Source organism: Erpetoichthys calabaricus, chromosome 14 (genome assembly GCF_900747795.2).
Source record: "Erpetoichthys calabaricus chromosome 14, fErpCal1.3, whole genome shotgun sequence".
NCBI classification, from domain to species: Eukaryota; Metazoa; Chordata; class Cladistia; order Polypteriformes; family Polypteridae; genus Erpetoichthys; species Erpetoichthys calabaricus.
The window spans coordinates 33,067,364-33,211,542 of record NC_041407.2 but is presented as its reverse complement, the minus strand read 5'-3'; the positions used below and the strand labels follow the sequence as shown (position 1 = coordinate 33,211,542).

The window sequence follows — 144,179 nt, the reverse complement described above, 5'->3', positions numbered from 1 at the left end:
GTCACCAGCTGAGGAAAATTCAATATAAAGTAAAAATTAATTGGCTATATTGTAAGCATTTTTTGGTGTTACAGTCAAACAAAGATCAGCATGTGTTTGTGAGTGTGTGTGTGTGAGTGTGTGTGTTATCTCATTGGGTATTATGTAGAATGAATAATTGAGTTCAAGTCATTATAGCATAAAAGTGAATGTAATACATCTGGAAAAGAAAAATATCAACTGCATAAGGGGAATGGAAAGATGAACACACAATCCAGTTTTATGGTGATTGAGAGTTAGAGCCCACCAAGGCCTACAGTGCTTAATAAAGGTTTTCACATTTTATTGTTATATTACATTGATCACAGCGGATTTAATTTGGCTTTTTTATGCTGATCAACATAAAAAGATTTTTTAATGTCAAAGTGAGAACATATACTGTATCTGCAAAGCGGTCCAAATTAATTATAAATATAAAACACAAATGTTCTCCTTCCATTAATCTGACACACCTAAATCATCACTGGTGTTGCCAGTTGGTTTTATAAGTCATATACGTACAGTAATTAGTGCAATAGAAGTCACTTGTCTTGGGTCCGATACTTGTGAGAACTCTGAAGGAGTTACAAGTTACACTTGATAAGTTTAGACAGGCTGTGCAGATAGCAACTATTGCCCAGGGCAGCGTTTTTCAACCTTTAAGTATTTGCGACCCGAGTTTTCATAACAGTTTTAATCGCACCCCCCTAACGTTTTTTTGAAACCCTGATAAATTTTATTTCTACATTTTTTGTTGCCGATACACTGCTACAAGTTTAAAATTTCCCTACGAATAGCGAAATTACACCACATATGGCAACATTTGCGCCCCCTTTTTTGTTACTTCCCCCACAGGTTGAGAACCGCTGGCCCAGCTGCAGCTTTATGGGAGAGAGGAAAAGTGAAAGCCTCCTTTAAATAAAAATGTACATGACATCTTAGCCAGAGTTTTCCAGAAGACAAATGAGAGATTCAACTGTAAGAAGGTTCTATGATCTGATGATACCAAAATTGAGGTTTTTGGCTGTCAGACTAAGCATCATTTTTGGCAAAAGTCAAACACAAAACATTATCAAAAACACACCATCCGCACCATGAAGCGTGGTGGTGGCAACATTAAGCTGTGGGAACCAATCCCGGGCAGGGTGCCAACCCACCGCAGATTTATGCAATCAATGTTATTATATTTTATATTTGTCATTAATTTAGATCACTTTGCAGAGATCTGTTTTCATTTTGATATTAAACAGTCTTTTTCACTGGCTCAATGTCAAAAAAGCCAAATTTAATTTGTGATTCAAAGTTGTATTATCAATAAAATGTGAAAACTTCCAATGTGAATTGTGAATTTCCCCTTGGGATTAATAAAGTATCTATCTATCTATCTATCTATCTATCTATCTATCTATCTATCTATCTATCTATCTATCTATCTATCTATCTATGGGGGAATACAATTTATAGGTAAATTAGTAGTACTAGGGTTTTGTACCATGTTAGCCATTATGAATATATTGAAAAGTCAAGCAAAATGACACCTTTTATTGGCTAACTAAAAAGATTACAATATGCAAGCTTTCGAGGCAACTCAGGCCCCTTTTTCAGGCAAGACGAAGATGAAGAAGGGGCCCGAGTTGCCTCGAAAGCTTGCATATTGTAATCTTTTTAGTTAGCCAATAAAAGGTGTCATTTTGCTTGACTTTTCACTAGGTAACTTAAGAAAATCCAGGGACAGGGATTTCCTTGCTTCCTTATGCAAATACCCACACTCCCTTGCACTAGGCCAGTTCAGAGTAAGTCAGCTTCACTTGTAGATCTTAGGACATGGAAGAAAAACTAGAGTACCTATGGGAAAATGTATTCAAATAGAGAAAGAATGTGTACACAGAGATTAATCATGTCTAGGGCTGTCAGATTAGACAATTAGAAATACGGGACACTCTTAAAATCTCTCTCTAAATTACTATATATATGAATTTATACATGCCGCCTACACAGCCGGAACAATATATTATATAAAAGTAGAGACATAAGTTAAAAACATAAAGCAAGGATTTTGATGGGTTATGAAGAAAACAAAAGTAAAATCATTTGAAAATTATTTAATACAAGCTAAAAAAAATCTGTAAAAATGAAATCCTTTGAAAATATGTGTTTAATACAGACAACAGAGAAATATTATTATTATTTAATACAGGTAGTTAGAAAAAAAGTGGGCCATGGCAAATAGTAACTGTACACTTTGTTGACAGCCGCTGTATGTTGTAATGCTGATCCAGAACTGCACAGCAGCGCGACTGGAGAGCAAAACGGTGAGAGTGTCGCTGTTCTCAGCCAACCATAGCAACCGAACAAGTTGCAAACAGGCAGCAAACACTATTAGTTTCCTCGTTACATTTGGGTTATTTTCATCAAGAGAATCTGAGAAAAGAAAGTATAATTACGTATAAAGTTACAACTAAGTACCATAAGAAGGTAGTAAAAATATATTTTTATTACGAAATTTGAAAATGAACTAAATACTGGACATTTGGGTGTCCCTGAAAGGTCAGTACGGGACAGGGGACAAAATGATCAAATATGGGACATGTCCCGTATATAAGGAACGTCTGGCAACCCTAATCAAGTCCAGATTCAAACTGAGTTTGCACCGATGTCCACTGCACTGAATTGTGCTGCTATCCATCACTCAATAAGATAGAAAAACAAACTCTGGCAGGAAGAGCGTTAATAGTACTAATCAAATAGTAATGACCTGTGAAAACAGAAATGAAAACAAAATCATAAAGTTACAAGAACTGTTGTCGCTGTTATGATGATGTACTACGTTCTCTATCTACAAGTCTTGTTAATTTGTAATGTTTCTTAACTGGTGTTCTATATAACATTATAGAAGAAATATTATTTTGTCTAATTTCTTTTTCACGTACATGAAATTCCATTGTGTTTTATTCTAAATATTAATAAGAGTATTCAGTTCCTGGCACATTTCCATTGCGCTGCTTTAGGGGATGGGCTATGATATGCAAAGCCTGTTTCTCTAACAACACACATTCAAATTTATTTTTCAAATCTCTTTTATTAACTTGGAAGAAAATGGCTTTAAGTGGGGACGGTACAGTTATAGCAAATAAGGTCTTATTAATGCTACCTGCTCATAACGGATGTATTTTCTTTTTTGACACATGAAGTAACATGCCCCTTTTGCTTGACATGATTAGTGTGAAAAGTTTTACCCAGAGGTTAGAAATTAAACCAAGATTGTTCACAGCATTTCATCTTGACCATTAAGCACCATTCATTTTTCTAAGTGCTCTTATTTCAGTTCAGGTTTGATGTGAGCCAGAGCTTTCCTGGCAGCATCGGTCACAAAACACACCCATGACAAGATGCTAAGACCATACCCACACTCACAGCTCTTGAATTTAGATTTGCCACTTAACCTAACCTTTAGGATATGGGAGAAAGAAGAAGTGCCTGGAGAAAATCCATGCAGACATAGAGAGTCAGTATTTGATGGGATTTGAACAGAAGACTTTAAAGATTTGAGGTAAGAGCATTCACGTCATTAGACTTATCTGATATTTAAATACTTATAATGAAATTAAGGTACCATCTGTTGAGTGAAGTATGGGAATTGCTTCCATTGTTTTACTAGCATACCCATGGCTTTAAGTAACTGGGGATCTTGAGAGCCGTAGTCCAAAAGGTCTGGAAAGAATATGTCAGTGTCATTAAGAACATGTTTGGTTTTGTTTGTTTTTGTGACAAAATTATTATCATTTTAAATTTAAAATACATCTTTTTTGGTGGTCTCACTATTTTGCTAATCAGTTCATTATTTATTCATGGGTACTGCTTGCATAATTGCCACCCTATTGTTTATATTTTCAACCTGGTTACTATTTCTTATTTGGCTGGTACTGTTATCGAAGAGGTGCAATTGGTTACATTTCTTTTGTTTTTCCAGATGGTGCACAGACAGATGACTTGCTCGTGGTCGCACTGTCTCAGTAGCCGGCTTTGAACCCACAGCCTCAGAGTGTGAGGTCCAAAAACTGAACCACTGCACCACACTGCCTTGCTGCTAGTCACGTGGGACCTGGAACATCACCACGGTGGCCCTACAAAGGATGGCAACATGCCTACCCTAGCATCTGAACTTTAAAATCATTGTAGGGAAGAAGTTCAAACAAATAAACAAACAATATTTTAGGACAAGATTGATTGAAACTCTGATTTGAGTTTACATTTGACTTTTGACTTCTGGGTTTGGGTGGCGCAGTGGTACTTGCAGTACGGAGACCAGGGTTCGCTTCCCGGGTCCTCCCTGTGTGGAGTTTGCATGTTCTCCCCGTGTCTGCGTGGGTTTCCTTTGGGTGCTCTGGTTTCCTCCCACAGTCCAAAGACATGCAGGTTAGGTGCATTGGTGATCCTAAATTGTGCTTGGTGTGTGTGCCCTGCGGTGGGCTGGCACCCTGCCTGGGGTTTGTTCCTGCCTTGTGCCCTCTGCTGGCTGGGATTGGCTCCAGCAGACCCCCATGACCCTGTGTTAGGATATAGCGGGTTGGAAAAATGACTGACGGACTTCTGGGTTTCATTTTAGATTTGGTGTTTTGTCTTTCTGTGTACCAACTCTAGCTCTAGCTGTCCTGCCCTTGCCCTTAGGTACCTCTGCTGTACAACATTAAATCAAATACTGTGTGAATACAACAGTTAGCACTTGTAGAAAATGAAAAGAAATAAAGGGAAAAAAGAAAGATAAACAAGTCCAGAGATTTAGCACTTCCTGTACATGGCCCTCTGATTTAGAATAGCTTCCATATTGAACAATTTAATGTAGTGGATAAAAGAAATAGATAAATCAAAAGAATCATTAAGGACTCTGGCAAGAACGTGATACTGTCAAATACTCAAAATTGTAAAATCAGAAATAGACCATATACTGCTTTAGTAAAGCGCAGAAAAATATAGAATAGAATATAAAAAGTGAAATGTTATAAAATATATATGACAAACTGATTTCTATTTGCAGTAACAGTTATTATTTACAAGCGCAAACCTGGAAATAATTTCTGGGCAGCACCTGTAGAATTTGTACTTCTAACTGACTACATGACTGCTAACTATATTGACCACATTAGCCTGTTCTCACTGTACACATCATGTAATGTATTTTTAGGTTAAAAAAAGAAAAGGGAAGCTGCTCTCCTTACCTTCCACTTACAGTAAATCCCTTCCTTCTGTGCAATGAACCATCACTCTCCAAAAAAAGGTGACAGTAAGTATTGACACTTCTGTGTTCTGAGCTGTTGACTTTTCTTTAGAGTGCTGTTTCCTTTATATTTCTTCTTTGCCCTTAGAGGGCTGCCTGAAACGGGTCTGCTGATTGCCAGCCAGACATTTCCACACTGCAGTAAGGCGGCTAAGTGCAAGTAATTTAAGAGCTGCAATGCAGCTGAGCCCCAGCAGCGCACTCCGCCAAGCTCTGCATTCTTGCTATAAATAGTGAGCTAAATTGACAAAGGAATGACAGTGATGCAGTCATACTTTTTAATTTCTAGCAGTCAGAACAAAGCAGCTACTCCACAGCTATGGTGACTTGATTTAAAGCCCCCTGACTAAGATGTATGAGTAGAAAAGTGCCAGAAGCCTGGTTGGGGCTGTGAAGGTCACTCAGCCAATGACACCAAATGCTTACATCCAAGGGCACCACTGCCAGCAAATAAGAATCATGGCATTTGAGGTGGATATCTATCTATCTATCTATCTATCTATCTATCTATCTATCTATCTATCTATTATTGAGTGCCATTAACAGCATGTACCATTGCAAGGTGCATTACAACATACAATATACAAACTAATCAAATTTTCCTGATCCCACTTAATTCAATTTAAGGGTCGCAACAAGATAAACTAATCATGCCATAACATTCTCAAACTATCCATCCATCCATTTTCCAACCCGCTGAATCCGAACACAGGGTCACGGGGGTCTGCTGGAGCCAATCCCAGCCAACACAGGGCACAAGGTAGGGAACCAATCCCGGGCAGAGTGCCAACCCACCGCAGGACACACACAAACACACCCAAACACCAAGCACACACTAGGGCCAATTTAGAATCACCAATCCACCTAACCTGCATGTCTTTGGACTGTGGGAGGAAACCGGAGTGCCCGGAGAAAACCCACGCAAACACGGAGAGAACATGCAAACTCCACGCAGGGTGGACCCGGGAAGCGAACCCGGGTCTCCTAACTGTGAGGCAGCAGCGCTACCACTGCGCCACCATGCCGCCCTAACTTAATCTAAATCAGGGATTAAGCAACAGCCAGGACCTATTCTAGCAGCACAGGGCACAATCTAGGAAAACACCTTTGACATTGCCACCAATAAATCATGGAGCCAACTCATGCACATACCCACGTTCACATGAGTGACAATTTGCAGTTGATAACTAACCTAACTCACACACATCTGAGAAAATGAGGGCAGAGTATCCAAATGAAACCCCATGCAGAACCTGGTAGAATGTCAAAACTCCACATAGACAGCAACAAAGCTTTGGATTTAAATACATGAGGCAGGAGTGCTACCCACTAGGCTACCCTTAAACTAATAAATTAAACACAATCTAAAAACATTTATCCATCGTTCCATATTCTAACATTCTAGTCAAGTACAGGGATCAGTGTTACTGATCTTGCACATTTACCTGAAATGAAGACATAATTTAATAAAAATTATCTTTTAAGTCTGGAATATTAATTGCAAACAAACTTTAATTTAAAGTATCAGTGGAAATCATTTTGGGTGGTAAAAGGCTTTAACCTACTGAGTCAATAGAGTGCTGGGGATTTGACTTATGGATTTATTGGTACATCAACCCCCCCCAGTGTTTTGGCAAATTGTTTAAAACTGTCCTTGGTTAAGGTGATAAGACTTCTTTCATCTTCTTATCTTCTTAACTAAGAACAGTTATAAACAGTTTAAACAGTTTTAAAGCAAGAAGTGTAACCCTATTTGCTAGTCAGACATCTCTCTTAAGTGATTATGTTTTCTGGTTCTTGGATGCATTAAATTTCATTAAATTAACAAGACAGTGTATTAGTTTCTATAAGAAAAAAACAAAATTAAAATGTCCAAAAATAATGCTTAGAAAGCTTGTTTAACATTTACAGTAGTGTCTTAGATGTCTTTAGATACATAGGATATTTATGATCAGTATAAATAACAAACCTCTGTACCTTCAAGCCAAGGGCCACTTTAATGGGTAATAATTCTTAGTTTCCCACATAATATTTTGCTTTGTTGTTTTTATATTTTAAGAAAAGAAAGTACAAGGTTTTAATTTACCTGTATTTGTAAGATTTTTTGGTTTTGGTTTAAGGTCCAGACAGATTTTTTTTCCCATTCTTTTGGTGAGGCAAGTTATTGGGAACATTTACCAAAGTGAAATTGACAAATCTTTCAGCAGAAGTATGTCAGGTGTTACTGAGGCTCCTTCATTCCTACAGCAATACACCTTATGCCTCAATGTGACTGGAACTTTCAAGTCGGAAGTTGACTTTGCTTTTTCTTCCTTTTTAGTCATTCTGGTGTATGTTCAGACCACAGTGTGTATGTGCATATATATTTATTTATCTACCTACCTATCTATTTATTTATTTATTAAATGAGCTTCAAATAAACACCCTGGTGACCATGCATAATTAAAGTTGATAAAACAAAGAACATATAATAATTGTGAAGACATCTTTCCAGATATGAGTTCACTATTGAACTGACTCATGATGGTGGATCTTCCGGTCTTAAAATGCTTTAGGCAGGAAGAGGCAGGTCAAAGTGGATGAACACCGGAAGTAACGTCAGTGGTGCTATAACCATCAATCTTCCAGTATACAGATGGAGGAAGAGAAAAGCCATTAGGACACAGCACCTCCCCCTGAAATTACCATCATCAGAGCCCTTAAGCTGTCCCCTATGCGTACATGTGTGACAGTATCACTATATATACTGTATATATATATATAGTGATACTGTCACACATGTACGCATAGGGGACAGCTTAAGGGCTCTGATGATGGTAATTTCAGGGGGAGGTGCTGTGTCCTGGAGGTGGAGTGGTGGCTCTGAGGCTAGGGATCTGCACTGGCAATCGGAAGGTTGCCGGTTCGAATCCCGTAAATGCCAATAGGGACTCTGCTCTGTTGGGCCCTTCAGCAAGGTCATTAACCTCCAATTGCTGAGCGCTTTGAGTAGTGAGAAAAGCGCTATATAAATGCAAAGAATTATTATTAATTATATATCCCCGGGAAGGCACTGTATCTACGGTAATTACCTCTCCAAAGGAACTCTAAAGTCACTTTCACTTTCCGGTCTCCTGGACTCGCCCCTTCCACTTGCACTGCCTCATTACCAGCTCCACTGCCATCAAGAGATCTGGAGGCAGTCAACTGAGGACTCCAATCTGAAAAGATGTTTTGTTTGAACTACGTGTTATTTGTTTTTGTTGTTTTTTTCATCAATAATATGGGGTCACCTGTGGTGCCCACAACTTTTTACAATCTCTATTTTTGTTATTTATACAGTGGCATAGTCTGTGGGATTTTGCACAGGAGATATGACTAAACTAGTGGACCTAACAGTGTTAGTGGCTGCCTTGACTGAGGAGATGCAGACATTAAGGGTCCAGGTAGGACACCATCGTACCCAGCTCACTGAGGCAGAGGCACATAAACAGGTCAGCGTGGCACTATGAGATGAACAAGCATTAGCACCGTCACAGGTACTTGTGCTGTTACAAACTTGAGACAATATTGTAGTTCGTGTTTTGATTTTTGAGTGCACTGCAACCTGGCATCACTGGGAGCATGCAGAATTGGTCAACTTGCTGGTGTCGTTTTTGAATGGATGAAGCTCAGAGGACTTATTATGACCTCAATGAGCAAGCCACCAGTGACTATGACACGCTCAAGACTGAATTATTCGCCTGGTAAGGCATTTCTGTGTACCAACAGGCAAGGCAATGCAAGGAATGTCAATTCAATGCAGAATGCTCTCAAACCTACGGGCTATGGGGCAAACTCGAGCAACAGTGCAAACCCAGAGCCAATAGCACGAAGAAGTGTATGAAGGTGGTTGCTTATGATTACCTGATTAATGCCTTCCCTGAAACTCTCGCACCAGCAGATCCAACGGCGCAGCTGGGATAACATGAATTCACTCATTAAGACCGTAGAGCGACACAGGACTGCTTTGCAAGTTGAGTAATTGGAGCAGTTTAATGATCACCAAAAATCTTGGATGGGTCTTGTACCTAAAACAAAGTCCAGTCACCCCAAAGGAGAACCCACCACAAGGCCAAAGCAGAAGTCTTCACCTCTCCTCCACTATTTGAAGTGAAGGGAGGTGGGACACATTCCTAACTGCCCACATCTCAATGAGCTGATAGATTGAAGCTGGGTGCATGAAGGAATGTACTGTTAGTTGCTAATCCCCTTTGTTTTTCTTCTATGGGAGTAATTATATTCAACAGACACAAAAATCACTGCACTTATTGAATCCGGGAGCAACATTTCTATTGTTGTCTGCTATGTGTCTCCATGACAGAAGGAAAATAGGAAAGGCCAGTCTAACTTGCATTTATGGGAAAACCCATGAGTATAAGTCTGCCTCTTGTATCATCACATGTTTGGGTATCGTTCGATGTATTCAGATGGCTGTTATGCACAGTCCACCCTACCCTGTCATATTGAGGTATAGCTGGTCACAAAATAAACACAGGCAAGTATGTAACACCACTGATGAATCGTTGGGCCTGGCAGTACACAGAAATACTCTGTCTGAACACTGTGTAATCAGAAATTGATCACATGGTCACCTACTGTGAACAGGGTGATGTCACACCATCAAATACGAATGTCTCGATAGGAAAATTGTTAACTGAAACTCTGCCCTGTGAGGTCACATCTTATCTATTCTCAGAGTTGCATTTTCATTTTAGAAACATACCGATTTTCTTTTAAAAGGAAACAATGGAATAACAGTTCTCTAAAATCTATACTAATATAATAAAAGGCAAAGCCCTCACTCACTCACTCACTCATCACTAATTCTCCAACTTCCTGTGTAGGTGGAAGGCTGATATTTGGCAGGCTCATTCCTTACAGCTTACTTACAAAAGTTAGGCAGGTTTCATTTCGAAATTCTACGCGTAATGGTCATAACTGGAACCTATTTTTTGTCCATATACTGTAATGGAGGAGGCAGAGTCGCGTATCGCGTCATCACGCCTCCTACGTAATCACGTGAACTGAATACAAGGAAGAGCCCCAAAGAGCACTGAAGAAAACATTCATTACACAATTGAGAAGGCACAAGAGAGCGGCTCACGTGAACTGACTGAATGCAGCACGAGTGATCACTTCGATACTGCGGAAACAAAGCACGGTGTAAAACATAAGTTTAAATTAAGTTTATAGAAACGCTACCGCTGCCGTTTGCAATACCATATTCGCGAGATACATGTTTAATGAGAAACGCTCCCGCTGCCGTTTGCAATACCATATTCGCGAGATACAAGTTTAATGAGAAGACACGAGGTATAAACGAGACTTTGGATGACTTTGTAACAGATTAAAAATTGCTGTAGCGAGAAACTTTTAAGTGCCGGGTCTTAGCTAACATTAAATAAAGCCGTGGACATCGCAACATCACAAAAGACAGCGGCTCACGTGAACTGACTGAACGCAGCACGTCGGAAACAAAGCACCGTGTAAACCTAAAATTTAAATTAAGTTCATAGACCTACAAAAGGTTGCCATTGATTTGAGGCAAGATTGCTTTTCTCCTGTACAACTATACGTTGCATTCTCAAGAGTGTGCTTGCACAGCTTGGTCATATTACAACTGGAGTGCTGAACTGACAATGTGGTATACAAACAGAACTATAACAATCGTAATAAACGAACAAAAAAACAGCGGACAACCCGTGGATTAAATAAAAAGGCTGCTTCCATTGGTGAAGCAACGAATAAAGAAGACCTTATATGGCGTTCATTTATAAAACAGCGGAGAGGCTGTGTGAAGGCAGCTTCACAAAAAAAACAGATCCTTAACAAATTGTTATTGGTATATTTTCCCTCAATTTAAAAAGGTTTTCTTTTCTTCTTAATAAAAATTTAAAAGCAGTACTTTGCTGGTGCGAAGCGCGGGGATTTGCGCGACTGACGCATACAGACATATTCATGAGTGCAGGTACTTCGGAAACAAAGCACCGTGTAAACCTAAAGTTTAAATTAAGTTCATAGACCTACAAAAGGTTGCCATTGATTTGAGGCAAGATTGCTTTCTTCTGTACAACTATATGTTGCATTCTTAACAGTAAGCTTGCACGGCTTTGTCATATTACCACCGGAGTGCTGAACTGACAACGTGATATACAAACAGAACTTTAACAATCGTAAAAAAAGAAAAAAAAAAAGTGAAGAACCCGTGGATTAAATAAAAAGGCTCCTTCCTTGGCGAAGCAAGGAAAAAGGAAGGCCTTATATGGCGTTCGTTTATAAAACAGCAGAGAGGCTGTGTAAAGGCAGCTTAACAAAAAAACAGATCCTTAACAAATTGTTATTGGTATATTTTCCCTCAATTTAAAAAGGTTTTCTTTTCTTCTTAATAAAAATTTAAAAGCAGTACTTCGCGGGGATTTAGATATAGAAATATATATATATATATATATATATATATATATATATATATATATATATATATATATATATATATATATACAGTAATCCCTCCTCCATCGCGGGGGTTGCGTTCCAGAGCCACCCGCGAAATAAGAAAATAAGTAGAAACCATATGTTTATATGGTTATTTTTATATTGTCATGCTTGGGTCACAGATTTGCGCAGAAACACAGGAGGTTGTAGAGAGACAGGAACGTTATTCAAACACTGCAAAGAAACATTTGTCTCTTTTTCAAAAGTTTAAACTGTGCTCCATGACAAGACAGAGATCACAGTTCCGTCTCACAATTAAAAGAATGCAAACATATCTTCCTCTTCAAAGGAGTGCTTGTCAGGAGCAGATCATGTCACAGAGATAGAGAGAGACAAAAGCAAACAAGTCAATATGGCTGTTTGCCTTTTAAGTATGCGAAGCACCGCGGCACAAAGCTGTTGAAGGCGGCAGCTCACACCCCCTCCGTCAGGAGCAGACAAAGAGAGAGAGAGAGAGAGTTTGTTTTTCAAGCAAAAATCAATACGTGCCCTTCGAGCTTTTAAGTATGCACCGTGCAGCATGTCCTTCAGGAAGCAGCTGCACACAGAAGGTAGCAACGCCCTATCGTCTAGGTGTGCGAACAGCCCCCCTGCTCACACCCCTCTACGTCAGCGCAAGAGAGACAGAGAGAAAGTAAGCTGGGTAGCTTCTCAGCCATCTGCCAATAGCGTCCCTTGTATGAAATCAACTGGGCAAACCAACTGAGGAAGCATGTACCAGAAATTAAAAGACCCATTGTCCGCAGAAACCCGCGAAGCAGCGAAAAATCCGCGATATATATTTAAATATGCTTACATATAAAATCCGCGATGGAGTGAAGCCGCGAAAGGCGAAGCGCGATATAGCGAGGAATCACTGTATATATATATATATATATATATATATATATATATATATATATAGATAGATATATATATATATGTATGTATATATGTATGTCTATATATATATGTAGATATGTATATATATGTGTATATATATGTAGATATGTATATATATATATGTAAATATGTAAATATGTATATGTATTGTCACACACGTGCGCATGGGAAACAGCTGAAGGGCCTAGACACTTGTAATTCTATGCCAGGCCAGGGGGCGGCGGAGTGTACTGACTATCTCTCTCAGTCCCTTGCAGACCTGTCCCGGGAAATCCCGCCTCTGGACGGCCCCGAGGATGACGTCACTTCCGAACACCAGGATACCACTCCCACTTCCTGCAACGAAGACGTCATTTCCCTTCTGGGCCTTTAAAACTGCCATCTTGCCTCAGTACAGGCAGTTCTGTTTTGGACTCTGAACGAGTCACATCGTGTACTTAAAAAGAGCGATTGCAGCCAAGCATAATATACGGGTGGCTGCCCCAAACCTTTGTGATGTCTCCGACTCATTCTTGTTACAGTGGCATAGTCGGCAGGATGCAGCTTTCCCAGAAGAAACCGGGAAGGAACCTTAAAAGTACTCAGGTAGGAGAGTACCGGGGCCGTGTTTCCGGGTGGGTGGCGTGCTCAGCGGTCCGGAGTGGCACGGTGCAGGCTTCGCTCCCACCAAGGGATAATGAGCCCCTAATCCTACACAGGGAGAATGTGGAGGAGACCCACCGACGTGGGCTGGTCCCTGGGGGAAAACGAAAAGGGCTTACTATGTTCTCTCAGAAAAGAGGACTGGGCCACCCGTCGGGACCAAGGTCCTAAAGACACATGGGCTATCCCCAGACCAGCAGGTAAAAATACTACAGACATGGGAATATGATCCAGAGAGATCAGCCCGGGAGCAAGCTTATGCTCTCTGGGAAACAGTGGCTCAATGGCTGAGGCCCTTTGAATTAAACACCCAGCAAATTATGCAGCAGGTATCCTGCTTTATTTTGCTACAAGGTCTTCCCAAGAACTTTGCCCGGCCGGTCTGGGGAGACTTCCATTCTATGGATGAGCTCATAGCTCAAATAAGAACTAAACCAGCCTCACAATCGGTGAGAGCAGAACGGTCCTCTAGTGGACTCCGTAGGGATTATGTCCCACTATATAAGTCCCTTCCATATAACCCGAAGCCTGTTCCGATGTCCCCGGGGCACAGGGTGGGCCGCTCGCACGGGAGAATGCGAGTGGAAGGAGGGAGGATGGTTGTGTGCACTTACGAACCCCCTGGGTAATGGGCATACGAGGGTGGTAATACTCAATGGCTTTAGAGTTACAGCACTTTTGAATACCGGCAGCAACATGACCATTGTTGATTTTCGTTATATGCTACCGCGACAGAGAACGAGAAAAAAGATCAGTATTCAGTGTATACACGGCGAAACACAGTCATATAAAACCGCCCTGTGTGTCATCAGCTTTGAACAAGCAGTGAGAAAGATCCCCATAGCGGTTCACCCTTACCCACCTTTTCCGGTAATACTAGGGCAAGACTGGTGTGACAATAAATGCGGTGTACTAATATCCACTCCTCGTAACTCTGTAGGCCTAGTAATAGAAGAAACGAATCCCTCTGAGGCTGTTTCCACGCCGTGTATCTTGCCGGGGGAAAGAGATACGGAAGACTCTGAGGAGGACGGGGAGCTTCCTGGGCCATCGCACATAGATACGTCATCAACCCGGGCCTCGACGAGCTGGGACGACTCCCCGCCCCTTGAGGTCAGACCGAACCCTCTCTCCGACTTACACTTCCAATTTAATAAAACACCGGCATCTTTCAGGAGAGAGCAATGGAATGACGACTCCCTGAAGTTTGCTAAAAATGCAGTCGTGATAGCCAATGGCCAACGCACTCATCTGCCCATGCCTCGCAGCCCTCACTTCGTACTTGACAACGATCTGTTATATCGAATAGCTGATCATGAGGGCGGGGTGCGAAAGCTGTTTGTGAGTTGGCACACACCCATCTCCTGGGAGGCCATCTAGGCACCGAAAAAACTCTGGAGCGGATTAAGCTCAGATTTTATTGGCTGGGAATAAATGAGGAGGTTCGCCGTTTTTGTATTTCTTGCCCAGAATGTCAATTGCGGCAAATTCCTATGAGGGACCGCGCTCCTCTCGTTCCCCTTCCCCTGATTGATGTCCCCTTTGAGCGTATTGGGGTCGATATAGTAGGACCTCTGGAGCCCTCAGCCCGAGGATTTAAATATATATTAGTCCTCATGGATTACGCTACACGATATCCAGAGGCAGTTCCGTCGCGCTCTGCCACTACAAAAGCAATCGCTCGGGAACTAGTGGGTGTATTTGCACGTGTCGGGATCCCTAGAGAAATCCTTACAGATCAAGGGACACCCTTTACCTCGGAGACGTTCAAGGAAACGGCCAAGTTACTCAAAATAAAGCACTTAAGGACCGCGGTGTATCATCCTCAAATCGACGGTCTTGTTGAGAGGTTCAACCAAACTCTCAAGCAAATGCTGCGCAAGGTGGTCAGCGCGGACGGGAGGAACTGGGATCAGCTCCTTCCCCCTCGTGCTCTTTGCTTACTGGGAAGTCCCACAAGCCTCTACGGGGTTCTCACCCTTTGAATTGTTGTATGGACGACAACCCCGAGGGTCATTGGATCTATTAAAAGAAGGATGGGAAGGAGAGGCTCTTCCTTCTGTCAATGCATTAGAATACATCGCGCAGTTACGCGATCGATTCGGAAAAATTCGACCTATTTTAAAAAGTCACATGGAGGAAGCGCAAGCAGCACAGGCCCACCATTATGATCGTGGCACGGTCCTCCGGGAGTTCCAACCGGGGGACCGCGTCATGGTGTTGGTCCCTACCTCGCATTCGAAGTTGCTTGACCATTGGCAAGGGCCGTACGAAGTTAAGGAGAAGAAAGGGCTCATCGACTATTTGGTGAAACAGCCCAATCGTCGACAGAGCGAGCGGGTGTATCATGTCAACTTGCTGAAGCCGTGGAAGGAAAGGGACTCGGATCCCTCCTCCGCTCAGCCCCGCTCTTTCTTTGCTCAAGGTACCAGTCTTAACTTCGGTCCTGACTTGAATGCTAAACAGAGACAGGAGCTTGAGTCAGCTATCTTGTCCGTTCCGGAGGTAGTTAGTGAGCAACCCGGTAGGACCTCTCTGATTGCGCACGACATCGTGACAGAACCCGGAGTTGTTGTACGAGAACGCCCATATCGTCTTCCCGAAGCAAAGAAGGCAGAAGTGGAGCTTGAGACCAACCCAATGCTGGAACTAGGTGTGATTGAGGAAAGTTATAGTCCCTGGTCCAGTCCGATTGTCTTAGTCAGTAAGCCAGACGGAAGTTGTAGGTTTTGCAATGACTTCCGTCGACTGAATCAAGTCTCCCAATTTGACGCCTACCCAATGCCTCGCGTGGACGACCTCCTCGAGAGACTTGGACAAGCGAAGTTTTTGACCACACTTGACATGACAAAGGGGTACTGGCAGGTTCCTTTAACGGACTCCGCGAAGGCTAAGACCGCGTTTAGCACCCCTAGTGGGCACTGGCAGTACACGGTCCTCCCATTCGGGTTACATGGGGCACCGGCAACTTTTCAGCGTCTAGTGAACAGAGTGCTCCGGCCCCATAACGCGTTTAGTGCTGCCTATTTGGATGACGTAGTCATTCATTCCAGCACATGGAAGGATCATGTGCGGCAGGTGGAAACGGTACTGCGGACATTGGCGGAAGCCGGGCTTCTAATTAACCCAAGGAAATGTTTTTTTGGATTAAGAGAAGCTAAATATTTGGGCTACCTGGTGGGTCGTGGTACCGTCAAACCACAGTGTTCCAAAGTTGATGCCATATTAAACTGGCCCCGTCCGAATACCAAGAGACAGGTGCAGGCTTTTCTCGGGTTAGCTGGGTACTACCGCCGGTTTGTACCCCGGTTCTCCGAAAGAGCAGCACCCTTGACAGACCTTACAAAGAAGAAGGCCCCAATCTACGTGGTATGGACAGATAAGACTGCCGCTGCATTTTGTGACCTGTAACAGGCCCTTACGTCAGCACCCATATTGAAAGCACCAAACTTTACACTACCTTTTATACTCCAGACGGACGCTTCGGACACAGGCCTGGGGGCTGTGCTGAGCCAAAGCGTCAATGGTGTTGAACACCCCATCATGTACCTGAGCCGGAAACTGCTGGATCGGGAGACTAGGTATGCCGCAGTGGAACGGGAGGCTCTTGTGATAAAATGGGCAATTACGCAGTTGAGGTATTACCTCTTGGGCCGTGAATTTACTCTGGTGACAGACCATGCACCCCTCCAGTGGATGGCCCTTCACAAGGAGTCAAATCCCCAGGTCACTAGGTGGTTTCTTGACCTCCAACCATATAAATTCTCGCTTGTTCATCGAAAGGGTGCTCTCCATGCCAATGCGGATGCCCTCTCTTGAGTCCACGACCTCTTGGACAGGTCCGCCTGACCCGATGGGTCTAGGCTAAGGGGGGGGGGGGCCTTGTCACACACGTGCGCATGGGAAACAGCTGAAGGGCCTAGACACTTGTAATTCTACGCCATGCCAGGGGGCGGCGGAGTGTACTGACTATCTCTCTCAGTCCCTTGCAGACCTGTCCCGGGAAATCCCGCCTCTGGACGGCCCCGAGGATGATGTCACTTCTGAACACCAGGATACCACTCCCACTTCCTGCAACAAAGACGTCATTTCCCTTCTGGGCCTTTAAAACTGCCATCTTGCCTCAGTACAGGCAGTTCTGTTTTGGACTCTGAACAATTCACATCGTGTACTTAAAAAGAGCGATTGCAGCCAAGCATAATATACGGGTGGCTGCCCCAAACCTTTGTGATGTCTCCGACTCATTCTTGTTACAGTATATATATGTGTCTATATGTGTGTATATATATATATATATATATATATATATATATGTGTGTGTGTGTGTATGTATGTGTGTATATATATATGTATGTGTGTATGTATGTATGTGTGTATATAGATAGATAGATAGATAGATAGATAGATAGATAGATAGATAGATAGATAGATAGATAGATAGATAGATAGATAGATAGATAGATAGATAGATAGATAGATAGATAGATAGATATACTTTATTAATCCCAATGGGAAATTCACATTCTTCAGCAGCAGCATACTGATACAATAAATAATATTAAATTAAAGAATGATAATAATGCAGGTGAAAAACAGACAATAACTATGTATAATGTTAAATGTTAACGTTTACCCCCCCCGGGTGGAATTAAAGAGTCGCATAGTTTGGGGGAGGAACGATCTCCTCAATCTGTCAGTGGAGCAGGACAGTGACAGCAGTCTGTCGCTGAAGCTGCTCTTCTGTCTGGAGATGATACTATTAAGTGGATGCAGTGGATTCTCCATAATTGATAGGAGCCTACTGAGCGCCCTTCGCTCTGCCACAGATGTTAAACTGTCCAGCTCCATGCCAACAATAGAGCTTGCCTTCCTCACCAGTTTGTCCAGGCGTGAGGCGTCTATCCTCTTAATGCTGCCTCCCCAGCAAACCACTCCGTAGAAGAGGGCGCTCGCCACAACTGTCTGATAGAACATCTGCAGCATCTTATTGCAGATGTTGAAGGACGCCAGCCTTCTAAGGTAGTATAACTGGCTCTGTCCTTTCTTGCACAGCGCATCAGTATTGGCAGTCCAGTCTAATTTATCATCCAGCTGCACTCCCAGATATTTATAGGTCTGCACCATCTGCACACAGTCACCTTTGATGATCACTGGGTCAATGAGGGGTCTGGGCCTCCTAAAATCCACCACCAGCTCCTTGGTTTTGCTGGTGTTCAGGTGTAGGTGGTTTGAGTCGCACCATTTAACAAAGTCATTGATTAGGTCCCTATACTCCTCCTCCAGCCCATTCCTGATGCAGCCCACGATAGCAGTGTCATCAGCGAACTTTTGCACGTGGCAGGACTCCGAGTTGTATTGGAAGTCTGATGTATATAGGCTGAACAGGACCGGAGAAAGTACAGTCCCCTGTGGCGCTCCTGTGTTGCTGACCACAATGTCAGACGTGCAGTTCCCAAGACGCACATACTGAGGTCTGTCTTTAAGATAGTCCACGATCCATGCCACTAGGAATGAATCTAATCCCATCTCTGTCAGCTTGTCCCTAAGGAGCAGAGGTTGGATTGTGTTGAAGGCGCTAGAGAAGTCTAGAAACATAATTCTTACAGCACCACTGCTTCTGTCCAAGAGAGAGAGGGATCGATGTAGCATATAGATGATGGCATCCTCCGCTCCCACCTTCTCCTGATATGCAAACTGCAGAGGGTCAAGGGCGTGTTGAACCTGTGGCCTAAAGTGGTATGTATGTATGTGTATATATATATGTTGATATGTGTATATATATATATATTTATATATATGTGGATGTGTATATGTATATATATATGTATATATGTATATATATATATATATATATGTATATGTAGATATGTGTATATGTAGATATGGATATATATGTATATATGTTTATGTATATATATGTTTATATAACCTCTTTAACACACTACTTCTCCGCTGCGAAGCGCGGGTATTTTGCTAGTTTGTTATAAATGCAGTCATCCCAGGGACCTAATTTTGTGATAAATAATGATTTATTACATCATGTAGCAGAACATGAGGGTGAGGTACATTTGTTGCTGCTAGTGCCAAAAGCCTACCAGCAGCAAGTTTGCTAAATGGTACATGCCCACCTCTTAGGAGCCCATCTGGTCTGACAAAACCTTATAGCTGATTAAACTATGATTTTATTAGCCAGGAATAAATGAGGAGGTTTATCACTTTTGTGGTTCCTGCCTGGAATGTTAATTGCAACATATTCCTACGAGGGACCACACTCTGCTTATTTCTGTGCCATTGATTGACATCGCTTTGAACGGATCAGAATGGATGTAGTAGGATCACTCAAACCCTTGTCCTAAGGACATAAATACATTCTGGTCCTTGTGGATTATGCTACTTGAGATCATGCGATATATGACATATCTTGCAACAAGACAATTACCAAAGATATCACTTGGAACTTGTAGGCGTCCTATAGTGCCACCTACCTAGATGTGCTGGCAGTGCTCCAGGTACTATGTGAAGCCAGTCATTGGATAAACCTGAAAAAATGTTGTTTTGGGTTGACGGTGGTCAAGTATTCAGGCTCCATGGTACGAAAGTTAATGCCGTATGAAATTGGAATTAAAGAGGCAGGTATAAGCTTTCTTGGGACTACCGGTGTACTACCGGTAGTTCATGCTGCATTCTTTCAAGAGAGCTATGCCCTTGACCTCACAAGAATGCAGGCTGCCATTATGGTGGCATGGGATGACAAAGAAGCAGCTACATTTCCTGTCCTCAAGCAGGCTCTTAGGTCAGCACCAATACTAGTAGCTCTTAACATTTTTTTGCCTTTTATCCTCCAGACGGATGTTTCAAATACAGGTGTGGGTGCCTTGTTGAGCCAGAATGTTGCTGGTGTTGAATACTGTATCATGTACTTCAGCCAGAAAACTATTGGACTGTTATATATACAGTATACATACTGTATATATATGGAACCTTTTGCAGAGTGACTTCAGTGAATATCTCTCTACTATAATAAAAAAATCCTGGGACGAGGCGTGACTTTTTCAGAGACACGAGACGTGACTTTTTCAGAGAGATACTTTCACGTTGATGGACTTTGTGCCAAGAGATTTAACCACGCCTGCGGCCAGAAATAAAAGACAAAGAGTAGATGACAAAGTAGAATATCTTAAAGAATTCAAAAATGTTGGAGCGATACGCATGCAGTGCAAGTTAGAGATAATGGAAGTACTAAAATTCAAACATTTCAAAAAAATGATAGTAAAGATCGCATTAGCGCAAACAAACGGAAATTATTACTCAGTGAAATAACAAACAGCGAAAAGAGATCAAATATATTGTTCGGATGTAAACTTTAAGTCGGAGACTCGTAGATCGTCTAATTCACGTTGCCATCAGGGAAAAGTAGTGTTTCTTCCCAGTGAAGAGGCGTATCAGCAAGAATTTAAAGATTTGTTATTTGGTAAAAGCGAAATCCACATACGCTGTCACACTTGGGTCACAGAGTTGCACAGGAGATTTTAGTGACAGGAATGTTATTCAAACACTTCAGTGAATTGAACTCTGTGTGTAGTCGGTGGGGACAGTTCTGTCTTTCAATTAAAATAATAGAAAATTTTCCTCTTGATAGGGGATGTCTGGGGGAAAAGAGAAACAAGGCAGTTTTATTAATATTAAAAATACCAGCATTTCTCCAAAATGTACCTAAAGATATCATTCACATATGATTAAAATACTGCTGGGGCATTAGCTAGCCCATAGGGCATTACAAGATATTCTTAATAACCTAAAGACATGTGGAAAATTGTCCTCTTCAACTCATCCCCTACTTGGATCTTATGGGATTATATGCACTTTATCAATCTAATAAATACTGTCAATCCTTTTACTTCAGCGAGAAGAGATGAAATTGTATTTTTGCATTCTAACAGTGAAAATAATCAGAGGAATGTGATTAATGAAGATCATAATCAAACCATATTGATGACAGTGCATTGCAGTGATTTGTGGATTTAATAGAGCACCTAAATGCACAGGAAAGGAGAGAAAAATATTAATAAAAAGCTATGATAATATCTGTATAATGCAAATGTTGGGGTCAATGTATTATTAAAGTCTGATGTAAAAATTTGCCAAAATAAAAAGCAGCTGCTAGCAGTAGTTTCTCTTTTAAGGCCAAGAAACTAAACTAAAATTTTGATGTGCCTAGCATGTGACTTTCCATACATAAAGCCACCATTCTGAAATTCTCACCCATTACAACACTTTCGCTATGCATGTATTTGTGACAAATTCAATGGTGTTTCTGCATTAAGGGCATTAAGGGCATTAACCCGAGTGGCGTTATACGTCCTGCAAGAAAGATTTAACCACGCCTGGGGCCGGAAATAAAGGACAAGTATTGTTTTTACAAACGTTTTAAAGTAAAAGTGAAAATAATACATATGTAACAATTCCCATGAAAATAACAATCTCTTTAAATTGTATATCCAGTAAACCAAACCCGGGGGTGGAGTCAGGAAAAATATTATTTCTTGTAGTATGTGAAACTGCATTTATACCAGGTGCTGTAAACCTGTTTCTGGATGAGGGGCTGTACCAATTGGTCCTGCAGTGTTCTCTACACCCTTGTGTGTGTCAGCATGTGCAACCTAAACTTCTCAGTTCAGAGATGGTATTTGAAGGTCATCCCCCATATTTAAACGAGGATCGACAGTTGTTGTTGCTGTAGCTTCTCCCAGCTGAAGCCATGCAGTACATGTCAGTGAATGAAAAATCCAGTATCATTTGCTCCCTTTGTGACACACATGTGCATGGGGGGCAACTAAAGGGCTCAATTGAAGGTAATTCCACACCAGACCAGGGGATGGCAGGGTGCACTAAACCTTTCTCTTTTCATGGGAAATTTCACCTGGATTTGATGATGTCACTTCTGGTTCCGCCCCTGAGAACGTTACTTCCAGTTTCCGGTCCTGATGACATCACTTCCCCTGCCTGACTATAAAGCCGCCATGTTTCCCTGTTTGTTTGCTCGTTTTATGGACTGAGATCTGTTAAGACCAGTTAATATGAACCAAACCTTCATGTTTGGCAGCCATACTTCAAGTATATGGGCGGCTGTCCCCAAAACTTCTCCTATGTTGTCTGAATCCTCTCACACCTGAAAAGTGGCAACAGTAATGTGAACAAATAAAGGAGATCATTATCAAGAATGCATTATTCACAAGACATTATGCTACATCTTGATTTTGATCCATTGCTAGGAAGGACTGCACTAAAATTGAAAAAGCCACCAAAGGAGTATTCATGTGCTACTTCCTCATCACGGAAAAGGAGCCATCAGTATAATACTCTTGTTTTAAAGAAGCAAAGAATCCTGGCATGGAGAGAACAGGTATGTATCACAAAATCATTTTTAACTGTTTCATGCCCTTGTGCTATTCCTGATGTGTGCTGTGCAGTTTGAGTTGTGCCGTGTGTGCTGTTGCATATTCTTTCCATGTTATTGTGTCCTTTTAAATCTCAAGGCTGTTTAATTCTAAACTTGAAGTGTTGCCATTTCAACTTAGGAAATTCATAACCAATATGGTATCCTGAACAAACGATGCTTGGAAGGCTCTCACTTTAAAACAAAATAGCTGTAGTTTGTCAGATGATGAAGATGTCAGAGGGTATCATAATGATCTGATGCCAATCAAGACAGTCCAGGCAATAACATCCCATTGTTTGATTAATTTCTTGTGACATGATAGTTGTGTGAACTTGCATTTTCACTAGACATTGGGGAAAATGGTACAAATATTATTAGTTAGGGTGTTTGGTGCCTATATTCAAGACATCTGCACCCATACAGGAAAATATGGTATGGCCCCACCAGAACGTTCAAGCCAAAAACACCACTGGGCATATTTAGTTACAGTATCTCTGTGAAGTAAAATTTATGGGAGCAATTTTACGCTAAGTCAGTTGGCCTCTAATATTTTTTAACCACCAAGTTTCATTCGGACTGAGTGATTTTGTTTTTGAATTTTCAAGTCCACAGACTGACATCCACAGATCCCAAACATGCCTGCCCACACATACCCCATTCGTAATAAAACAGTGACATCTTGTGGATACATACATTTTCAAACAGCAAATCCTGTACACATTACACAGGACATTTACTTTTTAGAGCAGTTTGTTTCTACAAAATATTTACCCCTTTAAATTTTTTCCTCTTAGATGTTAAGTATTCGTTTACTTTACATTAAGTTACTGATGCTAGGACCCCAAAAGAACCTTTAAGATCCTCTTAAACTTCATTAGACTGGATACTAAGTATCTGCAAACAACCATCTTCAGGTCTCTCCATATATGTTTTATGGAGTTTAAGACTTGATTTTGGCTGGGTCATTCAGGGATAGACTTAGAGACTTGTCCAGAAGCCACTCAAGAATTGTCTTGACTGTATGCTTCGGGTCATTGTCATGCTGAAAGGTGAACCGTTGCCTCCATCCAATGCTGTCCACACTCTGGAGCAGATTTTCTTCAAGGGCCACTCTGTATTGGGCTGTATTCACCCTTTCCTCAATTCTGACCAGTCTGACTGTCCCTGCTGATGAGAAGCACACATGTAGCATGATGCTGTCTCCGTAAGGATATTTTTACGCATGTGATTAACTGACAGACATAGTGCTCAGAGATCTGTCCAAAAAGTTTAATTTTTGTCTCATCAAACCAAAGGATCTTTTTCCTCATGCACTTAGAATCCTTTAAATGCTGTTTGGCAAGAATACCTTTTGTCTAACCAATTCATCCATCCATTCATTATCCAACCCGCTAAATCCTAACCACAGGGTCACGGGGGTCTGCTGGAGCCAATCCCAGCCAACACAGGGCGCAAGGCAGGAAACAAACAATTTAGGATCGCCAATGCACCTAACCTGCATGTCTTTGGACTGTGGGAGGAAACCGGAGCACCCGGAGGAAACCCACACAGACACGGGGAGAACATGCAAACTCCACACAGGGAGGACCCGTGAAGCGAACCTGGGTCTCCTAACTGCGAGGCAGCAGCGCCACCGTGCCACCCTCTGACCAATCTATATATATAAAAGCCAAATACCACTGACTCACTCATCACGAAATCTCCCAAACCATGACGACTTGGGACTTGAAATCTGGAATGTAGGTTATTCCTGGCCCATAGGCGCTCGCTAAGAAACAGCTTTAAAAATTTCATGGTCCAAGCACGTTCTGTCTGTTTGTTTGTCCGCTTTCACGAGAGAATTACTTAATGGATTTAGATCTGGTTGTTTTCTATAATTTGCTTGAACTTTCCGGTTGATTTTGCGACTTCTCTCATCGCGCCAAGTACCACAGTTCGCTAGCGGTACCAGTTTATTTATGCAAATCCAAGAGAGTGGCTGTGGGCCGAGAGCAGGGGGGCGGGGCCTTCCTCATTCACTTGCCAGCCTCTCTTTGAGTTGGTCTATGTCTCACCACGTGTTGGAGTGCACCTTGCCTCTGCTTAGCTAGCGATACCCGTTTGTTCAACAGACATCGTCATCTACAGATTGTTAAGGAGTAACGTTTGACGTTTTTGAGAGAGAGTTCAAAGCTCCATGTGTTTTAGAGGATAGCTGCTGAATGCCAGAGATATCACTGCCATGTGCTTTTCTCCCCACGTGGGGAATGCTCTCCCGTCAGAGCTGAACATGATCAGATATTGTGCCAACGTCTATTGATTTTAAAGTTTGTCCTGTTTCATTACTATGTGGGCGCAGCCACGGGGTACAGCTAGTCTACCATAAATTCCTGATTGATGGAATGTTGCTGTGATTGGTCATCCTTCTGGCAGATTCTCTCTTCCCAGCAGAGGACCTCTGAAACTCTGTTAGAGTAACCATTGGGTTTTTAGTCATCTCCCTGACCAAGGTTCTTTTAACCCAGTTGGAACACTGCCAACCACCAGGAAGAGTTTTGGTGGTTCAACCTTCTTCTATTTCACAATTAATAGTACTACTACTAATAATCATAATAATAATGCTTTACATTTACTGTATATAGCACTTTTCTCACTACTCAAAGTGCTTTTTCATAGAGTAATGAGCCATTTCAACCACCACTAATGGTCTTATACTTGTGCCCTGATCAATGCCTTATCATAATTTGATTGCCAAGGTCTACAGAGAGTTCCTTGGACTTCATGGCTTTTTTGTCCAGACATGCAGTGTGAATTGTGATACCTTACACTAGTCTACAAAAAAGATATTTTTTGTTTGCTTCTGGGAACATCAGAGCATCTTTTTATTAAGTTTTTTACACTGATTTCATATAAGAATTTGGAATTAAGCTAGCACGTCAGGTTTTTGAAATACACGTCATTGACGTTTTGACACTTTTGAATATCAATATATCAACACAATATCTGGAGTTTGGACTCTGTCCCACCAAAATTGTTTTGATGTGTTTATTCGGAAAACAAACCAGAAGACGATACCAGAGACACCTTAAAGCATATTTATGTCAATTTACCAATATAAAAGTTAGGTCAGAGTGCCCAAAAATGTTGGTGGCACTCGCTTTTGTGCTTGTACTGCACATCCGTCTCTCTTTGCAAGAACCAACAGTAGTCACCCATCATGCTCGGAGTTAATTTTTCCGAATATCAGTTTTCCATCACCTTTATATCTTGATGAAATCTTTCCCTGTGCTCATCTCTGTCATTGCTTAGATTTGGTGGAAAAAACTCGAGATGAGAATGTAAAAAATGCGTCTTCAGTGACATTCTGGCTCTCCTGTAAGGTAATATACTTTCAGCATATTCTCCACAAGCTCAGTATAATTCTCTGCTCTGCGCTTGTCAAGAAAATTCTGGACAACCTGCACAAATGAGGGTGCTGATTCAGTTGGCTTCAGTTTCCTTTTGAACTCATCGTCAAGCATCAGTTCACCAATTTCAGGGCCAACAAAAACACCTTCCTTAATTTTGGCTTCACTTTTCTTGAGACCAAACGTATTTCTTAAATGCTGAAATGCATTGCATTTACTGTCCAGTCACCCTAGTTGTCCAAGACCTGGAACATCATAACTAAAAAATGGGACGTGTTGGATGAAAACAGTTTTCAGATTTGGAGTCTGCAAGTGAAATTTGTTAAAGTACAGATGAAAGAATCCCAGAAGCAAAATGCTTGTTAGACCAGTGTTATTTACACAGGGGTGTGACTTTCTAAACTATGTTCAATCAATTCAGTTCACCAATTGTGGACTCCAATCAAGTTCTGACACACCTCAAGGATAACTAAAACAAACAGGATGCACCTGACCACAATTTGGAGTACCACAGAAAAGAGTATAAATACTAAAACTCCCAATGAAGATGATGGAACTTTGAACTAATAGAAGAAGACACCACTCTCTAATGACCAGTAGAAGACTTTTGTCTTTAGTAGTGTAGTGTAACTCCCAAACAAGGAATTAGGCAGATCAAACATGTGGCTACATAATGCAGCTTGCTGTGGGTAACAATTCTTACTGAACATGAAAAAATAAAAAGATGTTTTTAAGTCTTGGGAGAGACATAAAGAGAGTGACAAAGACAGAGAAGTAAGAAGGGGTGGAAAGTGCAGTTAAGTCACCAAAATAAATTTGTGGTGTCTTTATTGCTTTCCACACACAGCACGATTAGCCTTAGGTGAAACAGGTGCTCAGAGTTGCAATATAGCCCAGAAAAGCAAGGAGATGCAAAAAAAATTTATGGCCAGGGAGCAGACCAAAATTACCAAAATTGTATCCCAAAACAACAAAATCATGAAATCAGTCAAAATAATTGTTGAAAAGGTTGATGTCATTTTTGTAACCTGGAAGCCAAAACTGTACACCGTACTCCAGCCGAGGCCTCACCAGTGCATTATAAAGATTCAGTATAACCTCCTTGGACTTGTACTCCACACATCAGGGCGCTATATAACCTAACATTCTATTTGACTTCTTAATGGCTTCTGAAATCTTCCTGGAAGTTGATAGCTTAGAGTCCACTATGACTCCTAAATCTTTTCCATAAGGTGTACTCTCGATGGCGGCACGGTGGTGCAGTGGGTAGCGCTGCTGCCTTGCAGTTGGGAGACCTGGGGACCCGGGTTCGCTTCCTGGGTCCTCCCTGCGTGGAGTTTGCATGTTCTCCCCGTGTCTGCGTGGGTTTCCTCCGGGCGCTCCGGTTTCCTCCCACAGTCCAAAGACATGCAGGTTAGGTGGATTGGCGATTCTAAATTGGCCCTAGTGTGTGCTTGGTGTGTGGGTGTGCTTGTGTGTGTCCTGCGGTGGGTTGGCACCCTGCCCGGGGATTGTTTCCTGCCATGTGCCCTGTGTTGGCTGGGATTGGCTCCAGCAGACCCCTGTGACCCTGTGTTCGGATTCAGCGGGTTGGAAGATGGATGGATGTACTCTCGATTTTCAGACCTCCCATTGTGTATTCAAACCTAACATTTTTACTTCTTATGTGTAATACTTTACATTTACTGACATTAAATTTCATCTGCCACAAATCTGCCCCAAGCCTGTACACTTTCCAAGTCCCTCTGTAATGATTGAATAGATTCCAGATTATCTACCAATCCTGCCAAACCAGCTTGTTACTTATAGTCCTATCTAAATCATTTATATATACAGCAGAGTCTCGATTATCCAACCTTTGCTTACCCAACATTCTGTATTATTCGACGTACCACCGCAAAAAAAAAAAAAAAAAAAAAAAAACGCATCAATCGGCAACAAGAACTGCAAGTTGCAAGCGTGGGCGTAGTCTATTTTTTGTTGCTAAATGCATTTTTTCAGTTAAATTTTTCTGATGTTTTGTTGTAAAACATGATTACAATGGATTATGTGGCTGGCCGTCTCTGGCGTGCGTGTCTCTCACGCATGTGTGTGTGTGCGTGTGCGCGCGTGTGTCTGTCGCGCATGCATGTGTGTGCGTCTCTCTCGCGCGTGTGTGTGTGCGTGCGTCTCTCTCGCGTGTGTGTGTGTCTCTCTCTCTCTCGCGCGCGCGTGTGTGTGTGTGTCTCTCTTACGCGTGCATGTGTCTGTCTTTGTGTCTCTCTCGTGCTCTCTCTCTCTCTCTAACGCTGCACAGGGAGAGACTGAACACGTGCGGAAATCATTGACGCGCACAAACCGAAAGGGAAACTGTTCCTATACAGAGTGTGTGGTCGTGCACAGAGGCAAAAGTTTGGCGAACTTTTGGTCATAACCCGATTTGTACGTGTTCAGAGATGTTCGTGAACTGAGGTTCCACTGTAGTAGGCTCGTAATGTGTAAAATTATAACATAGTTTGACGTTTAATAGGCTTTTTCTTAACACCTCCCATTATCCAATATTTTCGCTTATCCGACGTTCTGCCGGCCCGTTTATGTCGGATAAGCGAGACTCTACTGTATTAAAAATAGCAGCAGCCCTAGCACTGACCCCTGAGGAACACCACTCTTAACACCAGCCAGTTCTGATGAGGTTCCTTGCACCATCACCCTCTGCTTCCTGTGTCTGAGCCAATTCTGCACCCATCTAAAAACATCACCTTGAACTTCCACTTCTTTTAGTTTCATGTCCAACCGCTCATGTGGCACCTTATCAAATGCTTTCTGAAGGTGCCTGAAGGTGGACAAGCAGACAACTCAGCCCACTAGACAAATGTAGTAGGAACAGAAGACAGGGATTGGGAAAAAGTTGCATTCTTTTCAATGTGTTTTGTTTTTTTTAATACTTCTTTTGTCTGATCTTTCTGTGTGCAGTTGTATTTCTACATTAAGAGGGTCACAGTTCCACCAGATTGTTGTGCAAAATAAGTGCTACGTTTTCCTCTGTAATTTAACTTGCTATTAAAATATTTATAAAACACTCAGCTTTACTTAAGAACTTTTTCCCAATTTTCTATCATACACTCAGGGTACTTACTTATCCAGAAAAATACAGCTTCTTGTAGTATGTGAAATTGTTCACAAGCTGAAGCAGAGGAGTTGGACTAATTGGCCATTCCGTGTTTATACATTTGGGTTCATGTGTATGTGCAGCTAGGAGCTCTTGACTTTAGTGATGGAATTTAATGGTCAAGCTCCGTATTAAATTGAGGCAGACCTGTCATTGTTGTTATTTTTTTAAATTGCATGTTTGCATTTCCAAAATCAGGTGTTCCGTGTTGAAGCCATGCAACACACTCCAGTAAAGAGGTAGAAAAAGTACAATACCATTTGTGGGCACAGTAGGTGGGAAATAAAAGGAAGGAGATCAATTTCAGGAATGCATTAGGCTACATCTTGAATTTCCATCCACCACTGATGACTCTGATAAATTTGAAAAAGTCACCAAGGAAGCCTACAAGTGTTCCTTCCACTTCAAGAAAAAGACGTCAGCAGTAAGACACAACTTGCTAATTTGTAAAAATGTTTTAAAAATCCTGTTTTTAAGGAAGCACAGAATCCTAGTGCAGAAAAAGCAGGTACAATATGCTTGTCGACATTTTTTTTCAGTTGTTTTCTGGTCTTGTGCTGATCAGCCAACCACTGGTTGTATTGTCTGCGTCTTGTTTGCATGTTATTGTGGCTTGTCCTTTATCACCTCAGTCCTGTTCAGTTGTAAATTTGAGGTGTTGCTGCTTCAATGTAGACCGTTCATTGCCCACCGATGATCCTGAGCACTGGGTGGTTGTGAGGCTCTCACTTTACCTAGCATTTCATCCTGTATGTATGGCACGTGGTATATTACAAAGATCTGATGTCAGTTGAGACAGACAAGGCACCATTGAATTGTTTGGTTATTTTTTTGTGACATGTGTCATGCATGTGTGCCTAGGGACCACCTTCCAGGATGAGAGAGGGCACTGGCATTAACAGCATCTTCTCTTTTCCTTGTAGTATCTGCCCACTACTCCCAAGAAGGCCCTGTCCCTTCTGGTTCAGATGCCATTAAACTGGGTTGCTCCTGGAAATTGGCATCAAATCGTGACCCAACAACCAAAGAGGGCAGAGCTCCCATGACTCAAACGACTACTTAAGGCTATCTGCAGACTCTTTATTTTCTGCTTGTGTGCCTGAGTGGCTTTAGTTTTCATTTTATTTATTTGAAGGGGTGACTTGGCTGGTACCCCAGTAGTACTTCTGCATACACTGGTTTGCTTTCACACATGAAAGGTGCATGAACTTGTATGTTTGGCACATCATCAGCAAAACAGGGAAAGACATTATTAGTTCAGACAAATTAGGGAAATCGGCACACATGTAGGAAAATTCAGTTATGACTGCGCCACAGCAATGCTATTGCTTGTGTATTTTAATTATGTTATAATAACACAATGTTTTCCTGCTTTGACTTATTTTGGGCTCAGTGATACTCTAGAATGCCCCCTAGTGCTCCCATCTTTTGTCATTGAGCTAGAAAACTCTTGCGTACTGTTACTTTAATATGAAGACTCTGAAGACTGAAGACTCAATACAAACTAGCCAGGCTATATAATGTGAAAGGGCTCAGAAGTTGATATATGAATTGCTATTCATTTCACAGTAGCGGTTAACACAGCAGTAAATACCTAAAGCAACATTATTTTTTCCTTCGAAAACTGTTGAGAATGTCCTCTTTTACAGTATTTCTGACCATAAAGTGGGATAGAAATACTCCAAATGCCTCCAACACCCACCTACGTAGTGTGAAGTCATGGCAATTTTCATTGAAAAATGTTGAAGACTACTTCTCATATCAGCAGAAAATAGGACATAAACAATCCAAAGGTCCATCCCATTATTATAAAGTAAAGGAGTTTTAATTTTACGGAACAGTATTTTTTTTTTTTTTTAAGGAATACATCCAATCTGCCTATTTACGAAAAGTATACTTAAAGAAATTTCGAGTGCAGAAGAAAAGCACAGCTGTCATGTTGCACGTGACAGAAAGTGCTTATTGGGTGCATGTGTCTGTGTAATTGAGAAAATTTGTTTACCCAGCTGGAGTCTTGTGAAAACAAAAATCCACAATTTCTGGTTGCCATAGAGATAGCATTTCCTTTCTTTTGTTGTGTTACAGGGACATGCGATCAAAAAACAAAACTGAAAAACAGAAAAAAAAAATAAAACACAAGTATTTACAATTTACAAAGAATCACTTCTGAGCCTTAATAGCACTTATAAATATGATTTACATAATAAAATAAATATTTGTAATACAGCCAAACTAGCTTGAGTTTTCTGTTAAAAAAATATGTTACCAAATAAAATAGAATTAGTAATAACTTTTCCTGCTTTTTATGAAGTCATTTCATAAAAAATTGTATCGAGTACATTTTTTTTAAAGAAAATTAAAGTCCACTGTGTCTACATTGGTGTCCACTTTGAAAAGAGCCAGAACCCTGCGAAAAATCCAGTCCTTCCTTCAGCTGCGATTGGACGGACAATCCAGTGCTTTTCCCACCATGGTTTTGAGTCTTTTTTTTAATGAAAATTGAGGTCTGAAGAACAAATTTCTGACCAGTCAACTTGTTTCAGGAGTCCCATGTTTTTATATTACTATTATAATAATTAGTTTAAATCTTTTTTAATTAACATATTTGTGGTTAAAACTATTTTTCTTACAAGAAAGGTATATAATCAGTGTCTTAAACTGGATTCCACTTGAAGTAATGATCTTCTTTTTTGAAGCAAAACAGAAATGGTGGCTTGCTTGTTATGTGCAGAATAAAGCTTGAAATCTTTAGGAGATGACTCAATTTTAGCTATGGGGGGCTGCAATATGGCCCTGCCATGGGGCTAGGGACAGTTGAGTGGTGTCTTGCTAAGCCCACCTTTCTATCTTCCTGAAATGAGCCCCATTATTCTAGTTTGACACTTGTGTTTAGCTGCCACTACTTAGCATTCCAAGGAGTTTGCTAGGTTCCATGCCTTGTTGCCTGGCCATCTTCTGCACGTCAAAGCCCATGTGCATCAGGAACTGGATTACGTTCATCTCCTGGCCTGTAAACTGGTCCCGTATAGTGGGACAGGTGGGGTTGCAGTGCGGCCAAGGACAGCTGTCAATGAGGTGAACGGGGCAGCCCTTGGGTGGGTTCTTGTTGTTCTTACTATTTTCATGAAGACTACGGTCCCAGCAGTGTAGCGCTCGGGGTAAAGAGGTGCCTTTGACTTGAATGTCCATCCAGTAACTAAAAGAACAAAGATAGTAAAAGAAAAGAAATATGTCAAATGTGGTCATATGTAAAACATATTAATTTCTGTGCAAATGTCTATAATAGTTATATTAGGAAATACATTTAAAACAATTTATCTATCCTTTTATAGTGAAACTTTATTGTCAATTATCAAGAACTTATCCAACTACTTTGGCCACACCAAGTCCGGATACGAGTCACCTGCATATTTTTAGGATGGTGAGGTAAACCTGGGTTGCCGAAAAGAACTAAAACAAATATGAGGAGCATGTGAAGACTCCAAATTGAGACTGACTGAGTAGACGTCCAAACTTGAGTCCCTGCACCTGTCAGACAGTATTGTTAATACTATACCACCATACTGTTCAATATAAAAAATTGCAATTCTTTCATTTAATCAGATGGTAACACCCTGCGGCTAATGCTCTAATGTGCAAATCACAAAGTTTCATGACACCATCATCTTCACTGACTCCCTGTGTGACCCTGAAGTACAGTGGAAATATATAAACATTTGTTCAATTTGTGTTTTTAAATTGTTGTTGAGGTTAGCATCAGGACTTATAGAAGGCTAGTAGAACACATCTGAGCAGATAAGTGATAGCAGAGCGATAACATTACAGTCAGATGGGACCCTGTTATCCTAAACAGAGAGCCCAAAAGCTGCCTTAGAGGCCTGGTTCATTAAATGCCTTGATTTGAGGTGCAGGGATACTGGGACTCCAGGGAGTTCTCTGAAGCTACTGAACCTCCATCTTAGAGAACAGCTATGACTCTAAAAGTGGTTCCGGGTTTCATAGAAGAGAATAGAAGAATATAAGAAGAATAGAAGAATGCCAGTGGTATGCAACGTCTAGATTATGGAACTGAGTTCAAGACCTACTGGTAGACAGAAGGGGAGGCTAGAAGAAAGAATAGTGAGGTAAAAGGGAGAGGGCTATATTGTGGTGTTGTAAGGAGAGAAAATGGGGGAAATCGATTATGTTTTACTCCCAAGCTTATATATAGTTTTAGTTTAAATGAATTTTTTGTTCATTTTAAAGTACTTGTATCTGTCCATAGCAGCTCTGTTAATTCTGTTCTATTTATGTATTTTATAATTGCCATGTCTAATATATTGCTGTTTGTGCTAAATTTGGAAATAGTTGTGCTAATGTTCCATGTACTTTTTAGATGGTTCTCCAGGATGCAAGGGCACCATGACTTCACCACTGCTGAGACCTCCAACGGAGCAAGGAAAGAGGCCTCAGGAGTAGTTCAATGAAATTCACTGGATGATACTTGGGTATTGCTTTTTGATTTAGAATTGGATTTATTGCTTATCAATTATTTTCTGCTCTGTTTTCTGCTTTTTGTCTGTGTGTTTTGGGATTTGGTTACCTTGGATTGCCTTGTTAGCAATTTCTTTTTTGTTCTTGTTCAAACTTTTTTTATTATTTCCCTTTTTTCTTGACTAAATCTTTCTTTTACAAAGATTCAATGTTTTGATTCCTTAATATATGCTGGAATTTTCACAGTTCTCCATTTCGTGAGACATTTTTGAAATATAGAGACTTTTAAGAGCATTTTTGAACTTTTAAACCAGTTTTACCATTTTAGGGTCTTATCAGGCCGAACCCTACTGTTTGTAGTTAAGTACTGGCTGAATTGGTGTGAGGCTATTCTAGACAAGCCAGTGAGCATTCTGGCCTGCAAAGAATCAGCCTAACAGACAGTCATGGCAACAATCCGAGTTTAAAGAACAATTGGGGCAACAGGATTCTCTTTTTAAAGTTCTGCCTAATAAACTCCCTTCATTTTGATTTTCTTGTCTTTACACAGGATGTTAATCAATAATACTTTGAGTTAAAGTAGGAAGGGATGATCAAATGGATTTAAGTAATAAAAAATGACTGCATGACGTGAAATGTGGATTATGAAACACAAGTAACATGAGACTTTTTCATGTACATTTTCCCTGTTGTTTGATGTTAGAAACTGTGTTATCTCTGTTCTGTTATGGCACGTTGGTGTCAAAGGATTATTGTGAGAATGGACTTTAACTAGGAAATGGAAATGTGAAGCAAAAATTGCAGTCAGCCTGGTAAACCTGGCCAGAGCCAAAAAATACAAACAATAAGGCCACTAAAACTTGTGGGCAAAATGAGAATCAGAAGTCAAGTCAAAAACCATAAATGAGACCCAATGCTATTCCCTACTTGGTAAATAAACTAACTAAGCTAGATTTCAAGTTTTATCAACCGAGCATGTAATAGCAGAAGGTCATATGATGTAGAAATGAAAGTGGAATAAAATATAACTTTTTCAATTCAGTACGAAAAGTAAAGACCTCAAAAACAGATTCTATGAGGTAACAAAAAAAAAAAACAAATCAAAATACATGCATGAAACATGTTAACAGTTACATGTCCTGCATGAAAACAGATTAAAAATTGTTGTCGTCCATCACTACAAACCACACGGGTTAAGTAACCGTGTAAAAAAATAGCATTTTTGGGTGGAGCATTCAACTAACGTCCTCAGTGTTATGTTTACCCCCAGAAAAATAGAGACATGGATATAGAGAGAGTTGAGAGATACAGCAGAGTTGTACTCAGATGATGACGAGGGTTCTACATCGGAGAAAGAAGTCACGTTGCACTTTCGCCGTCGCTGTACTTTGTATATAAAAGCCAGATTGAATGTTATTTACCTATTTACCTTGATTTATTTACTTATCTTCCTACAGCGTAAAGTCACAAGTAGACTGCAGAGCTTCCTGTGTACATATACAAAGTACAGCGACGGCAAAAGTGCGACATGCATTCTTTCTCCAATGTAGAACCCTCGTCATCATTTGAGTTCACCTCTGTTATAGTGCGTCTTTATGTAAAAATAGCAGTGTCACATTGGGGTTAGCGTGAACATGACTGGGGAAACAAAACTGAATTAAAACTTAAAAAAAAACACGTAGCTAACCTTTACAAGTACCATAAATTTACACCAGCTGTTACAGACTCAAATCAAATTTATGTTTTTATTCTAAAATAGTAAGAATAAGAGCAGCTCACTTCTCAAAATGGAGTCGTCCAGGGTGGAACTTGTGACCCTTTCATTACCAGTCAGCAGTTCTTACCGCTGCACCAACAAAGCAGTCATATTAAAGACGTATCAATGTCGTACCCTATCGCGAGTTCTTTTTCTGCAGTTATATCTATACATATTAATAAAAGGCAAAGCCCTCACTGACTGACTGACTGACTGACTCATCACTAATTCTCGAACTTCCCGTGTAGGTGGAAGGCTGAAATTTGTCAGGCTCATTCCTTACAGCTTACTTACAAAAGTTAGGCAGGTTTCATTTCGAAATTCTACGCGTAATGGTCATAACTGGAACATGTTTTTTGTCCATATACTCTAATGGAGGAGGCGGAGTCACGTATCGCGTCATCACGCCTCCTATGTAATCACGTGAACTAAAAACAAGGAAGAGATTTACAGCACGAGTCAAACGTGGGAATGAAGGTAAATGACGTTAATTTTTGAGTGTCTTTTAATACTGTGTAAGCATACATATTAACACATGTGCAATTAAACGTGTGCATTTACGGGGTGATTTCTCACGCTTAAAAGCTCGCCTTTTACTAAAAAGGTACATGCAAAACTATTTTCAATCATTCTATGATCTGCTTCTCACAACTGAAGGCACCGTGGCTGATGTTACGTCACTTGCTGTCCAACCATAAGCGTTACCTGGTAGGTAACCGGCCACTCACTTCACTCCCTTACGGGAATCAAACCTCTGAGGTTTTCTTTTGTTCTTAATTAAAATTTAAAAGCAATACTTCACCGCTGCTAAGCCCCTCTAGCGCTGACGTCCGAGGTTCGATTACCGTAAGCAAGTGCAGTGAGTGTGTAATTACATTCACGGCATTCGTAGTCTGATTCACAATCTGATTGTATGGGTGGTTACCTACCAGGTAACGCTTATAGTTGGCCACCAAGTCAGGTCGAAGTGATCACTCGAGTAAAAGCAGCTTCACAAAAAAACAGATCCTTAACAAACTGTTATTAGTATATTTTCCCTCAATTTAAAAAGGTTTTATTTTCTTCTTAATAAAAATTTAAAAGCGGTACTTCGCCGGTGCGAAGCGTGTGGATTTGACCGACTGACACATACAGACATATTCATGAGTGCAGGCACTTCGGAAAGAAAGCACCATGTAAACCTAAAGTTTAAATTAAGTTCATAGACCTACAAAAGGTTGCCATTCATTTGAGGCAAGATTGCTTTTCTTCTGTACAACTATACGTTGCATTCTCAAGAGTGTGCTTGCACGGCTTCGGATGTAGATATATATATATATATATATATATATATATATATATATACAGTATGTATGTCTATATATAAATATGTAAGCTTATAAGTACTGCCTTACTTCTCTTTAAGAAAGGAAGATGTAATGATACTTGATTTAAACGATTCCATGTCTTCCTGGGTTTGCTTACCTTATTGTCAATATCTTTACACGATTTTTTAAGACTTATTGACTGAAACGGGCTTTCACGAAAAAAGTTAGGGCTTTGCTACAGGATACACTAGGGTTGCCACCCGTCCTTTAAAATACGGAATCGTCCCGTATTTGAGAATGAAATTGCGCGTCCCGTTTTGAATCAATACGGGACGGGATTTGTCCCGTATTTTTTTAATCATTTTTTTTAAAGCAACGTCTCATGCAAATCATCCCACACGCATTTTATGAAGATGCCTCCTTTCCTACTTTTGATTGGGTAATACTTGATGTCATCGTTAGTTTGATTGGTCTTTTTAACTGTCCAGTGAGGAGGGCGGGTCTTTTAAGTAGAGTCTGCAAAGTGTTGGCACTGGGATGTGGCACCCGCTGCAGTATGCGTCCCTTATTTTTTTGTATTAAAAGTGGAAACCCTAGGATACACCCTCCACAAGTTAAGCAAGTAAAAATAAAATATATATTTCTGTTTTATTTAAACCTTTTAAGTTCTTATGCATAGCCCCATTTGGCTGTTTAATTTTTATTTTTCTTTCTTCAGTAATATTTAATCTACTTAAAGAAAAAGAACATATCCATTTTACTTTTTTTGTATCTCTTTAGTAATATTTTAGTGTAAAAGGATAACCAGTATTTAAACCTTTTATGTTACTTTATACATTTATTTTACACAATGTTGAAAAATTAATAAGAAAGCTACATGTTTTGGCAGCTGCTGCTTTAATTTTCAATGAAATGAAAAAAGCTCTCCAAGAGAAAATGTCAATGAAGAAGAAACAGTTTGCACTATCTAAAAATAAGAAACCCTCATTTATAAAAGTTTGTTGCAGATGACTTAACTGAAAATAAATGAATAGTTCCTATGTGTATAATACATATTTATCTATTTTACTTATGCCTTTATTCCACCAACTTACAACATCTGAGGTACAATTTGTTACATTACTTTTGTTTTTTGCAGCACAGGCAGGTGAAGTGACTTCATCAGGGTCACACAGTGGTGTCAGTACCAGGATTTGAACTGACAAGCTCCGGGTTTGCTGAAATATTACTGAAGAAAGAAAAAAAACGAAAACGGGCAAATAGGGCTATGCATACAGATGTCCATCCATCCATTATCCAACCTGCTATATCCTAAATACAGGAGCCAATCCCTGCCAACACAGGGCACAAGGCAGAAACAAACCCTGGGCAATGTGCCAGCCCACCGCAGGGCGCACACACCCACACACCAGGGACAATTTAGAATCGCCAATGCACCTAACCTGCATGTCTTTGGACTGTGGGAGGAAACCGGAGTACCCGGAGGAAACCCAGACAGACATGGGGAGAACATTCAAACTCCACGCAGGGAAGCGAACCCGGGTCTCCTAACTGGCACCTTTCACTGCGCCACCATGCCGCCCGCATACAAACTTAAAAGGTTTAAATAAAACAGAAATATATACCTTTATTTTTACTTCCTTAACTTGTGGAGGGTGTATCCTGTAGCAAAGCCCTAAGTTTTTTCATGAAAGCCCCTTTCAGTCAATAAGCCTTAAAAACAGGTGTAAAGCTAAACTTGCAGCACCACTATTCAATTACACTTGCCTAACGCCTCTCCTAAGGGGACATACTGTGGGATCTAGGCATCAGTCAAAGCACCAATCACAGGCCCAATTAGAAAGCGGGAAGCTGTGATTTGTCGTCTCCCTCCCATGTAACAATCACAGCCCGTGTTATTACGCACTATGTATGTATGTATATATGTTTATATGAAGAGGATGGATGGATGGATGGATGTATATGTGTGTGTTTATGTATATGTGTATATGAATGTGTATATATATATATGATGATATGTGTATATATATATATATATGTATATATATGTTGATATGTGTATATATATATGTATATATATGTATATGTAGATATGTGTATATATGTATATGTATATATATGTTTACATAACCTCTTTAACACACTACTTCTCCACTGCGAAGCGCGGGTATTTTGCTAGTTCTTGAATAAAAGCACTCTTGTTTTGTTATACTTGTTCCTTTTGTGAAAGTGTTTATTTGATATTTGGACCTCACACATTATACGCTTCATGTCTACATTTTGTCAATTATTACTAAAACATGAAAAACGTTTCTGTTTTAATGATGTGTTTACACAGATTGTTGTAGACACAGAACACACACGATATAGTATTTACTCTATACAACTCTAAGCAACTGACATTCAGGTAAACAGACTTGAACTGAGAAAACTTTGTGCGGCGGTAGGGGAATGTGATTGCAGGCTGCTTGCTGCTTATCGATACATTTACAAGACAAAAGATGCTGACAGAGAGGTGCGAAGGGATTTAAGGTGGGACGGATTTACGAGTTTTTTCGTAGGCTTTGGTAATTCTAGTGTTAACAATGTGTTTACATAGATTGTTGTATTCACGGAACACACATGAAATTTATGTATTCCAAATGACGATGTATTATTTATCCTCTGCAACTCCAGGCACTTCACTTCAAGATAAACACTGAGCACTGAGAACCTTCTTTTTGAATTGAGCTGCGGCGATGGGTGGTGGGGATGGCTACTTGCTGCTTGTGTTGATTGACACATTTACAAGATATAAGACCCTGACGGAGAGGTGCGAACGGTTTTGAGGTGGGCTGGGACTGCAAGTTTTTTCATAAGCTTTGGTAATTCTAGTGTTAATTAATGCTAGAAATTATGTGGAGATGGATCCTAATCCAGCAGCATAAATTCTGAGGACAGATCAACATATTCTCATCACAATTGTTCTAATGTTCAAATATTCTAAAAACTCTATGCAAGATGGCTGTGCACTATAGGGCACACTTGCTCATGCACAAACCAAAGTTCACTCACATTGCACCCTTATTAGCATTTGGGGTGTTATTGCCAGAAAAAAAAGTCAAAAGAGACTAAGGAAAAAAACACAAACTCCACACAAACAATAAAAGTACTGTGGTTCAAAAATAGTACCCTTAAGCCATGAGGCAGCAGCCCCAACCACTTTATAACTGCGCCACTATGCTGCTCTGTTTCTAGCTGTAGCAAAAGGTTTTAATTCTTGCAATCTGTTTCTGTTTAGTACAGTGTGGTCAGGACAAAATCAAGACAAAGAAATACACCAAAGCTTTGAGAAACTAGCTGTGACGAGAGGAAATGAGAGAGTAAAACTTCAAAAGACAGGGTTAGATTAGGAAAGTTAAAAAGGGGACATGAGCCCATTCCTCGGCTGCCATGCAAGACAGCCTACAGTGATCTTTTGAAGATTAGCTCTCTTCATCCTGCGGAACACCTTTAGAATTTCTAGCCCAGTATCCACTTTGGCAATGTGAAGATTAGTCTTCATTATTATTGTGCCCTTAAAACAGAACTATGAAGAAATTCAACATATGGTGGGTCTCCCTTTCTGAAAACTCTGATTTCCTTATGTGTTAGACTCGTATTGTTTAATGGTAACTGTGACTCACATATTTTAAAACTTACCTTCTGGTGATGACTTCATGCGATAAACAAGCTGGAGCAAACATTGCCCTAAAATAAAAAGACAGAAAATTCATTCACCTTCTATCTCTTTGACAATTTAGTAATAAACTTTATGTTCTAAACTAAAGCAATATTACCCTTCTGAATGAATGACATCCCAAATGCCTCAAGTTATTTGATTGAAATGTGGACAATAGCTATGTATGTAATGGTTTGTGTTTCAGTCTGATTTAAAGAAATGTATTGTTTAAGATGTCCATTACTAAATATCTGGTACCATTGCTCATATACTCCCCACACATTTACTCCTGTATGGGAAGCCCTACCATCAGTTTCATGTTTTAGATTGCTACAAAATCTGTACCCTTAAATGCCCGGTTTTACCAATTTCTAAATTCACCAAATTTAAATTTCCTTACGGGACGTCCTTGAGTGTATTCCGTAGCTCTCTACCAAGATTCTGAATGTAAATCCACTGGCCCTCCTGGACTGGTTGTCCTGTTAAGTGAATGTTGTCCACAGTCAACTGAGCTTCATCAAACAACCACTGGACAACAAATACTGGACCTGTAAATGATATTTTTGTTAATAAATTGCAGTACAGGAAAAAAGTGGATATTGTTGGAGGAAGTATTTCAACAGCTGCTATGGAAGCTGTGCTGATCTAGTGAGGGTGAGACCATTTTCTCAGCTGAAATGGCTTATGTTTTTGCGAAGCTCTGCAGTGGCTAGGAATACAGAAGTTGCAGGAAACTGTGATTGTGTCTTAGCTAACTAACCTCTTTAGTGTTACATAAAAGGTGAAGACTGGGATAACAGTTCCTTTTTCAAAAAAGGGGACTAAAGGAAGTGTTTTAATTACCAAGATAACCCACTTATCAATTGGTAATGCTAGGAAATTTGAAGGTATCCAGATGACAATCAGCACTTTCCAAAGGTAGTAATTATCTACTAGAAAAGAGTGGCTGGCACATATACTAAAATCACATGAAGACAGAGTGGTTTAATGGCAGATATGAGTATTTTGTTCTAAATGGTGTTTCATAAACGAGTTAAGTCCCATATTGCATCAATCCAGTTACAGCCTCAATGCCATTTAGGATGCATGTAAGCATCAAGCCAGGAAAACCAAATTTTTGTTGTGACATTTGAATACATTGACGATTCTGCTGTGCATGTGCTGCTTTCTATAATCTATTCTATTCTAGAATTTAGAATATTCTTGAATTCTAGAATCCTCATCTATGGCTCAATCCCTCCAGTTTTGTGAAAAGCATTGTTGTACTAATTTTGTATCAAAACCTTAGATTTTTTTAGCGTCCTGGGTATGGCGTTAATCTGCATCCATCCCTGCATGTAGGTCCTCCAACCTGCAGGGAAAAACTTGGGGGTTGGTGGCAGAATTGGCACTCCAGCCACCATAAAAAAACCTCACACTGTTCCAATCCATCTGAACTAGTGTGGTGTTGAGGTGTCACCTGTTGCAAGGCTGCACTCGGGTCCTAATCTGGATCCTGAGTTGGTTTGTCATGTGGTGGGTGCGGCAATGCGCTGTATCAGCGTGTGCTTCTAACCTCTCTCTTAGATTTTTGAAAGAGTCAAGACAGCCTGCAGGTCAACACTAAGTTCACAAAACCAATCAACACTCGGCATTCTGCACTTGCTGTGGCACGTCATGTACACGCTCAATAAAAAAACACTGGGGAAATGAAAAGCACAGATTATTCTACAGAACTAAAAGCACCACATTCCAAATATATGGTAATAAAAAAACTGAAGACAACATTTGTGAGTGATTAAAATATAATAAGTAGGGTTCACTAATTTCTTCTTGGTAGATGTTTGTCAGATTTGTCTATTATGTTCTTCACAAACACTGAAAAATTAGAAGTGATTGTAAGTGTGACATTTTTTAGATTAGATTCAGCTTATTGTCATTGAACATAGTATAAGTATATGATAACAAACTGCAATTTTTCATTTAACCAGAAGTGCAAATAGTAGTTAAATGCATTTAATCATCCATCCATCCATCCATTTTCCAACCCGCTGGAGCCAATCCCAGCCAACACAGGGCACAAGGCAGGAACCAATCCCGGGCAGGGTGCCAACCCACCACAGGCATTTAATCATATAAGTATACATATATACAGCAGTGACGAATTTGTATAGACAAGAGTAAGTCAGGAGCACAGAATGATTAGTGATAATTAATATATGATCATGAATATACAGATTCCAACGATGTACATATATGGTTTTAGGGAGACGTGGGAGGGGCGGAGGCAGCCTAACAGCCTAAGATTTGGAGTTCAGCAGGGTAGAAGCTGTCCCTGAGCCTGCTGGTGCTGGTAGGTAGGCTGATATTCTGTCTTCCAGAAAGTAAAGCCTGGAGTGAGAGGGGTAATGCTATGTGCTCTCTGCAGGCACAGTTTATGTTGGAGGCCCTCAATGGCAGGTAACAAGGCACCAGAGATGTGCTGGGTGGATTTCACATACTCTGATATAGTTGGTCAGAGTGCTTTTCATGTTGCAGTAACAGAAGTCAATTTCAATCTGACAAAACAGACTTTCTTCAGCCGCATCAAAAAGAAAAGATGGTTTTCTACCCTCTAAATCAGGGCAGGTTTGTTGAGGGACCATGAAGGATAATCAGAAATGTTAATACAAAGTGATTATTATTTAGTGATTATTGTCAACATAACAGAGACTGCAATTCACTCTCACAGCGCAACATGCAATAATGTCAGATATGACATCAGCAGAAAAGTTTTTCCAATTGAAATGCTTATGTTAGAGGAAATTAGGCTCCTGCAGCTGAAATGAAGCCACAGAGAGAGATGAGCAGTGGAGTGAAGCACACAGCCAGCCTTCTTTTAAAACCTCACAGAAATATTTGCCTTTCTTCTTTCTATAACAACATGTATATGCTGTTTTACAATATTGTGTGCAATCTCAAAACAAGGATCAATGCTCAGTAACATTCTTGGGTTGAAATTTTATCTTCTTGCTTAATCCAATGCCCTTACTTTAAACCACAAGAACAGTTTTGTTATTCAAATTCGATAGGATCGTGTATTAATATCTATCCTGAATCCACAAAATTAATACATGTTAATTGACCTAATAGACAGCCAAGAATATCAGTTACATGCTGACTGCTGACATACTGATATCAAATTGTTTTACATTGCAGGATATCTGCAAAATCATCATCTCACAGGTGCTTAGATGCCTTAAATTGGAATGTAACTGTCATATCTGTACACAGAAACCGGAGAACAAGAGAGATGATTCAGAACTGGTGGGAACACGATGTGGAGTTTTTTGACAACCAATTGATATATTTATTGTGTTTTTACTGGCATCTTAACATAAATTGTAGTTATTGAGCTATTTATTTGAATTGCTAATTGATGTGTTTCTCAGGAATCAATCATTGAAAGATACTGAGTGCCTTCTATAGATTGTATTTGACCTTTTTGAAAACAAAAGAGATAGAGACTTTACAAATTATAAGTCATTTTAGACCATTCACACCATTAAGTTCACCTGTTTAGATAATGGCTAAGATATTCCTGCCTTTCACTCAGAATATTTGTCAATAGACATTAGGACATTAACTTAATCTTTTCACATTTAACTGGTTTCATTCTGAAAGTTATGCTTACTTTTTAAAGTTGAATAGATTTTGTAACCAAAGAAGCAATTCCATTCTTCTCCATCTTTGAAGAGCTGCTTACAGCGTTCAGGTACTACACCATTCCAGTACCTATCAGAAAGGGAAAAGGAAGGAAAATGAGAAACTTTATTAGAATAAACCTTTCTATGTGATCCATTCTTATTATGCATATACAGTATTTGTGTTTATTACATGAGTATAATCTGTAGTGCAGACTAAATCTAGTTTACCACTACAATCTTAAAACTGAAATGAACCCGTCCGTTAATTTCTTGAATTCACTTAGTCCAATTTTAAGAGGGCAGTGGCCCAAAGTCTGTTTTGGCAGGCCTACTTAACAATTGATCTTGGACTCCCACAACCCCTCACAAAGGACCATTTTGGAATCACAAATCAACCTAAACTATGTGTTTGGCATGTGTGAGAAATACAGGAAAAAGTGCAACTTCCATACAAACTGTGACAAGACTGGGATTTGAATTCAGTCCTCTTGAGCTAAGTACTACACCCGTATGCCACCCTAGAATGACTTTGAATGAAGTAATTATGACCACTGACCACAACACGCTAACAAGTATGCTTAGTAACAAGTTTGCACATCTTCTTTCACTCTCCTAAACTTTCTTTTCTTTTTAAAATACTTGTTCTGACAAGGCAGATATTAAACATCAGGCTAGTCAACTAAAGGTTATGAAATCACTTTTACGCTTGTAGATATGTAGGCAAGGTTATGGGACTTTCATCGTATCAAACAGAAAGCCAGTGCAGGATGTTGAACTTGCAAGTCTTGCATTAATCAAGTTTTTCATTATTACTGCCTTGACCTGTCACAGTAACAATATTTACAGTATAACTTGCCCAGTTTATTTGTTTTAGATGTTGCAGAATATGAACTAGTGATAGTGATTGTTGATGTTATGGCCAAAAAGTAGGTAAATACAGTTTACTTTGCTATGAGTGATAAAATGGAAATCGTTGCTATTAATAAACAGAAGAGATCTTACTTTATGCCTTTCTTGATGGCCTCTGTTGGAGCACAGCTGATAGTATCAATGCAGTCTGTCCGCCGGTACTGTTTATTGTCTAGAAACCAGCCTGAGTCAGAGAGGCCTCGAACTTGTATCCCATGATGGCCCATTTCGTCAAGCTGCTCAGCTACTCTGTCCACGTTAAGCAACACTCCTGTCCCACCCGCACTGCCAAATAAACACATTAAGAAAACATCACTTGCAATCTTTGCAGTCTTTTTGCAGAGCTAAAGGTTAAACAGTTTATGCATTGGAATTTCAAGGAGGTGGTTGTCCTTAGAATGTTGCAGTACAGGAGTACCATATAATGAAGGTGTAAGGGTTCATCTGTACCTACATAGACAGATTGTAAAGCCGATGTGGAGAATAATTTGCTCCTGCCTTTCATATGACAGAATGGTGCAAGTTTGGCATGATTCACTCAAGCATTACTTCAAGTAATCGCTGAACTGGACGAAAAAATATATACCACTTAGCAACGTATAAGTGACTAAGCATAGTGGAGAAAAGAGGTGAGTGGGGGAGAGAATGTGGATTTGCAGAGCAAGAATTTAGAGAGAATCCAGCTGTCATCCAGCCCAAAGAGGTTCTTGTAGTGTAAGATTCATGGACTCTACTTGAGATTGTGCCTTTACAGTGCAACCTTACATTAAACTTTTTGAATGCAAAGTTTGAACTGAAAAAGACTAATATGCATACAAGTATAGTTATTGAATATGAAACTGAAGCCTGTTGACAGAGTGCCATTTAGCAATGCAGTACCAGGTAGGAGAGTACAGAAAAGGGACTGCTATCATCTCTTCAGTCCGATGGGTGCAACACTATTGTTCTTGTCTATATAAACAGGCCATGAGGATGCAGTACAAGCTGCAAAAGGGAAGATATAATGTTATGAATTTAATAATGTTAATTATGTCTGGGTTTTAACAATGAACTGTAGAGGTTTACATCAAAGAACTACAAAAAACAGCAGTATCAGATGTGAAATGAAGGATTAAACAGAACTAAAATCTCTGTGGTCTTCAGTAGAGAGGACTACATGGGTACCTGATCCAGGTTTTCCAAATTAACAAAGTGTCAATAACATTGATTGAACAGTTAAATACCTAACCATCTACCCAAGGATATCTGTAAAAATTAAGAGAAAGTGCATTCCTAAACAAACTACTGAGTCTATTAATTGAGGTAGAAATTTTGATAAAAAATGTCTGAATGATATATGGCAGCATGGTAACTATTAGGTAACTAAATTTAGGTTAATGAATAACATGGTCGCCACTTGTCTGTACGTTTTTATGTGGTGATGTTGTAGTAAAAGAAGCCTGTGGTGTTTTTTTTTTCAGTTGAGGTGTGTACAGAACGCATCTCTCTTGCTTTAAGTTCTGTATGCCTGTGTTTTCCAAATTGCCCTTTCCTTTTCTGGGTAAACCACTGAATACATCACTGTTTGCAATGGAGTTTAACAGCTTTAAACACTTCATCATTTGTGTAGCTTTTACATTCAATTTGCGAAAAAAATCAGAGCATTACTACATGATAATTACACTCCTGCAGCTAGTTCTAAATAAGTAAGGCCTACATTTTACAGGCCTTGCATATTTACACTAGATTTTCCAAAGAATCTTGAAACTTAAAGGTGATTTCAAAGTATGAGAAAGACCACCTTGTAGTAATTGCCTGATTTTTTATGTGCATTTTTTTCTAAGAAATCATCTTTAACAGGCAGATATAAATGATCTGGACAGGCATCTAGAGAGCTTTACGGTCCAAGCTGTTTCAGTGCCATTTTAATGAATTCCCCAGCCGGGTTGAAATAAAAATCATTGCACTTGTAAGTATCTAGACAAGTGTTTCCCACCTGCCATAAAAATAAAGAGAGCAACCTCCAGTTTAAATGCTGCTAGTAAGTGAGTAAGACTGATAGGCACTATTAAAAGTAAAAAGAAAAGACAAACTATATGGAGCATCTCAGAATAGGATCTGCTAAACACTCACAAGAGATCTCCTGTACTATAAGTACATTTCTGAAGACTGTCTGTGGCTTCAGCTTCCATCATAGTGATCTGTTAGACATGTTAAACTTAAATTAATAAAAAAAAAACTTGTACCAACCTGCTGCCAGCCAGCAAAACCACCTTGGCATTGTCAAGTCCCTTCATCAGCAGTTCTTTTACCACCTCCTTAATGATGAGAGCTCCCATAAAAGCATAATCACCTTAAAATAGAAACAGAAATGATCATTCAGCACCGTGGATTCAGAAAGTATCCAGACCACTTTGTCATGATGGGCTATTGAGTGTAGATTGATGGGCAAAAATGAGCAACTTCTTCATTTAAAATTAAATCTACAACACAATCAAATGGACGAAAAGTGAAGGGGCCTGAACTCTTGCTGAATCCACTATACGTTCAACCGACTGCCCAAAGAGTGCTGAGGGTTTGTGTATTCTTTGCTATTTTGGTGAATAAAGAAAATCAGTGGGAACAAACAGAATGGCCAATGTATTCATTTTTAACTATTAATTGTGTTTAGGGTCATGGGGAGTCCAACATAACATCAATAGCAAAAAGGCAAGAACCATCCCTCATAGCCAATGCATCTCGGGGAACGCATAATCACGGCCAAGTACACACTCTCTTAGGCACAGTCACTGGTTAGCATGTCTTTCAGCTAATAGTGGAAACCAACATTCCCAGAAGAAGACTTTGACTTTTATAACAATATGCCACACAGAGAGTGCAGTCATTCAAGCACTGTGAGTCCTACCAAAGGGAACTGTGTGCTTCAACATCCAGTAATTCGGAAGCTCAAAGTCTCTGTAAGATCTGAGAAAGCTAACAAGTCATTCTTTAAATTGCACAATTAAAAGGGTGATATTCTGCATTGTTTCTTCAGAAGTTCATATCAATTTATTTTTTATGCATCTCCACCTAAACTTTGACCTAAAATTCAGCAATGTATTTATAAGAATGGAAAATATGAAATGATAGATTTCCATTAGATAAATTAGTTAAGTAACCACTTAATGTCAACACAAATATTGTTACATTGATATAACTGCTGATATGTTTATTGCTCATGTTATATTCCATTGGAGGTGAATTCAGATAATAAATATTTTATGGCACATCTGTCCTCCTTCACGTTCATGATGCCTATGTGTTTCAAATCTGTCTGAGTTAATGGCTGCCCAGCACAACCTTTGAAACTGTGAGGGAGGGTACGGGCAGGTGGTGGGTGTTTTCATTCAAGGATTTTACATAAAAAACTTAAGTATATTTAAAAAAAAATCATTAAAGAAGTAGAATACAGAAATTGCAAATAGTGGTGGTAAGGCAATATTTTTTCCAAGAAAGGAATACAGTGTACACATTTTCCAAGGGAGGTTTACATATTTTTGCAAAAATGACCACAGAGTGGTGGCACATAAACAGATTATAAAACAGGGGGGCAAATATTTTGTGAGGGTGAGTGAGTGTGTCACACATTTCAAAGAATCTAAGAAGGACTAAAAACACATGGCAAGCAGAAAATTTAGAAGTACATGCAATCTGCAAAAAAGACATGAACTGGAGACACAAGTCATCGCAGCTCATCGCAGGCTTCAAATGAATTAGGGGCAGTGTGCTTTATTCAGTACATTTAAAGTGAAAATGTATGGTTGCTAGTCAGCCTAATCTTAAAAAATAAAACTAAATTCAATTGAACTGATTTGTTCCAAAGAGATAGTAGTGTGGAGGGCACATGATGCAGCTTGTAGCATTGTTGCCTCAAAACTCTTGAGCCCAGTTCGACTTCCAGCTTTAAGGTTCAACCCTGGTACTTTGGTTTCCTTCTAGTACTCAAAATCCTCTCACAGTCAAAAGACACACTTTGAGGGTGATTGGTAATTGTACATTTGTCAGGACAGTAGTATTGTGACATGTGGTAGATCATAAGCAAAGCCCATAGCCTTCATGCAATCCAGTTGTAAAAAAATTAAACACAGACAGACAAATAGTGTCACACACAAGTGACTAGGGAACAGCTAAAGGACCTGATGAGTCACACGAAACCGCAAGACAGGGTACTGGGACAGTGTGCTAACCGCTTTCTCTTTATTTCAACAGGAAAGATGAGTAACAAAAGAACACAGCACCTTGAGTTCGTCTCCAAAGCCCTATCCAGACGTCTGGGCCCCTTCCCGGTTCTTTAGTCCTTTGCAGATGACGTCACCACCATCCCAAGATCCTTCACGTCATTTTTTCCCAGCATTCCTACTTCCATTCCCACCTCATAAATACATCTGTGTTTCCCCCATTGGTTGTCACTTCTGTATCCCTGACAGTAATTTGCTGTGCTTTACAGTATATGAGGACGGAATCCCCAACCCTTAAACATGGTGTCTGTGTTTTCTTCACAATAGATAGATAGATAGATAGATAGATAGATAGATAGATAGATAGATAGATAGATAGATAGATAGATAGATAGATAGATAGATAGATAGATAGATAGATAGATAGATAGATAGATAGATAATCAGTACAGAATACTGCTTAAAATAATCCAGGACTAGTGTAAATGAAATACAGTTGAGTAACATTCTTTAAAGGAGTAATGAATTCAACTGATATGATTAACAGTGTTAATGTCCAAAAACAGCAAGACTTACTTTTATCCGACTTGGATGAGGCTCCACTCCAAACATCACTTGAACAGTAAGGGATGAACCTGAAAACCAAAGTACATTACATTTTTAAATGATTGCAAATAAGAAATATATATCTGTTGTGGCAGGTGGCTGTTCCCACGAGAGGGCAGCCATCCTGGCTTGTGTGGGGACCACGGGAATTTAGCATGGAAGCTCAGCCCTATAGCAGCCTGAGGCTATCGCCAGGGGGTGCCTAAAAGATTGTGAAGCCCTGGATGTCAGCACTTCCACCACACCCGGAGGTGCTGGTGGAAGTATTACCAGGGACACCCGGAGTGCCGCAGGAAGCTCGTCAGAGGGCACCTGGAGCAAATCCGGGTGGACATAAAAGGGGCCGCCTTTCTCCAGTCATCAGCTGGAGTCGGGTGGAAGAGGACAAAGCTCTGAGGAAAGGAATGGAAGTGGCGAAGACAGGACTTAGGAGAAGCCCGGACTTGAGGGTGTGTGGTGCAGGGGCACTGGGTTGTGTGCGGGACTTGGACTTTTGTAAATGAATGAAACATCTTTGTTAATTAATGTGGCTAGTTAAGTAGGAAAACAGCTTTGTGAAAATTACCAATACATTTGAAAAAACTACTTTCTTTTAGTGTGTGTAAATACTGTAAAGAACAAGACAATTTTAAACCTGAATGCTTTGAAATTTACTATAGATTGGTTGAACCCACTACCCCATCTTTAACAATGGTGACTTTCAGTCATTATATTTCTTCAGTTTGTAAGACCTGCTATTTTCATTTCAAAAGTAATACTAATTTAAGATGATTTATTTACATGCAAAATTCTAAAAAGTGACTTTATTCATTTGAGTCAAGCAGAACTGACTATTGGAATGTTTTGCTATCAGTCAGTTCAGATTATGTTGTTTTTATTTACAGCCCTACACTTACAGCATTTGCTGCAGTAGCAATCATAACTAAAAATTATGAAGATGTACAGTGATCCCTCGCTATATCGCGCTTCGCCTTTCGCGGCTTCACTCCATCGCGGATTTTATATGTAAGCATATTTAAATATATATCGCGGATTTTTCGCTGCTTCGCGGGTTTCTGCGGACAATAGGTCTTTTAATTTCTGGTACATGCTTCCTCAGTTGGTTTGCCCAGTTGATTTCATACAAGGGACGCTATTGGCAGATGGCTGAGAAGCTACCCAACTTACTTTCGCTCTCCCTCTCTCTCTCTCTCTCTTGCGCTGACGTAGGGGGGTGTGAGCAGGGGGGCTGTGTGCAGCTGCTTCCTGAAACGACAAGCTGCACGGAGCTTTGCATACTTAAAAGCTCAAAGGGCACGTATTGATTTTTTTTTATCTGTCTCTCTCTCTCTCTCTCTCTCTCTCTCTCCCTGCTCCTGACGGAGGGGGTGTGAGCTGCCGCCTTCAACAGCTTTGTACCGGCGGTGCTTCGCATACTTAAAAGCCAAAAAGCCCTATTGATTTTTTTTTTGACTGCTTGCTTTGCACTCCTTTGAAAAGGAAGATATGTTTGCATTCTTTTAATTGTGAGACGGAACTGTCATCTCTGTCTTGTCATGGAGCACAGTTTAAACTTTTGAAAAAGAGACAAATGTTTGTTTGCAGTGTTTGAATAACGTTCCTGTCTCTCTACAACCTCCTGTGTTTCTGCGCAAATCTGTGACCCAAGCATGACATTCTAAAAATAACCATATAAACATATGGTTTCTACTTCGCGGATTTTCCTATTTCGCGGGTGGCTCTGGAACGCAACCCCCGCGATGGAGGAGGGATTACTGTACCTCTATTTTATAATTTTTGTGTTTGCTCTTAGTGAGGTTTTGAGGCATTTTTAGACAAAAAGCAATACATGGCTTTGTCTCGTAAATCCTACATAAAATCTGATTTAAGTTAGTTATCAACAAATTTAAATATGTTTAATTGATGGTGGTGTTGTTAGGAGCGCACGCTGATACGGCTCATTGCCGCACCCACCACATGACAAACCAGTTCAGGACCCCAGGGTAGGGCACGAGTGCAGCCATGCAACGGGTGACACCTCAACACCAGACTAGTTCAGATGGAATTGATCACAACATTTAAATCAATACAGACAATACCTCATTATACCACAGTACACTCCTGTTAGAGTTGCTGATGGAAACATTCTTAATGATTTTTTTATTATAATCAGCTGGAGCTAAGTGTTTTCCCTCTTTCTCTCTCTTCTAGGTGTTTAAACAATATGTGTTTTTACGGGGTATTTCAGACTCCACAACTTACTTGGAGGAGGTCAGAAGTAGGCAATTTGGTAAGTAAATTGTGCTCCCCATGGGTTAGTCAGTGGCAATATACCTTTTAGGAAGGATCCATTGTTTTCCCTTTCTTCATTTGTTGCATTCTGTACTATTTATTTTAAACTTATACTGTGTACCTTATTTCTGTGTGATAAAACCACCCATTTCTGTACCTTTTCAGTTTCTTTGGTTACTTTTCACATTTGGGGATGACTCACAAGCACCCTTCACAGACCACATGCAACTTACTATGGGCACCTAGTTTTAGACATGCTGCTCTAATCAAGGTGCCAGTGATGTACAGTAGGAACATTTTATTGTTCATTCTGGTGTTATATTTCAACTACATTACATTTATGAACATTTATAGCCAAGGTATAATGGCCCTTTACCACTGGTGATGAGGGGGCTCAAGAACACCCATATGCATAGGGGATCAAAAAAGGCAATTGCTCCCCCAATCCTGGAGTAATGCTAGAGAAAAGAGATGATAATAAAACTGAAAAGTCCACAGCGGCTGTGTTTGAGTCTCTGTGTTGCTGCAGCCTACTAAGGCTACATTCAGCCTGCAGTTAAAAGTTATTCAATTATAATTTTGGGCTTATATGCATTTTGTTTGTTAGACTGTCCAAATTAATTTTGCAAGTTATTCAAATTCGATAGGATTGTGTATTAATATCTATCCTGAATCCACAAAATTAATAAAAGTTAATTGACCTAATAGAAAGCCAAGAATATCAGTTACATGCTGACTGCTGACATACTGATATCAAATTGTTTTACATTGGAGGACATCTGCAAAATCATCATCTCACAGGTGCTTAGATGCCTTAAATTGGATTGTTACTGTCATATGTGTACACAGAAACCGGAAAACAAGAGAGATGATTCAGAACTGGTGGGAACACAATGTGGAGTTTTTTGACAATTTCACAATGTTACGGAGGACATACAGCAATGTCTGACTGCAGGACTCACTTAAAAAATACATGTACCAATTGGGCTACGCTGGCAGGTTTTCTTTTAGTCCTTCTTTTTCACTCTTCTTCCAAGACTGAATATTTGTAACATAATTGAAAAATAAAATTTGCCTTATAAGTGCAATATATACATGCATTTTAAATTTTAATGTTTTCCTTGTTCTTTTCATTTTGGGATGTGTTCAAATGCAGCATACAGTAAGTATTGTACATATACAGTACAAGACAATAGAGATTTTAGTTTGATGAGGAAATACAATGTAAAATTAAGAAAGTATAACTGAAATCCCCATCACATAAATAATGCTCAGTTTTATGTGCATTCAGAGTTTAATAGACTACCACTTCCTTTATTTTTTGGCCATTCTTATAGAATTATGCAGATGCCAGGAAAAAAAAACAGTATGAAAGTAATAAGGGGCTTACACTGACTCTTCATGTTACACCAGTTACAGTTTGCAAGGAGAACTGAAATTCAGTTTGTCACAGTTTTAAGTGTTTAAATTGACTTTGTCTTCCCAATCAGATTTGACTTCTAGTAACAAGACATTCTCGGACTATGCATTGACCTGACAACTTCATTTTAGCTTTAATGGAGGACCACTGCCTGGCTGAACCTGTGAATCAATGGGACTTGAGTTCCCTTGAAAAAGTAGCAATAGATAGGTGAAAGGTTACCCTACAAAAAGATGAAAAAATACAGCACTATAATCTGACCAGGGCATGTCAAAGAGCTGGTAATTACAGTGGGAGGGAGATCCTAAGAAATAAATGATCTTATTCAGAAAGCTTTCAAGTCAGGATAGAGGGCTGTTGGTGTTTTCTTCCGACCAACTCAAAGCAAACCATCAAAGTGTAACTGAAGACGTGCAATCCGCTTCATTTACTGACTCATGCAAATCCAACAAAAATAAAGGCGATAAAAAAGAGAAAACAGGGATGTGAATTTCAAGAGCAAAGAAACTTGCAAGCTTGTTTGCATTTCAAACAGAAAGCAGGCTGGAAATGCCGTCTGTGGTCTTCTCAACGGCACCTGGGTATTTCCGTATATGGAGACAGACCCAGCTGAAGTTTGCGATTTTACATTTCCTTAACATATGGCCTTCCTACAACCTTTGCTCTAAAGTCACACATTTAAAAAAAAAAAAGAAACGAGAAAGATTCCTGCAGTTATCCTGGAATAAATATGCTAGGAAGTAACTTCATATGTTTACAGTGCCTGTAACAAAAAGTAAAATACAAGAAAGAAAATGCAAATTCTTCTCCTCTGTATTTCTAGTTGTAGTAAAACTATCAAAGGCATATTGACATTTGCATAACATATACCCTAAAAGAATGCCCCTGTCCCAAAGATTACCTCAGTGTGTAAAAACATCTGAACATTGGACGTAGGCATACATACTAAGTCTGCACTACCACTGCTATGAAAGATCCTCAGTACCAACTCTGTAGCATTTAGTCCCTTCTTCTGATTAGGGTCAACTGCCCTCTACAATGGGAAATTTCTGTATTCGTTGCAGTTAAACCTAGCATCAAGTCAGAGGCTAAACTCCAAGAATATTAACAATGGCTTTCAAAAATGTTTTCTTTGGAAAGGAACTGCCTTTGTCATGACAGTCACTATTAAAATCTCACCACATAACTGATCATTAAGTCTGAAGCTAAGTGGTCGCATGAAAGAGTGTAAGTCCTATAAAAAAAAGTGCCAGGAATGCATGTAGAGTGACTTCATGGCTAAACAATACACAGGTGGTGGGTCGGCATATTGCATACTCATTTGCATTAGCATTATGATTATTAGTTCTTGAGTAGAGTAGGAGTGGGACACGTACATTTTCCTGGTCTTAATATATCAGGACAAATACACTTGAGGTTTAATTCCTCTATGAAGACTGGGGAAGTGTTTTGGAAGATACATTCTATATTTACAGATAAGCGAAACAGAATGTTAAAATCAAGATGCTTACCACCGTGATGTAAAAATAAATTAACAAATGTGTGCTATTAGATTACATAGAAACCTGCAATGGCTCATTGGAAATAAGAAATTAAACAGTAATTAATGTCTCCTTATTGTTTTCATTTATTAAAACTAGGACAAAATATTTGCTTATGAAATGCCTTTCAATGACTATGATAAAGATGGTAGCAAAACTGCTCCTTGGGGACAACCATTAATAATTCAGACAAATTATTTCTTTGACTGAAAAAAAAAAGTCTTGGAAAATAATAACATTTTTAATTCACTGGGCATAATGAAAGGAACAGCCTGGTTTTTCGGGGACAGTTCATCAGATGGCCCACTCACATACAAAACCAGAACTTATGTTCAAATTGGAAACACTAATAAATCTTAGAAAATGTGTGGATTTATTAAGATGTTTATCTGAATTATAATCCGTCTTTAAAGATACATATATACTGTTTTCATAGACAGATCAACCATTACTATATTTCTGTTATGAACCTGGGTTTCTGCCATCCTATTTTCAGTCTGATCACTTTTTGAAATATTTTTATTTGCTTTTGTGATTCAGATTTTCATGGGCTTGTCTTTTATGGCTACAGTGGAGGGTAGGCAATATGAGCAAAATTATAAACCAGACATTTACAAAATTATGAACTGTAATGGTATATATTAATTTAAAGACCTAAAAATCTAAATATGTCTAAAATTAAGTCCTTCTGACTTCACATTAATATCAAAATATTTACTTGAGATCAAACATGTAGTTTTATTATATTGGAAGACACATGTAAGCTGCAATTAAAAAAATCAAAGAATAATTTTTCCAAAAAATAAATTTGTTTTACAATGAAATATGTCTTCCAGCAGTGCACAACATGCCACCTCACATGTTATATTGTTGTATGTAAAGTGCTTTATAAATAAAGTTGACTTGACTTGACTATATTTTTACATAACATGGAATACGATGCAGACGTCAATTGATGCTGGCTGTGTACTTTGTTTTCCCAGGCATGTGAAAACATTACAACATTACAATACATAGACAACATACCTGCAACATATGTAAGAGCAAGAATAAACAGTCATCTTTCTTTGCTTGCACAACAAGTACAGCATTCCATTATGTCAGTTCCTCCATATTCACAAAGAAAACTCACTCACTGTTCATTCTCGCATTTGTATACATTATAGGCCCTGCAGAAGCAGCCTTTGTGTTAAACAGTGTCAACAGGGTGCCACCTCACGTGTTCTCCTTTCCCTACACCAAATTGATGCTGGAGGTGTATTTTGCTTTCTAAGTGTGCAAAAACATTGCAATGCAATTTCAGGAAATTTTATAAACTTTTTTTAGCTTAATGATATAACTAGAGCTCCAACAGTTTCCAGATTAGCATATGATCTTTTTATTACATTTAAATGGAAACATATGAGTGATTATGTGATATTTTTTCTCTGATTATGGCATGTTTGCCTGGAGGAGAGTGGAACTGGGATTCACATTTGGGTAGCAATACACAACATGTGCAAGCGTGGGTAAGTGGTTCACTACATGTGCCAGCATTTGGGTATAGCTGTACTCAAATTATATATTTTTTTCTAAAAGACACCTCATTCATGGTCAAGTACCACTTTCCGTTGGTGCTTCAAATTTCACAAAAGAAAAAGGCTTACTGTTCATTTTTCAGCTTCTTTTTCCATTTCCAGTTGGACCACCACATGCTGAGTTGAGTTAGAAGGTAATGAAATGCCCATTCCCCACCTCACTTGTGCTTTTTGCGACAAGTAACAAAGACGGCTTCCTGATGTACAAAACTGTTGTAAAAATGATACAAGAAAATTTCTCCCCTTGACAAATTTCTATTGGGGTGTTGTTTCTACCAGGGTGCCATGCACACTTACTGCAGTTATGCTGCTTACAGCATTTATGCCCATTGCTTGTCAAATGTCACAGAGGTCATTTGACGTATTTTGTCAACAGTTCCCGTCCATATAAGATGCTGTTGCACAACTTCTGATATTCGTGTGTTTGCACTTGTACTAAGGCTTCATTTGCATCAAATAAAAATAAAAAGGTTCAGGCAGTGCTCAGGCCAGTAAACAGAAAGCAGGACAGAAAGAAAGCAAAGCAAACCAAATGCTAAAACTGAAATAATAAACCAGAAACAGAAAAGTCAAATAAATGTGCCAAAAGGTTCCTAATTAACTTCTTTTGATTTCCCCTGCTTAATCTAGAAATTGGCCTTTTTTTGCTTTGCTGAATCAAAACTGAGACAACAAGCTTCAGTATGTCGCCATGTTATTTAGTAGGAGTGCGATGTCTCTCATGATCTCCAAGTTACATGAATGGCAGTAGGCACAAACTAAAAAGACAGTTACAAAACAGTAGTAACTATATAAAGAACAAAACAGCACCACAGAATAACAATAACAATAATAAACAGGTTGAAATAAACACTCAAAAAATTCAGAAATGAAACAAATAGATTCCTTGAAATAACAAACTCGTGTATATAGTAAAAATGGCTCAAAATCATGACACTGACACATGACATGATTCACTTTAAAATCAACATCTGAATTACAGCTAGTTTAAGAGATTTAAAGCATGGTTGTGTTAGGAATGTTTGTTGAGATACGTGACTAAAAATGAACAAAAATCCATTAGTTGCTGGAATTATGTCAAGCAAATAGTAAATACTTAGTTTTGAAAAATGAAACAGGAAAGTATTCACTAGGTGCCCTCCATTCCCTCCATACACACCATTGTATTTAAAGTACCACTGCCATTTTTTAAAAATAAAGTCTAAATGAGGGGTCGGAAACGGTTATTGTGTTTTGTGTATGGAAATAGGATCACAGTGGGACAAAGCCTATCCTGACAGAACGAGATGCATAGTAAGAAGGACCACCTCAGACTAGCTGTCAGTCTATTACAGAGTATGGCAGATACACACATTCACACTCACTAATACAATGGCAGATCAACCTGACAAAAAGCCTCTGGATGTTACAAGAAACTGCAAGAACCAGAAAAGAAATTACATAAGGTGAAAGAGAATGTGCAAAACTGATGACCTGACACTCAAAAAGGTTTACAATAGTGGAGAGTATGTAAGAAAGTGACTGAGCCAGATTTTGAACCCAGGCCTCTGGAAGTCTTAGGCAGCAGTGCTAACTATTGTGCCTCTGCACCACCCAACCTTTAAACTTAATACGGCACATCCTCTTCAGCAGGAATAGTCTTTTTTTTTGTTCGCATTTTTTTTAAAGTGTTATGGTAGGTTGTTTAATTTTCTGTTTTACCGTTAGACCTTTATTTGAATTTTCTCAGGACAGTTCTCTTATCCATATATTGTTCTTCTCTCTTGTTAAACGAATCTTAGCCTGAAGAGGTCTATTAATTTTTTACATCTAAGATGTCTCACTTTAAGGTTTTCCAATGCTGTATCTGTCCTAGTGTCTATATAAGCACAGGGAAGTCCAGTTTCTCTATTACATCTTCCTGAAGAAGGGGCCCGAGTTGCCTCGAAAGCTTGCATATTATAATCTTTTTAGTTAGCCAATAAAAGGTGTCATTTTGCTTGAATTCCCAAGGGATTAATAAAGTTTATCTAATGAAGTTTATCTAATCTAATCCAAACTTTATTTATAAGCATGTTGCTTATTTAGACCTGGAAGCAATTAACATTTAAAATACACATTGCATCGGATTTATTGAATACTGCTATTTGAAGGAGTTAAATTGAGTTAACATGATTTATGTTATGTTTATCTATAGTTAACTTTGTCTTCATGCCTTACATACAGTGGATCTCTACAGCAGATATACTGTACAGTAAGTGTCTTGCTCAAGGGCACAATGACAGCACCACCACTTAGGACACAAGCACGTCAGAGTGTAGCATTTTTTTTTTTGTTTATTTTATATCATTCAAGGTATTTCTCCATCCATTTTCTAAATGTGTCTAGCCAAAGGTTCTGGGCGTGGAGAGAATCCTGTTTTAAAAGTGGGCAGAAATCTTAGGGAGCTTATCCACAGTAATTCATATAAGGAAAATTAAGAATTGTCCATCAATAAGACCTTTTGTTCAGATTATAAAGGGAAACAACGGTCACCAGTGTTATCTTGTGGTCCGTCTATTAAACAATTACATTTAAAGAAATGTTAATATAAAAAATATTACTTGATTTAAAAGTATGGCTAAAAAGGTACTAAAAGTAAAAGCTACAGTATTTTTATTGACCAAAATAAATTTGATTTTAGTCTCTCTTGTTTGACTGACAGTTTGACTGAAACATGACAATTTATTTTCATCTAGAAGGTGTGGTTTAAAGTAAAAATATAGCTTGCAGAAGCAACACTGTAGACATGGGCCCTTGTACACCATAGATATTATGTTGTGTCTACCTTTTTTGACCTTTTATATTCCTTTCAGTACTATTTTTGTTCACTGTTATTTGAAATACTACAGTAAATCAAAAGCTCAATTTACACTCTGCTTTTGAGTTAAGCTAGCTGAGGTGTGCATCTCCTTAAGAGCAAACCTGACTTGATTTTTCTTGATTTACTTACACCATATTGGCATTCCACCAGTGAGGGTTTTCTTCTGGTTGAGGGGACAGAATGCCTGTTCCTTTAAAAACACAAAATAGAAAAAGCAAAAGGAAAAAAAAACGTGTTACACAGAGAAGCAGCATGTTGTTTCTGCAACCTTTTTAATTAAAGTCAAAAAGCAGTTATTATGACATTAAAAGCTAGCTGTTACCCCACCTCATAATGACAGGTGTAACCAAGGGCGTCACTGCAGTCAGTGTGTCACTTCAGACTTTGATGACTGCGTATTTGGTACTTACATTTAGCCCTGGAATGCCTTACTTTATTTTTGTTCCATAATCTTTTCAAGAACTAAAATATCCTATTTTTCAAAAAAAAACTCTGGCTCGATAATGTTTTATCCAGTTAGAAAAAGCAGATCCAAGATTTTACATGCAAACAGGAACAGTTTTGCAATGATCTGAAGGTTACAGGCTGTTTGAGTCTGGTAAATGACATAAGACTGGAATTCATGTCTTTAACACAGTCACATGACAGTGGTAGAGGCTGAAATTCCTGTCTCTAGTTCCTTTCATTATGCCTTTTAACAGTGCAAAGTTTTCATTTACTAAAAGTAAAATAAATTTCATACATAAAATCTAAAGAAACCAACTGTTTCCAAGCCTTTTCATCCAGAGCATTGCTCCAGCGATTGAGCCACACTTCAGATGTGGGATGAATTCGTTTTTCCTTGTAATTTCAAGTATGTTCCTTTTGTAAGTTAGACTCAGAATATCTAAAGAAAACACTTCAGTGTGTACAATTTACCTGTTTTCGTGTGGGACCATTCAGCTGAGCTCATCAGCCTCTTCATGGTGTCATACCGGCTGTCACAATTCTCTTTGCTAAAGCAGTACCAACCACCTGTTTGGAAAGAGACACAATTAGAGGCTCATTTCTTTGTTGTTACTGACTTTATGTGGGGGATCAATTCACACAGCATCAAATAATGCAGAGGAAAAAGTAGTCAATAGACACAAGCAAGGTATGTATAGTGAGCTGGAATTAGTTACAGCAGTCAGTGTCACCTCTGTAAAGTTGTCAGGTGACATGAAAGTTAGGAATGAAACGGGACAAGTGTGACCAGTCCCGTGGGCTTACACTGCGGTTACATGGGGGAAAATATGAAAACAGTTGGCCACTAAGTATAGTTTATTGTACAGTATATATTTATATAGTGTCGTGCTTTTCCATTAGGAGTGGGTAAAAACTGGTCCACAACAAAGATATGTGTCAGGAAGCCTTTAATAATCATTGAACAGTATCCAGGAGTATTCAGCAGTATATTTACGTTGAATTTAATGATATAGATGCTGCTTAACAGGTCGTTGCTCTGGCTCACAGTAGAGTGTATTTAGTTTGTGTCCATACGCTAAACCTGTGGGCAATCAACTAACTAGTGCTTCTGCTGTGCATGACAACCAAGATAACCACACCACATACCGTATAAAAGTCACCTTGAACATTAGAGTTCTTAAAACAAGAACCATGAACTTTTCTAGTGACTAAAATGTATTAGAGCTGTCAGCATTAACACATTAACGCTTGGGATGATCTTAAAAGTTTTGACGTGTTAAAATAACATAACGCAAAGTAATCGTGAGATTCCAGAAATTACTAAACAAAAAGCCATAATTCACCTGTCTGCTGTAGAACAATTTTTTCAGGGTTTAAGTTGTCAACGTAACAGTGGCAAAGAAACCTGTGACGCTTCTCGTCGGAAACGTTTGTTTTGAAACAAACATTTCAGATAGCTCTGTGTATAAAACCAAAGTAGTATGCACACCCTGCAATGAGGAGTTTGCACACCACCACGGCTCTTTGAGTTTAAAGTATCATTTAAAAGCAAAGTACACATTTGCTTGTGCAAAAAGCAATGGATATGTGACAAACCGCCATGGATCAATTCAGCCAAACCGCTAGCAGACAAACAAATTAATCTACTGACAGCCCAAATATATTTGTTAATCACTTTAGGAATCTTTTTTATTTACATGGGGTCACCAGGTTGCAGGTTCCATCTAGTCAATAACTCTTTGCTAAGCATGTTTTCCATTATGTTGCCTGTGATGTCAGTCCTTTTCCGTACTCTCTCTTCCCCTTGTAACTTTCCTTCCAGTTCTGTAATTCTTAACCTGCGCATTTACTAGTAAGTACACTTCTCAAGGTAAGAAACCATGACTAACCATGCTGTGGGTGCTGTTGGGTTACTACTACTTTCTCATTTTCTTCTTGATTTCTTTTCTTCTTTGATTTTCATTTCTTTTCTCTTTTTTGTCAGACTTAAAGAAGAGTGTGCGAAAGTGCGCGGGTAATAATGGTGTGTTTGTTGTGACAGCTAAATAACTTGGCCCTCTTCATTTCAGGAGCAACATGATAGATAGCATTTTTTGTGTGTAACATCATCTTAGATTATCTTTATCTTTTTCCTTTACGCAAGTGCATACACGTGTGGACTAAAACAAGGAGAAAGTTAACTTGCAGACACCCATCTGCACTTCCAGTACATTCCAGAATGCTGAACCATTTTGTGGTGAAGGTTGTCAGCTAATGATGGTTAGCTTTGTTTTAACGTTTTTCAATAATGTGGATCATTCTGAAAGACTTGTATACAAACAGAATAAATATTATAAACAGGTTCCAAAATATTATGAGCTCTGAAAAAAAGAAATAGTGGTCAAAGTGGTGGAGAGTGATATTTTTTTAAATGTTAGATTAGAATTTTTCAGTTTTTCATAGCTGCTTTGGCACTGATTCATGACTGGTATACTTTAATGTCAAATGTTCACTGTGTTTGACATATTCTTTCAGAGAAAAATAAACCTCGTATAGCTCCACTATAAGAGTTTTTCCTCGAAAATGCCAATTATTAAAGTGTCCCAACATGCATTCTAATTCATAAGAGTATACAGAAAATCATCAATTCATTTCCAAAATAAATGTGTTTATAATTCACGCAGTTGCATACAAAGACATAACTACTGCTTGTCTATAGTTCATATTCATATTTCATATTTTTCTTACTCTTTTTTTCATACTCATGGGATGTATTAATGTTCAGAACATAATATAAGAAGCAGATCTACAGAAAGCAATCCAACTTTCTAGATTGTTTGCCATGTCGGGTTTAGACACCCATTTTGGAAGATACTTACTAATTCATAAAGATTTAAGATGTAATACAAAACAAGAAAATGAATTACTGAATTCATTTGCAAAGAGAATGTGTTGAAACCCAATTTATAATACAAATTACTTAAAGAGTGTAGTGAACATGGTGGATTTTTACTTTAATGGATATCTCGGAGTAGTGAGGCTATTAATGGATATATATTTTTTGTAAATCATAGGTATAACTGATTTTGTGGTATTGACTCTAGTTCTGTGTTATAAAAGCCCTGTATATCAAAATGTGCAATCTTATGCCTTAAAGCCATATTCAGTCTTGGGACTTATCTACTGTGTATTCTACTTATCAGTTTTATCCATTCATCCATTATCCAACCCGCTGAATCTGAACACAGGGTCATGGGGGTCTGCTGGAGCCAATCCCAGCCAACACAGGGCACAAGGCAGGAACCAATCCCGGGCAGGGTGCCAACCCACCGCAGGACACACACACAAACACACCAAGCACACACTTGGGCCAATTTAGAATCGCCAATCCACCTAACCTGCATGTCTTTGGACTGTGGGAGGAAACCCACGCAGACACGGGAGAACATGCAAACTCCACGCAGGGAGGACCCGGGAAGCGAACCCAGGTCCCCAGATCTCCCAACTGCGAGGCAGCAGCGCTACCCACTAAGCCACCGTGCCGCCTCTTATCAGTTTTATACATTACAATAATCATAAGTTTTATAAGGCACTATTAATTACATTTTTTATTAGCTTTATTCTGTCCTAACCAATACTGTATAAACTGACACAATAATTCTTCTGCACTACTGTGCAGCTATTCATTTAAGAATGAAAATGAAAATTCAAGATTCCCACCTTCTAAGAAAATCAGCCACCTTTTGCTGCCTTTGGATTCCTTCATGTAGTACCTGTAGTTTTAAAAAAAAAGGATCTGATTAATTTCACTATGTATTATAAGGGGAAAGAAGTCAGTTTAAAACAAATGGACTAAATAAATATCTTCTAAACAAAAGAAAATCTTGTGCTATGTCAGATTCTGTTTGTGATGAAGGGCTGCAGAAACCCATTAAAGATACTGTACAGTCATTGAACTGAGCACCTCATGTCCAAAGAGAACCTTTGTTCCTTCAAAAACACAAGGCAGGGAGCAGACTGCTGTATAAAGGTATGGGAACGTAATTTTCAACTAATGTATCTTACATTTATAGGATTTACAGTGGAGAGAACCGATTCCAAATGAATTAGGAAGCAAGTAACAAAACTTGCAGGCAGTGTGGTGTAGTGGTTAAGGCTTTGGACTTCAAACCCTGAAAGTTCTGGGTTCAAGCCCTACTGTTGGCAATGTGTGACCGTGAGCAAGTCACTTGACCTGCATGTGCTCCAATTGGAAAACCAAAAGAAATGGAACCAATTGTATCATAAATGTTGTAAGTCACCTTGGATAATGGCGATAAGTAAATGTAAATTATCTTGACAGTTAATACAAAAAGGCATTGACTGTCAAGGTCGAATAGTGAAGATTAGTGATGAGCAAACCCTGTGGAGTTTCCTTCTCTCTGCAGCAAAATAACAAAATGTTTGTGAGCTTTGCTGAACAAGGATGAATTAAACTAGTTTGGTACAATCATCTTTTACGTGTCTCTGGCATCTAGGGAAAAGTCTGCCAGCTATACAGGAACAATAATTGTGGCTAAAAACGTGACGTGAGCTGTAAAACAGTGCTAATCACTGTGTCACTGTGCATCAAGCAACAAAAGATGAAGACAGAACTACTGCACCATTAGTACAGTACAGAAACTAAAAAAAATGATTAGCTCTGACATTCAATACGTTTGAAGAATAAAAAGCAACCAAAGAGGCACTAATAAGAAGAATGAGGTCAGTTGTTTGACTGAGATGGCAATAACCCCAAAGTACAACCCCCAGCTCCACAAACACATTTAATAAAAATCAAACAAACCCCACAGCTTTTCTGGAAATGTTCTTTAAGCTTAAGGTCTGGGTAGAATTATCTTTCAAAGTTAATGTCTTTCATTAATGAATGCATAGCTTCTAAAAAGGAAAGTACATATACAAAAAAAATAAATAAAATGTAGCACAATTTCATAAACTTAAAAACTCAACATATATCTAAATGCAATAGAAAAGTGCGCTTTATTCTTTTGGCACATTAAAAACAGAGTCCCCTCCTCTGGAGCAAAAGCATTCTCTGTTGTCTACATGCTTAAAGGCAGAGATTGCTAAACAACTGTCTGGTGTCAAAACAGAAGTTGAGGGTCATGTTAGTTAATGAGTGACTGTACATTTATAGCATGCTATCTTTATATTATGAGAATAGATTCTAAGCAAAATCAATTACTAACTTTAAAGTTAGGAAAGATACACTACAGGCCATGTACAGGCATGCAAAATATAAATAAATAAACAGAAGTACAAAATGTCTTTATCATAACAATCAGTTTGCAAAGTCAGAGTATAGGGGTGCACCTTAAAAAAGCTATCCACAGTGCATTGCAGAAGATATGAACCATGATAACACAGGAAAATACTTCTGAACGGATAAGTATCAGCTACATCTCAGTATAACATGGCAATAATTTTGTACAATCATTTCAGCAAATTCCAATTTTGCACTTTGTTGGCGTTTGCCTGTAATTTTGTTTGAATCTCTGAAGAACAACATGTCACCTCTGGGTTCAATGGATGTCCAGCTGCTCAGAGGAGAAGAGAAGCCTGGGGAAGTGGGGCAAATCTTTAGCGTGATTCTTGGCCAATTAACAGCACAGTGGTTAATGCTGCTGCCCCAACAAGCATCTTGGATTTGAATCCCACATCTTATTGTCTCTGTGGAGTTTGCACATTCCCAGCATTTTTCCATGTTGCACTCTTGTTTTCGTCTCAAAGTCCCAAAGACATGTATGATGGCTAATTTGCAGTTCCAAACTGGCCAAGTTTGAGTTAGAGTCCGTTCTTTCAGACAGCCAATGATGAACTGGCACCTGTCACGCGCGTGTGCATAAGGGACAGCGTATTGTAATTACCTACTGCTCCAGGGTTTTGGCATTGTGTGCTAATGCTTAATCTGCATTCATCCCTGCAAGCAGGCCTTCCAACTTACAGGGAAAACTTGTGGGTTGGTGGCAAGATTGGCACACCAGCCACTGTAAAATACCTCACGCTGCTCCAGTGTGGTGCTGAGGTGTCACCCACTGAAACCCGGGTCCCAATCTGGGTGGTTTGTCGTGTGGTGAGTGCAGCAATGTGCTATCAGCGCATGCTCCCAATTTCTAATGCTTGTTCTCTTCCTCCCTCTACAGACCAGATGACTGCCGGAAGGACTTATGACAGGACATTCGGCTATTTTGAAAACAATTCACTTTGTAACTCTTGTCTGAAAAGACCTTGTCAAAATTATTGCTTGTTTTCCCTTGCATTGCTGCATTCATGATGCCATACCTGTTTATCATGGTTTGTCTGTTCTATTACACACCACATCCAGGGTTTGTCCCTGGTTTGTTCCTGATCCTGCCGTGATGTTCTCTGACCCTCCACAATCATGTACTGGATGAAGTGGGTTTGGGAATGTTATGTTATGTAAAATTTAAAAAAAAAAAAAAAAAAACTCAAATTCTGCAAATTTCTAACGACAAATTACGTCTCACTTGAAAATGCAAGGAAAAGCCTTGTAGTTACATTTCAGCCAACTCTTCAGCAGTAACAGACTAGAAAAGAAAAGTATCTGAATTACACCTCTGCTATGAAAGAAAATTCTGCATTAAGCAGAACCATGAAGAAAAGCACATGTAGTTTATAGTGCATGGACAACAACCTTCAACTGAACATCAGCAAGACAAAAGAACTGGTAGTGGACTTCCAACGTGCCAAGAACCCTCTGAGACCAGTCACCATTCATGAGGAGGAGGAGGATATGCAATTGGTACAGAGCTACAAACACAGGGGGTTCACATAAACACCAAACTGGACTGGTCTGAGAACACAGTGGCATTGAACAAGAAGGGCCACAGCAGACTGTACTTGCAAAGGAGACTCAGGTCTTTTGATATGAGCAGCAAGTTGCTGGAAATGTTCTATTAGGCCATGCTAGCCACTGATCCAACAGTGCCCTAGGGCAGCAACCTGAGCATAAAAGAAGCACAATGCCTGAACAAACTTATCAGGAAAGCCTAGTCCATCACCGGGTGAACCATGGACACACTGGAAGTTATTGTGGAAAATGCCATCATGAAAAATACCCTCCATCCCATCCAGGAGGTGCTCTCTTGGAGCACTTCTATTTACAGGCTCAGTCCACCACGATGTGCTAAGAAGCGCCTATAGGGATCCTTTCTGTCCATTGATATCTGGCAATTCAAAGCTTCCACCTAATGTACTTGTTAAGTTTATGTATTTATTTAAATCAATTGATTGGCTGTATTATCTGTCCTGTGAGTCTGCATTGTTGTTTTTTAATGTCTTTGCTGCTGTATGCATTTGAATTTCCCCATGGGATTAATAACATGTTATCTATCTATCTATCTATCTATCTATCTATCTATCTATCTATCTAAAAAAAGAGCAACACCCCTCAGTTATACTTCCTTTGGACCAGCTGCATACAAGGCCTGCCTACAGGATGTGCCAAGATGACTTCCAAACCCTTTGAAGCTACGCTGCATGGCATGTTGGAAAGTAATTGGCTGAAGCCAGAGATAAGTTTCCCTGTTTTCAAATCAATTTGTGGACACTCCTAACCAAATAAATGGCTCAGCTCTTTTAAATGTAACTTCTTCCACTACAGTCATAGTCATTTGCCTAATATCCACACATCATTTTATATAAAGAAATGCATTCAGTTCCCTGACAGTTAACATGAGAAATACATTAAAAGCCATACCGTAGAGAGAATGATTGGCTGCATTTGAGAATAGGATACTTTTACTAAAATTTACCACAACTTATTTTTGTTGATTGAAGGTCAGTCATGTATCTGTTTGTCCATCTTGGATAGATAGATCGATCGATAGATAGATAGATAGATAGATAGATAGATAGATAGATAGATAGATAGATAGATAGATAGATAGATAGATAGATAGATAGATAGATAGATAGATAGATAGATAGATAGATAGATAGAAGGGGAAATTCACATACTTCAGCAGCAGCATACTGATAAAAACAATATTAATTAAAGAGTGATAAAAACACAGTGCAAGTTAAAAGGTGCAAGGTGGAGAGTACAAGGCAGGTATAATAGATAAAAACTTTGTATAATGTTAACGTTTACCTCCCGTGGAATTGAAGAGTCGCATAGTGTGGGGGAGGAACGATCTCCACAGTCTGTCAGTAGAGCAGGACAGTGACAGCAGTCTGTCGCTGAAGCTGCTCCTCTGTCTGGAGATGATACTATTTAGTGGATGCAGTGGATTCTCAATTATTGACAAGAGCCTGCTGAGCGCCTGACGCTCTGCCACAGATGTCAAACTGTCCAGCTCCATACCTACAATACAGCCTGTCTTCCTCACCAGTTTGTCCAGGCATGAGGCATCCCTCTTCTTTATGCTGCCTCCCCAGCACACCACTGCATTGAAGAGGGCGCTCGCCACAACCATTTGATAGAATATCTGCAGCATCTTATTGCAGATGTTGAAGGACACCAGCCTTCTAAGGAAGTATAACCGGCTCTGTCCTTTCTTGCACAGAGCATCCGTATTGGCAGTCCAGTCCAGTTTATCATCCAGCTGCACTCCCAGGTATTTATAGGTCTGCACCCTCTGCAGACAATCACCTCTGATAATCACGATAAATGATAAGCAATAATAATAATAATATGTATTTATAAACTGTGTGATCTGTTCAATGAGGGTGCTGGACTGCACACGTTCCAGAAGATAAAACATTGGCATAGTATTCCTACTACCTCCTTTCTTTTTCTGCAATTAAGACCTGTCATAAAGTCATGTGAATTCATTTCATTCAGCACTACATGTTCATCCTGTTTCATACTTTTTTTATTTACTTTTCTCAGGGCAAATGGCTAGCTTCCTTTCTAATCCAATGCTTCATGACTCTTCCCTTAAAGATTTATTGATTATTTGTCAGATTTGGCCCCGAGATCTTGAAACTGAAACTACTCATCACCATTACTGCTGGAATACTATATTTATACACAACATTGGTGGTTACATGAGTTATATATTACTTCCCAGAAAAGATTTAATATGAAGCTCTTCTCAATCCTATTTGCCGCTTTTCCCACAAGCTCAAATAGGGACCTCTTTGTGTTTGTTCTGGTTTTGTCCTAAAATATTCTCATTTGCAAAACTAATTTCTCCGTCACTCTCTCTCTCTAATATAGTTAATCATAATCCTCCTTGCATACTTCACATCTTTATCTTGTTAGCAATAGCTCCAAATGCAATGTTGCTGCCAAAATTCATATTGCTTCTCAATAAAAGTCCCTGGAAAATTTGGTCATCAGACAGTGGTATACCCAATTTTATGAAATAGTTCATTTAGACCTAACTGATTATTAATGGGTCTGTGTGGTGTCTCAAAAGATGACTTTCAGTGAAAAGTCTTTTGGAAGTGAAGATCGACACCCTTTAACTTTTAACCTTACTCTTTCTGCCTTTTCCTTCAGTACTCCAGGTTTGGATGGATGCATGGATGGGAGGCTGGATAGGAGGATGGTCCTGTCAGATTGGATTAAAATATTGGTTGTTGATATCCTTACTCCCCAATTAAGCGGTTCTAATTATAAAATTAAAATTTTATATAGGCTCTCATTTATTTGTATTAAAATTTACTAGCAATAAAAAAATTCATAAAAAAAGAAACAAATTAAATTATAATAGATAAATAATGAATACATGTAATTCCTCTATTTTCTAGTCTGCCTATTCCAGAGAGGCAGGCCTAGTCAGACAAGGAGAGACTGTGCAAATACTACACAACGCTGAAAAGGAACATGCTGCAGGTGGAATCCAATCGTTATGGAGCCATGAAACATCAGTGCTGACCACTGTTCCACAATACTGTTGATATTATTATGTTGAGCTGTTTAAATTTAACTTGAAAAATGACTTCTTCCAGAAATCCTTTACTATTTTTGGTAAATTAACTTCTGTGGTGTTTATTTTTAATTTAGTAGTATATTAAGTATGTTCTGAGTTTGTTGGTTTTATTTGCCTTTTCATAAATTGTTGCTTTTAATTTAGCTTTTTTACACTCTTTTTTGCTTTGCAAAATGTGTAAGACAACAAGTTATTATTATTTATTATAGACAATGCAAGAAAAATTCTCTGAACTATAAGTTTGTCACATCACATGGCCAAAACAAAATTCCTGGACACCATGTAATTTCAAATTTGCAAATGTGGAAGGAATTTTTTTTTTCATTAGTTTGGGCAGTTTACACAAGGAAACAGGAAATAAGTGTCAAAGCATATCTGAGTGTCATTCCTAACTCTCCTCTGGTGGACATTTATGTTAATAGATTTTGTTAATAGAGCCTAAAAGAACAGACAACAAACACTTAAGTTGATCACAACTTGTCTCTTTGGGTGTTATCACCAGTCTCAAAGCTATATATATTTTTTCCATTCTGTTTAGTCAAAAACTAAATGAGACACACATTGGTTTCCATTGCTGAATGCGCTGTAATTGAAGGGAGATGTCATGAGTAAAAAGGATTGCATGATGTGCATTTGCTTTTCGTACTAATTTATAGGAAGCAGCCCTTTTGTTTGTGTTCTTTTTGAGATAAGATGGTAATTTTGTTTGATGGTTAAATGTTCCGTTTCCTCCCACAATCCAAAGACATATAGTTACATTAACAGGCAAGACTAAAAGAGCTCAGTTTCAATGTGGATGGGTGTGTACAAGAAAGTGTCCTATAGTGTAAGACTTCATTCCTTCCTTACATTCCTTGTTATCAGGTAAGCTGCAGACCATTTCAACTCAGTAAGAGAAACAGAGATTGAGAAAATTACTTGTAGTGGGTAGAGGAATGGAGATAGGAGTGGATTAAGAGCCATGTCTAGCTACATGTTATGTGAATATAAAATGATAAAGATTCAGACTAACTATAGTGAATAACATAGATGACTGGATGCCTGGTTGCCAGGGACATGTTCTGACAATGTCACAAAGACCAGTAGAAAAATAAGAGGAAACCTTCATACACTGGCAAAAGCAGTGATATGTCATACTCTAGTGTCTTCAAACCAGGCCACCAGGCAACTACCTCATAAGTGAAAGGACATAACTGTTCTGAATCAGTTTGAAAAGTAGGTGTCATTATGTTACATCTGGCTAGTATTTATATATTGTTTCATTGTACTTTTTTTAAATTAAGAATTATTTATTTATTAAGTTCTCTATCTTTATTTGTGATTGCATTCCTAGTCCCCAAAAGGCAGGACCACCCTGACCACACTGTGGCTTAGACCTCCCTCTGGCTATATACTGAGCTAGGGAAGAGTAACTCAACAGTGGTGCTTTGAGTTTGCAGTGGTGTTTAAGTTAAGTATTGCTTTTCGTAAGCTTTACTTGTCCTTAGGTTCTTGCTTCTGTTTTGGGGTCTCTGATTACTGGATTTGTGATTTGCTGTGGATTACCTTTGTAGGTAAATGCTTTTGTCTTCTTCCTCTTTTTGAACATTTGTTACATTTTACCTATTTTTACTTTCTCATATATGAAGTATAGGAAAAGTATTGTAATCCTCCAAAAATTCCATTTCAAGATTTTGATGAATCTTGTTGTTTTAGACTTCCCCAAGTCTGAAAATACCATTTTTGGAATTTTGTCTGTGTGTGTGTGTGTATGTGTATGTATTTAAACAGGATAACTTGAGTATGATTTCACTTAGGTCAACCAAATTTTGCACACAAGTATTAGGTACAAAATGTAGACTTCATATTACAACAGGTGTTCTAAGAGTTGAAAAAGATGATTTAACCAGTAAATGAAAAATTAGCAAGAGACAAGGATGTGATCAAAAGGACTAGCAGAAGGTCAAACTATTGGGAGGAGAAAAATACAGATGTCAAAACTAAAATGAGATCCAAACATTGATAGGTAAAAGTTCATAGCGCTGAAGTTTGCACTAAATGAAAAACGGTGAAAGCCCTAATCAAAAGGTATTTGGAGAATTTGTTGTTTTTGGAATTATTATGTGCAGACTGGGTGCAGAGGGTACAGACCTATAAATACCTGGGAGTGCAGCTGGATGATAAATTGGACTGGACTGCCAATACTGATTCTCTGCGCAAGATAGGACAGAGCCAACTATACTTTCTTAGAAGGCTGGCGTCCTTCAACATCTGCAATAAGATGCTGCAGATGTTCTATCAGACGGTTGTGGCGAGCGCCCTCTTCTACGCGGTGGTGTGCTGGGGAGGTAGCATTAAGAAGAAGGACGCCTCACACCTGGACAAACAGGTGAGGAAGGCAGGCTCTATTGTAGGCATGGAGCTGGACAGTTTGACATCTGTGTAAGAGCGACGGACGCTCAGCAGGCTCCTGTCAATTATGGAGAATCCACTGCATCCACTAAACAGTGTCATCTCCAGACAGAGGAGCAGCTTCAGCGACAGACTGCTGTTACCGTCCTGCTCCACTGACAGACTGAGGAGATCGTTCCTCCCCCACACTTTGTGACTCTTCAATTCCACCTGGGGGTGTAAACATTAACATTATTCAGAGTTATTGTCTGTTTTTACCTGCATTTTTATTACTCTTTAATTTAATATTGTTTTTGTATCAGTATGCTACTGCCGGAGTATGTGAATTTCCCCTTGGGATTAATAAAGTATCTATCTATCTATCTATCTATCTATCTAAAAAAAGAGCTATATCCATATCTATATATTTCAAAAATAGGATATCGACACTACCCTAAAGCCAACTTAAGTATCCTCCAGGAAATTACATCACACAACGTGAGATGTGAATCACTTGGTCCCAGCCAACAAAGTACTAAAAATAAGGTAGTTGTGCATATAAATAAAAAAAGTCCAAATAAGGAAGATACTCTCAAAATGGTGGTTCAATGACATTAAAATAATATAAAATAATTATTATTATTATTAAAATGAAATAAAAAGAAAAAAAACATGTGTCCTGGAAAAAAACATGGATTGCCTCCCTAAGACACGCAAATAACTAAGCTCATGTCTGAACCGCAATTAGGAGAGAGATAGCAGGCCAAAAGATCTCCAGCCAGACAGGAGGAGGATTTATAGGAATAATTTGCTATTTCAACAAGGCAACCAGTAAGAAGGCTACCTAGAAAGCCAGTCCCGCAAAGAGCTACTCGGAAAGAGATGCAGGAGCTCACGAGACAGATAGCAGGAGGAGACCCATCTTGCAGTCCCTTCAGTCCCAGTTGGATTATGCTATCAGGAATGATTGTTGAATTTAGTGCGTAAGTGGCTGCAGTATGTGATTTAAGAAAAGGGAAAAGTGTGTCTAAAGACAGGAAGATAGATATAGCAAAGTCTCACTGGTGGAAGTAAGAGACAGAGAAACAGGATGCAAAAAGGAAGTGTTTTGCTATGGTACTTATGAAGTGTATATAAGTAGACAGTCCACTTTACAGACATAGGTTCAACCCTGTATTACAAATGAGTGCAAAACATTTCTTGTCCTTGTTCTTGTTTGAGTTTTTTTTGTCTGTCATTCCCTTTATTATTCAATAAGCACATTCTTTACATATACCTGAACTGTCTGGCACCATTTGGGGTGTAAAGTGAGCTCTCTAAACGTAGCACACAAAAACTTACTTTTGAAATTGGAGGTAGTACACCTGGTTCTTGGATGTCCTTCACAAGATTTCTAAAATACGTATTTAAAAGAGGTTTCGGGCAGAATTCTCTACATGACCCAAAAAAGACTCCAGTTTGTGTTGTGTGGATATTGTTTTATTTGTTGTGTAATCATGTTTAATGCTGTAACCTGAACATTTGCATTGGCTTATTGAATTAGGCAAAATATAAAACTACCAACTCCATATATCTACTTCTTTATATGATTTCACAATTGCAATCTCCCTGACAATAATTGGTATTTTAGGTGGTCATATTTTAAATGCTGTTCACCTCTGCCCCTCATACTCAAAATAATCAAATCCCTATGTGTTGTATACATTTTTTTTTTCTTTACAAAGAGCATCTCCAATTCTGGCTGTTCAAATAGGAAATTAAGCCAGCCTGGCTTTCAGCAGAAACACAAGGCTCACTGTGCCACAGGATCTGAATTTCACTTAATTGTAACCCTGAATTGCGAATACCTTTAAACGATTTCCAAAACCACAAATGAATGTCCAAGTGGCTGCCAGAAGGATTCCTAACTACATTTCTATTTGTGTCTCATACTGGGAGCCTTCTTTTCTGTAGTTTTTTTCCTTTGGAAAGTATCAGATTGTTTTATATAGTGAGCCTTGCAAAAGACAATGTGAACGAAATGTGCATTCTGAGCCATGGTAGGGAGGACACCTTTGATTTTACCTTCATAAGCGATGACAAGTATAGACTGCTGGTGGTAAAACATGCCACAAATTACCACAGCCATATTTAATAGAAGTGAAGAACTGGCTAAATGAATTTGTTTTCAAGCAGACATAAATTGTTATATTATAAATTCAGATAAGACTTCCATTATAAAGTAGGCATGCTATCCAAGCCTTTAAGGACAAAGAGTCACCTTATTTATATCTCTTGCAGCCCATGTGAAAACATTACCACTAAAACCTCTCCCATATGTCAGTACAGCTACTCAAACTGCAAGATGAAAAAGAATAAAAAGCGAAATACCTTCACTTTTGGTTCCACTGTGATGGTCCAACAAAGCTATGATCAAGAGAGAACAAGCGGTCAAACATGTCCTACTAATGTCTTACGAGACCACACAAAAGGAGTTCTAGGGAGGAAACTAGAGAGGGGAGTGCGAGTAAACATCACCCAGTTACACCTCATCACGACTATCCAGCACTTTTATGAGGGATCAACGACATCTGCCATAGCACACTGATTATTGTGGGAGCTCCAAAGTGTTTTTTCCATGACCTGAAACTTGCCATGATTTAATCTATTTGAAATTATCCCACCACTTACCGCCTTACTCAAGATTAGTGTCATTCAAATAAATGGTAGACTGAGATTTAATTTTCTTTATAATAAATGGAAAAAGTGAGAATTCAGTATGAATCTGGGTGAATGTTTGGCACAGATCCCTTCAAATATAACACCCCCCCCCCCCACACACCCATTAGAGGTAATGCATTCCAGTAAATGTTACTTTATGTGTTTTTTGAAAGACTTTTAGCCATAGATCTGAAGACAAGTGGAATGAAAGGTGCTAGTCTGCACATTAGAAAGGCGTTAAGCAAGCAATAAAAAACCTATAGACTGTTTGTTTTAATAGTCTAACAGCCGCACATGGCATTAACACTCCAAAACTTAGAAGGAAAAAAAAACTATGCAAATAACCGTGAAGGTCCAGTTTCTTTCCCATGGTACTTTCCACCTGTTTCAGCTGTACGCCAAGCTGCCTGTCTGACGAGTGCAGCCACGCGGCGGTAGACAGCCAGTGGCCTCCAGCAATGCACAGCACACTGAGCTGGATCGGTGACAATTTGTGGGTTTGGCAGCATTGGCAAGTTCCCTCATTTTCTTGCCACCAAGTCCTAGTTTCATGAGGAAAAGGAAAAAAAAGTGAAAATATAAATGGCTACACGTATCACACTGCGACTTTACAGTAAATCCAGAAAGCCGATGAACCGTGACCACAGGTCTAACCAGGAGTGCTTACTCCTGCCAAGAACATCTAAACTTGAAAAGAAACGAATTAGGAAAAGCAAAATGTGTGCTGTTAACATGTCTGACTCACTTGGCACTTCTCTATGCCCCACTCATTTCTTAATGCGTGCAGAAGGTTTCATCAAAACCAACACCCAAGCCATAAACAACAGAATAATAAAATAAGAAAAATGCACACAATGAGTTATCTGTGACCGCAAAGCCATACCTGCCCTCAGGAACACCGTACTGTTGCAGGAATGAGTACATGCAAGGGGGCAATTAGGCTGCACAAGCACCTTGACCACAACATGGAATCACCCCAGCACACAACTCTAACTGACAAACCACCAATAGGACATAAGTACAGAAGAATTCAAGAAGAGTTCAGTCACTTTGGTTTCTCATATTTTTAAAGGCTCAAGGCAGAAACAGAAAGGAACATCATCTAATAAACAAAACGTAGGCTGGGAATGTAATGGAATCAAACCACCCAGCAAGTTTTTCTTTTATTACAGCAAAAAATAAATAAATAAATAAATAAATAAAGCATGTGCCTAGATCACCCTTTGATCAAGACTGCAAACATTTGGCTTTCATTTTCAAGGTTAAGCTATTCTATCATTAAGCACTTGGGAGTGCTTCAAAAGCCCTGGAAGTCTTATTAAGTATTCAGCTAGCATGGGCAAGCTGAGATGCAAGGCTGGGATCAGGACAGTGAAGGCTCTGAACGTACAGTATCTGCAAGCTTTGAGGTAAAGGAATGGACCACGTGATCCTCGACCCACTCCCACCAGCTTGAACTATCGTTATCCGTTTGTACTATTGTAAGATGACATTATGTTTAATTAAAATGAAATTTTGCTTCAATGAAGTAATGTAAATATTGAATCATAAATATGCAGACATGTGGTTGTTATACAGTAAAGTATGGTCTGTATGTGTTACATTTTTCTTCTTATACATTTAAATGTTTACAGGGTGAATTGGACAGCCTGTTGCTTTAACATTTATGCATAATCCGTTAATTCATAATTGGCGATATCAATTGCTTCATGGAAAGGCACAAAGGTGCAGCGAATTAGTGATCTTCTCTCATGGGTAAAAGAAACTGGGTTTGGTTTGCACTTAGTCACCATTTGTGTGGTGTCTGTACTTTCTGCCCTTGCCCAGATGAGCTTGCTCAGGGTATTCTATGTTCTTCCCATACATGTAAAAGGTGTGTGTTGAGTTATTTGTTGGTTTTAAATTAGATAGATCATGTGGGCGACTGTACACTGTAGGTCACTGAAGCTAATTGGTGACACTAAACAAGCTCAATGTGAGCGAAGGCACACTCCAATTAATAAGTTTCCTGTTCTGCACTGGGTTCTAGAAAAGAATTAGTCCTAGAGATGAGCAAGTAGCTTTACAGTTTACATATGTCTCAGCTTCTGTTTCAGCTTTTAAATCCCGGCTGAAGACTCACTACTTCAGTTTAGCATATCCTGACTAGAGCTGCTGATTAACTGTACAGACTGCATCTCTGTTGTTAGTCATTAACACTAAAACATAAGTAACATGATAGTTCTAATTTGTTACTAACCCTCACCTATTCTGTTTCTCTTCTCGGTACTCAAATGTGGCACTTGGTGCCACGGCCCATATGCCAAGTTGTTTTGCCTGCCTAAGGTAAAGTCATCTCTGATGGAGGATGGCAGGAATCGTGAGGTAGAGGGGTCCTTTCATCAGATTGGCTGGCCCAGCGTTGTTTCAGCTGTGGAATGGCCAAATGGGGGAGGCAGCTTGTGGCTGAGGTCTCCAGGTCTCTAAACAAATCCAAATCATATTATGTGATATCAATTACTGTTAAATTCTGCTCCATACTTGTAAGTTTTTTATTTTTTATACTGTATTGAGGATTTGCTCTGTTCTGTGTATTGTATTGACCCCCTTTTTTTTCGACACCCACTGCACGCCCATTCTACCTGGAAAGGGGTCGCTCTTTGAACTGCCTTTCCCAAGGTTTCTTCCATTTTTTCCCTACAAGGGTTTTTTTGGTAGTTTTTCCTTGTCTTCTTAGACAGTTAAGGCTGGGGGGCTGTCAAGAGGCAGGGCCTGTTAAAGCCCATTGCGGCACATCTTGTGTGATTTTGGGCTATACAAAAATAAATTGTATTGTATTTTATATGTAATGTATTTGCTACATTTTTGAGTATTTCCCCAAAACCCCTTCTTAACTGGCCATTTTTCAAGGTATTATAAAGTACTTGTTTGTTAAACCTGTTCCTGTAGTCACTTTGCACACATCAACTGAAAAATAATTCTATGAAATAATAAAACATAACATAAACATGGAACAATGAAACAATGAAACCTGAAATAAACATTACATCGTAATTTAATAACCAATTAAGTATATAAATAGGTACAACATCGGTATAAAAATCAGACCCCTGTTCTTTGTAACACAAATGTCACAGAAATGACAGACACACCATAAAAGAAAGCCACACTTTTCTAAAGAAGACCTTGTGCTTCTTAGTGATGAGACTGTCAAAGACAGGCATGCAGCAGCCTTTCCAACAATAAGAAGAACCAAAAATGGGATGGAATGAAGACCAGATTAACTGCCTATATCACAAAGTAGGTTAGGCGCTGATGTTCAAAAAAAAATGTCAAGACTTCTCAAGTCTTGCCAAAAGAAAAGCATCAGAATCAAAGCAAGAGATGGCCAAGACAGTACCTAGGCAGACAACAACATTATGACTAACCCCAGAGAAGGAATACAAGTACAATGAAATGCAAACAAACTAAACAAAACAATTATATAAAAATAGTAGTAATGATGGTCTTCCTAGCCATCCAACCTAACCTGGTGTACACACTTTGCTCTGAGATTAGAAATTTTGACATTTCCAACCACCATCCCTTCTTCTTCATCCTATTCTTCCTTCATTGGACAGGGGTGCACATGATCTAACAGCTATGTTGTGTAGCATGGCATGCACAACTAAAACAGCACAGCATGCCATCTAACATCCTATAAAGACAGCAGAAGAGCATTACCCCAATACCTATATAAGATTCCATCACAGTTTGCTAATGTGCTGTATTATACTGCTCTTTGTCAACTGTCTTGGGGTTAGTTGTAGGTGTCAACAAGTATGCATGAAAATAATATTATCTAGTTATGTATAAGTCTTATTATTTTGCACTTCCAATGAATTTCATGTGGTCTGGTGACCATCATCTGACACTACAGTTGGCACAAGAGGTAGCCAGATCATTAACCACTTATTAATTAACAAGCTGGCTGGGAATCATGTAGGTTATTAAGCATTTAACATGAGTCTGGTGCCTGTTTATCACCATGAAATCTCACTCGTATCAGGCCAATTTAGAATAACCACTGAACAGCCAGAACCAAATACTTGGGATAAAAGTGTTAAGCCAAAGTGCCCAGAGAAAACCTATGCAGACAGAGGGAGTATGTGCAAATGTTCAATCATCATACCTATAGCATCACTTCTGAAAAGTAGTTTCAAACAATGATTGCATTCACAGCTGAAAAAAAATATGATGGTGCTACACAGAACAATGCAGGTGAAAAAATATACTGTTCTGTGCACATAAAACAAATTTACAAGACAACTTAGTTTAGTCAAAAGCCAAGGGAAAATGTGTTCCAATCCCCATAGCATCTGTCTGCACATATGAGCATCTCAAAGCAGTTAAAAAAAGTCACAGAATCTGAGATAATATGTTGAACGCTAGCTGCTCTGTAGACTTATAATCAACATGCAGCATTGTTCTGTATTTCCCTGGTGGCCATCTACCCGAAGTGCTGGACCATTACACACTGTTAATTGGTTTATATTTGTATGAATTCCATTCAGTATTTTGCAGCACTTGTTGACCCATAGGAAGCTTTCCCAAAAATGGCCATATTTACAAGTTCTTCAAGTTGTATTTTTATCATAATCCCTAATCTATTTTGCTTTCTGTCACACTCGTTGTCCTTTACACCTGACTTCACTAAGTATCAGCACCTTCCCTAGCCAGTCTTCTTTATCACTTTAGTCGTTTTTAATCTAGACGATTCTCATTTGTTATTTACTTTGCTTGAATCTGAAAGACCAATTCATTTGTCTAGTGAGAAGTTTATGGCATGCACTGTAATCGTCACCAGCACCACAGTTCAAAGCTTCAGTTTTTATTTTTTGGCTCTGCTTTCTTAGCATACCAACTTTCACAGCCATATGTTGCTACTAGCTTTAAGAATCTGGACTGTTGCTGTCAGTTCAACATCTCTGGATTTCATTATCCTGTCAAGATTTGTCACAGCCCTTTTTTCCTAGAAGGAGTCTTCTTCTTATTTCACAACTGCAGTCTTTATCAATGTGCATCTTTGTAACCAGTAAGATCCAATATTATTTTTATTTTCTGTTTTTAATTGGTAGTGAAATCACTTCTTTATAATTAACAGAGCTCCTCTTTTCCTTTCCATCATCACAGCCTAACGCCATCAGTAATGTGTACTAAGCAGAAATCAAAAGCTCCTACCCCCTTTAGTCATTAATACCTGGTCTGTTTATAGTAGGTGGCTCTGAGGTTAGGGATTTGGACTGGCAATCGGAAGGCTGCTGGTTCGAATCCATCCATCCATCCATTTTCCAACCCGCTGAATCCGAACACAGGGTCACGGGGGTCTGCTGGAGCCAATCCCAGCCAACACCGGGCACAAGGCAGGAAACAATCCCGGGCAGGGTGCCAACCCACCGCAGGGTTCGAATCCTGTAATCACCAAAAGTAACTCCACTTCGTTGGGCCCTTGAGTAAGGCCCTTAACCTGCAATTCCTCCATGTTGGGTATGACGTTAACCTGCATCCAGGCCCTCCAACCTGGGGGTTGGTGGCAGAATTGGCACTCCAGTCACCATAAAAAACCTCACACTGGTTCCATTCCATCTGAATTAGTGTGGTGCTGCGGTGTCACCCGTCACATGGCTGCACTTGGGTCCTAATCTGGGCTTCTCAATTGGTTTTTCATGTGGTGGGTGCAGCAATGCGCTGGATCCCAGCCTCTGTTTATAGAAACCAATTGATTGGCAAGACATGTATTTGGGATTTGTCAGGAAATATAAGTACCTGGAGAGACCCACATGGGAATGCAAAGAATCTACAAACTCAATATTAGTAACTGCTGCTGAAATCCAGCTTTCATGTTCATTTTCAGCATTTCAGTGGAATGGATGACTATTCTGAAGAAAAAGTACTAGTGACAATAACCAACTTGGCTTTTGTTATTCTATTCAGTTTTAATTTGAATGGTTTGTATATTCCTCTCCAATCAGAGAGTTGCACACAGAATTATAAGGCAGGGGAAATAAATCATGTAACCCCACAGAATCTACTGTGTACACATAATCATGTATACCTAGCTAAATAGATGCATTTTGTATGTATCTAGGCCAGTATCTTCAAAATGTTTGATGTGGCATATCAAGAGATTTTAAGGAGAGTTTGAGGTTATTTTATACTTGTCGTCTTTGGCTCAAGGCCAGGTGAAATACCGCTATGAGTTAAGAAGCAGAGATAAACAAACAATCAGAATCTGAAAGTGCAGCACTGGATTTAAGGTAGAAATAAACTCTGGTCAGGGTGCTAGTCCAGTGCAGGGCACACTCAATCACTCCAGCCCAACTTAGGATCACACACAGCCGCAACCAAACTTCTGAGGTGTGTGAGAAAAAAAAAAAACAAAAAACAGAAAGCCCGGAGTAAAACTCATACAGGCGACACACAAACAATGAACAACTACAGGTTTTCATACTTAGGGCTCTAGAGTTACAAGGGGGCTCCGCCCCCTGCTCGCTTCGCTTGCCTACCCCCGGCGTTTTGAACCCGTGCCCGCTGGGTAGCCACGTGTGAGGATGACGCACGTTTAATACGGAGAGCTCACCCGTGTCATTGTGGGGCTCTCCACTGTTAACACGGAGCCCCGTACGTACCTGATTATATTTTCCCTTTTTCAAGTAATAATTTTCATTTGTTTGCGATACTGTGATGTTTATCGTACTGTTAATAATGCATAACTGTAATGCGATTTACCTACGCCATATAGATTGGATGCGTCAGGATGACGTATGTTTAATACGGAGCGTTCGCCTGTGTCACTGTGGGTCTCTTCACTGTTAATACGAAGCTCTTTCCGAAGTATTATGCGTTGCATTGTGGAGCACTGCGGACTCTGTAGTGTTTCCCGTTTCACTTCGTATATCGTTTAGTCGAGCTGTTTCTTTTTGGAGGAGTCTCTGCCTGGTTTGCGTCATTTCAGACGCACATTGTAGGCACTTGCGTTCATTAATTATATCCAGGCAGGCGTGTGTTTGTATCTCGGTCACTCGAGCTGTGTCGTGTTGAACCTGTGCCTGCTGTGCTTATGCAGTTTGAGACGCGCGTTGTAAGAGTCCACGTTCATTAGATCTACGCATTAGTGCCACTCACAATATGGCGGCCACGCCTGCGCATTCCGTATTATGTCGGTTCTTACCATGCTGTGTAGGCGCATTTGCCTTTTGTACTTTACTGGGGTTTGTGACGCCCGATGTAGGCGCCTGAACCTTCAGGGTCCGTATCCACTGTGTGGTGTGGACGTTTAACTGTCGTTGGTTCTGCCTTTATATTCTGTATGTCGGTGTGCATGTGTTTAGTGCCTAGGTTTCATTGTAGCTGTTGCATTCCAGGTTTCATCATCTGTAACCCGCTTTCCATGTGTTCGTCCCTGTTCTTTAATCTCTTTATGAAGTTTTACTTTGTTTCCTACTCTGTGTTTTATTTCTGACCTCGCTTTATCCTGCTTGCGGCATGTCAGACGGTTCGTAGTCTCTCTCGTTTTACTGTGGGGAGGGGGGCTTTGTTTTGTAACATGCTCTCTATGTGTTTGTCCCTGTTCTTTAACCTGTTTATGACGTTTTACTTCAACTCTGACGGTTCGTAGTCTCTCCCGTTTTGCTCTGGTGCGGGGGTTGGGGGGGGGGGGGCTTTGTGTGGTGTCTGCGTACGTGCGTAGTCTCTCCCGTTTCACTTCGGTGGGGTGTGTGCTTTGTTTCTTTAATCCCTTTATGAAGTTGTACTTTGTTTCCTACTCTGTGTTTTATTTCTGACCTCGCTTTATCCTGCTTGCGGCATGTCAGACGGTTCGTAGTCTCTGTCATTGTACTCTGGGGAGGGGGGCTTTGTTCTGTAACCTGCTCTTCATGTGTTTGTCACTGTTCTTTATCCTCTTTATGAGGTTTTACTTTGTTTCCTACTCTGACGGTTCTTAGTTTCTCCCGTTTTGCTCTGTTGCGGTGGGGGGGGGGTTTGTGTGGCGCCTGCGCACGTGCATAGTCTCTCCCGTTTCACTATGGGGAGGGGGGCTTTGTGTGGCGCTTGCGCACTATGTCTTTTGCGTCCACGGGCACGACCCTGCGTCCATATCCGGTTTACCATTCTCGTTTAGTAATATGGATTAGACAACAGAATTAACTATAGTGACCACTGAAAAAGAAAAATGTAAAATACAAATAGGTAAAAGAAACGTATACTGAATGTCATGTATTGTAATGACCTCTTTCAACATAATGAGACTTTCAAAAGAGCTGGGTTTCTCATAGTTAAACTAATTACAGTGTTTTCTTCTAACCACAAATTAACATGTTATTGTATAGCTTAAATTAAAAGGTTATAGTAATTACATTTTGTCAGTATATCAATTTATGTATTGTTGAATAAGCAATAATTTTGAAATGTTCCATGTATATTTTTTATTTACTTGTTTTGTTAAAAAAAGATTTTATTCAAAGTTCAGCTTATGAAAGATGCTCAAATAAAATTGTCTCTGTTGTGAAAAAATTCCATTATAAATCAATTTTGAGTTATTTCACTTTGAGTTATTTCACTTTTAATGAATAAACTAGAATTGACAATTTGACTAAATGAATGCTAGTTAATCTTATTTTAGTTTCTAATTTAAATTCCATGCTTTGTTTTTTTTTTTTTAAACAAATTACTTTAACATGGCTTTCTCATAGCTTCATTTTAGTTTACTCCTGATGCTCTGTATATTCAATTAATTGTCATTATCATTCATGGTGGCTCCATAATCCGTACTAACCCCTACGTTCTCTGCCGTTCTTTTTCTGGTTATCTGTGGTGTCGATCTGCACCACCACCACCTGATCAAAGCACCGTGCAGTCCTTACATTGATGGATTGAAGGCCAGAAGTCCACATAACCGTCATCATCAAGTTCTTCCATGTGAAGCCCGAATACCATGAGGACTGATTGAGGTCATTTATGTTAGGTAGAATGCCTAGAGAGGGCTGGGTGGTCTCGTGGCCTGGAACCCCTGCAGATTTTATTTTTTTCTCCAGCTGTCTGGAGTTTTTTAGTTTTTTCTGTCCTCCCTGGCCATCTGACCTTACTTCCACTGTTAATTAGTGTTCCCTAATTTTAATTCTTATTTATTTAGTCTTTTTTCTTTCTTCATTCTGTAAAGCACTCTGAGCTACATCATTTGTATGAAATGTGCTATATAAATAAATGTTGTTGTTGTTTAGAAGTACAGAGAGGTATTGGCTTTGATGTTCAAAAGGTGAAGAACATATCTCCTCAAAAGAGATTGATGGCTCCTTTCAAGCAAAACAAAAATATTATGTTTATCATATTATATTATATTATATATATACAAAAATAGTATGTTAAAACTGGAGGACAGTACCCACAGAAAACCCTCTTGACTGAACCATACAGTTCTTGGAAATGTATCTTGAGCTGTGGGGCAGCAGCACTAAAAACTATGTGCTGCCCCCAAACAATATTGTGATCCTTGTAAGTAAATGTCATTAAAATAGAGAATGGATCTAAATTTTATATACACTTCCGCACTTACAAGCAGTCATAGATTCATCAGTCACATTACTGTTCGACAACAGAGCACCAGCTTCAGGGAATGTCAATTTGCCTCAGTAAGATGCGTTAATATATGGGACAACTAGCGACTTCATTTACTATACTGGCAGCCTTTACCACCTTAACGCTTCTGAAATTTGTTCACAACACAGCCAATAGTAAACCCATTTTAACTGGGTTTATTAATTAAGTACCACTGTATGTCCTCTACAAGACACAAAATTTGGCCATAAATGCAAGTTCTGATATGAAGGCGTAATTAAATATATTTCAAGCGTAGTATTAAACTTGAAATATATGACAGATGATGAAACACTCCCATATTTAAAACATTTTCCTCAAAATAAATCCCTAAGGCATGGTACTTTTTTTGTACAGGGAGCATAGGGCCTTTGCTGGTGGGGTGGGAGGTTTATGGGTTCTTGCCTTACATCCTTTGTTGCATTTAAAATCTCAGGATGATGTGATGAGGGCAAAGTGTATAAAACTGACACATGGATGTTTTTTACTTTATCCTGTACATGTGCTTCCCATTCACAGGCATTACATGGTACAATTAATATTGGAAGATATTTAGTATACTGTTATACTGCTAAAACCAAAATTTATTTTTATTTAAAAGAAGACACAAATATGGTCTTATTCATTGATGCTAAAACTTAGTGGTTTGGCAGGTTTTAATAACTAGTCTCTTTCCATATCTAACATATATAAGTATAAATTAGTCTTCCCGTACATTTAAGATAAGAGTGCTAAAATTTTACTGAAATAAGGCTTCCACAATTACATTTAAAGGAAATCCGTTTATAACGTCCAAATGTCTAATTGTAGTAATCACTGTAAAGACTCTGATGTCTTTGTTTTTAGAAAATCTTAGTTGGCAGCCCTGTCGCTATTATTTAATATCAGTGACAAAAAGCAAACCCAAGCATTTAATTATCTTTCAATCATATTAAGGGTTTACTTATCCAAATATAGGTCGACTCTATAATTATTTTTAATTCTGTAATATATGTAGTTGTTTTTCATCGTACTTATGTATATGTTGCCTTCTTAACCTGAACCCTCATGCAAATAAAACACTGAATAAATGACAAAGAAATGCTCTACTTAAATACAAGCTACATTTTTTTACAAAGACATCTAGGTCAACAATTTCTTCCAAACAGTAAACAGGCTCCCCAGCTCCCTCTACTGACAGACATGCTAAAAGCAGAACCAGAAGAGGTCCTGATTGATGCTACTGCTTGATAGATCTAAGGTTTGATGGCATGAAGTCAGTCAGTCTGTGACTTCTGTATCACCTTTCAAGATAATCTATGGCCCAAAACACCAACCCCAAAACAGTATTTAAAAAGAAACAAAGACATGTATGCTGTATTATTTAATAAGGGCAGCACCCTTCAATGATCACATGCAAAGAATGTTTATATGTACACTGCAGGCCACTTGTCTTACAACAAGGCACACACAATAAGAAAGGGGCTGGGTATGAATGCCCAAGTCATGGCATCACTTCATTAATTTGGGTTGAAACAACATCTCACAAAACCAAGTGTTGTACCATAGAAAGCTTTAAGATACTACTGTATATACACATACAGTATATGCACATTTAATTATTATAGTAAAATGCTTATCCAAAGGACTTGTATCAGATAAGTGGGTTAGAAGAGGGAGGAAGTCAGTAAGAGAATAATTCTCCACGCTGAAGGCATGCCAAAGCGGCAGTATACAGTGAGTAAAAAATAGATAAATATAAAAATATTATAACAAAACACTGAAGAAAAAGGTCTCTTTCACCACAAAATATGACACAGTTAATGTCAATGTTCTGACTTTTCATAGTTTTTGGCATGGCAGCCAAGCTCACTGGATGAGTAATTTCACAACACATAAACTTCTGTAACTCATTCAAAGGAATCTCTTTGATCTGGTATTTCCTAAGTGAGTAATTTTGTACAGAGTTCAACAAGGGCACAGATTATAGTTTGTAAGATGCAGCCACCACACAAAATAATCTCTATGCTACTTTAAAATGAAAATGAAATCTAGTTTAGCTGCTTGAAAGTCCATTTTATTCTAACATTAATCATGTCAGGGCAGCACTGTTGCACAGTGGATATCTGTGCTGCGTCACAGCTGTAGGACACATTTTCATATCCTGGTTGTCCATTGGGAATTTACACATGCTATGTGGGTTTTTCTCCATGTACTCTGGCTTTCCTTTCACCTCTTAAATATCTGTATATAAGGATAACTAGCTACTGTAAACTGGTCACATATGGGAGAGTGTACCCAGTGTTGGACTGGCACCCTTTCCAGGTTTGCATTTAAATTACACCCAAAGTAGATGTTGATGCTCACTCTCAGACTGGGTTAAGAGGGTTGAAGATGGACGGACGGACGGACGGACGGCTTAATGTTCCATTTACTAATTTAAAAAATGTAGGGCCTTGCATTTCACAGAATGAACATCAAGCCATCCTCAGTATCATTTTACTTTCACTTTAAAATGTTTTTCTGTAGATGATTAAAGTCTATTAATAGAAAGTTGTCCTTGGTGTATCTGTTGAGATAAGGATGCCCAGAACCAAAAAAGCACAGGTTACAAATAAATGCAAACAGTACATCTTCGAAGTGTTTAACTCTTGTAAGAGATGAACTACCATGTGATAAAAGGAGAAATATTTCCACTACATACTGTACAGCAGATGGCCCAGAGCAGAACTCATGACAGACATGACAAAGTCACAGGGAAGCAGAGTAGGCATAGTCTTAGTCCTTCACTATCTTCAGTACAGGATACGTTCAGCAGTAGGCTTTTAAGTAGGTGTGCTGAGACCAGTCAATATCATAACCTTTCTTCTTTTTAAGATCAGCCCTAGATATTGACCTTATGGTAATTCAGAGCACTCCACCAGAACTCCGTGGAGCTTCAGCTTGGTGTTGAATAAGGAGAATAGCCCATTTGCTATGAAGGAAGTAGTCTGAGGATAGCTCTGTCAGAACTGAAAGAGATGAAAACTTTGATGGCTCAGTATGACTCACATTCCACTTTATCACCCTTTTCTTTGTATACTGGAATAAGCACACTTTTTTCCAATTGTTTTTTCACACACAATCATACTGCTCAAGTCTGTCAGCCATTCAAATCCAGGACCTTCCCACTGCCTTGAAGATTTATGACACCAACCCAGTTGTAGTCACTGTTTTACCAGTCTACATTTTTTCAGTGCTCTAGCAACCTCCACTGTTGAAAACTCACAGTTTAGTCTTTATCTTTTCGAATAATGAACATCATTATCCCATTCAATCGACTCAATCAGAAACTTCTCCCTATGCTTTTCCATGTATACTTAATTCCATTAGTATTAATCACAATATTTCTTTCACCATTTTTCAAGTAATTAACATCTTCTACATCCTTTCTTTTTTCCAATCTACTTCACAATCCTGAAGACATTCCTGTTTTCCACTTTATTCTGCAGCTCACTTATAAATTCTCTTAGCTTCTTGCATCCTGCGCATTGCATTTCTAACATTTTGCTTTGCCTATTAATATATTACCCCGTCACCTTCTGCATTTGCTTCTAATTGCAGTATATAGTAGCACCTCCTTTTTCTTTAATTGCCACCTCTACATCTGCATTCTACCACATTTCCTTCTATCTCCACAGTCACCTTGTCCAACCACAGACTCCACAGATATTTGTCATTCACAGTGATCTCGATCAACTTTGCTTTACCAAATTTACTTTGTGCTCTTTCCCTGTTCGCCTTCCAATATGGAGACATACTTCTTCATACAAATTTTCTTCATGTCTCTGAATAAAAGATGTCCTACACCCAAGCTATACTTTGATATACAACCTACTCTAGAGATCACCTTTAAATTCACAACATCTTAATCAATTTTCCTCACTAAAAATAGTCAATTAAATGCCTCACACCACCAGATCATTATGTCAAACAATTATGTGTTTACAAACAATTATATTAACAACTACAGCAGGCTCAGTAACCCTTGTCAACTCTACTCCTTTGTTGGCCCATTGTCTTACACAAGTATGCTGATGCCAGGATTGTCATTACTTCTCTTCTGTCAGGTCAGGTTTAGGGTAGGGGATATTGGACCGAAGGCCATATCCAAAACGCATGGGTACACAACTCTACGGGGAGCATTTACTTGTACAGCATGTTGTCACACCCACCACACGACAAAACAGCTCTGGATCCTGGTTGGCAACCCCCTAGGCAGACATGCGGTCTAGCTCCACCCGCCACAAATGAACATCTAACTGCTGCAGCCTGGTGTTACGTGGGCTGGTCCAGGCGCTTGGGCCCTCAGCAAAGAGGATCCTACAAGCCGGATCACTATCGGAGAATCATGCCACATGGCTGCAGTGCCTTAACTGATGCTCCCTCACAATGCAGGTAATGATATGCCTCATTTGAGACTCCATGAGCAACCACTCATTCAACACAAAGTCAAACCAGTGGTACCCAAGGATTCTCTGAAGACACACAGTACCGAAGGAGTCCTGTCTTCATCTCAGGTCACTGGATAGCGTCCATGTTTCACAACCACATAGAAAAACAGGAAGCAACAGGACTCTAAACACTTGGATCTTCATCCTTTTGCATAGATATCCCCACACCACTTTTTTAGCAACCTCATGACCTCCAATGCTCTCTACTGTCTTCATAGGAAGAGTCACCACAGACATGAATGTCACTGCAGAGGTAAGTAAACAGTCTATCAAGAGCCCTGATCAGAGCCTCCATTGATTCTGTGAAGATTACAGCATCGTCAGCAAAGTCAAGATCAGTAAATCTCTCTTCACCAACAGATGCCCCACAGCTGCTGGATGCCACGACCTTGCTCAATACCCAGTGCATAGAAGCATTGAACAGAGTAGGAGCAAGAACACACTCTTTATGAACCCCAGAATCAACTGGGAAAAAAACAAAGGTTCTGCCTTCACGCTGTACAGCACTCACATTACCAGTGTACAGGCCAGCTATGATATCCAACACCAACAACCTTGAGGGGATCCCATGATGTCTCAGGATGTCGCACAGGGTGGCTTGATCAACTGAGTTGAACGCTTTACTCAAATCAACAAAGGCTGCAAAGAAACTCTGCCAATATTCGTGTTTGCTCTCCATGAAAACCCTCAGTACAAGGATGCGGTTGATGGCAGACGTCTAAGGAATAAAATAAGGCTGCTCCAATCGCTCGTAGGTGAGCAAGTGATCCTGGATCCTATTGAGGATGACTTTAGAAAGGACCTTACCCGGAACCGACAGCAGTGTTATTCCCCTGTAGTTGCCACAATCCAGGCGATCACCCTTAGGGGACGACAAGTTCCATTTTCCAAAATGGAAGCAAAGATTTCTTGCAATGCCAGCCTTACCACCAACCTGGAGAAGTTCACCATGGATACCACAGATCCCTGTAGCCTTCCCTACCCTCAGCTGATTCACCACCCGTGCAATCTCAGTGAGACTGGGTGGTTCACAGCTAGTTGGACGATCAGCCTTAAGAACTGTGGACCCAGAGATGTCCATCGTCCTAGCTGGAGGATCAGGTTTAAACACCTCTCTGACAAACAGATTTGGATGTGTATAATGTAAGTTGGACGTGGGTCACTAGACCATAGATGGTGTGTCACTTGCTCATAGATTCCTCTAACAAACTCCTCCTCTCCTTATCTGCTCTCAGAGCCCACGCTGCCATCCTTCTTTGTTCCCGGTACAGACCGGAGTTGCCATCAAGCCATGCACTGTGACTTCTCTCAATGATATCCAGGGTGCCCTGCAAGATGAAAGACCTCCTTCTGGAAACACTGGTAGCACCAACACAACCCTCAGCAACCTTCAGGGTCTTGTTATGGAAGGTCTCCCACATCACATTAGAATCAGCAGTCGCACCCAAGTCTGTAAATTCCTCACACAAACTATACGTCACTTTGACCTTAGTTGTTCTATTTTTGTCTCATCTGACCATAAAACCTTCTCCCACATCTTAACTAGGACTTTTTCATGCTTTGTAGCAAATGCCATACGTGCTTTTATGTGGAATGGCTTCTTTCTTTGCTACCCTCCTGTAGAGGCCAGTTTTATGGAGAGCTCTTGATATTATAGACTCAGGCACCTTCACTCCTCCAGTTTCACCCAAACAACATCAGAGACTTCTTAAAGTGACGGCTGGATTTTTAGTAGCCTCCCTCACCACTCAAAGTTTTGCTGTGATGTTTAGTTTTGAAGGTCGGCCTGTTCTAGTAAAAGTCTGGGTGCTGTGATGAACCTTCCACTTTCTGATGATGGATCCAGCGGGGTTTAACAGGAGTCTTCAAACGCTTTGATATTTTTTGTAGTCATTTCCTGCCTTGCGTATTTCAATGACTTTGTTGTTCACATCAGCAGAATACTCATTTGTCTTCATTTTTGCAGAGATTGTCCAACAAAGACTATGGCCCTTACAAAGGGTGCTTTTTATATCCAGAGAGGTATAAAGAAGTCATAAGTAGTACCTAATTAAGTTTAATCATGGTCAAATGACTGTTACCTTTGTGTCATTTGTGACTGTCATTTGTGTAACCCTGGAGCTTTCAAAGCACAGAAGTTTAAATACTTATGCAAACACTAACTTTCAGTTTCCTTCTTCCTTTAAACATTGCCAAAAATAGTTTATTTTGACTTTGGAAAAATAATGAATGGATAAATATGAATACAGATCTTATGTCATGCAGAAAATTATAATGACTTTCAAGGGGATTGAATAATTTTGCATGCCACTGTAAAAGGATCAAGACTTTGGAAATAAGCTGCTACATCAATCCACCACTTATGGGGATCCATTTATATGACCAATGTCAGAATGACTAGCTGTTTATATGCATTGATTATGTGGATAGTATTTTCAGCTCGTTATGCAATTTACCAAAAATCAAATATAACTTTAATGAATATGCAGAGCATTAAGTTTTTTTCCTGAGCTGCACTACAGTCCAGGCATTTCCACCTCTCCTCAAATAGGCAGTACTCTCCCTAGGCTCAGATGTTTAAGGTGCTTCCTCTTCCATTAGGATAACTTATTTAACTGAATGAGTTAAATTAGTCATGATTATGATTGGAATTAATTCCCTCCTTATGAATAGGAAATATTACAGGAGTCAAAATATCCATGAATCTTTCATTATACAGAAGAAAACTGAAACAAAATTACATACTGTCTTTAACCTACATTTTGCTAGGGATATGTACCTTAAAATTTGGAATAGCCTATTCGTTTATGTCCTCTGCTTAATCAAACTTTAGGCTCACAAAAGCCTCTGGTGGCAAAACAACAGAATGTTGAGTAATATACAGAGTATGTCAACATGGGGAAGATCCAACAGGTAGTACCACCACCTCAAAGACATTTAAAACAGGCTCCATTCCTGATTATTTCTTTGTGATGTCTGGAGATTCTCCTTGTTAGATTGTCCTTGCAATAATTCCTGTTAATACCCTGAGATGTTCTGTTCAACTGGCCTGTGACTCTAAATTAGCCTGGTATGACAAATACAATAAGAACACACCACTGGTGTCTCATCTACAACAACACATTATATAAACAGAATGGATATACTGATGTCTGTATGGATGAATGGACTGATATTTACCTCAGCTAAGCCACTACCTACTGTATGTGGGGAAGGTTGTAGTAAATACCTCTACTGCCTCAGAATACAGCATCCTGCAGGCCCAGTAATTGTGTTTTGGGATTTTGCATGTTCCCCCAATGGTTATATCGTTTCTTCTGCTGATACTCCAGTTTTTCTCTAACACCCCATAGATGTGTGTGTTATGTTAATTAGCAGTTTTAAAACTACCCCATGTGGTTGAGCCTTATGATGGACAGATTATTATTTCTGGTCGGTTCCTATTTTATACCTGATATTGTAATGCTGCCAGGGAAGGGTCTGGCTCCCGATCGATCGATAGATAGATAGATAGATAGATAGATAGATAGATAGATAGATAGATAGATAGATAGATAGATAGATAGATAGATAGATAGATAGATAGATAGATAGATAGATAGATAGATAGATAGATAGATACTTTATTAATCCCAATGGGAAATTCACACAGTAGCCATGAACTTGATCAGGCAGGTTTCAGGTTATGTTTGGTGTTTGTTTGTCTCATATACTTTTAAAGAAATAATATGCATCATAAGGACCTTAATATTTTAAATTCGTCTTTAACAAAAAGGGCAAAAATAAATGAATGAATCTGAATAAAATTGTCTTATACACAAAGTAATAATGACACTTTGATGTTACCTGTTGCGTCAAATGGCAACCACTTAAAATGCAGATGCCCTCAAATCTTCAAAAACTTAAAACAGAAACCCTCAAGATATCACGTAGGAAAGATGCTTCTAAAGTTCTTCCCATTTTTAAATATATTGAAAAGTAAAATAGGCTGTTATAAAGAGGTCCAAAGCAACCACTCCCAGATATGTGCGCCTGCTTTGAAATGCTACATTCTTGCCAAGCTCCCTGGTATTTTGGAGCTGAATGAATGTCTTGTAAATAGCATTTACTGAAGACTTTGCCCTTGATCTCTGGCAACCGTCTGCTGACCATTTGTAGTCAGTGAAATCTTTAACAAATGTTGGTCTTAAAACTCAGAGATTGCTACTGTAGGGTGCTTTTTAAGGTTACAGCAGCTGAAATAATTCAGAATGAGTCTGTGTGCTTAGCTACCAGCTTAAAAATACATTAAAAAAGAATCACTGCAATGAACTGGCAGCCACAATGCAACAGTCTTTTAAGCATGATAATGGGTTTCATATTTCTAGCTTTTGCCCATTGCTGGAACAGACTGATCCCAGCAAGCTTTCAACTTCCTGTTCATTTCTAATGTTCTGCTTAAAATTTCATCTGTCACGTTGCACACTGATCTCTGCACAGTGCTTTAATGGCTGAAGTTATTATTCTGCACTCATACTTCATAAAGCAGGGTAGAAGTGATGCAGACCACTGTCCTGTTCATCAGAGAGAGCCAGGGGTTAAATGACCACACATTCTGGTCCAGCTTCTGAATCATTAAAGATGGTTTACCAGTAATTAAAGGAACAACAACAGGCCCGACAGCCATTACAAGCAGGTAAGACAAAGGAGTCATTCCTTGTACATTGATTATATCAAAAGTATAATTACAAACATATGAAATGAAGGAAATTACTGTGATTTTTATAATCACTTTTTTTCAGCACTCTTTTAAGTTGTGCAGCACATGCCTAAATTATATTTTGTTACTGATTACACTTTTGTCAATTAGACTACATTGCAATAGGTCTGTACATTTCATCTGCACCACTATGCTCTGGCAACTCTAATACCAAATCCAAAGAAGTAAGGTGACTAGTTAAAACTAACAGCCAGAACAATATTACTTTGATTATTGGCTTGTTGTGTCCATGAAAGCAAACACTGAAATGAATTAGTGAACAGAATGCCACAACAGCCTCAGTTAAGGTATTCCCGTTGACTATGTTCCACATGCAGAGTGAAAGATGAAATTTCACAGATTATTCCAACACACCTTGAAAAGATATGTAGCCTAAATAAAATATGACTCGAGATGTCCTCTTCAAATATAAAAGACTACACTATGGAGTCCCAAGACAAGTCACAAGAATGACCAAGTATTTCTAACTTATAGTGTGGAACCCTCCAGATAGGATATTGCCTTTATTAAGAAAAGGCATTTGAAAAAGCAGACCAAAGAGCTGAGGGACTGAACTTTGAACCAGATCCTCCATGTTAGTTAGCACATAAGGAAACTGATAGCAGTTATTATTGTTTTTGGCAAAACATGAATCATCAGCAACTCTTTTAATTACACTGATAATAAAACACGCCCGTCTTTCTGTTCATCACCATAAAATTAGCTAAAGTGTCCAGGATGTATCTATATGATCTACCACCCATTGATGTGGCAATTCTAAGATATCATGGGCACAGTTAAATTACCAAAGTGCTTGTCTGAGTGTGAAAGTTGATAATGTCATGAATGTGTAATCTACACTGTTCAATTGTTAAAATACTGTAACATTTGTGATTTACTGATTTACAAGTTTGTCCTAAAATCTAAAGGCAGTCAATAACAAAAGTCACTGTTTCAAAAATATCTGACACATGAATTAGTTAATAGCACCTTAAAATAACAATGGGTGCCTATCGTAAAGTGAGCACATGCAGCACTGTGGGCGGGGATTTTCTCCAACACTGAAGGGTAAGTATCCAAAAATAAAACTATACCAGGAAAATGTAGAGGATGATTTTTTCCTTAGGACTTCGACCTTTTGTCAGTCGTATCACAGCTATTGTTAGCCCTCTTAGACCTATGCCCAGGTCCCTTTTACAGTATATAACATGGATAACAACCCTTCCTTTCTCTCTCTCTCTCTCTTACTCTTTAAAGTAATCAGGATGTAACTTCAAAAATATTTACCAGTCCATTTTCTATTCTTCTTCTTCACAGCTAAACCCTTAAACTGTAAAGCTGATGACTGCACTTCTCAGGGAGGCATTTCTGAAATGCCAGTATGTGATATTGGACAGAAACAAAGCAGAATGATGTTTCCCAGTACAGTATGACATACGGTTACAGTAATAAAGGAAAAACAAAACATTATCTAATATATTCTGCAGAGATCTTCATATAAAATTAAGAACAGATAGCCAAACGAAACCTTTGATACACCAAATTATTATTTTGTGCAATTATACCACTATTATTTATTATGTTAGCTTCTTGTTAATTAAAAGTTGCACACTATAGCCCCTGTTTAAAGTTAATGTGCTAAGCCTTATGACCTGCTTATATTAGTCCAAATGTACTTTTTTTCCAACTAACAATTTATTTATACATGGCTACAGTCACATGTATGAAAATGTACTTTGAGATAAAGAGGCAAAGGAAAACCTAATCTTCATTATTGTGTTTATACTAAAGAAAAAAGTTAGAATATAAAATAATATGGGCAAATATACTGTTAATATAACTGAAAAATTACAAGCATACTTATACAGTAGAAAGACCTACTTTTCCCACTTTAATAATCCATTCTGACTCAGTTTATTACTTTGATCCAGAGCAAATCATCTAACCTGTCTGTGCCCCAGATGTTAACAAGAAAGGAAATGAGGTGATTGTATCACAGAAAGGCACCCTAAAAATAAGACTTTTTTCAGTGTCTGTGCAATGTGGGAGAACAATTAGAGTACTCAGAAGAAAAAAAGAGAATGGGGTGATTTGCGGACCCCATAATGACAGTGGTCCACACAATCTGGGAATTGATCTCAGGTCAGTGAAGCAGTAAGGGAGTAACAAATAACTAACTGTGTCAGAGAATATAACTTTATATATAAAATATATGTTATTATTAGGCAATTATTAATGTGTCCATTAAACAAATGTATTTATCATAATATAGCATAAATTTCTTTACACTGATTGAATAAAAACAGTGATAAACATGTCAGCTGAAATGGGTAATAAGAATTCAATTAATTATTCTGGAGTTATTTATACTCCAGTTAAAGTTAAATCCATTGTCAGATAAAGATAAGTCCAGTTGAAATTGGACGGGTTGGGGACTCGGGGCCAAGTGAGCGGGACTGGACATAAGGCAGTTAACAGTCTTGGTAGAAAACACGGAAGTTACTGGGGGAACCTACACACACACGGGGGGACGCTCACAGTCCATATGGACAAAATACGGGCGCAATATGTGACGTTTGATTAATGGACGGCGGACTCTGCTCCACCGTGCTGCCCAGACCGTTAAAACTAACCATAGCGATTCCCTCCAAAAACAGTGACAAGACTTAAGCCAAAACAAACAACCCTATTACCACCCGAGCGCAACCTGCAGTTCATGTACTGAGGAGGATCAAACTGTATAACCGTCGCTCAGTTTGAATCGTGCGATTTTTAAGATCCTTCCAGCTACAGTAGACATAGAGAGGCGCGCCAGTGCCGAGCAACCACTACTAGGCAAAGACATCATGAACTCCAAAAATGAGTTTGATCTTCACTGACGTGTGTCATTTGTTGCGGATCTAATTTAAAGTGCCGATATGGCGCACGCACGAAAAGAAATAGAGGCGCCGTGCCTTCGCCTCGACGTTCTTTCCAGTCTATTATTAAGGCACTTTTTTCAAGTTAGAAACATTTTGCCTTCAAAAGCGCTGCGGGACTGTGATCCCTTTCATGTGCAAGAGATCAGGCCAGCATCTGTTTTGGATCTGTTTTCTCAGCGACTAGCCGGCAGTTCAGGGATGAGCACCATCGTGGCGCTGCACTAAAGTTACGCACCAAAGCCCACCTAACCACAGACGAGTCCCAACTGGTTCTGAGTTTCGTCTGTAGTGTGTTGTATACTACAAGTACTGATGCTTGGCTGCCTATTTATCCGAAACTAGATGTGCCCTCCACTTGACAAAAAAGATACTCTTGTTTTACTCACAAGCTTTCATACTCTTTAGAAGGTCAGAAGAAGAAGAAGTGTGGCCGGCGTGAGCTCCCGTCGCTTACTAGAAAACCTCAGTATCTAAATGAGGCTCGCTTTATCAAGTGCGCTGCGACTAAGCGAAAGGTTTTATGACGGGCAGCCGGATTCCGCTGCAGCAGGTAATAGAAGAAGCTCCGCGCGGAACCTGGACAGCAGCTCGTTCGTGGTTTTAACTAATCAAATACGCGCTGTGTTTACATTTCAGTTTTTTGTGGAACTGTGTGTACTTTAAATATTTTAGACACTTGTAACAGCCGAGTTAGGTTTTGGTGCCCTTTATTTGTTTACATAGGTAGCAGGTGCGAAAAAATATTAACATTCATGTTTTATTAACTTTTACACCATATTACAGTGAAGACTGAAATCTGCACTTTAGCCCGGGGCAGTTTCAACCAATGACCAAGGACCAAAAACAAACTGTATAGCTTAAACAAATAGGTGTTTTGTAATGGAGTTAATACTAGACGCAGAGTATATCGGGTTAAACAGTGTTGGAATAATAATCTAATTTGTAGATTACCATAGTAGTATCTGATTATTTGGAAGCTGACAATTTTAATGCCATGCATCAATAGGACCGTCCATAAGTAGCATCCAGTATGATCTAAAAATGACCTCAAAAGTTATCTGAGGTATGACACTGTACTGTACTAAGCGATCTAATTTAGATAATGTTTACAAAGAAATACCGCCCCAGACTGTCGACAGAAGACAGGTGCAAATGTTGCAAGCAGAATTTTTTGGATACTCTGAAATACTATACCTTTAACGCGTGAGTACAAAATCATCTAAACATATTTTTTTAATTACACTAAACCATCTATAGCACAGACTCGTTTTAACATCACCGGTAATAATGACAGTTTCAAAGAGATCATTAACTCACACTCTTAAGTTCAATGCATCTGGTAACATCACACTCTATAGTTAGTTCGTTATTCATATCCTTAATAACGTACTCACCCAGCTGGCGTCCCGTCATTACAGGTAACTGATGTGTTTTCCAAGAAATGAAGCTTCATGTCATCGTCCAGTTTTTGAGCAGAACAGGGATAAAGAGACTGTGCCAGATTTTTTACCTGGGTCATAAAATTATCCATGTTGCCTTCGACGGGCGTGAAATCCAAAGAGAAACTTTCCTCTACCCCGGCGTCTCCCCTGTCCCGGTTGGAAAGAGGCTGCTGTGCCCGGCGTGGCTGGCTGCTGCTCCCACGTCCGCCCCTCCATCCTTTCCGTGCTTCCGCTGATCCCAGCTGGAGCAACACCAAGAAGAAAACGGGCTGCAAAAGCCTCATGACGCTCAGGTTCTTCTGCCTGCAAGCGCTATAACTCATCTTTTTGACGACCACTTTTTTCTTTCTGTCTGTAATTGTATAGACTTTGAGAGAGGTTGGATCAAAGTAAGGTAGAAGCTGAAAGAAAATGAGAGACAATAACAAGCTTCTTAACTTTTTGGAGTAAAATCAGGCGAAGTTTAAAGTTTTCTCTCTTCTGATGTTGAAAAAAAATACAATGATACTTTCATTGCAAGAGAAATGCAGAGAATAAATTCATTATTGTTAGCAGATTTGAACTGAGAGATATGTTATCATTGACTAAATTATAAATAACTAAATTAAATACTCTAATAGTCTTGCTTTAACGGATATTAAACGTCATTCGCCCCGCTCCCTCTACCAGCTACGTCTCTTAAATTAATAATGTTTTTAGTATAAGACTCGCGATTTTTATTCAAACATTTCCCCGTCTCTTCACAGCCTGGCCAATGGGGAGAAAGGGTTGGTCGGGAGGCGGGGTTAGACTGCGGAGGGTGTTTTTTCCTCCCCTCCAATTTTAATAAGAGAGATGCCCACGCGCTACGCCTTTTGATCTCAGAAATTTTAAGTAAATGTGTTGGTTTTTCTTGGCTCGGGAAACTTATTTCCCAATCCGCAAAGGTTTACAAAGCGATAAATACTCCTTTGAAATTTACAAACGTCACAGGCTAAAAGTACACTGCTGTGAGGCGCTGTGCTCAGAAAAGAGAGCAAGTCAGACCAAGCTACTCCAGGCTATAGTATCTTAGTACGAAAGGTTCTTGCTGTTCGCTCTTTCATGAATGCATACAGTATCTGCTACCAAATAAAAAATAGACAAATAAAAATCACCATTTATTATTTTTATTTCGTGCTAACAGATTTATATTTATAACCTGACCGAAACATTAGACTTTAAATGCAGTACTTTAACCTGTAGATGCGTTTCAATCCCACGTAAAAATTCCTTTATACATATATGCCGCCTATGAGTTAGTTCCTGCATATAAATGGAAATATTTCATTAACGTCTTAACTCTATTAATTGGCATTAGTCCATTTCGAAGACTTTTTACTTTCTCCCTTAAATATGTTTAAACCCTTTTAAAATCAACATCCCACATTCAGAAAGGAGAGCAGCAAGGGCGTTTCTTTTGATTTAACCCTTCTTCTGTAGAGGGTTAAATAAACAGAGGTCAGGACTTTACAAGTCTTTTGAAGTCTTTTCCCTGCTGATTTCCGAGATGGATAGGGAAAAGAAGCATGTTTATTTATTCAGATCGCAATTTGTAGAAGACTTTCCTACAAATACTTCACCCCGTTGGAGTTTGCAGGAAAGCGCAAATGAGTTAAATCCTATCACACACAGGTGATTTGATTCGTTCGATATAATTACGGAAGTCTAAAAAAGTTCAATAACAGGGGATAGAAACATGTAAATTGGGCTCTGTCCTGATCACAGTACGGATTCTTAACAACGATACGCCCAATGGCAACTCAAAGACAAAGCCATTTATCACAGATTTTAATTGATGTCACACACAGGGCTCATCGCACTAGACTCCCCGTGGGTTTACTGCCCATTTCACAAAATCCCTCTAAACAGATCAAATCAGACGCTTACTTATATTTTCTTATCCTGTTTGATCAAAGCTACGTCTTCCATTCATTAGCAGAATCCACTTTTTTATATAAAGTAACTGTTATTATAAAAGACTGTTATAAAGACTTAATTCACTGGATAACATAATCATTAAAAAACATATTTTTGAAATTTTTACTTGTAAATAAACATGCATTTATGTAATTATTACGGTACACATTATAACATTATGAGAGGCATCAGTTTTTGATCACTTGATTCCTTTTTTGTCAGTAGTCAATTTAGGTCACTCTATAAAAGTGTAACGTACTGTGTGTATGCGTAAACATGTACACATTTACAATTACTAGTGACCGCATTTAATTTATAAAAATATTTCAAAAGATAATTAGGTAAATGCACACAGTGCTATTAAATTATTTTTATATAATATAAAATCAAGAATCGTTTTTAATACCTTTCAGAACTATAAAATATTTCCACAAAGCTGAATGAAGTCTTTTTTTTAATCTTAGGTGATATTTCTTATGGACTTCGTGAAACATCACATGCACGTATACTTCTGCTGCATTAGTAATGGAAAAGAATCAAGTTGTTTTCGTTATGGCTTTAACTTGCATTTTTCATAGGGAAGTCTTAATATTACTACAGAACCTAAATGGATATTTGTACTTATAAATCATTTGTAAACAATTCAGAATAGTCTTGCAATGTATGAACGCAGTTAAAAGCACTTGCAAGTAAGTCCTACTCTCCGTATTCGTACGAATATCTAAGACTAACTATGCGTAAAATCCAAAACATTATTTATATTAATTTCAAAAAACGCTAATCTTACGATGAAAAGGAAAACAATCTAAACAGAAATGTTAAATTATCCTGATAAAAAGTTAGTATTTACACTATCCGTGAACTTAAATCTGCTCAGAGCCTTTGTGGAGGTAAAGCGTGGTTAACATAATCAGTTCCTTATATTGTAAATTACCGACTCTGGATTAAGTGTGTTATAAACTTCTAAGGAATACACCATTGATAGATTGATGTTGTTTACTTTTGTGAAATAGTACATGGACTACCATTTATCGTTTAAAATTTCATCCCAAATACAGTATATAGTTACCTTTCAAGGTGTATTTCTCTTCGAGCGTTAAATCTTATTTGCCAAAGAGTTTGAACCGAAGCCCCAGTCTACTCGCTCAAGTCTCCTTTCCTGCTAAAGACAAATGAAAGCAGCGGCTACTTTTTAGCTATCGTTGAGGCCCCTTCAGTGATCAAAGCAACCCAAACAAGTCTCTCGGTCTTTCCCACCCCCCGTAAACGCGTTTGTGCTTGAGCTTTCAGAAACCGCTCCCTGAGCTTCTAATACAGAGATGATCCTTTCTCAGATCATAGGAAGCTGTCGCATTTAAACCATCCCAGCAGTACGAGAGGTAAAAGCCCTTAGATGGACAGTTTCAATTAAACCATTTCGGAAAGGTGATTACTTTAGACTGTCTACCCTCTCAGCCCTGTAATTTAAACATTAAAGCGCATCAACTCAACATACTCACTTTTCATCGCTTTAAAGATAACACGCAGGACTTATTCAGAGGAAATTCCTGGGATAAGCCTTCAATTTTCTGATATCCGTAGAAGAGTGAGTAATAGGGCTTCTTTTTTTTCTCTTTTTCTCTGAGTAACGCTTCAGAGTCGCTGGGTCAAAACGACTAAAAGCGAGTATGTCTTAGAGATGAACTACAAAATAAAACCATGTGATTTAAGTACTGGAGGGTCCTAATAAGGGCACTTTTACAACTGGAAGGGTCTTCCTCAATATTAGAATGGCATCTACTGCACTTTCATTGTCACCAATTCATATATAGCTGAATTTGCATATGGGTCTCTACTTCTGATTTTTTTCTGATAATTGCAAAGTCTGCGAAGCGTCAAGTCGTTGACTTGGAGACAGGCCATTGGCAAACAACCAAATGATCTTCAAGTAGAATGAATTGATCTGTATTGCAGTAGTCGTGGACTTGATCCTGGCTCCGGGGTCCGGACTGCGTCCTTGGGAATCATTAGATGCTCTTTTTATATAACCAACGGACTTTAAATACCACCTCTAATTCCTTTTACGTTTTAGTTGCAAGTAAATGTTAGTAATAAACCATCCAAAGCTACAGTAATCTGGACATTTTACCTCTTATCCAATACGGTCATTACTAAAATGCGTAACTTAAGAACGCGAGAACTGAAATAACACCGTAAAGCCCTCACTGAAACGAAACCAATATAAAAGCAATTGAGCTTCTGGAACTATAGAAACATCACAGCAGGCTTTGACACGACCTAAAAAGATTCAAAAGGGTTTAATAAAATGGATAAAACACATAAATGTCTTAGTCAATTCACATTCTTTAAATGATTTTGTCGGTGGTGTCTTAAAAGCTCCATGGATCGGTGTGTGTGTGTAACTTTTGCACGTTTCCCCCATTCATCTCTGGGTTTTCTTCTTCTTAAGCTAACTTATTAACTCAAACTCCATTTTCTATGACTTGTCTGGGCTTTGTTCCTGTACTAGGCGGGATGCTGTTTTGTGTACAGATCGGCTTCCTATTACCTTAAACTGGTGTTTTCCAGTTGGGTGGATGGACGAATGCATACTCTAGAAGCGAATTTTACACTGACTCTTTAAAACTGTAATCGTGTTTGCTTTATAAAGCGCCTTGATATGGTACTCGCGTGAATGGTGCAAAACAGAAACTTACTCAACTCAATATTTTGTCTTCTGAATGGACCAAGCAAGACTGACAAAATTCTGGCATCGAGTGTGACGTATGTATTAAGTTAATAGGCGACTTGCGATTAATCCTGTATGGATTAATGAGAGAGTGAGTGCTCCTTGAGATGAAATGTCACCCCGTCCAGGAGTTTTTTTTTGTCTTGTGATCGATGACGCTGGAGCAGAATGTAGTCCACGAGGCAATGCAATGATAGGCAATTCGGTAACGTATGGAGGAATGGACAGAATCAGAGTGGAATGGACGCGATCAGAGTGCACGAAGATCAGATATAATAATAAATGTGAAATACACAGGAAGAAGTATGTAATAGACAGGCAATTGAAGTAAATGAGGCAAATGAATGGAATGGGACGATGTAAAGAAATATGATAAGTAAGTTAAAAGAATAACGTACTACCTAATCAAAGTAGATCGCGAGCCTTCACAAATTTCTGTCGTAATATTTGAACAACAAATGTTCAGGTGTAGTTTATATTTAAAACACGTAATTGGGGGAGAATGTTTCTTTTTGAACTTAGGGACTGAAACACGCCCACTGTCGACATTCACCCTTTCGACTACTGACTTTTATTAGAGAAAACGTGGCGGATTCAGTTTCTCTTCGCACCTCCTTGCAAATGTGCAAAAAACAATCACCACAAGAGGCCCCTAAAAAAAACAATGGGCGTCTTTAGCCCTTTTACAAAACTTTTGGAATTGCGTTAAGGTACTTCAAATAAAAGTGCTTTTTCACACAATCTGTTAAAGCACTTACAAATCATGTTGCGGTTAATTGTCGTGACAGTGGGTCATGCACACTTTGTATGGAATAGCAATGATGTCTTAATGATCTGCTAAATGCAATAAACGCATAAAGAGATTAGTGATTTACAGACTGTCGGTAAAACTAAGTCAGTAAAGTGATGGGCAAATCCATTTTTTAAGAGTATAATGTTTAGATTGTGTTAATTTGGACTATATGCACCGTCATTACTCGCATCGGCTGACAGGATAATACCTTGACATATAATGATTTTAAAGAATGGTAACAAATGTAACATAATAATGTAAACGTATATGTTCAAGCTGTCATAATTAGGCAGATAACTTTTCGAAAAGTATAATGTAAAATTTGCTTGAAATTTATTTAATTTGTGTAAACAACTGCCTACTGAATTGATCATCGGATTGAGGGTTTGTTGTCCTTTAGGTACCCGCCTTTGTCCTTCTGTGTATTTAATGGGCATGTTGGACATTTAAGCTTAGCTCGGACACGACTGAATTCCCGGAATAATCCGTTATAAGACACGCAATCACAGACGCATACAATTGTTCAACAGTTTACAACCCCTTCAAACTGATTTTTTTTTTAACTTGCAATGGCTAGTAATATTTTTGTGCTTGCTTGTTTCTTAAAGTGAAAAATATGCGTACAGTGCAATGCGTTTTCACTCATGAAATACCGCGGTTTTCTACATCGATATTCTTTGTAATTGTTTCAGAAATATTTTAAACTATTAAAAGGCCCCTTCAGACACATATCACACAAATGAGTGGCAATTAATACAACAGGCAAGTGTTTGGGAATGTGATAAAAAATAAATAAATAAATAATACAATCAAGGGCAGAACATGCAATGTCCACATAGATAGCAACAGGAGAAATTCAGACCTGGGGCACTGGACACTTGAGGCAGCAGCACTAACCATTGCATCACAGTACTTCTCAAGACTTAGTAAACCTGCCTAGTAACAAATATATTCAATATAAGTATTCTATAACACATACAAAAGTATTTTATTGAATTACTTTTGTGAGATATGGCCGGCCATTTATCCCAGCCAATACCCCCAGGCCGCCAGATGGAGCCCTCCTTGCAGCATGGAGGTGCCCCGAATGCCAGCAAGGAATCATGGACAGTGGAGTTATAATGCACAGCCCTGCTGGATACTATGGGGGCCGCCAGGAGTCGCTGCAGGGGGGCCCCGGGGATTTATATTTTCCGTATAGCCCGGAAGTATTTCCAAGTCACGGTAACAGAAGAAATGATATCCTTCCGGGCTGAAGAAAAAGAGGAGTTTTTACCTGACCCAGAAGTGCTGGATAATAACATGGACTGAGGGCTCAGAAGCACTTCCGGGTTGAGGACTATAAAGGACTGTGGGAGATCCCAGACAGATGAGCTGAGCTGGGTGGAAGGGTGGCAACGCATCTGGGAGTGTGGAGGAATTGATTAGTGTAGTGATTATTGATTTATTATTGTGTTTATGAGTATTGTGGAGAGGAGGGTGCTTTGTGCACGTTATTGTCTAAATAAATTTAATATTTGGACTTTTACCTGGTGTCTGACGAGTGGTCTGAGGGTTCAAAGGGTCAAGAGCGCCCTAATCTGTCACACTTTATACTAACATCTTTTTCATAATGTGCAAATGTTTGATTGACAGCACTTTCTCACTCCTAAATCTGGTGTTCCTCAGGGTTTGCTGTTTATGTTTTTTCTCTGCTTATGATTCCATTTGGATTTTATCATGATTTCTGTGTAGTTTGGAGTAGTTTGTTGAACTCTTTTCCTTTTTTTTTACTTGTTTTTTTATTTATTTTTTCAAATACTTTTGATTGGGGTTTGACTATGTCATCTAATGTGGTGTCTTGCTGGTTCTTATGGAGGTTCCCTTGCAGTGTTCCTGTAATGAGTGTAATAATTGATACAGTAATAGGTAAGAGGCTATTTAAATGCAAGGGGTCACATTGGTTTGTTTATTTGAACTTTATTTTTAAAAATAAAGAAAGACTCATTAGCAAGTAGGATAAACAAGATTTATTGTGTTAAGAAATTTGTGCTTTTGATTTAGATTTCTCATTTAGAATTTTTCTCTTTCTCTTTTTACAAAAGTATGCATAATTTTTAGATGTTTTTGATCTGTTTAAAATCACACAAATGCTTCTAAATGTTGCCATGTTTTATAGAGTAAACACCATTATGTTGCCATACATGACACAATGATGACATGAGCATTGTATTGCAGGAAATGAGAAGCATCCAACATCACTGAATGATGTAGTAAATACCACAAATTGGAGGCCCAAAAATCCAGACTATCCACAAAATTACTAAAATCACACCAGAGATCAGACTGGTAAACACTTTTCTTGGACCTCATCATGGTCATATTTTATTTCCATATGATATAAATACTATCTGCAATTTTGAGGCCTGTGAGGATTCTGGGGTGGCTGAAATTTTCAGTTGCTGCATCATTGTTTAATAAATTTTAAAAAATTACCATTTTTCATATACTGTAGCTATAAAGTTAAAAACATGTACCATAAACAGGGTCACTCAATCTAGATGTTATGAAAAATGCAATGGTTCCAATAAAGAAGACTGTATATATTCTACATAAAAATATCTCTTATTATTCAAAAAGTAATATGGCTTTCCTAGCACAATCCTAGTATCTTATAAAAATGAGTGCTTCGTCTTTTGAAAAATATATTCCTTTTTTCCATCAGTCCTTTCTGCATCAATTACAGTTTATTACTGCGATCCATTACATTAGATCGATTTAATTTTTAGTAAAGAACAACTATTAGAATTTCCACTCTATAGGTAAAATCACTATGTTAATATATATGAGCTAGAACACCATTAGCTTAAGGGAGGTTAAATTCTCAATGCAAAATGAAAGTGAAGACTAAGGAAGAATATACTGGCATACATAATATGGAAATTATATAATCTCATCCATCCATCCATCCATCCATTATCCCACCCGCTGAATCCTTACACAGGGTCACGGGGGTCTGCTGGAGCCAATCCCAGCCAACACAGGGCACAAGGCAGGAACCAATCCCGGGCAGGGTGCCAACTCACCGCAGTATAATCTCAGATTTACAAAAATAAATCTAAAGTATCAGTAGTAAAAATTTTGAACTATGAAAATTTTGCATTTTTATTCAGCAAGCTATACCACAACACAGCAAAGCACTTATTTATTGCTCTCCCTCTCTTTTCCTCAGTCTTCCTTAAGATTTATTTTCTACTTGCTATCCTTTAAAATTATTTTCACTTTTTATTTTACCTCTTGTAATACCTTTTCTTCTTCATCTAGCAACTAAGCCCTTTGTCACCCACAACTAAAATACCACCTACAGTGAATAACAATGATATTACAAATAATATATGTACCATTGAAATAAATTTAAATTTTTTATATAAATATTTAAATTGACAGAAATAAAATGTTAAACATGTTCACTGGCATACTGATGTATTATACAATCCATTAAAAATGTATGCAGAGCCCGTAGAGTGTAATTAAAGGGTGGATGGTAGGTGTCATTTGTTTTGTAAAAATTTATAGTTGCATAAAGATTTCCAGAATGGAACTATTACAGAGCTCAAGGTAGGTTTCTATTAGCGTAACTCTACAAATATATTTTTTTTGACTTGTCAATTAGAGCTTTGGTGGAAAGATGGATAAATCTTTTTTCCACACATTAACTACTTACAATTAAATGCATAATAATAAAATAATAATAAAAACAACTACCTACTATTGTTGCTTTTTCTCTTTATTTAATCAAATCAGTGATTTGACCATGTTTACCTGTGTAATTTGTACAGTTTACTTAGAATTAGGAAGGAAGATGAATGGAAAACAGCAATGAAAAAAACATCTTCAGGTCAATGCTTCAGCAGTATTTTAGTTGTTTGTAAATCACATTTATTGATATGTGTGAGAAGTGGTTGTGTTAATATACACAGATACCATTCTTAATTCTTTATTTAATTTGTCTCAGCATATTGAACAGTTTCATGCTGTATTGCAAGGACAATACTGAATAACATATTTCTTATCTCAAAAAATGTGAATTCTTTCAGGCATCAGTACAGTTTTTGGGTTATGTAATTTCTAGTAAAGGTATGCATATGGATCCAAGAAAAGTAAAAGCTGTTCTAGAATGGTAACAATAACACAGATTGATTGAAACTACCAAAAATTACAGGAAATTAAAGCACTTGAGTCATTCTGACATGGCTACTTCCTTAAATACTAAAACTAATAAACTATTCATTTGATCAGTGACACACTTCGATGTTTTCTTCAATTAAAAATGCTTTTACATCTTCTCCAGTTCTAAGCAATCCTGACTACTCTATACAGTCCAAAATGATGTTGGCATGTTATTTCTCTGTTTAATTCCAGATTTAGGAAAATTGCATCCTTGTGTTATTTTGTCTTGGAAGTTAACCAAAGACTTGCTTGCGATAAAACTTGCTTTTGAAAGAATGGTGACATTGCATAGAGGGCGCTAAAGTACTAATCATTATGCATTCCAGCCATATAATGCTGACTTAAAGACAGTCCCACATGTACAGTACATTCTTAACAGGTGAGGATTTAGCAGTTCAAGTTTGTGATTTCTTTTTGTTCTACTGATAAAAACACTTGCCTCATCTAGGACCTATGAAATTAAAGATTCAGATTACGAACTTCAACTAATATTATTTACTCAGTGATTTCTTTGTGTCTCTGTGGTGCTTGCAGATGTTAATTCCAAAGTAGTTGTTGAAACACTAAAAAATGGCATATATTATTCTGGAACTATTTCTCAAAATTGTCTGGTCATCTACTATAGTAACTCATAGAACCAAGGTATTAATTATTCAATACTTGTGATGACACAATTTAGATAAGGATGTTAAATTATATCTAAACTTTATTAGGATATTAGAACAATCAAGACGAGAACAGGCCATTCATCCCAGCAAAGCTTGCCTGTCCTATCCACTTATTTCTTCCAAAATAACATCAAATTGAGTCCCTTAAATTCTGCTGTGTACAACGCTACTTGGTAGTTTATTCCATGTGTCTATGGTTCTCTGTGTACAGAAATTCATTCTAATGTTTCTGTGAAATTTATCCTTAACAAGTGTCCAACTGTGTCCCTGTGTTCTTGACAAACTCATTTTAAAATAACAGTCTTGATCCACTGTTTTAATCCCCTTTATAATTTTAAACACTTCAGTCGTGTCTGTTTTTAATCCTCTTTTGCTTAAACTGAAAATCCTCAGCGGGCGGCACAGTGGCGCAGTGGTAGCGCTGCTGCCTCGCAGTTAGGAGACCCGGGTTCGCTTCCCGGGTCCACCCTGCGTGGAGTTTGCATGTTGTCTGTGTGGGTTTCCTCCGGGCACTCCGTTTTCCTCCCACAGTCCAAAGACATGCAGGTTAGGTGGATTGGTGTTTCTAAATTGGCCCTAGTGTGTGGTTTGTGTGTGTCCTGCGGTGGGTTGGCACCCTGCCTGGGATTGGTTCCCTGTGTTGGCTGGGATTGGCTCCAGCAGACCCCTGTGTTCGGATTCAGTGGGTTGGAAAATGGATGAAAAGCCTTGGCTCTTTTAATCTTTCCTCATAATTCATCCCCTGGAATCAGCCTATTCATTTTTCTCTAGACTTTTTCTACTGCTGCTATGTCTTTTTTGTAGCATAACCTCCTTGGACTTGTACTCCACACATTGTGCTGTATAACTTAACATTCTGTTAGTCTTCTTAATGGCTTCTGAACACCGTCTCGCAGTAGAGAGTATCGAGTTCACTACGACTCCTAAATAGTTCTCGTGTACTTTCAATTTTCAGACCTCCCATTGTGTTTTCAAACCTAAAATGTTTTACTTTGTACGAGTAATACCTTACATTTACTTACATTAAATTTCATCTGCCACAGATCTGCCCAAGCTTGTCCATGTCCCTCTATAATGATTCAATAGATTCTAGATTATGTGCCAACCCACCTAGCTTGGTATCAGCTACAAACTTAACCAGTTTGTTACTTATAAAAAAATAGCAGTGGCCATAGCACTGACCCCTGTGGAACACCACTGTTAATGTCAGCCAATTCTGATAGGGTTCCTCACACTATAACCCTCTGCTTCTTGTATTTTAGCCAACATTGCACCGATCTATAAACAACATCCTGAACTCAGACTTCTTTTAGTATGATGCCCCACCTCTCATGTGGAACTTCAACAAAATGCTTTCTGAGAGTCAAGATAAATAATATCATATGCTCCACTTTGATCACATCCTTTTGTTGTTTCCTCATAGAATTCCAGCATGTTAGTAAAATATGACCTCCCTCAATGTCTAGTAGGCAAAAATAGTGAACTATTTTCCAGTAGGGCATCTCCAGAGATTGTTTATTCCAGTTTGATCATAATCACATTTTAGTGGATTTACTATACTGTAGATTTACCTTCATCCATGAAATTTATCACGATTTTGGTAGTATTAGAATAATTTTTCAAAATAGCTCACTTTATTTATTTAAAATATGCTTCAGCTCTCAGATATTTCTATTTTTCAATATGATCATTTACATATTTTACCTTGTAAATCATATATGGCTGAGGACCTTAATTTATTTCTCAATCCTTGAGGGATTTTCCTCACATCTAGAAATAAAGTGAGATTTATATCAGGATAACATCCCCCATCTAATAAATAGGCAGAAACGGTTTACTAAGGTCTTGAGAAGTATTAACATTGCAACATTAATACTTTTTAATTAGTCTAGATCAACATTTTTCCATTAGTGGAATTCTGCCATAATATATTTATGAATTTACTTCTATTAGAGTCTCACCATTTGAACATATTTGAGTTTTTTAACCATCTCTTTTATCAAACACTCACAAAGCCACTAAAGTGCCATGTGTACAACAATGTTTCACTTCTATCAGGGCCAACCTTTTAATCTATGCAAACTAGGCTATCACCTAAGGCAGCTAGATTTAGGGTCATATTTTAAGGAAAACAGTCCCCTGTTTTGCAAACACTCTGACTCAATACAACTCATCAACTGTCATTAACCCTATTAACCCTGACATATTGTTTATATTATGATAAAATTCTTTATAGGTGATTTTCCAAATCCCTGGATGCACAGTACTCGACTTCTTTATGCTGAATATCATTGTATCTTATTCTCTTCAGATGCAAGTTTGTAGGTTTACTTTTTAGTACAGTTTCCCTTCCATCAGTTTTGTTCTTCATCTTATTTTCCACCTTTATTTGGATATTGGCTTGATATAGATTTTGGATACTTACACATATTTTTCTTTCCATTTCATCATTTATTCTGATGAAATCATTTATTCATCATGTAGTCTGTCCACTTTATGTTAAGCTACATTACATTTTCTTCCGGCTGCATCTTCCATTGCTGCGTGTAGTACTCAAGATCTTGGCATGTGTCCTTCGCAAGTAGGATGTTATCAGCATACAGTAGTGTCAAGAGATGTAGCGTTTGTTTGTCCACCATGGCTGTTTTCATGTAGAGGATGAATAGTAAGGGCAAAAGGGTTGATCTTTTGTGGATGCTGATTCTGATTGTAAATGGTGATGAGACTCTGACAAAGCATTGTACAGTGCTCATGACGTTGTTGTATATGAGCTGTATGTAGGTTTTGGAGTTACTGTATAAGAGTTGCACATAGGCTTTGGGGACACCATGGGATTGAAGAGTATGCTTGCATGAGCAGGTTAGCAGCATGGACACCATCCCTTGAAGAAGTTGTATTGGTTGGTGGTAATGCTGACAATATTACAGCGACAGCCATCAAGGACGCAATCGGATATCTTTATCATATGGTACAGTAAATGGATGGAATGATAATTTGTGCATTCATTGACACTTCTCTTGCCCTTTCAGACTGCCACTGTAATACTAGTAGATCAGGTGTGGGGCACCATGTCATCCTCGATGAATAGCACCACAAGATGTTTGGTGTCAGGATGTCCGAGCAGTTTCAAACCTCAGCTGAAATGTCATCATGGCATGTTGGTTTGCCTTTCTTCATCTTTTGGATGACTGCCTTGGCCTATGAGGTGGTAATTGTCTTTGAAAAACTTTTACTCCAGCTTGAAGGATGGTGAATGGGTCACGTAGGACTTAATAGTCTTTAGTTTTGATGTCTATGATTGAACAATGGTGTGAGCTGGCAATGCGGTTTGTGCAAGCATGCATGTCCAGATGGTCGTACAGGTAGGGCTTGTTCTTTGCTCTGACCATCATCTATTTCACTACTGACTTCAATGTCTTATATCACTGTCAGTCATCTTCAAGGTTTGATTGTAGTCAGATCTTGTAGGCTGCCTTCTCAGCCAACATCTGTGTCATTCCACCACCAGGCTTACTTGTCAATAAAGTTCTTTCCTGGTTTTGTACTCTCGAGGGTCTCAGCAGTGGCATTTGAACTTGGTCAACAATGTTTTTCCAGAAAGCTTTTGCCATTTGGTAGTGGTCCATATTGAGTGTGCTGAGGGAGCGTGTTAGCTGGTTCCTGTGCCATTTTTTCAGATGATATGACTTTTTCATTTATTGCCAGTTTTAGAGAATATCACCATAACAATATTGATAGGTCGGTATTCTTCACTAGTATTGGTGTTGAGGTGTGCTATTCTATATTAGTATTAACATGAATTTTTTGTGAAATGAAATGAAATACCCTATCATAAAATAAAACAGTCATCTATATGGTTTAGCTGTGTTATCTGTCTAGGAATTTCGTAAGACAACGGATATCTGTTATAGTGACGTTGATTATTCTGGTGTATCAGAAGTACTATGTAACTAAATGCTTTTCTGTACACAATATCTGGAGTATTTTTTTACCAAGGGCTAATGTTATTGGCAGGCAGTGTGGTGTACTATTTAAGGCTATTGACCTAAGTCTTAAAACTCTGAGTTTTGGTTTCAGATCCTGCTACAGATTCTGTGTGACTACAAAGCAAGTCACTTCCCCTGCTCCAATTAGAAAAACAAAAGAAATGTTATCAATTATACCTCAGATGTTATAAACTGAGCTGGATCAAGGCATCATGCAAATAATAAATAATAATAATATTGCAAGGTCACTTTAGCTGCTTATTCTTCAAAATGCTATAAACAATCGTCCATGAGTAAAACATTCCTGCCATAGATCAGCTCCTGTTTTTTCTTGCTTTTCCTAATGACTTGGTGTTTGCTGATGGTTATTGCAAAACACAATATTAAAGGAAAGTATATATTTTTAAACAGAAATGGGTAATCAGCTATGTTCCTTTAGAACTACCGAGCTGGTGTTATTGCGTTTATCACTCCTCTTTTGTGCAGCAGGTTGACACACAACTGTTATTGTGCCTTTCACCCTTTGGTGATTCCATGGGTCACAGGTCACCGTTTATATGTTGCTTCTTCACAGAGCTCAATACTTCTTGATTTCCATTACCAATTCCCCCACCAGCCCGCTCAATATTCATGTGGGAGAGCTTTGTGGTGCTCTGTACTAACCCCTACTCTCTCTTCGGTTTCCTTTTCCGTTGTCCTTTTGGTGGTGGCGCCACCACCATCTACCCAAAGCACCATGATGTTCCAACAATGATGGATGGATTAAAAGCCAGAAGTCTGTATGACCATCAGCATCAAGTGACTCTGTGAGAACCCTAACTACAAAGAGGACTATTTCATTTATGTTAGGTAGAATGCCCAGTGGGGACTAGGCAGTCTCATGGCCTGGAACCCCTACAGATTTTATTTTTTTTCTCCAGCTTTCTGGAGTTTTTTTTTTTGTTTTTTTTGTCCACCCTGGCCATCGGACCTTACTCCTTTTCTATGTTAACTAATGTTGTCTTATTTTACTTTCTTATTTTGTCTTTTATTTTTCTTTTCTTCATTATGTAAAGCACTTTGAGCTACTTTGAGCTCTTCTGTATACTTTTTGTATGAAAATGTGCTATATAAATAAATGTTGTTGTTGTTGTTTGACACTTCACACCCAAAGATTGACAGAGCAGAATGGAAACCAAGATGACAGCCAGTCTGCATTTAAGATTCCAGCAGTCAACAGAAAAAAACAGCACTTGTTACTTACTGAGCTTGCCATCTTCTTTGAGCTTTCTCTTTCAAAAACGTGATCACATCTCTTTTTCTTCTTCTGGAGCCTCATGTGTAACGCCGTGTGTAAAATTTACACTATAACATGGTGTACGGACAAAAGCGTAAATGTTCGTACGCACAAAAAATCCAAATACATAAATCTGTGTGAACGCCAACTTCCATGTTCTTCCGCTACATAAATCCCGGTCAGCGTGAAAAGTAACGCACGTGAACGCGACCTGCTGTCCCGCCCCAGCTCTTCCCAGAATTACACCTCTTTGAATATGCAAATCAATATAAATAGCCCTTAAGCTATTCTGTGAAAAGACAATGGCAAAAGCACAGGGGAAGATAGAAGAATTTCAGCGAATACCAAGTGGAGGCAAGGAAAAACTTACTATTTGTTGGTTTAAACAGTGATATAATCAACAAAAGGAAGTTGATCGAGTGACAGAGCGTCAGAGAAACTCAAAGGCTCAAGTTCACAAAGATGCACAGTGCCCAAAATAAAAAAGAAGCGGTCAGATATCAAAGTCGCCATGAAAAGGCGAGTCGTAGCCCACCGTCTGAGTGTCATATGAAAGCTTATTAGGGTACAGAGAAAAAAAAAAAAATAGGGACACAGTGAGAAAAAAGCTCAGAAATTTCCACTTCAATCGCATAGTTTATTTTGTCATTAAAGTAGAACATCATAAACTTCATCTTTAAATCATTTAATTTACTAGTTTCTCAAATACCATCGTAACTAATGTAGCGTGTTAAATGCTTTGTTTTGTATGTGTTCTTCTGTGTGCTCTATGTGTGTGAATCACTATGTGCTTCTTAAATGGGCTTTCTCTTCCTCTGGCAGGACACAGAATACATTACATTTGTGATATTACAGTTCTCTGAATAATTAAAATACTGAGATATATACTTGATATCATTTTCATGATGATAGGAATTAAAGCATGTTATTAAACATGGGAACACGGTGGCAGTGATAGTGATGAGCAGGCGCCTTGTCCACAGATTGTTCCTGAGTCCCGCAAGATGCTTGCTGCGCCGTGCGTGACCTTCGATGAAATAATTTATTGCAGCAGTACTGTCAGGCTGTGTGAGAATCCTGGACTTTAGGGGAGTCTTGGGGTTTGTTTGTGTGGCATGGAACTTTTGTAAATAGTGTAAATAAACATGTGGTGGTGCAACTAACATGTCTGCATGTCTGTGTCTGGGGCCCACCATCCACAGTGGGGTAGTCGCGCAGGATGCTCCGCCTGGTACAAGGCGGGGACCTGCAACAAGTAAGAAGTCTGTGGATGGCCCACCCACGTGCCGCAGCGGCGGCGTGCGCACAACCCCGCAAGAAGGACTTGTACCTCGGTCCGTTACCGGTCCGCCGAAGGGCCATGTTCCCCAGGGGAGGTTGGACGACGCGGCGGCAGCAAAGGGTGCTGCCGGGAAGGAGAGGCTGCTGCTTACTTAGCCGCAGCAGCCGCGGAGCTGTCCAGAAGTTCGTTCCCGTATAAGGAGGGGAGACGAGATGGCCGCGGACCGGAAGTCCCTCCTTGTGACAGGCACGGGATTGGATAGCATGTCCTGTGTGCCCGCCAGCGAGTGGATGGAGGCGGAACCAGGTAATGTCCATCTCGTGCCAGCGAGAAACCCAATTGGGCCGGAGGGAAAGGCCCATAGGAAGCAGTCGGCAAGTAAAGCTGATCGACAGGTAAGCTCACCGTCGACTGACTTTCTCTCCTTGGCAGCGGTTCTGCGGAGGTTGCAGATATGCCTCCTTTCTCACTGGATCGTCGCCACCAGAGCTATGTGCGCTCCGAGCGGAGACGCTGAAGCCGGAGGGGAAGGCAGTCGCATCAGGACAGGCGCTGTCGGGGCAGACGGAACGATGCAACGCTGGATCTTCCGACCGGAGAGGTACAGCGGGGGCGGTGAGTAGAACTGGCCCCGTACGGACACAGGCGGGACAGGATCTGTCCTTCTGCTGTAGGCAGAGCTGAACCGTCACAGCGTCCCAAAGCAAGAGGAGGAATCGGAGAACGAAAGCTGACTCCTCCGATACGAAGGGACGTGTTGCTGGGCACACACGTCCTGAGAAGACCCGCAGCAGGCTGAGGGAACAGGAGCGTGTGCGGTCCCGTTGGCGGTCCCATGGCAGGGAACACGGAGGTCTCGGAAGGGGAGGCTGAGGGCACAAGCACCGGGGTGCCGGTTGGAGCAGAGAGCATTGGCCAATATACGTTGGAAGGGCGCCGAGTAGCGGCGTCAGGGCAACGTCTCTGCCCCCTGTTTTTCTTTTTATTTTACAGGACTGGGCCCTAGACTGAAGCGTGTCAGCCTACCGCCAAGGAAGATCTGCCCTCGCGGGACGGGCCGCTGGCCCCTAGGGGTCTCAGCTTGTGGGGAAGTACTGTGGTAGCTGGCAGGGTGTGCTCATCAGCTGCCTGCCTATTTAAGGAGCCGCCTCCCCTCATTAAGAACTGGAGTTGGGTGAGGAGAAGGACGAGGTCTGGAAGGAGGCAAAAGAGTGGTCCATGAAGAGAGAGAGAGAGAAAGAGAGAAGGCTGTGTGAGAAGCCTGGACTTTGGGGGAGTCTTGGGGTTTGTTTGTGTGGCACGGAACTTTTGTAAATAGTGTAAATAAACGTGTGGTGGTGCAACTAACATGTTTGCCTGTCTGTGTCCGGGGCCCACCATCCACAGACGTTAACATTTTATCTGTATAATGTAATAAACATATTTTGCTGCATTTCATCTTAAAAATGATATCGTCATCATATGTAAATACAGGGGGTCCTCAGGTTATGACACAGTTCCGTTCCTACAACAGTGATGTAACCCGAATTTTGGTGTAAGTCAAAACACACCCTAGCCTAAGTCACTTACTTATTTGCAAAATCATAATCTAGAGCATAAAAACTGAACTAAGCCACAGAAAAAGGAAAAGGACATAAATACTGTATACTGTACTGCACACTGAAAAAATGACAAAAAAAAATGAGTGTAAAAAAAATGACTTAACTTTATTCCTTCTGATCTCTTTACAATGTCTAATTTCACTTCCATCATGATGGCTTTCCTCTTCTTCAAAGCACTGCCATCTGAAGACTCTGACTTTCATTTAGGAACCATGATAAGGGCCAAAAAGTCGCCAAATAAAGCAACACAAACAGAACATGAGGTCCGTATAGGAAAGTCTCTGAAGCGTTTGTCGGATGAGAGCAGTTCAAATAGCGAATGGCTGAGGTAGCGTGTGCTTGATTCTGTATACTAGTAATTCTCTTTCCAATCAGCTGCTCTGAGTGGTGCAGTGAGAGTAATATGGAAAAGATGATCCGCTGTGGCAACCCCTAACGGGAGCAGCTGAAAGTAAAAGAAGAAGGTGCAGTGAGAGTAACAACGCTAAAGCAGCTATGGTATTTAGAATAGTTTGGCCATTCCATGGACTATTATATTGTTACAGGTTAATTGCAATCAGATGCCTTAAACTAATGAACAATATGCGGTTAATTTCAGTATATTTGATAAAGCCGACGTTGTGGATGTAAAAAAGAAAGGGAAACCACCCGGGAACAGCAGCACCGCTTTGACGCTAGGTGACGGCAGTTTGAAAAACTGAGCAGAGAACTTGCGTACGCCAGGGTTGAAGCTACCGTGAAAATGCGCATGGCTTTACGCCAAGTTTAGGTTTTATACATTGCGATTTGAGTGTGGAAATGGGCTTACGCAACATTTTTGTGCGTACGCACCGTTTATACATGAGGCCCCAGGACACTGTGTTATCTTCATTTGTCCTTCCACAGTATTAGCCAGTGGTGCTGTTTGCTTGACCTGTCAGTTACTTTGTTGCATCATTCATTTGCTTAAAGCATACTCTCAGTGCAGCACAGAACATGTAAGCTAGCATGATTTTAATACATACTTAAAAATAAAAAAGATATTGACAAACAAAACACATGGGTTGGTTAATTTTCTTTTTTCTATAACTAACCAATTTTCAAACAAATCCTTCAAGGCATGATTGAGATTTAAGGACATTTAGTTTTTCTATTGTAGGTAGGGTTTACGCCTAAATATTGGTATATTGAAATGACCTTTCTTAGTGGATATACTTAGAGCCCTCGATGTACCATTCTGCCAAATTTCAGCTTTTTTTTTTTGTTGATAAGTGAGTGAGTGAGCTTTGCATTAAATCTATATATATATATATATATATATATATATATATATATATATATATATATATATATATATATATATAATAATAAAAGGCAAAGCCCTCACTGACTGATTCACTCACTCACTGACTGACTGACTCACTCATCACTAATTGTCCAACTTCCCGTGTAGGTTGAAGGCTGAAATTTGGCAGGCTCATTCCTTACAGCTTACTTACAAAAGTTAGGCAGGTTTCATTTCGAAATTCAAAGCATAACGGTCATAACTGGAACCTCTTTTTTGGCCATATACAGTAATGGACTGCAACTCACTGGCCGTGGGAGGCGGGGTTGCGGGGGTTGCGTATCGCGTCATCACGCCTCCCACGTAATCACATGAACTGACTGTGAAGGAGAAAGGACGGCCTTATATGGCGTTCGTTTATAAAACAGCGGACAGGCGACATCAGCGCAAGAGGCGAAGCCACCATTTAAAAAGGTTTACTTTTCTTCTTAATAAAAATTTTAAAGCAGTACTTCGCCACTGCGAAGCGCGGGTATTTTGATATATATCAAAATATATCGCGTCATCACGCCTCCCACGTAAGCACGTGAACTGACCCGCTGCCGTTTGCAATGCCATATTCGCAAGATACAAGTTTAATGAGAAGACACGAGGTATAAACGACAGTTTGGATCACATTGTAACAGAGTTAATATTGCTGTAGCGAGAAACTTTTAACTGCCGGGTCTTAGCTAACATTAAATAAACCCGTGGACATCGCAACATCACACAAGAGACCGGCTCACATGAAGTGACTGAACGCAGCAGGAGTGATCACTTCGATGAATCAAACCTGTTCAAAAAACACATTACACAATTGATAAGGTACGAAAACATAATGAAAAAAAGCATGGTATAAACCGTAACTTTAAATTAAGTTTATAGAAACGCTCCCGCTACCGTTTGCAATACCATATTAGCCCCTGCGAAGCGCGGGGATTTTGCTATATATATTAAACTATTTCAACCATAATATGATCTGCTTCTCGCAACTGAAAGAGGGCACCGTGGCAGAAGTTAGCCGGCTTGATGACCAACCACAAGTGTTACCTGGTAGGTAACCACCCATACAATCAGATTGTGAATCAGACTACGAATGCCTGCAATGTAATTACCCCGATCTATATGCTGTCAAATGAACGAACCACACGCCGTGGCACAACGTTAGGGGCTTCGCCTCTACATCTGAGGTTCAATTCCCGTAAGGAAGTGCAGTGAGTGTGTACGCCTGATGAGCCCACAATTACGGCGAAACACGTGTCGCGTACTATGCATCTTCAAAGCACGGTGTAAACCGTAAGTTTAAATTGAGTTTATAGAAACGCTCCAGCTGCCATTTGCAATACCATATTCGCGAGATACAAGTTTAATGAGAAGACACGAGGTATAAACGAGACTTTGTAACAGAGTTCAAATTGCTGGAGCGAGAAACTTTTAACTGCCGGGTCATGTCGCGTGTTCTCGGGTAGGTACACCAAAAAATGTATACATTTATGCATGTAATGGGCAAACAAAAAATGTACTATACCCGAAAGCACTGCAGTAGTACTCAATGTATCTTTACTTCTTAAATGTTAATGTTTTACTGTTTAATAATTTATACGCTTCTTATATGTTGTTCAAATTCTTTTATCAAAATACCAGTAACAGCGCACTGCACAATAACGTGGAGTGAATACACTTCACATGACCATTCATGTTATTTATCCTCTTTCTCTGTACGTTTACCATTCATTTGCTCAGAGGTTGATGCGCTTGCTGCTTAATGAGCAGCTCTTCACCCTAGCGTCCCGCTGCTTCTCTTCTTTCGTCGGCATCTTTTCCCGTTAAAACTGATTAAGTTAGTTTTTGTGTTGCGATAACTTAGTAAGGTGCGCACAGCTGTGAGTTGATTCTACAATAAAATAAAATAAAGATAAAAAGAGTAATAAAATCATCACCCTGAAAGCGAATAGTACACGTGACGTAGTATATGTGTACCAAATTTCAAGTCAATAGATGAAACGGTTTGTGAGCTACAGGTGATTTAAAATCCTGGACAGACAAACGAATAGCCACGGTAGCGTATTATAGAAGAAAATTTTACTGTTTAATTTATATTTATATGCAATGTGCTTCTTATATATTACTTCATATTCTCATATGATAATGATGTTAATGTTGTTTATATTGATTTCTTTGTTATTGTAAGTGCTCTTTATCTGTGGAAAAATAAATTTGGCAATTAACAAACTTATTTTATACATACATTTTATTTTTTTCTCTTGCACTCAGTGAGCGAAGCCACTGGGTAATCAGCTATATGTGTATATATATGTAGATATGTAGATATGTATATATATATATATATATATATATATATATATATATATATATATATATATATATATATATATATATATATATATATATATATATATATATATATATATATATATATGTGTATATATATGTAGATAGATAGATAGATAGATACTTTATTAATCCCAATGGGAAATTCACAAAGGCGAGTCTTGGCGTGTAAAACTCCATGCCCACGTTGTAAAAGTAAGTGTGTCCATGGAACGAATCCACATAAAATAAATTAATACGATAAAGTAATAAAGTAATAGGAGTGATCAATAAATAAAAATAGAAATACAAAAATAAAAGTAAAAAATAAAAGTAGAAAAGTACACAATGTGAATTTCCCATTGGGATTAATAAAGTATCTATCTATCTATCTATCTATCACACAGTCATACACGGAGCTGCTGAAAAGGCTGCCACTCTTGGCGGCGCTGGATGTTAATTATGTAGATATGTGTATATATATATATATGTATATATGTATATATGTATATATATATATGTATATGTATGTGTATATATATATATGTATATATGTGTATATATGTATATATATATATATATGTATATGTATGTGTATATATATATATGTATGTGTATGTATATGTATGTATATATATGTATGTGTATGTATATGTATGTATATATTTATATATGTTTGTGTGTATATATGTATATATATGTATATATATATGTGTATATATGTGTATATGTGTATATATATATATGTGTGTATATGTGTATATATATATGTGTGTATATGTGTATATATGTATATATGTGTATATGTGTATAACCTTTAACCGTCACCTTATCGTGGTGGAGGGGTTTGCGTGTCCCAATGATCCTAGGAGCTCTGTTGTCCGGGGCTTTATGCCCCTGGTAGGGCCACCCAAGGCAAACTGGTCCTAGGTGAGGGATGAGACAAAGAGCGGTTAACCAAACCTCCTATGAAGAAAAACAATTTTGGACGGCGTTTTCCCTTGCCCGGATGCGGGTCACCGGGGCCCCACTCTGGAGCCAGGCCTGGAGGTGGGGCTCGATGGCGAGCGCCTGGTGGCCGGGCCTGCACCCATGGGGCTCGGCCGGGCACAGCCCGAAGAGGCAACGTGGGTCCCCCTTCCCATGGGCTCACCACCTATGGGAGGGGCCAAGGAGGTCGGGTGCAGTGTGAGTTGGGTGGTGGCCGAAGGCGGGGACCTTGGCGGTCCGATCCTCGGCTACAGAAACTGGCTCTTGGGACGTGGAATGTCACCTCTCTGAAGGGGAAGGAGCCTGAGCTAGTGCGCGAAGTTGAGAGGTTCCGGCTAGATATAGTCGGACTCACCTCGACGCACAGCTTGGACTCTGGAACCAATCTCCTTGAGAGGGGCTGGACTCTCTACCACTCTGGAGTTGCCCCCGGTGAGAGGCGCCGAGCAGGTGTGGGTATACTTATTGCCCCCCAACTTGGAGCCTGTACATTGGGGTTTACCCCGGTGGACGAGAGGGTAGCCTCCCTTCGCCTTCGGGTGGGGGGACGGGTCCTAACTGTTGTTTGTGCGTATGCACCGAACAGCAGTTCGGAGTACCCACCCTTTTTGGAGTCCCTGGAGGGGCTGCTAGAGGGCATACCTTCTGGGGACTTCCTCGTTCTGCTGGGAGACTTCAATGCTCACGTGGGCAATGACAGTGAGACCTGGAAGGGCGTGATTGGGAGGAATGGCCCCCCTGATCTGAACCCGAGCGGTGTTTTGTTATTGGACTTCTGTGCTCGTCACGGATTGTCCATAACGAACACCATGTTCAAGCATAGGGGTGTTCATATGTGCACTTGGCACCAGGACACCCTAGGCCTCAGTTCGATGATCGACTTTGTGGTCATGTCGTCGGACTTGCGGCCACATGTCTTGGACACTCGGGTGAAGAGAGGGGCGGAGCTGTCAACTGATCACCACCTGGTGGTGAGTTGGCTTCGATGGTGGGGGAGGATGCCGGTCAGGCGTGGTAGGCCCAAACGTGTTGTGAGGGTCTGCTGGGAACGTCTGGCAGAGCCCCCTGTCAGAAGTAGCTTCAACTCCCACCTCCGGCAGAACTTCGACCACATCCCGAGGGAGGTGGGGGACATTGAGTCCGAATGGGCCATGTTCCGTGCCTGTATTGTTGAGGCAGCTGACCGGAGCTGTGGCCGTAAGGTGGTCGGTGCCTGTCGTGGCGGCAATCCCCGAACCCGCTGGTGGACACCGGCGGTGAAGGATGCCGTCAAGCTGAAGAAGGAGTCCTACAGGACCCTTTTGTCCTGTGGGACCCCGGAGGCAGCTGATAGGTACCGGCAGGCCAAGCGGAATGCGGCTTTGGTGGTTGCTGAGGCAAAAACTCGGGCGTGGGAGGAGTTTGGGGAGGCCATGGAGAATGACTTTCAGACGGCTTCGAGGAGATTCTGGTCCACCATCCGGCGTCTCAGGAAGGGGAAGCAGTGCAGTGTCAACACTGTATATGGTGGGGATGGTGCGCTGCTGACCTCGACTCGGGACGTTGTGGGTCGGTGGGGGGAATACTTCGAAGACCTCCTCAATCCCATTAACATGCCTTCCAATGAGGAAGCAGAGCCTGGGGACTCAGAGGTGGGCTCCCCCATCTCTGGGACTGAGGTCACCGAGGTGGTCAAAAAACTCCTTGGTGGCAGGGCCCCGGGGGTGGATGAGATACGCCCGGAGTTCCTCAAGGCTCTGGATGTTGTAGGACTGTCTTGGCTGACACGCCTCTGCAACATCACATGGACATCAGGGACAGTGCCTCTGGATTGGCAGACCGGGGTGGTGGTCCCCCTCTTTAAGAAGGGGGATCGGAGGGTGTGTTCCAACTACAGAGGGATCACACTCCTCAGCCTCCCTGGAAAAGTCTATTCAGGGGTCCTGGAGAGGAGGGTCCGTCGGATAGTCGAGCCTCGGATTCAGGAGGAACAGTGTGGTTTTCGTCCTGGTCGCGGAACAGTGGACCAGCTCTATGCCCTTAGCAGGGTCCTGGAGGGTGCATGGGAGTTTGCCCAACCAGTCTACATGTGTTTTGTGGACTTAGAAAAGGCATTCGACCGTGTCCCTCGGGGAATCCTGTGGGGGGTACTCCGAGAGTATGGGGTACCGGCCCCCCTGATAAGGGCTGTTCAGTCCCTGTACGATCGGTGCCAGAGCTTGGTCCGCATTGCCGGCAGTAAGTCGAACCCGTTTCCAGTGAGAGTTGGACTCCGCCAGGGCTGCCCTTTGTCACCGATTCTGTTCATAACTTTTATGGACAGAATTTCTAGGCGCAGCCAGGGTGTTGAGGGGGTCCGGTTTGGTGGGCTCAGGATTGGGTCACTGCTTTTTGCAGATGATGTTGTCCTGTTTGCTTCATCAGGCCGTGATCTTCAGCTCTCTCTGGATCGGTTTGCAGCCGAGTGTGAAGCGGCTGGGATGAGAATCAGCACCTCCAAATCCGAGACCATGGTCCTCAGCCGGAAAAGGGTGGAGTGCCCTCTCAGGGTTGGTAGCGAGATTCTGCCCCAAGTGGAGGAGTTCAAGTATCTCGGGGTCTTGTTCACGAGTGAGGGAAGAATGGAGCGTGAGATCGACAGGCGGATCGGTGCGGCATCCGCAGTAATGCGGGCATTGCATCGGTCTGTCGTGGTGAAAAAGGAGCTGAGCCGCAAGGCGAAGCTCTCAATTTACCAGTCGATCTATGTTCCTACCCTCACCTATGGTCATGAGCTATGGGTAGTGACCGAAAGAACGAGATCGCGAATACAAGCGGCTGAAATGAGTTTCCTCCGCAGGGTGTCTGGGCTTTCCCTTAAAGATAGGGTGAGAAGCTCAGTCATCCGGGAGGGGCTCAGAGTAGAGCCGCTGCTCCTCCGCATCGAGAGGAGTCAGATGAGGTGGCTCGGGCATCTGATCAGGATGCCTCCTGGACGCCTCCCTGGTGAGGTGTTCCGGGCACGTCCAACCGGGAGGAGGCCCCGGGGAAGACCCAGGACACGCTGCAGGGACTATGTCTCTCGACTGGCCTGGGAACGCCTTGGGATTCTCCCGGAAGAGCTAGAAGAAGTGGCCGGGGAGAGGGAAGTCTGGGCATCTCTGCTCAAGCTGCTGCCCCCGCGACCCGACCTCGGATAAGCGGGAGACAATGGATGGATGGATGGATGGATATATGTATGTGTATGTATATGTATGTGTATATATATATATGTGTATATATATGTATGTGTATATATATATATATATATATATATATATATATATATATATATATATATATATATATATATATATATGTGTGTGTATATATATATATATATATATATATATATATATGTGTGTGTATACATATATATATATATATATATATATATATATATATATCCATTTTCCAACCCGCTGAATCCGAACACAGGGTCACGGGGGTCTGCTGGAGCCAATCCCAGCCAACACAGGGAACAAAGCAGGAACCAATCCCGGCAGGGTGCCAACCCACCGCAGGACACACACAAACACACCCACACACCAAGCACACACTAGGGCCAATTTAGAATCGCCAATCCACCTAACCTGCATGTCTTTGGACTGTGGGAGGAAACCGGAGCGCACCGGAGGAGCCCCAGATCTCACAACTGCGAGGCAGCAGCGCTACCCACTGTGCCACCGTGCCGCCCTATATGTGTATATATATATATATATATATATACATATATATATATATATATATATATATATATATATATATATATATATATATATATATATATATATATATATATATACATATATATATATGTATATATATTTATGTGTATATATATATATGTATGTGTTGTAGCGGTAGAGGCTCGTGTCCACCTCTCGAACCCTCAGGTACCACTCTTCAGACCAGGTGAAAGTATAATAATAATTCGTTTTATTATACAATAGTAGTGCACCAAGCACTCTCCTCCACACACTCATAAACGCAATAAACAATTCTCTAATAAACAATCCTCCACTCCCAGACACGTCGCCACCCTACCTCCCAGCTCAGCTCAGTGTCTGGGCTTACCCAGAGTCCTTTTATAGCCCCTGACCCGGAAGTGGCTCCAAGCCAAACCCACAAGTCCGTTTTCCTTCCGGGTCAGGGCAAACAGTCCTTTTCTTCATCCCGGGAGCACATCGCTTCTTCCAGTCACGTGACTGGGATGTACTCCCGGGTTATAGGGCATGCCAGAGCCCACTAGCCCCCCTACAGCGACTCCTGGCGGCCCCCAAGGTATCCAGCAGGGCTGTGTCAAAACACTACACAGTCCATGAGGCCCTGCTGGAACTCGGGGCGCAAATATGCTGTCCGGAGGGCTCCTCCTAGCGGCCTGGGGGTGATGACTGGAGTCCATAGCCGGTCGTCTGTCACAGTGTATATATATATATATATGACAGCAACACTCATAACAATGACAACACAATTACATTGACAATCATGTTACGTTATTTTTAAAGTGTTTCCTTTTCTTTTTCATAACCTCTTTAACACACTACTTCTACGCTGCGAAGCGCGGGTATTTTGCTAGTATATATATATATATAAATTTACATAGAACCGGGCCATCCTGGGTTCAAATAATGGATGGTTTATTCAACCAAATTCCTCTACAAAGTAGCACAAGCAGAAACACAGGTTTTCTTTCTCCCCACAATACTTTCTTCTCTTACCACCGCACTGCCCTCCTCCAGTTGAGTGTTGCTCCACGTCCTCCCAGCTCCAACTCGCCTGGGTAAGGGAGTGTGGCCCCTTTTATTGAAGACCCAGGAGTACTTCCAGTGCCAGGGCCATTGTCCGATGGAAGTACTTCCAGGTCATAATGAAGTATCATGAATTGGGGAGCCCATCTCTTTGCAGCACCCCCTTGTGGTACCCAAGGACCCCAGCTGGGCTGTGCTGCCAGAATATAATTCCCAGCATTTCTTGCTGGTTCCCAAACAGGCACCGATATGAAGGGCTGCTGCCATCTAACACCGGGGGGAATTAAAAACCCCTCTGCAAGAGTCCTTCCCTGTCTTCTTTTCTCCCAGCCAGGGAAGGAAATAAGTAAACGTCCAGTTGGGACGTCCTTCCATTTGTTTTGGGCTTCCCGCCTGGATAAAGAATTTTCTTTGGCTGGTATGTTCATCCATCATATACACAGTATATCTTTTATCTTTATATAGTAGATTTTATTACAAATTTCTACCTTCAAAGGATTATACCATAATTTTACTTATTTTAGTAATTGTCATTTGGTTCTCAAAGAGTGCCAGTTGAAGTCCCTTGTTTCTGCAAAAGAATTAGGTTAAATATTTATTCACTTCTATTTTAAGTTGCATGAACTTCACAAGTCTATATTTACAAATAGAAGACCTCAGTTTATTTAGAAATTTCTGTAGTAAAGTGGGCATTCAAGTAAAGCTTACTCATTTTGTCATCCTGAAATGTTCTGTCAGAGAGTGTGAATCAGGATTTGGAAAAACTCCTGCAGTGTACGATTACCTGGTATGATGTATTACCTCTAGCAGGGTTTTCACAGAATATCTTATACTAGCCGACGCCCGCCGTACCATACAGCGGTGTAAGAATAGGAACGGAAAATGGTGAGAAAGGAATTAAAAAATCAAGAAGAAATAAATACTTCTTGAAAGATGCATTGTGCATGTAGAATTTCCGGCCAAGCAGGATTACATGTGAAAGTGATAAATAAATCAGGCTTTTCGAATTTACGTACTATCGCCATGGCATCCTTATAGTTTTGTTGCATGTATCTTGGACTTCCTGGAAATGTGGACGGTAATATGATCATTTTGCCTACACGTACGTTGTTATTTTTTTTGTTTTCTCCTTAGGTTATATTACCTGCCTGTCGTCATTTCTAAAAACCAATGCAATCACATGTTGTCAGTAACCGCATTAAGTAAAAACACAGCTGTGATTCACTCCCTGTTTACAGAAAGCTCTGAATGTCATGCCCTAAAGCCTATTCATTGCATAATGGTGTGATACAAAATGATTTCTATGGCGCCGCTTATTGGCACTGTATTTAATTTCCAACCAACATAAAAAGGACATTTTCAGCAGTGTCCAGTTTTCTTAAAGTAAATAGGGGAACTGAATGCACTCATATTGCAATAAGGGCAAGCTGTTTTTGTTAACCATAATCATTTATGTTCCATTAACATTCAAGTAATTTCTGATGCACAGATGGGACTGACAGATCTCATGGCTCGGTGGCCTGGGTCAAATCATGATTCATTTTTTTTTTGAGGCAAAGAATGACTAGCAAACAATTTGATGATGGTGCTGTACATAATGGCTGGCATGTTAGTAAGATGACTGGTTGAACCCCCAGTGGTCCATATGGCTTATACTATTCTTTGTAGCAGCAATTGTGTCATTACATGTGCCTAATGATAGTGGCTACCCACAGAGATGCCTTTCTCTTACCCCCCAAAGCTCAGAGAAGAGGTGCTACAATGCCGTGTGGAGGGTATTATGAGGTTGATTAGCATAGTCCATATGTGGTTATTTCAGGGTGGAAACCAGGTGGGGTTTATACACATTTAAAAAGACAATTGTGTTTTATTAAGCATAATATGTGTGCCAGTCTATATAAATAAGTTTTTTTTGGTTTGCATATTTTCTTGGTTTTTAGTGTATGCATACTTTCAACCTCAAATCTACACAAAGTTTTATAAATGTGACCCCTGGTCTTTTGATTGACTCACAGTAATCTTTAGACAGTCTACTTATCTTGTAACAGTTGCACCATTCTGGTTAAAATTTGTATTTTTTTTGCAAATGGGAACTCAGCAACAGAAAAGATTACCAACACTTTATTGATGAGACATTCTGCCCCTACAGTTTTAAAATGTGGCGACGTCAACCATATGACTTTGGAAGGAACAAAGACAAACTTCCCCCAGTATGTGTCATAATCCACTCATGGACACACTAGACAAACTAGACCAGCTTTATTCAAATGTTAAAGATGCCTTTATATGTAAACCTTAGACACCGCTATGCAGATCTGACCAAAGTCAGATATGGCTTACTTAGTTGCCATCAGGATAGTGAAGAGGCTTAAATAGCTCTGAATAACTATTTCCAAACGACATACTGGAAAATTATGTTTGATTTACATGGGGTCAATATTGAGGGACTTATTCATTGCATTACAGACTATATTAACCTCTGTGTCAACATAATTGCATCTTCTAAAACAGTGCACAGCTTTCCATACATATAATCCTATATTACTAAAGAGCTAAAAAATCTGTGAAGGGTGTACAGAGATTGCTGAAGAAAAGGATGAATGAAGATAATGAAGCTTACAGAGCTACAATAGAAAACAAACTCTCTCAGAATAACATGAAAAATGTTTGAAATGTTCATCATTACTGGACACAGACAATCCAGGTCTCCGGTGCTAGAAAGGAACACGGTAAAAGCTAATGTCCTGAATCATTTTTAAATAGATTCTCACTCTCATCCTCATCTTTTTCCAATGGCTAATCCCCCCACACCATATTAACTGCATTAATAACTCCCTGTACATATTTTTTCCTGCCACATCAACTGGTATGGACTTTAATGGTGAATGGCACCTGATTCCAATTATTAAGAAATGCCTTAAAATAGTCCATCACTAGGAACTGTCCATAACTGATGACCAACTAAGGGGCTACATACAGGAAAAGCCACTGGACTGGATGGAGTCAGTCCTGAGTACCTTCCATCTGGACAAAACTGGCAGTACTGTGAGAATTATATTTTTTGATTTCTCTAGTGTCTCCAGTATTATCCAGCAATCCATTTTAAGGGGTATGAAGGTGAATGAGCCTATGGTATTCTGGATAATGGACTATCCATCTGGCAGACCACAGTTTGTGAGGCTCAGAGACTATCTCTCTCTGATGTCAATGTGAGCAACACTGGAGCACCATGTGGAACAGTCCTGTCACCTCCTCTGGTCACCCTGTAGATATCACCAGGTCATGTAACTTATTTTCTGATGATTCCACTCTAATGAGATATATTGTCAAGGAAAATGAGGCCAAATAGTCAAGATGATAACTTTGTTTCTTGGAACAAAATACATTTTCTGTGACTGATTATTTGGAAAACCCAGGAACTGGTTATTTACTGCACCAAAAGACAACTATCCTTAGTCACTATTCGTAGAGTGGATATGGAGTTTGTACACTGCAACAAGTACTTGGAAGTTAACATCAATGGCAAGCTAGACTGGTCTAGTAATACAGAACAATTATATCAGAAAGGACAGAGCAGATTCCCTTTTTTCTTAGGAGAGTGTGTTCCTTTAATGTGGGTAATGCTATCAACAAGTCAATTAAGTAGGCAGGCTTATTTAAAGGATAAGTTCAGCAAATTTCAAGCCAAAGTTGTTTTTTCACAATCATGGTATATATTAATTTGTCTCATGAAATTGTTTTCTAAAATGAAGTATATTTGCTACATTTTATAATAGGGGTGAAGTGTATTGGAGTTCCATTATTAAGAAAACTTATCAAAAGTACTTCCATTTTCATGCCAAAAATGGTATTGTGTATTGATCCGCATCTTGTGATTACGTACATGCTGCAAAAACAGCATATCCATCTCATTTTAAGAAGGCAAAAAAAAAAAAAAAACAAAAAGCAAAACATTGTTGTGTTATTTAGCCATTTTCAAGGAGACTGGCTATACACTTTATTCCTTTGCTTGGCTTCCTCTGCAGCAGTCTTTCAGGGCCAGTGGGTGTGGATTCATCTTGGAAATTAATGTTTAGATGTGAATTGCTGTCTCTGTTCTGTAGACAACTAAACAAGTGATAACTTGAGAAGTCACACTTACAATTTCTTATATTTTTTCACTGATAAAATCTTATTTAATTATTTTGAATAGATAATCCCTGTGGTTTCTGGATAAATAATGCGTGCCTGTGCTTCAGCAAGAAAGAACACTGTAGTGACCAAGGGGGAGTGTGAAAGACGGAGAAGTGGAATTAGCCATTTCAATTGCTGGCGGAGTGGCCCTAAAAATAACATTTTTGGCTTCTTCAGCAACCGATTCTGCCATGCCACTCAACTGGTCTGCAGCTCCATGCTCTCCCACCTACTTTGATCCTTTGCCCACTCATGTAAGCTGCCCGGCTCCACCTCACACCGGTCACCCAGGGTCAGAGACAACCTGTATGCCGTTTTTTTCCCTGGCAATATGAACCAGCCCAAGGCAAAGGGTCCACATCTGTGACACAGCTGCGGACAAAGATAAAGCAGATTGACTCTAGCAGTCAGGAGACTTGTCCAAAGTGCTTTCTAAGTGCTTTGTCTGGCCACCTAACCACCAGTAGGGATGGGAATTGATAAGATTTTCACGATTCCGATTCCATTTTCGATTCTGTTTAACAATTCGATTCTTTATCGATTCTCCTATCGATTCTTATTTTTAAAAAAGGAGAACACACAGGTCGATTAGCTTAGAACTTTGTTTTATATCTTATCTTTGAACAAGATAGAAATTTAGGAGTAGCATGACCTTACCAACCCAACAGTAAGATCTTAAGAGATCCACAGAACTACGGCTCCTCGATGGGGTGCCACGGGGTCCCCAGAAAAAAATTTGTAAATGTAAAATAATAATAAAATAAATATTCTTCTGTAGCAATAACAAAGTATAACATAAATTATTCTGTGGCAATTACACAAGAATGTCCAGTAACATTTACACTCTCCTTTTTAAAAGTATATATGAGCTGAGCACTCAAAAATAAAACTACATCAGCCAGCAACAAATACAATCAACTCAAGTCCAATGGAACTGTGCACTGTGCAATTCTGCAACCATCAACAATTTTGACAGCTACATCTATGTTGGCCGCAATATCAACAGTGGCTGCCACAACCTTGTCTTTGATACCATACTCCTCCAAGATCTCATCAATCTCCTCTGCTACAGCTGTCCCTGTCTGTGCCTGGTACACTGGTTTGGTTTTGAGGACTTTTTCTTGAGCCTGGCCATTCCTGACATAATGCAGCGTTACTGTGAGGTAATGATCTTGACTAAAACTTGTCCATCCATCTGCAGTGACGGCTGCCTTCAACACATGTTTCAGCTCAGAAATCAGATTTGCCTTTTCGACCGCATACCAAACAGGGATCAAGTGGTTGGTTAAACTGTCTCTGTTTGGGGCTTGTACTTAGGGTTCAGAGTCTTTGTCATTTCTCTAACAGATATATAAATGGAAACAGAGAGAACATGCAACTTTGACATTCCCTGACTTAGCCTACAATTAAACACATTCACTTACCGAAAATCGGGGGCATCTACTGTGGCAAATGGGTGCAAGCCTTTTACCCCAAACTTAGTCACTGCTCGGTGACATTCGTCTATCCTGGCCTGTGTCATTTTACTTTTCCCCGCCTCTGTGAAAGGAGAAGCTACCGGTAGACTGCAGCGAGAACTGCCAGCATCTGAGACAGCCAGACTCTGTCTGTCTCTCTCATCATGGTCATCTAAATGCAATGCACAGTAATAGCAGGTTTTGCAATAAGGCAAATCGCGCTAACATAATATGCAATGTTAGTTGATTAGCTACCTGCCGTATTAACGGGAGAGGACGTGCAAACGTTACCGCTGCTGCTGGGTTGAGATTCACTAGTCCGGAGCGAATCTAAAATACGACATTCATTTAAGGTTATCGCGTGTTTTGTGAGCAAATGCTTTTGCATATTCGTAGTGTTTCCTCCCTTTGATGAAATATCTACTTTGCAAGTATTGCAAGTTGCCCTGTTGTCATCCTTTCTCGTAAAGTATAACCAAACTTTTGACCGTTTGTGCCGCTTAGGCACCATGTTTCCTGCTGGGTAAATGACGCTACGCAACGTGATGACGTCATTTGAGGCGACTGGAATCGATACGGGAATCGTTTGCAAAAATGGCAAACAATTCCAAGGAATTGAAACAGTGGGAACCGGTTCTCAACAAGAACCGGTTTTCGATTCCCATCCTTAACCACCGGTGCCACATGCTGGGATCCATTAATACAGCATTATCCAGGTAGCACAGAGCTGTCATTTCTGCCCCACAGCACCACTCAGAGACATTGTCCTAAGTTCTTTTATTACCATACCCTCAGCAAGTGAGACTCATTTTTAAGGGTGATAATTGGTTTGTGGTGCTTCAATCCGCTTTATAGTACACTCTGCCTTTTTAATTTCCTGAGTAGTTTCTTTATCATGCATGCACACAAGTTACACACCATCAAAACTAAATCTCAAGCTTTATTATGGGTTTTATTAAAACACAATGCAGTGTAATCAGTTCACTTCAGATTTATTACATGTACAAAGTATAATGAAACTCATATGTTCTGTTTCTTATGAAACTTGTGAGGCTTTTGCTATATTTTTAAAGACAAAATAAATGATAATAGAAATAGTATAATATGTCTCTCCAAAGTTGATCCAGTTGAATCCCAGCATTCAATTTTAATGAGTTAAATTCTTTCACTGGAATAGATTTACCAGAACTACATCAAATAATTTCTCATCTGAAACCCTCCACCTGTGCCCTTGACCCAGTTTTTCAATTAAGTCTCCAATGTGCTAATTGATAATATGCTTGACATAGTAAACTCATCATTAGATACCAGTGTCTTCCATGACTGTCTTAAGACTACATTTGCTAAACCCCTGCTCAACAAAAATAATCTCAACCCCTCTGTTTTTGACAGTTTTAGACCAGTTTCTTACCCACCTTTCTTTAGTAAAATTCTAGGAAAGGCTGTAATTAAGCAGTTGAATAGGTTCAGTGGCAACTGGGCAACAGTCAACTTGGCGAAAAGACAACCCAGCGAAAAACAATTCAGCGAAGAAACAACTTGGCTAAATACAACTCGCCAACATCCTTTACCAGTTAGGTAATAGTTAGGTTCAAAGAGATTTTTTAATTATATTTAAATGACAATGTGATTTAAAATGTTGAAAATAAATTTTTATAATTGACGAACAAACTTTATTCTGCAGATGGAACAAACTCTATCTTACATTATCTTCTGCAACCAAAATTGCTAATCCTTTATATAAATTGTATTGATTGTAATTGTATGATACCTTTATTTAAATACAAAAGGTGACCTGTGAGTACGGCTTAAGGAATATCTTTACTCTCAACGTATTGGGACTCTCATAAAGCAGGTGATTCTGTGTATTTTCCGGCGCCCTACGTTGTCATTTAAATATCATTAAAAATCTCTTTGAACCTAACTATTACCTAACTGGAAAAGGATGTCGCCGAGTTGTCTTTTCGCCGAGTTGTCTTTCGCCAGGTTGTCTTTCGCCTAGTTGTCTGTCGCCCAGTTGCCCCTGAACGAGTTAAATGATTATTTGATAAGTTTCAGTCAGGTTTTAGAACAAATCACAGTACAGAAATTGCACTGGTTAAAGTAGTAAATGATTTACAGAGGCCATACAGTATATCTGTTCTTGTTCTCTTAGACATGAGAGCAGCATTTGGCACCACACACCACAGTATTCTTATAAATCGCCTTAGACAATGATTGGGCCTCTCTGGCAGCATCTTAAATTGGTTTCAGTCGTACTTAAAAGGCAGAAAATTCTTTGTTGGTTGTAGTGATTGTACTTCAGAATCCCATAATATTTTATAAGCTGTACCACAAGGATCTATTCATGGTCCGCTGCTTTTCTCAATCTACATGCTTCTGTTAGCTCAGATTATCTCAAAGCACAAGGTGAGCTACCACAGCTATGCAGATGACACACAGTTGTATTTATCAATAGTGTCTGATGACCCTGATGCTCTTGGCACTTTAAATTACATATTATACATGTTACTTGTACTGCATTTTTCTGTCTAAGGAATATAGCAAAAGTTTGACCTCTTATAACTTTACAAGACACTGAAAAAATAGTTCATGCTTTTGTTTTTAGTCGACTAGATTACTGTAATGTACTCCTGACAGGACTACCTAAGAAAGACATCAATTGGTTGCAGTTAGTGCAGAATGCAGCAACCAGAATATAAACTACAGTAGGAAAAGAAAATTTGAGCACATCTCACTAGTTTTAGTGTTGTTACATTTGTTACCCGTGTCATTCAGAATTGACCTTAAAATACTACTAATGATTTACAAAGCCTTAAATAATCTTGCTCCATCCTGAATTTTGGAATGCCTTTCTCTCTACTGTTGTACTTTTGTAGATCTTCAAATGGAGGTCTGATTATAATTCCAAGAGAAAAACTTAAAAGAAGTAGTGAGGTGGCCTTTTGCTCTTATGCACATAAAGCTGGAATACTTTTACCAATAGAAATTCACCAGGCTAGTACTGTGGATCATTTAAAAAAACTGCTAAAAACCCATTATTTTACTAGGGCTTTTTCAAAGCTATATTTTAGTTGTATTCCTGATAGACAATATGGGCATATAATTATCATATTCTTCAATCCATATTAATCTCTATTATTCTCTGCTCTCTTTTCAGTCCTTCTGTGGTGGTAACCACCTGATCAAGACACCATGCAGTCCCATGAGTTGATGAATTGAAGGTGGGTGTCCCACAGATCTACAAGACCAACATCATCAAACACTAACATGTGAAGCCTGAAAACCAAGATGACTGATATAAGAACATTTATGTTAGGTAGAATGCCCAGTGGGCACTGGGTAGTCTTTTTGGTCTTGGAGCCCCTGCAGATTTTGTTTTTTTCTCCAGTCTAACTAGAGTTTTTTTTTCCTGTCCTTCCTGCCTTTTGACCTCTCCTTTATATTTGTTACTTATTCTTTAATATTATTGCCTAATCTTATTTGTTTTCTGTTGATTTTAACTTTTTTTATCAACTTGTAAAGCACATTGAGCTACATTGTTTGTATGAAAATGTGCTATATAAATATTGTTTCTGTTGTTGTTTCTCTGAACTCCCTCCCAGAGTGAATCTCCCTCCTGAAAGCTAAGTGAAATGCCAACACAGAATGTAATGGGTGAAAAGTAAGGGAAGTTTAGGGAAAATAATCATATAAATTGAGGGTGCATCTGTTTGTTGTTACAAGTCAAAGTAGAACATAACCACTAAAGAAAAAGAATTGTAGAAGCAAAAGTAGGATTATAAGCAAACTATAACTTGGTGCTGGTGGCTTGCTGGGGTTGTCATAACTCCACTCATGATAGTGGCTCTAAACAAACAAGCAAACAGGAAATGTGTTCCTACTTCAACCTAAATAATCAGTGATAAAATAATTATTTCTAGTTTTCTTTCATTATCACAAGGGTGCCTCATTAATGTAGAAGGCATATTTTCCTAAATTGAAATCTTTGCTGCTTTAAAATCAAAGTATTTGGTAAGTTTTAAATCTTTTTCATTCACCCATGGGCCCTGGTATGCTTCAGTCCCATTGTAATCTGCAAGAACAGACATAATATTTTTTAAATTAATAAAAAGCACTTCACTTTAGAATACATTTTAAGTGGTAAATTAATATATACAGTGATTTTTGATACAATAATTTTGATTTGAAAAATACTAAATATACTGCTCAAAAAAATTAAAGGAACGCTTTGAAAACACATCACATCTCAATGGGAAAAAATCTTGCTGGATATCTATACTGATATGGACTGGGTAATGTGTTAGGAACAAAAGGATGCCATTTGATGGAAATGAAAATTATCAACCTACAGAGGGCTGAATTCAAAGACACTCCGAAAATCAAAGGGAAACAATGAAGTGGCAGGTTAGTCCATTTTGCCGAAATGTCATTGCAGCTCAAAATCGTAATCAGAAGTTTGTATGGCCCCCACGTGTTTGTATGCATGCCTGACAATGTCGGGGGGGGGGGGATAGGGGGTATGCTCCTAATGAGACGACAGATGGTGTCTTGGGGGATCTCCTCCCAGATCTGGACCAGGGCATCACTGAGCTCCTGGACAGTCTGAGGTGCAACCTGGTGGTGTCAGATGAACCGAAACATAATGTTCCAGGGGTGTTCTATTGGATTTAGGTCAGGTGAGAGTAGGGGCCAGTCAATGGTATCAATTCCTTCATCCTCCAGGAATGCCTGCATACTCTTGCCACATGAGGCCGGGCATTGTCATGCACCAGGAGGAACCCAGGACCCACTGCACCAGCCTAGGGTCTGACAATGGGTCCAAGGATTTCATCCCAATACCTAATGACAGTCAAGGTGCCGTTGTCTAGCCCGCAGAGGTCTGTGAGTCCCTCCATGGATATGCCTCCCCAGACCATCACTGACCCACCATCAAACAGGGCATGCTGAACAATGTTACAGGCAGCTTAACATTCTCCACGGCTTCTCCAGACCCTTTCACGTCTGTCACATATGCTCAGGGTGAACCAGCTCTCATCTGTGAAAAGCACAGGGCGCCAGTGGTGGACCTGCCAGTTCTGGTATTCTATGGCAAATGCCAATCGACCTCCATGGTGCTGGGCAGTGAGCACAGGGCCCACTAGATAATGTCGGGCCCTCAGGCCACCATCATGAAGTCTGTTTCTGATTGTTTGGTCAGAGATATTCACACCAGTGGCGCGCTGGAGGTCATTTTGTAGGGCTCTGGGAGTGCTAATTCTGTTCCTCCTTGTCCTGCTACGGCCTCTCCTAGAGTAACTACCTGTCTCCTGGAATCTCCTCCATGCCTTTGAGACTGTGCTGGGAGACGGAACAAACCTTCTGGCAGTGGTACGTATTGATGTGTCATCCTGGAGAAGTTGGAGTACCTGTGCAACCTCTGTAGGGTCCAGGTATCATCTCATGCTACCAGTAGTGTCACTGACCATAGCCAAATGCAAAACTAGTGAAAAAACAGTCAGAAAAGATGAGGAGGGAAAAATGTCAGTGGCCTCCCATCCCTGTTTTGGGGGTTGTCTCATTGTTTCCCCTCTAGTGCACCTGTTGTTAATTTCATTAACACCAAAGCAGCTGAAACTGATTAACAACCACCTCTGCTACTTAACTGACCATACCAATATCCCAGTAGTTTCATTGACTTGATGCTATACTCTGATTAAAAAGTGTGCCTTTCATTTTTTTGAGCAGTTTATATCCTCTAAGGAACACACTCTCAACAGAATGAAGGTAGAACCAGAGAAGATAATGTAGGCAGAGCTGGTATCCAGTGCAGCATATACAATTGTGCTCATGCTTCCATATTCATTATCATCAAAATACTCATTTTTGGATAATATGAGTTAAATGATTGTTGTTCAAAACACTTCCTCATCCGAATTTCCAGATAACAAAACTCTTTTCAAAACTTGGTTTTGTCATTTACAAAACTCTTTTTTACTTTGGTATTTCCTGGCTTTAATTTGTATTTAGTTTGTTGACCACAATTTTGTCTGTAATTTTGTCTTTGGTTATGGTATTTATTGACCTTTCTGTTTAGACTTTTATTTTGGCTTCTGACTACATCTTTTTTTTCCCCAGTCACCATCATTAAGTACTCCTTGCTAGCAAGCCTAGCATAACAAATGTGACTGCCAAATCCGACATTTTATTCTTCCTTTTGTAATTCTTGTGTTTGTTTGTGGGGAGTTGTTGTTGTTTGTAATATTTCTATATTTCTTGAGTTTCTGTTAAAATTGAATTTTACCTCGGGACAAATAAAGTACTATCTTCTGATGTTACCTTCAATAGGCACACTGATTAATGTGTGTAACCATGATGCTACACTGAGAGCCTACATCAAGGGTGTTTAATTATGGAATGGTTTCAGGGTGATCCTATCCAAAAACATTAAGTACTTTCATTCCCACATGTAGATTCTTTGCTATGTAGACTCACACATATGTCCTCCACCTCTGCTCTAGTTCTGTTATTCTTGCACTCACCAGGCTTGGAAAGAGACACTGCCTACATTCGCAATATGCTTGTTGCTGGACCTACAGTCCCTGCTACTGTGCTGCACTTCACCTTTAGAGGATGTCTCCTCTTTATTTATTTATACTGCAGGTGGCAGGACAGAAGAAATGCTAATGCAAGTAAGGGGAGCAGGCAATAAATTTGTATTTAGTCATTATAGATTTTAACATCCTTAAACATTCTTAATGTGCCAATAACAGTGAATGCAAAATAAAAGGGTAAATTGATGTGGCAAAACAATTATACAACATGTCTAGCTGAGGAGCTGTCATAGACATTGTTGGCCAACACATTTAAATGTGCATGGCTTTTCAGTCTCAGTCACGTTTTTGCATGGCTATGTTCTTTCTGGTTTGTCTTCCTTCTTGGTTCTTCTCTTTGTTTCTACAGATAATAGAAAGATAGAAATAATACTTTCACTTTAAGGTGATGAAATTTTAATGCTTGTCAGGGCCAAAGTGAATACCCCTAGACACTCTCTGTCCAATGCATTTTGATAGATCATAGTAGTACATGTCCATGTGGTCAGCATGGATGATGATAATGGTTCAAGACCTTTGCTTTTATAAATGTGGTACATCCAGAAAATGATAATTAGAACTTGACCTTTCTTAAAATATAAATTTGCTGTTTAAAGTTTTGACCTTCAAAGCCCTGCTAGTCAGCAAAAAGTGTATACTTGCTCTTCTGACTGCAGAAAAATCCCCTCTCTTTTTTGACGGGATGTGATGACTGCTTGTTGGGGGCATGGTCACAGGTGTCAATGACACATAGCATTATCAGCTTGATATTAAAACCAGCGCTACCTGTTCTTTGTCATCCAAGACTTCATATACCCCCTAAAATGTTTCTTTTGTTTCCTGTTATATATAGGCCAACAAGATTTTCATTGTTCCAAAATGATACACAGCTCATTCTTTCACTGAGAGCTTAGATCAAGAGTGGTGGGTTTCCCTCCTTACAGTTTCAGCTGAACAAAGGGACATTAAAATGTGATGTTTGGTGAGCCTAGTTATATGAGGATTCCGTTTGTGACATGTATTTCACGATTGAAAAGGAATTAACAAAGTATTTTTTATTATCATGCTTTTCTTTGTTTACGCAATGCCATTTGGAATTAATCATGTGACCTCTTTGTTTCTTCAAAGTACTGTAGAATCACCTGTGATGTTTGAAGAAATGTGGACACTCCAGTCTTCTAAAGAAGCAAATAATGGCAGAACTAAACTACATTATGCTTTATAGAATGCACAGTGGGGGCTGGGTGGTTCTTTAGCCTTGGAACCTGTGCAGATTTATCTTCTCCAGCAACAACATTTATTTTTTACAGCACATTTTCATACAAAAGATGTAGCTCATAGTGCTTTACAAGATGTCAAAGACAAAGGTACAGGAAAAGTAAAATAAGTTAGAAATAGATAAAAATAAGAATGAATAAGTGATATACTATATCAAAAATAATAGATAAGACAGATGTAATATAGATATACAAGAATTCAAAAAAGGTGAGTCCTTATATATAGACTAGCTGTGTAAGCCCGGGATCCTAGAAAATATTGAAATTGTCAGAAGAAAAATTTAAATGTAGAGATGTCAGGTAATTAAAAGGAACTGCTCTGGGTGTCTCTCTCCTAGGAGGTTTAGTTTTTTCCAACATGCTCGCCTTGCTTGTGTATTAGCGGCAGGAGGACAAGTAAACCATTTTACCGATGTGCTTGCCTCACTTCTCTATTAGCAGCTAAGAGAATGACTCTTTCTTCAGAGGTTGAGCCCTTATCCTGACTCCAACTCTCACTTCCAGGCCGGACAGACAGACACACGCAGTTTCACGCGTAGATGTTTATATATAAGATTTGTTTTTAAGTCTCTAAATATAAGTCCAATGCTATGGTCAGACGGTCGGGGAAGGCAGAAAAAAAAAACACCAGGAGTGAGATGCTAGAGAAAAAAAAAAACAAACAAAAAAATGTACTTCAGTAGCTCCCTGTTGTTTCTTAAGCTTCATCCTAGGAGATTTAATGAAGTAAGTCTCATCAGCAGTTGGAGTATCCACTTGCATTCCTACATTCCACCATCTCAGGTAAAACAAAAGTAGATGTTAAGAATGGTTGCAAATCCATAAAGGATATCATATTTCTATGCATGTATAATCTATTAGAACTAGAACTAAAATGTAGCTATGAAAATGGCAAATTAAAAGTGTGTGTTTAGAAGTTTTTAAAATGATACATGGTATTATCCTGACGTATCTCCATTGGTAAAGTATTCCAAGTTTTTGATGCATTACAGCAAAAGGTTGCCTCACCACTTCTTTTATGCTTAGCTCTTGGAATAATGCACAAACCACTACTAGAAGATCTAAGGCTGTGACTCAGTATGTAGGGAAACAGACACCCAAAATATAGAAAGAAGCAAAATTATTTAGAGCTTTATATACCATTAATACTATTTTAAAAACAATCACTAAAGGACACAGGTAACCAATATAACAATGCTAAAATTGGTGAGATGTACTCAAATTCCCTTTTTCTGAAAAAATCCTCTGGTACAGTTTAGAACAATGGCTGATTTAACAAATGGGAATTCAGATCTATAGTGCAAAATAACAACAGATATTAGCAGTACAGACTTTATGATTGTCTTTAATGAGAAAATTAAAAATATAAGATCCCAGATCTCCGCATTACAGTACAAACCGCATACTAGCTTGGCAGACCCTGTCTCACATTGCATTCAGCTCTTTAGAAATTTTAATACTATAACAGAACAGGAAGTCTTGACTAATTGCCTAGATCCAGTGCCAACAAAACTAATAAAAAGCGCAATGGATGTTCTTGCAGGGCTTATTCTTAACATTATTAATAGTTAATTATTGCATGGCCCAGTACCTGATGCACTAAAAGTGTCAGTCATCAAACCATTACTTAAAAAGTCAGACCTAGACCCACAAATACTTAATAATTATTGACCCTTTTCATATTTACCCTTTCTCTCTAAAATACTTGAAAAAGTAGTCGCCAGTCAGCTTCAGTCACATCTTATGCATCACAAGGGTTCCGCACTGGTCATAGTACAGAAACGGCACTAACGCGGGTTGTAAACAACATTGTGATATCCTCTGATGAAATAAACTCAGCTGTAATTATGTTGTAAGACTTAAGCGCAGCATTTGACACCAATGACCATTCTATTTTACTGCACAGGCTAGAATTTGATGTTGGGCTTGCAGGCACTGTCCTTGCCTGGTTAAGTTCTTATTTATCAAATTGGTTCCAATACTTGCAGAAATGTGCTGTCAGTACTCCATCATTATACACAGAACTGAGATATGGTGTCCTGCGAGGCTCAGTACTGGGACCTTTGCTGTTTTCACTTCACATGCTTCCACTGGGATCTATTATTAGAAAACATAATGTTAATTTTCACTTGTACACAGATGACACCCAGTTATGATTTTCTTTTAGACCAAATGAAGGTTTGTCCGATGTTGTCTTTAATTAGTTGTGTTAGTGAAGTAAAGGAGTGGATGGATGAGAACTACTTGTCTTTAAACACAGATAAAACAGAGGTGTTAATTAGTGGAAGGAATGATGCTGATCACAAAAATATTTTGTCATCATTTAACTCAGTTGGAATCACCATTAATTTTACTGAATCAGCCCGCAATCTAGGAGTTATCTTTGACTCTAGCATGTCATTTAAAGCACACATTACAAAGTTGTCTAAATCATGTTTCATCCTTTTTAAAAATGTTGAGAAATTAAGGCATTTTCTAAGTAAGCGGGATCCAGAGAAATTAATTCATGCATTTATTTCTAGTAGGATTGACTACTAAATTGAGGTATTCGCTGGATTTTGAAACTGTTCTTTATACAGCCTCCAATTAATCCAAAATGCTACTGCAAGAATTATTACAAGAACATTTGAACACATAACTCCAGTTCTTAAATCCTTACATATGCTTCCTATTAAGGACAGATTTCAAAATCCTCCTTTTAACATTTAAAGCCTTACATGGCCAAGGTCCGGCTTACTTGTCTGAACTTATTATGACTTACCAACCAGAAAATACATTAAGATCTCAAGATGCCGGTCTGCTTGTGATTCTAAGGATTAATAAAATGACAGTGGGAGGTTGTGCTTTTAGTTACAGGGCCCCTCAATTGTGGAATGGTCTGCCTGCTACTAAAAGAACAGCAGCTTCAGCGACAGACTGCTGTCACTGTCCTGCTCCACTGACAGACTGAGGAGATCGTTCCTCCCCCAAACTATGTGATTCTTCAATTCCACCGTTTAAACGTTAACATTATTCAAAGTTATTGTCTGTTATACCTGCATTTTTATTACTCTTTAATTTAATATTGTTTTTGTATCAGTATGCTGCTGCTGGAGTATGTGAATTTCCCCTTGGGATTAATAAAGTATCTATCTATCTATCTATCTATCTATCTATCTATCTATCTATCTATCTATCTATCTATCTATCTATCTATCTATCTATCTATCTATCTATCTATCTATCTATCTATCTATCTATCTATCTATCTATAAGAGTTGCCCCTTCAGTCTCAGCTTTCAGGCTGAAGACTCACTACTTCAGTTTAGCATATCCTGACTAGAGCTGCTGATTAACTGTACATACTGCATCTCTGTTGTTAGTCATTAGCACTAAAACATAAGTAACATGATAGTAATAATTTTTTACTAACTCTCAGCTATTCTGTTTCTCTTCTCGGTACTCAAATGTGGCACTTGGTGCCATGGCCCACCTGCCAAGTTATTCTGCCTGCTTAAGGCAAAGTCATCTCTGGTGTTGGATTGTAGGAATCGTCGGGTAGAGGGGTCCTTTCATCAGGCTGGCTGGCCCAGCACTGTCTCAGCTGTGGAATGGCCAATAGGGGGAGGCAGATTGATGGCCGAGCTCTCCAGGACTATGAACAAATCCAAATCATATTATGTAATATTATCTACTGTTGAATTCTGCTATGTACTTGTAATATTTCTATTGCACTTGAGGTGTATAGCATGAGCCCTTGCCTGACTGGGATGCCTCCACTCTGGAAGGACTGGGGGAGGGAGCATATACATCCCCTGGAGCAGTAGATGGCAGCCTCCCTGGGTTGCAGCAGTGCCTAGAATTCCCACAGGGCTCCATAGAAGCTGGAGTTCGGTGCAGCCCTGTTGGGTTCTGAGGGCACCGCCAGGAGGTGCTGCAGCTGCTGCTGAGCCCCTGAATCAAGTTGTACCAGTGGGAAACGGGTGAAGGTGTTTCCCATGGGAAGAAAAATAAAAATAAAAGCATATGCTTGCACTTGTGCCTCCTGCGTCTGTCTGTGTTCAGTTAGGATGGTTGTACATGCCATTAAGCTTCACACACTATTATATTGTTTTGAGGACTACTTGTGTTCTGTTCTGCGTATTGTATTGTATTTACCCCCTTTTTTTGACAGCCACCAAACGCATTGGCACCATTTCTGAAAAGGGAGATACAGCACGGTACGATGTCCTAAAGGCCAAAATACTTAAGGGCTCCAGCACATTGGCAGATAAGCAAGCAAGGCAAGACTGGCAATTTGGTGTGGCGATTTGAGTGGATTAACAAGTGGTGATTTAAAGTAACTAATAGACTCCAGCAGCAACATTTCCATTGCTTCTCGCCTATATGTGTTACTGCAACAATGGCTTACTGAAAAGACCAGACTAACCTGTACTCATGGGTAGACGTGGTGGCATAAGTCAGCCTCCTGCATAATCAGTTATGAGGTTTCCAGTTTCCTATCTCTTGCACTTTCATTCCCATTTGGACCCTTTGGCTGCCTCCCATGTGCATGTGTGTGACAATATGTAATATATAATATGTGTGTAAATATAAATATATGTATGTTATATATATATATATACAGTATATATATATATATATATATATATATATATATATATAATATGTATGTAGAGT

General features: G+C 39.4%; 2 protein-coding genes across 2 annotated transcripts in view; both read right to left on the bottom strand.

The window, feature by feature from the left end:
• Positions 1 to 5,507, bottom strand: part of LOC114665217 (myeloid-associated differentiation marker-like protein 2) — a 7,350-nt gene extending 1,843 nt beyond the window's left edge. The window contains exon 1 of the mRNA XM_028819651.2: positions 5,235 to 5,507. The gene's annotated coding sequence lies outside the window, so the exon portion shown is untranslated. The remainder of the gene's footprint in view (positions 1 to 5,234) is intronic.
• A 25,832-nt stretch (positions 5,508 to 31,339) lies between these two features.
• notum1a (notum, palmitoleoyl-protein carboxylesterase a) lies at positions 31,340 to 98,852 on the bottom strand. The gene is made up of 11 exons (XM_028819352.2): positions 98,141 to 98,852; positions 63,713 to 63,765; positions 60,485 to 60,580; positions 59,696 to 59,756; positions 49,886 to 49,944; positions 47,343 to 47,445; positions 45,207 to 45,398; positions 44,192 to 44,292; positions 40,940 to 41,087; positions 40,521 to 40,568; positions 31,340 to 32,499 (listed from the first exon to the last, which is right to left on the bottom strand). Exons 1-11 carry the CDS (start codon positions 98,509 to 98,511, stop codon positions 32,193 to 32,195), a joined length of 1,539 nt encoding a protein of 512 aa, XP_028675185.1. The 5' UTR covers positions 98,512 to 98,852; the 3' UTR covers positions 31,340 to 32,192.
• Between the last annotated feature and the right edge of the window lie 45,327 nt (positions 98,853 to 144,179).

Coding starts and splice junctions, on each gene's coding strand:
- notum1a (XM_028819352.2), bottom strand. CDS start 98,511: ATGAGTTATAGCGCTTGCAGGCAGAAGAACCTGAGCGTCATGAGGCTT. Junction 49,945..59,695: donor TGGTGGAATGCCAATATGGT/GTAAGTAAATCA, acceptor TTTGGTTTTCAG/GTTCATCCCTTACTGTTCAA. Junction 45,399..47,342: donor GTTTTGCTGGCTGGCAGCAG/GTTGGTACAAGT, acceptor TTTATTTGGCAG/TGCGGGTGGGACAGGAGTGT.